Consider the following 117,870-nt stretch of genomic DNA (forward strand, 5'->3'; position numbering starts at 1 on the left):
TTAAATTATCACTATTATACCACTTCTTGATATAGTTATATGGGCATATGAACTAGGCTTTGAACTTCAAAGATCAACTTCAAGTAACAAGGTTATCACAAAAGGAAATAAAATCAATGTGATCATCAAATTATCTTCAATTCTTCAAATTTGTCTCTTCCATTGTAAATCTTCTTCAAACCATTTCTTGAATCAAGATAGTATTCAAGTCAACCATAACCCGTTCTTGATTGTTCAAGTGACTATTTCATAGGAGGTTAAACTTTACTAATCATCCTTTCTATTTCATTGTTACTCGTGATGACTCTATCTTCTCATCCGTACTAGGAAATCTGAAAACTTACAAACGATGAAACATCTTTGGAAAAAAAACCCTTGGATTATTGATCTTGATCAACTTTCCTTAACTTGAGTCTTTTACTTGATTTGAAGCTTGCCATTTGCAATGAAATTCAAAGATTTTTACTCCCCCATTTTCGTTGCAATTGTCTTTAATAAATGTGTCTTCAAATCAAGTGTGGGTGAAGCAATCTTGATCATCCTTATCAAGATTGTAAAAATCTGAAAATAAACATATTCATATGTTGGTTGACACTAAATGTGATTAAATCCTTAAGTTTGGTCAACACTTGTTCTTGTAAAGCTTTTGACGAAGTCGTGAAATTGGATAAGGTTTGAATTTCATAGGCTTGTTGATGATTGGAGAAAAATTACCAAAATACCCCTGAGTATATATCTTCCGTAGAGAACAGCTTAGTCAAACGGTCAACGGCACCAAAAATCTTAAAAGTTTCTTCAAAACCTTTAAATGTTTCACAAACTCTGTTTCCTAGCACACAGTGTGCTTGGGAGCACTTCACTAGCACAAACTGTGCTAGAAAGCACTTTCCTAGCACAGAAGTGTGCTATAAAGCACTTTCCTAGCAAGGCAGTGTGCTTGGGAGCCCTTTCCTAGCACAGAAGTGTGCCCGGATTTTTTATTGAGCATGCTCGGAAACACATGTGATTTTTCATTTTTCACCGAGCATGCTCGGGAGCAAAAGTGTGCTCGGAAGTGTGCCCAAAAGCAAAAACTTGTGGTTTTTCATTTTTTTAGTGTGCTTGGAGCTTAAAAGATAGTTTTCTTGAGAAGACCAAGGATATGCAAGGGGTTACTCGACACTGGAACTTGATGTGCCCGAGATAAAATGTGCCCGAGATAAAGTGTGTCCGAACCAAAAATTGTGCTTGGGCAAAACATAATCTGTGCTCGAAGCAACACTTGACTATTATCATTACTCGAGAACAATCTTATATGTTCATTGTATGCTCGGTACATCAAAAATTCATTTCTACATCATCAATCACTGATTTGCCCTTGCAGAACCTGCTTGAATATTCACTTTGGATTTGCTACAACAAACAATGATAATATTGCCTTTAGTACCTGTTCATTCTTGACTTGTACCTTCTTCATATCAGTTTGTACCAACAACAACGTTTTCCAACATACCATATCCTGTTTGTGTAGCACACTTATCAAAATCAATATCGAGCAAAAAAAACCCTAATTCTTTCAGATCGAAAAAGTAGTTCCGAAATCTGAAAATAATCGATGAACAGTATCCAGGTCATCTCGAAATAAACAAAAGAAATCTATCTTCAATCTTATCCACAACCTTTTCAGATCTGGAAATCATCAAATAAACATAGCTGCCCCAAAACGAGCCAAATAACACTGTTACATCAGATCTGGACCATTTTGACCAAATAAACATGAAATTGATGTTGGATCTCCGAACGAATCATCAACCCATAAATCAATTCATATACTTTTCTCCGAATCATCAAATAATTTCAAAACTCCCAAAAATAATTTCAACGAACTTCATCGTTTAACGTCCATGGTGGATTCAAGAGCGAAATGAATCAGTTCAGCGGTTAGTCTGAACGATTTGGTAACCCTGCTCTGATACCAATTGAGAGAACCGAGCCCCGGTGCGGAAGCGTGAAAATAGTCGGTATTAACTGAGGTGGAGCTCGGATCCGGGGTTAGGATCGAATCTCACTCATATTCACTCTTCAAAGATGTTTGGACGGATGAGGCGTATTGGGAGAGAGCCTGATTTGATTAGCAATCAATAATAGGATGAACAATTGTAATCAAAGCACAAACAAGATAGAAATTGTAGTATGATAATATTAGTCGAATGATTATCATAAAGATGAATCACTCATACATACATTCATACATACATTCGATTAAGGAATATCAGCCGCCACCAGGAGAGCATATCCTGAAGGCGGAGACTCTCTCAAAGGGATAAAACCCTAGATCTCACTAATACACAATACACTCACTCATACTAGACAAATGAATAAAAAAATCTATTTATACTAGTCTAGCATAACTTGGTCTTCAATACATCCGCCCTTGGTTGAGACCAAACAATATATTTTTCACCCACAAATTAATTTGATGTGTCGGTCTAAAACATAGGTTCCAACACCCTACGAAAGAATCGGATCAATTTGATGTAAATTAGCAATAGTCTAGGTTAAACTTTTTAAATTAAAACGTATATTTGCTATCATTAAGTTTATATGCCAACAATTTTGTTACATATTTTCTCATTTTAATTGGATATATATATCAATAAAAATAAATGTGAAAAAAAAATATTAACTAACTGTGACAATCGTCAATTTCAGGTTAACTCCGTTAACTCAACTCCGTCAATTCAAACTTTAGATCACTGAACCTATAACGCACACTTCATTACATTTAAACTAGGGTTTAAATGACGCTTGACACTTACTACATGTGTAGTCTTTCGGGAATTGCACCGAAACGCAAACGAGTTGACGCAAACAATTGGTGAATAAACGAAAAACGTCAAAACAATAATTATGGGTTAATTATGTGTTAGACTTATGTGTTATGTGATAACATTGTTATAAACGTTAATTCAAGGAGCAAGAATTAGTTAATTAAGCTAGTAAAGTAGCATTTGAAAGTTAAGGGACCAAAGTGTATTATATTATTATTATTAATATAAACCTAAAACCCTAACTCTCCTCTTCCTTTCTCTCCCAAACCAACGGCAGCCCCTCTCCCACTTCTCCCTTGCGATCGGCCCTCATACACACACATACAATCAAGATTGTTCAAGTTTGATTGAAGATTAAGGTGCTAGGAAGGTATAAACAACTATCCTATGCATCCTCTATGCTTAATTTCGATTTTACTGGGTTAATTATAAACCCTAGGTCCGATTTTTATATGTAATTATGTTCATGTGTCTTGTTTTGATTGAAAGATGTATTGATGGTTGAATTGATAGCTAGTATTGGTGTTATTACATGTTAATCGTTTGTTTCTTGATTTTGAGTTCAAGTAAAACCCTAATCATGGATGTAATGTGTAATTGATATGCATGGATAGTGATTATGGTGTTTAGAGTGTTATATGAACGGATTATGGTCTATAGATGGTTAATATGTTGAGTTTTGTTGCAAACAGTTTCTGGACAGATTGTGTTGTTGATGTTCAATTGACTGTATCTGGGTGTAAATGTAAAAATTGGTTGAGATTATTGATACTACAGTAAACTAGGTTGAGTCTAGTTTCTAAAGAATATAAATTTGCAATTTTTGGACGTGTAAAAGTTAACCTTTATGATTTTACAAAAACGTTGTGCAAAGCTGAGTTGTTAGACCTGCTGTTAGGTTGTTTTGTAAATGTTATATCTCATGAACTACGAGACCAATTGGGTTGGTTCCACTTCTGGAAGTTGACTTGTTGAGTTAGGAACCTAACCCAAGTGGTCTTGCATTTGTTGGATTTTTCATTTAACGGGAATTTCAAATAACATTCAGTTGCGCATGAATTTGACTGTTATGATCTTGCTGTAGTGTTTTGATCATTATGAGAAATCTATGTGGAATAAAAATAAAATAAAATATGTTCTGGAAACCTAACACATGCATGCTTTAGTAATGATTTTTGGTAAATTAATTGAGGTGCTATGATCGGTGGAATAGTACAATCTTTCAAGTAGAATTTCTGTCTCGGTGAAACTAGCTGCTGAATTTTGTGAAAATGCATGAAACATGATAATTGCTAGTTAATTGTTATGTTTTGACCAATTTGCCCCTGCGGGGAGTACTTGCTAAATAGTTGTCGTGTTTTGACCAAATTGCCCTTGCGGGGAATAATTGCTAGTTAATTGTTATGTGTGACCAAATTGCCCTTACGGGGAGTAATTGCTAGTGATGTACATTATTAATACATGACACGTAAATAATTGCTCACACACGTATCGTATCACAAATGTACTCGTTAAGTCACACACGATTCACAAACAAACACGAAACGTATCTTGTGATTAGGAATTATGTGCCGGGTCTAGAGACTCGATATTAGTTCCGATACTTAGAAAATCTCCTTGTTGTTTTAGAATGCTAGAGAGAGTTTTCTGTGACGCGCATCACTTGGTGATTTATTTTGGGAATTATTCGCAAACAGTGAGTTTCACTTACCCCTTTAAACTGTTTTAAACGCTTTTCACTTGGGGGAGATAACATACTCCGAACACGCATTTAAGATTTTGTTAGTAAATTATATATCACTTGTAAAGGCTAAGTGGCAAACGAAACAATTGAAGTCCTACACATCGAACCAGTTAATATTTGGATAATAGCGAGTCACTGTTGAGTAGTACTACTGGGTTTGACAAACCCCACCCAACGCTAAACTCGACTGGAGGTCGAGCGGGTGTAATTTTGGCTAACACGTACCATGGTCTGGATGACCTGGTGACAAGGCACTTGATAAACAGTCAGCTTCGGTGTCGAACACTTAGTAATACTTGTTGTATAGGCTAGCTACCTATCGATATATAATTGATTTAACACTATCTGGTAACGCAAAACGCTGAACGCAACACGCTGAACGCAAAACGCTAAACGCTTTATTTTATATATCTTGTGAACTCACCAACCTTGTGTTGACACTTTTAGTATGTTATTCTCAGGTAGCCGAGGCGGGCGCGCGGTATAGTATCATGCATGGTTTTGAACATTCTGATATGTAAACATGTTTTTAACTATTATTACTTGGGTTTTAAGTCGTCATGCGTGACACAACTTTTGTCTTTTGGTTTTTACGCTTCCGCACTTATTTTCATTTAAACTTTTTTATGGTTTGATTATAACTAATTATTCCGATCCTGTTAGTTCACACCCTCTGACGATAAAACACCGTTAGTGGATTTTGAGGGTGTGACACTAACTAATATCAACTTTTGTTAAATAGCACTTTAGTGGGGTGGTAAGGTGGTTAAGGTGTAAAATAAGATATCATGGGTTCAAACTAGGGGTGACAAACGTGACCCATTGAGTTGAATAGGTTGTATCACAATGTATATAATGAGCCTCAATTGGTCAAACTAAAAAAAGAAAATAATTAAAACGGGTTGAAATTTCTCAAGTTTTTTTTTATGGAATGAGAAAAGCGGAGGAAACTTCTTAGTACTTTTACTTTTTTTACTTTTTGATTTTTTACTTTCAAAGTGGGTTTTTGAAAGCTCAACCCATTTTGATCCATTTCAAAAACTTTTCACTAAAAAATTCAAAAAAAATAAGTAAATATAAATCATAAAGTAAAAAAAATAAAAGTACTACAATGTTTCATCCGTTTTTCTCGTTGCTAAAAAAAATAAAAAAAAATAAAATCTTGAGAAATTTCAACCCGTTTTGACCCGTTTCAATCAGTTTCTTTTTTAGTTTGACCCATTGTGGCCCATTATATACATTGTGATACAACTCATTTAACCCAATGGACCACATTTGTCACCCCTAATTCAAACCTTATAGTGTGCAAACAATTAGTCATTAAAAAATATATATATCAACTTTTTATTATTTAGTAAGTTTTTATTGATCTATTTTTTCATACTTTATAAACAAGTGTTTATAACTATACGTAATACGTACAAGAAATGTTTATAATTATGTAATGATACATTAAATTCTTTCCCACTTTTACTCTTAATTACAATTAACATATCTAAGCGTATACCCGTTTCACTAGTTTTTTTATTATTAATAGTAAGATTTGATATTTATTATTAAAGTTATTCTAATCGTTTTAATCTGAATAACAATACAACTAGTAACATTGATTTATTTGAAAAGTTTTTCAATAATTTTCAAATCACATATTTGATTAAAATAAAATAAAATGTGACTTTTAAACCAAGCTTTACGATGCTACTCCCCCTTCAACTTAAAAAGATGTATTAAAGATTATATAATATGTGTTGATTATTTTTCTGACCTTCAGTAATCGCTCCTAGGTAGCTACACATGGTTAGTTTATCTCTCTCTTATACTATATATGAATATGAAGAATTAGGGTCTCACACCCACCTAGAAGACAACAGAAGTTTATGCTACTCCGCAGAACATCCATACTCGTCAAGTACAAAGCATATGCCGTTGGCAGAAGTCCTACCTCACGCCAAACATTCCCTTTGATATTTCGGAAGGGTTGATTCCAAGGATCTTTCTAGGAATTGCGCAAATAGGGAATATCTCAGTGAAAGGGATATCCAGCCAATAGGGTACTGACATCGAGTTATTAGTTATACTACATAGTACAAATGTCTTCATCAGTCAGCTACTTTATTCACCAACTCCCCTTAGGCATGTGCAAGCCCACTAATTGGTGGACTGTCTGACATGACAGGCGACTCATATATTGTAACATCCCCAAGATTTCAGTCCAAAATTTTCAACTTAGTAAGAATGAGGGACCTAAAATTTTTCTAAAATAAGTAATGGAAAATACATAATATAAAATTGGAATTAAGCATCCCACATTGAAAGAGGAAAAAAAGTGGAGTCATTTCACATAGGTATAAATAGGAAAGAAAAAAACTCCTCCCACATTAATAAATGATAAAACATGTGAGTTCTTTATAAGGTAAATAGTTTCCGTAAAAATTTTCGTATATGCTAATATGCATCCAGTGGTCCTTGCGAAGGGTGTGAAGCACCCGACGGGCAAGGGCACATGCTCGGGCGATAGGTGCAATGTAACGCTTTGATGACACACTTTGTACTTCGCATGCTCGCATCGCCATGAGCCGCCTTAGTATTTTTGTAAAATGGAAGCAAGACCAAGACATGACAAGTTGAGACAAGACCGAAAGTGAAAATTCGAATCCAGGAACCTATAGCGCTACACTATGAGCTCAGAACAAGGTCATCGCGATACGCGATCGAACCCAATTTCAGCTATAAAACGGGGGTTCACGGCACATTCCCTCTTCACACCAAACACCTTCATTTACACACACATAACCTCGTTTTGCGTGCCAAGTATCGTAGTGTGTGTCAAGTGCCGAGGTCCCGACAATGTAAGCTCAGTACGCGACATATAAGAAGTGTTGCTCGTACAAGCTTAGGCATATAAACTCCAAATACCCGTGTAAGGTAGGGGTCCCGTTTAAGTTATTATTCTATTATTATATTATATGACTTAGATAATAGTCAGGGGTATAACACAAAACCTTGGTCATATTTATGTTACATATGCTTTATACATGCAAATGTTATAGTTAAAATAATGTTTCTTTACAATTAAGAAACGCATAATTTTACATACACGAGGGTATAGTCAAAATATAGTATCTTCACGATTAAGAAACGAAACATTTTGTTAAAAATATTGTTTATTCATGATTAAGAAACATAATATTTTACATACAAAAGTTGTAGTCAATGAACGTTTCTACTTGAAAAAGAAACCTATTATAGATGTTTCTTCATGAAGAAGAAACTCAACACATGACTGAGAAATAAACAGAAAGACTACATGTTTAAATATTTTATTCAAACAAATGATCTATCAATGTTGAAAGCTATGAAAACCAGACTAAAAGTCTGTAGTCAGACCGACAAACGATTCAGATATTTATATAAACCTATTTTATTGTAAGTTAATCATCATTCATTCGTAAAGGTTTTAAAATGAAATTACCACATCATTCAGAACAGACAATCACAACGTTAAACCTTTTACAGACAGACAAATTTACTCTTTTAGTGAACATGTTGTTTATTGCAAAGAGTCAGGTAAACATTTGTATGAGATTACATATATCTAAAAATCGTTATAATACAAAGTCTTAAATACAAGAAACTCAGACCAATTACACATGTGTCTGGATCCAAACATAACCGACTAAGCAGGCATGCACACAAAGTCAGTCATATCAGGTTCTCCAAACAGAGGTTACATGGCTCGGGGAAACTTTTAGTTCTCCAGACAGGGGCAACGTGATTCGTGGAAATCTTGTGTTGTGTGTAGGGTAGTCGTACAAATCCCGGGAATGACCGATATTCCTGCTGAGATTGTGAACAAAACACTATATTTGTATTTAACGATTGGTATAAAATATTTTAAGAGTCAGTCAATGTTTCTTCAGCTTATCGCTGACGTATTTCCCCCCACATTTCAGGGAAACAGATTTAGCATAGGTAGCAAGGAATTATTGTGTGTAGGGCAGTCGTACAAATCCCGAGAATCCTGCTGAGATTGTGAACAAAACACTATATTTGTATTTAACGACTGGTATAAAATATTTTATGAGTCAGTCAATGTTTCTTCAGCTTATCGCTGACGTATTTCTCCCCACATTTCAGGGAAACAGATTTAGCATAAGTAGCAAGGAATTAGAGTCACTCATGGAAATTAGAGGCTCGTAACATAGAGATGGCTCAGATTTTAATATTATAATTAGATTAAACATAAGTTGTAAAGCACTCGGGTAATTAAAGATCCGAGAAGTTTTCAAATAAATAAATATTTTATTTTAAACAAAATATTACGCTAAAAAACCCGCAACTCTGATATGTTTTACAAAACATGTACCAACTGATAGTCACCCTTCTAGGCCCTAAATCGTGGTGTGGTATATATTCTCTCATTCCATCCGGCTATAAATACCTCTCCACCTCCAAAGGTAAAAAGATCTTCAATTCTACGAGAGAATACCCTCTAGTACTCCACAATAACTTATATTACATTTACATTTAGTCTCCCATACTGATTTCACGCCGGAGAGTACTTACAAGAAATCCCCCCCCCCCTCCCCAAAAAAAATCTCTTTTTCGTAACGAGCTTACGGTGTTTTGTTTTGCAGATGATTCTACCCGTTTTAGCAAGGTTATATTTAAATCCTCGTAGGAAAGACTAACTTTAATCTAAACTCTAAGTAAGTAAACCAATGGTTGAACTAGTGTTTCTTCATAAAAACATAATTAGGTCTCCTATATTCATTACAAGGAAATAATACCAAAAAAAAAGGTTCTCTAGCCTTTTAGGAACTTTTAAGTGTGTTGATGTTTAAGCTTTTCTAAAAGAATTCAATTATCTTTCCTTTAAGATAATTTTTATGATTATTACAATCTTTAATAAGGTCAATCTAAAACTAACGATTTATGTATAAGAGAGAAAGATATATAAGTTTGTGGCAAACGACACTTACAAGCAAAGATTTTAAGACGAGAAAAGTATGAGGAGGCATGTTTATGCTCGTCCAAAAGGTGGCGTGAAGATGGATAGAGAGGACGTCGTCTAGCATCCTCACCCCGTTACAATTGCTATGCTAGCACCAACTTATTTTAAAATTAAGTTTTTACACCTTTCTTAATTTTTAATTTTTTTTAATGTAGTTACATGTAACTACTGATTATTCTTACCGAAAAAGTATGTATCCAACTAGGTGTTATTTGTCATTTCCCCAGTTAACTCTACATCAAAATGTAAACTATTTAAACATGATAGAGATTATACCTTTCTTTTATATGTATTATTTTTTAATGACAAACGAATTCTTTAAATGAGTTACTTGTTAAATTTATTATATCATGAACACTCGTCCGAAAACATGATAGTGCAGTGAGATAAAATCCGTTCAGTTTAATGATCTAACTAATGAACACCACATGCCCGCCTATCTCTCATCCTTACATGATGCCGACGAAACTAAATGATGGAAAGTATGCTTATGCTCGTCCAAAATGTGGCGTGAAGATGGATAGAGAGGACGTCGTCTAGCATCCTCATCCCGTTACATGTAACTACTGATTATTCTTGCTAAAAAGTATATATCCAACTAGGTGCTATTTGTCATTTCCCCAATTAACTCTACATCAAAATGTAAACTATCAAAACATGATAGATATTAGATAGTATAGCTTTCTTTTATACGTATCATTTTTTCAATGGTAAATGAATTCTTTAAATGTGTTACTTGTTAAATTTATTATATCGGAATACACTCGCCTTTCGATTCGGGGAAAACCCTCACCTAATTTCTTTTCCTTTCTTTTCTTTTGTTGAATGAAACTCAGGAACACGCCAGAGATGTCTAACACGCTCACATAAGAGTTTCTTAAGGTAACATTTATTTTTTCCTATTAATATTATGTGTTCATGTTAAGTAAATGAATTCAAATTATTTTTTTTCATGTTTGTTTATTAAAATGAACTTTCAGCCGAACGCATTACGAACGATTTGACTTTGGTTTAGAACTCATATCACGTTCTCATAATGTTATGATTTTCTTCTTGTAGACTCGATGCTTGGTGAAGGAGCACCTCCGTTCCTTCGCACACTTTGTTACTAGAGAAATTTCGAGGATCGTTAATGGCACACAAGTAGATTTCGGTGATGCCGGTTCTGGTGCCTACGTCAGGCTTGTGTTATTTCATCTAACTTTAAACGTACACTTGGTTCGACAATTATTCGTTCGTTTGTTTAAAAAACGAACATGTTTTTTGCGTTCGTTTATGCTCATTCATATAAAATCCCAATGAACAGTTCACAACATAATTAGACAAAGATAAATGAACAAGCATAAATGATATCTCAAATAAACAAAAACAAACATAAATGAACAAGTACAAAAAACCATCAAGGAGATGGCTCATATAAAGTTTCATCTAGAATCGAATATAAACAACTTCCAGCTGAACGTTTTACTAACAGTTTACTATTTGTTTTCATGCCAGAATATTCTGAGGTTCGACAATTATTCGTTCGTTTGTTTAAAAAACGAACATGTTTTTTGCGTTCGTTTATGCTCATTCATATAAAATCCCAATGAACAGTTCACAACATAATTAGACAAAGATAAATGAAAAGGCATAAATGATATCTCAAATAAACAAAAACAAACATAAATGAACAAGTACAAAAAACCATCAAGGAGATGGCTCATATAAAGTTTCATCTAGAAACGAATATAAACAACTTCCAGCTGAACGTTTTACTAACAGTTTACTATTTGTTTACATGCCAGAATATTCTGAGGTTCGAGGCGGACCACCTAGCGAACTTATTGATGGCGTGATCAAGACTTTTTACCCTCATATATGTAGTTTAGGCGATATGACGTATGGATATCCCATATATGCAACCGTCTGCTCATGCAATGGATCTTCTGCTCCAAAGAAAGAGGTATGTTTTAAATTTTTGAAAACTTTAGAAATTCATATGTATAAACGTTTCTCTAATAATATTGCAGGAAAATGTTGTTATTGGGAGACTCCCATGTATGGTGAGGAGTCTTAATTGTGTGATTTACAACGCCAATAAAAAAATAATCGGAAAAAAATTCAGATATCCGGAGATAACTTGGAATCGGAATTTCGTATAGTTTTGATTCGGATTCGGATTTTTTTGAACACCCTTACTAGCTAGTATATATATTTTCAAAATATGAATCTGGCCGTCATTTGTGTGAGTTTTAGTTGACTGTATTAGACCTTCAAAACTTTTAGTTTGTTAATTTCAACCGTGAGTCAAGTTATGCTTTTAAATCTAACAGTGTTTTGGTTTTCACATGCTATTATTCATGGCTTTGGTATTCTTTATGATTTTTTGTGTTGGTTTTAGGGGTGTTCAAAACCATCTGTATACGAAAATACGAACAAGAAACCCGAATATGAACTATTCGAATTTTCGGGTTTGGATAATATCATTTGTACTAATTGTAGTTATCAATAGCGCCCATAGCGAGCGCTATAGCGAATAGCGTGGCGGCCATAAGTCGCTACAAGGTACTTAGCGGCCACATATTGACCAAATAGCGACTTTCGACGGCGTATTCCGGCGCTGACGCTCGATTTCTGCCGGAAACCAGGAAGAAGAAGTAGCGGTTGCGCGGTTGCGCTGACGCTCGATTTCCGCCGGCGCTGACGCTCGATTTTGGTTTGCCCCGCTTGAGTTTTGGTTTTATAAGTACTCTAACCATGCACAATTGGAGCTGGAAGATGAAAATAAGGCATGATGAGAGTAGAGTTCATTGTAGGAAAGTGAGTGTAGTTTGTGTTTGAGAGTGAGTTTGTATTTTGGTTTGTGCTCGGTGTTTAAATAGAGAAGGCTAGCTACCCTCTCTCTCTCTCTCTCTCTCTCTCACATGAAAAATAGTTGTTGCAGAAAAAGTAAAACTGAAAAAAGTAAAGCTGAAAGTGACTTTAAACAGAAAATTTTAACTTTACTTGTAATTTACCATTATAACCTTCTCTTTCTGTTCATGTACTCAAAATTTGTACCTCTCACGGCATAAAATGCATATACAACCTAAGGCTGAAAGTGACTTTAAACATAAAAATTTAGCTTTACTTGTAATTTACTATTATAACCTTCTCTTTCTCTTCATGTACTCATAATATGTACCTCTCACGACATAAAATGTATATACAACCAGGTAGTATATGGTGATTATGCATATACATATATACAAAATTAAACAAATAATTATTACTATAATGTATGAATGAATCAATATTTGTCTATTAATTGTTGAGGTATTGAATTTTAATAATTCCACATTGAACCTATTCATGGGTAGTAACTAGTGATCATGCATATAAAACAAATAATTACTAGTATAAGAGTGATTTAATTGATGTTTGTCAATACATTATTGGCTATTGGATTTTAATGATCTTAATTTTCTGTTGTCATTGGACTAGAAACTATTTCATCAAAATGGTTTAGAGGGGGAAGGGGCATTCATAGGTACTATCCATTCATCGACCAATCATACATCGTTATTTCATTTTTACCTTCAAGTACCCACAAACCTAGAAACACCTACCCACAAGTATCATAAAACTATTTTTGTTTTTTGTTAAAATTTTAAAATAAATAAAACAATTAAATGTACTTAAAATTTTAATTTCATTCAAAAAAAAATATTACATAACTGAAATTCAGAAAAATAAAATATGACGATCAAAACCAAAAAAAAAATAAAATACGAACATCTAAACCAGATGATCCTTCGCCAATTATATTTTTTGTCACCTTTTTCACGATCATGTCGAACGTTTTTTTAGAAATGAGCGATTAAGTTGCCATGTCTTCGGCTTGTTCGATGATAACTTTGAAAAAGTGTATGCTACTATTATTTGAAAATATATCGTTATCAGAATCGTTCGGCGGTATGCATATCCCGATATCATCGTTTGAGAAATTAGCCATTTGGGGTTTGAGTGAATAGAAATGGTGAAAGTTAAGTGAATAAAAATAGTGAAATGTTTGAGTGAATAAAAATGGTGAAGAGTTAGTGGTATTTATTTGTAATAAATTGATTATTAATGGGTGTTTTAACTTCTTCAAAAGTCTCCAACAGCCATATAAACACACGGTAAACATTTGCTACAATTGTAATTCAACAAATTACCCATACAGTTAAGGGTGAGTTTACTACATGATAAACTACTTATAAATCTTACTTACACTAGTGTCTGCCCCCCTCTTATGTACCCACGTGATGTGAGTCCACATGTATTGAAACATCCAAATCAAAGTTATGAGAAACCGTGAAGTTTTACCACCGAAAGGTGATCCAAGAATTTGGTTTTTAAGTTAACCAAGAGCATTAACATCAGTTTGTTTTTGAGGTTTTTGTGAAGTTAACCAAAAGCACAAATACCACAAACATCTTATTAGAGGGGAAGGGGCACTAGTGTGGGTAATGTTTATGGGTTATTTACCACATGAAAAACCCATCCCTAACTATGTGGGTAGTTTGCCAAATTACAATTTGTGGCAAAGGTTTACCACATGGAAAACCCATTGGAGGTTTTTGAAAAATTAAACACCCATTAATATTTCAATGAAATTTTAATTTTAATTACATTTAATTGTTTTTAAATTTAAACAAAAAAAGTTTTAGGGTATTTGTGGGTATGTGTTTCCAGTTATTTTATTAAGGGTATAAATGAAATAATTGTGTATGATTGGTCGGTGCATGGGTACTCCCAGTGAGTGCCCCTCCTCTCTTAGATCGAAACAATGAGCTCACAAGGTGATCCAAGAACTTGGTTTAGAGATTTAAACACATAGAACATATACAAACACACTAAATCATATGGTGGTTTATTTTATTTCTTATATTTGTTTTACTAAGAAGGCGACCGCTCCCAGCCTGATCACCCCATTAGTCCCGATTATTCGAGACTAATAAATTATGGAGATTTTAAATTATATAGGGGTTCTCAACGAATCAAGTTTCAATACTCGAATTATTCGAGATTGTAAATTATGGAGCTAGATTCGAATGCGTTACTGAATTCCACACCCCACACTTCTGGATTTGCGTGGAAATAAGAGGGTGCCTACGTCACATGTTCCACACCATATGATTCAATATACAACACACTTGAAGAGTTGGAAGTTATAGGTACTGAACATACAGGTTCATGTAAATGTTACAACACACATTAAATAATTATCTAATCATTTTCTGAACTTCCAAACTCTGATATGCCCATCAACATGTGTGGTGACAACCTTCTGCATCCCCACAGCTAAACAGCTAATCGACGGTCTGGAAAGCCGGGGTATTAAATCAAAACGCGCATCTTCTGAAACTCTTAATCCTTTCTTTCTGGTAACAGTTGAATGGCAAGTTTCTGAACGATTTAACTTTCTGCTACTTTCATATATTATGCAATTTGACAAAAAATCTCCGGTTTGTGGGTCCACGAAGCGTAGCACACCATCTATTCCTCCCACAGCTAATACCGAAATGTCATCACGCATATGTTGAACTGAAGATATGAGATTTGGACTCACTCGCGCTTCCCATAATTGTTTCATCATCCTGAAAGTGACGAGATATAATTATCTCATTCTTGTTTTCTTAAAACTTTTAATGTTTTTATTTGAACTCTGATATATATGCATACATATATGACATACCTTAGATCCCAAGAAGAAGCCCGCCCTGATCTTGACCCAGAAAATACGATATGTGAACGTGAGCTGTAACACAAGGTGGTCAACCCTGTTACAAAAAGATGCTTTATGAGCTACATGGATATTGTATAGATGAAGCCACGTATTTTTTAAATAAGATTTACAATGTTGTGAATGATAAGTGGTGTAAAGTGAACAAGCTCGGGTAACGAGGCAGAACACGTACTTTGGATGGATTGGGTTGACCAGAAACCCGCTTCTTCTAAAACTTCTAACTTCTTTTAATATATTATATTATATACATTACACTATTTCAACGATAAATTAATGTTTTGAATGCACAAAAATACTATAAGCGATTTCTCCGATGCTTCTTAAAATAACAAGCAAAACAAACTAAATCACATACTAATCAATTCATAGCGTTATACTTAAAAGCAACATCGCCCTGCTGCTTGCAGTGCGCACATATAATGTATATATGTGTGAACCCTCGGGTGGGTGAAATTGCACTAATTTTGACGTTATTTTACTAATCCCGTGAAAAAAACGTTAAAAGTGATGGAAGGTTAATCAAGCATCATGTGGTGGCGTTGATAGCCGAAAGACAAGGGTACATGCACCAATCGGCGGTGTCCCGATGGTTGAGTGTTATGTGCCTTATGTCCAAGGCTTGATGCAAAACTACTATCGAGCTAGGGGTCTCACCGGAAGCAGCCTCTCTATTCCTAAAGGGTAGAGGTAAGGTTGTCTACATCTTACCCTCCTCAGACCCTACCATAGCTTTGCTATTGGTGGGATACACTAAGTACGATGATGATGATACTTAAAAGCAGCAGCAGCAGCAGCAGCAGCATATATGATGCAGAATTCTATTTCTTTGGTACACGATAGGCTACTAGGCTCCAACAACACAGGCATGATCTCGCTCCAAGGGCTCTAAACTTAATGAAGTAAAGTAGGACCTCTTGCGCCGTATTGGAACCACGTTAAATAGCTCTAAACTTATCAGCCGGGCCATGTATCTGTTGTGGTTTTGGGAAGTGAAGAAAAAGCCATCACTTTCCAAAATTTCAAGTCACCAAAATTAAAATTTAAACTCTTGAGCCATTGGTGCGAGATCATGCCTATGTTGTTGGAGCCTACTGTGTGATAACGAAACAGAAATCTGCATCACAGATGATGCTGTTGCTGCTGCTTTCAACTAAACACTTTTGAGTTGATCAGTATGTGATTTAGTATGTTTTGCTTGTTGGTTTAAGGTTTTGTTCATGTAGTGGAATACCAACATAAGTATATGCACTTGGAATTTCAATTTTGCTTGTTTCCTTTAAAGTCGATATTGTTTAATTTATCAGCTTGACTCATTAAAGATAACATATAACCCAAATCGACCCGTTCACAAGTAAACGGGTTAGATTTGCCATCTCTTCAGTTACCACATATTATGGCTTTAACATGGCGAGAAATCAAAGCAAGAAAGCAAAATACACTACAGTATGTTTCAAAATTCATGCAGCAAATTTTCATCAACCGCATTAAGGCATTTGTTATGGAAGAAATGAAACAGACCTGCAAAATCATTAGTCTTCAGTAGTGCTACTTGCTGATCAGACGAAAGATCTGATAAAGCTATATGACCAAAAGATGAACCACCAATAAGCAACTGGTCATCACTTAAAGATAAGCATGTTACGGGCCCATTGTGCATCCTACAATACATCATTACAATAAAAACTTAATATTAATAAACATCTAGCAACTTGAGGTTAAAAGGAGAACATAAAGATGGTTATGGAGGTACTTACTTTATGATTCTAGACCACTTCCTGCCATACATATCAAACACACGAGCTCTCCCGTCTTCGCATCCAATAACAGCTTCTGGATCTACATAGCTACAATGAAAGATGATATGCTCTTTTAAATGTTCTTTTAACACCATGCATTTATAAAGAAAATAATGATAAAATGAAACTGACAAACAACTATTCAGTATTCATGAACAATAGTTTACCACATGCAAGAACTTTTGGGAAATTGACCACTTTGTGAGGAAAATATACTTCTTCTTTCGTTGCGCCTCCATAGGCATATTTGATTTCCTACTAATCCAACAACCTACAAAGATGCAGCCAAATATTAACTAAGAATAAAATAAAAAGGCATGTAGCAAACCAAACCTTGTGAAAAGTTGATGGTTTAAAGGATGAAAATGACTTTGAAATGTACTCGAAAAAGCAACAGAAGGTACCTTACTCTCGTCAAAATTGAAGTCAATCAAGGAGCCTGTTTGTGGAAGATAATACTCAGCTAGACATTTATATCGTTCTACAGACCAAAGACGCATCACCTAGCAAAAATGAAGTTCATGATGTTTAATAAAAGGAATGAATAACTAATACTAATCCAATAGCTTTTTCAAGTCATGTTATTAAAATATCTGCATAGACTCTACCTTTCCACTTCCACCGGTGAGGACCAATCCCGTCTTCATTTTGCACTTGTCAATCCTAATACGAAGCAACTTATAAAATTAAAACTATCATACAATAATGAATCAGCTGAAGAAATTCATGAAGAAATAAAGCTTACCCTTCAGAATGTCCTTTCCATTGATATATGTCAACAAGTCCCGAATGTAATGTTGACCGGTGTTGACTAATAGCCAAGTCCTGAATTTTACCTTTCCAGGTTCCTTCTGAAGACGTAGATACATCAAAAATCCCTCTTTGTTTGCGGTACAAAATCTGGAGTAACTTTGATTTATCAATGACGCCGCTCCTTCACAAAAACATATAATACACGAAGAAATTAAGCCAAATATAATCCGTTTAACAGAAAAGGCTTCAAAAATATAAACTGCTACACCAATGAGAGGCTTAAAAAATATTCTCCACCAACCCTTTCAAAATCATCTTATAGATTTTTGAAAAATTGATTGTTCAATAGAAGTTTTGAGACAATCATGGTATTACTAAATTACTAAACAGACCATTGATATGGATTCTGACATTACACACTGAGTCAACAATGTCCTAGAGTGAAAAGCAATACTTCAACCATGACCCAACAAAGTTTTCAACTAGAATATGATTATATGAAACTGTTAACACACTAGTTTATGGAAATTATTTAACCATATTAGGGAGTGTTGAGAAATTTGCTGGTGTAAACGAGCCGAGCCCGAGCTCGACTAGACTCGAGCTCTTTTTCTAAAACTCGAGCTCCATTCATGAATTGTTTTTTCAAGCTTGGGCTCGTATTTATTTTATTAATCAATTTGTATACGTTTTTTATTATTTTTATATACTTTGAGAAAAGTAGAAAACCCTTATACGAGCAAGAGCTCGGCTATAGCTCGACTATGCAATATAAACACAGGCGTCCAAAAGAGATCAAAGGTAAAAATACTGACTCTGAGCCTGGCTCGTTTTGACTTACGAGAGCTCGAGCTCAGCTCGTGAGTTGTTTTTTCAAGCTCTTTTTCTAAAACTCAACCTCGGCTTTTTTTCAAGCTCAAGCACTCGGCTTGTTTATTATTTATTATTAACTAATTCATATACGTTTTTAATTATTTTTATATACTTAGAAAACCCTTAAAACTGAGCAAAAGCTCGGCTACAGCTCGACTGTGCAGCATAAAACTAATACATAGAAGTCCAAAAGAGGTCAAACCTAAAAATACACAAGGCTCTAGCTCGAGCTTGACAACTAACAAGCTTTATTTAAGGCTCGAAAAAGCTCGGCTAGTTTCGAGCTTTTTATCGATCCAAACTCAAGTAGAAACGGAATCATATGTGGTGTTAAAATAAGCTAACCCTAGAATCTCAATCTCAAATAAGCAATCGCAGACCCTAAAAATACACAAGGCTCGACCTCGTTTCGAGCGATTTTTCAAAAAGCTCGAGCTCGCTGTGAATTGTTTTTTCAAGCTCGGCAGTCAGCTCAGCTCGTCTATTACTTGCTAATGTTTTAAACTATTTATATATATATTTTGATAAAAACCCTTAAACAAGCTAAGCTCGGCTCAAGCTCGTGTGGAACCTAAAACAAACCAAAGCTCAGCTTCTGTGCAGTGTAAAACTAATACATAGAAGTCAAACGTGGCAAAACTAAAAAATATACAAAGCTCGTTAAGCCTCTGTAAACCTAAATGAGCTTCCCATACAAGGCTCAGCTCAAGCTCGTGTGTTACCTTATACGAGCCAAAGCTCGGCTAGAGCTCGACTGTGCAATGTAAAATTAATACATATAGAAGTCCAAATGAGCTCGATAACTAAACGAGTTTTATTTGAGGCTCTCGAAATTTATCGATCCGAATAATATGTGGTGGTTAAATAAAAATAATTAATACTAGAATCTCAATCGGAATCTGAAATAAGAAATCGCAAACCCTAGAAAATATAACAATAAATTAATAATAATATAGATGATGATGATGATGATGATACCATGACTTGCAGACGGCGGTGCAGCGAATGAGATGGATGAGATCAAGGAAGGAGAACACGGTGCACATGATGTCATCATTCAAGCCTTCAATACTCCTACGCGTGTTCGCCGGTGAAGAAGAAGATGATGATGTCCTCCGGTCCATTACTCTTCAAACAGACCCGACGATGAGTAGTGGTAGTCGTTTGGATGGTCTCGTTTCTCCAATCTGGTCAAACTATACTGTACGGTCACAAAAACGGGTTATTTTGACGTAACAATTAGTACTTGGTGGGACGAAAACCCATATAGTTTGAGATTTAAACCGACAATCTTGCACAAGTGTTTTGAATTGTGCCGTTAAAAAATTTTATAATTTTATTTTCTAAAAAGAAATATGTCATTTATACGAAATTCTTATTCTGTCGTTTTAGGCTTAATAAAATCTTTTTGTTGATCATTCAAAAATACTATGAATTATCAAAATTTTCAGCTAAATTATGAAACTTTTAACACCTGATTTATGGAAAATATTTTAACTAGATGAAGACATATTGAGAAATGGGTATTGCTTATAAATGTCACACTCACATTGAAGTTGGTATAGTATCTTCTCATTTCCTTATATTATGAGGCTATTTGTTGTGGATCCATTTTCAAGCGTTATACTCCATGACAACAACCAAAACAGGCGCCAATCCACAACGCCACCAAGTTATTGCTAGGCGTTATTCCCTTTTAACCCTCCAACGCCGTTCTCGTTGCAACGTTATCAGTTTATGGTCGATGAGATCCACTTTAAACTCACCAATCATATTCAATCACAACTTGTAACTAGCTAGTTAATCTACAAGGCCCAAGTTTAAAGGTGTGCCAGTTAAACCCCATCGTCTACGTGACAAATGTGATGTTTTAACTGGCACATGTTGGTTAGCTCATAACGCATAATTTGGTTTAGACCTTTATTTTGCAATAAAAATAAATAACATTGTAATCAATAGTGTATGTTCTTTTTTATCGTGTGTTTTAAGTACGGGTTCATATCCATATGCATCAATTTTTGCTTGTCCATGTGTGAAAATTAATTAATTGAGATGATCTACTTAACTTTCTTTATTTACAAAGAAACCAGACAAAAGTTGAAAGCTTGGTTGAAAAAGATTAAACACAAATGTTTTGAAGTTAGTTTTTATAAATGTTATGAAAAAAAAATATATAAGACGAAAATAAGTTTGATGGCCATAGTAAAAAAAAGCAATATGTTCAACAAGTCGGTTTTTAATAGATATATAATATTATCAAATTTATTTTTTTATTTTTATTAGTGATTACTTGTTTAGAGTTTGGAACCCTGAACAGACTGCCGGTGATAAGCCGGAGGAAGGTGAGGATGACGTCAAGTCATCATGCCCCTTATGCCCTGGGCGACACACGTGCTACAATGGCCGGGACAAAGGATCACGATCAATGCATTTATATTTCGATTATGGCATACTGTATATGTTTTCATGACTTTAAATATTCATAATTTAAATTACTATTCACCCGTGTTTTTCTTTTTTCTTTAATCACTTCCGAAATATATTTTGTCCCTTCGAATATAACATTGCGACATACTTAATTTATCTATGTCAAAAAGCATCCGACCTCAACATAATCCCTTGGAAAAATCACCAAGCCTGCGTGTAATCAGACACAAATTATAAACATATCAATAAAAGTTTAATGTAGAAACATTTTAAAATAGTAAAACTTGCTTTTAAAGGTTATATCATCAGGGGCATATTGGACATTTTGTCTCTCCAAAAAGCAAAAAACATTTTTAAGAAGCAATCCCAAACACCCCTCAGGGGCATATTGGACATTTTGTCTCTCCAAAAAGCAAAAAAACATTTTTAAGAAGCAATCCCAAACACCCCTAGTTGTATAGCCCTATACGGCTCATATAAGGACTATACAGTACTATGGAATAAAACCTGACACTCCTGATTGAAAATGACTTGACTCTGCACCTATACGATTGGTATAGACTCTATACAAGTACTATGGAATAAAACATTTTTAAGAAGCCATCCCAAAAAGCAATCCCAAACACCCCTAGTTGTATAGCCCTATACGGCTCATATAAGGACTATACAGTACTATGGAATAAAACCTGACACTCCTGATTGAAAATGACTTGACTCTGCACCTATACGATTGGTATAGACTCTATACAAGTTGTATACGCTCTCCTGGTGTTTGAATAACCTTCCTAGTGTGTATAACCCAAGCCAAAATAAAATTATTACAAAGTTCATGGGCCATAAAACAAAGTTCATGGGCTATAATAATTCCATAATAATACAAAGTTATTATCTCTTGGTCCATCCCAAACTCAAACTGAAGCCCTATTATTTTCAGTGTCTGCTCAACGACACAACACAACACAACACAACACAACACACCCTAAAACCTTCTTCTGTCAAGCAGAAACAAAAAAACAGTCTTTGAATAATAATATTATCATCATGGGTGTAATTGAAGAAGACGCTCCAGTGAAGTCTGCTGTTGATAGTTTCAACTACTTCCTGAGTTTCTCAAGGTCTCTTTTTTACATTTACTTAAATGCTTCATTTTTACTCATTTTAATTAAAGCTTTTGATTTTCATAAATGTTATATGATTTTCTCGATGTTGTTAGCTGTTACAAAATATATGGGTGTGTGTTCACGGGTTGGTGGGTCTAACCCGACACGATCATTGTGTTAGACATGTTAACCCGACCCGTATTTTCGCGGGTTGACCCGAACACGACCCGTTTGACCCATTTTTTTTTTTATTTCTTTATTTTTTTCATATTTATTTGAACATTTGATTCTCATACATGTTATGATTTTCTGGATGTTGTTACTTGTTACAAACAGGGATGTTAAATGGGTCGTGTTCGCGGTTCTAGCCCGAAACAGACCCAGAACATGATAATCGTGTTAAGACTCGTGAACACGAACTTGACTCATATTTTCGCGGGTTTACCCGAACACGACCTGTTTGACCGACCCGAAAGGTTTTTTTTTTTAATAATATTTTTTTTGTTTACATATTCATTTGGGCATTTGATTCTCATACATGTTATGATTTCTTGGATGTTGTTACAAATAGGGGGTGTAAAACGGGTCGTGTTTGCGGGTTGGTGGTCAAACCCGAACATGATAATCGTGTAAGACTCGTGAACATGAACTTGACTTGTATTTTCGTGGGTTGACCCGAACATGACCCGTTTGAGCTGAAGTCCTTGTATTTTTTTATTGTTTTTGTGTGTTTATAGTTTTATACTGTTCATTTACATTTTACACCAAAAAAAATACTAACTTAAATAAAACAACTACATTTTTGTTGTGAGATCTAAAATACATTTCAAGTAAAAACAGGTTAAACGGGTCAACCCGTGGACCTGGCTCATTTAGCTAAACGGGTCAACCTGTGAACCTGACTCATTTAGCTAAACGGGTCATGGGTTCGACTTGAACTGACCCTGACCTGTTTATACCAAACTCAAACCTGTGAATATTGTGTTAGGTTACTTGTCGTGTCAGCAATTCACCCCTCTAGTTACAAATATTACATAGGGATGAACATATTTTTGAATTATGAGTTTTGCAAACTGTTATGTGCTAACTTTTGGAGTTGCAGGTGAGAGGTTTGCAGAAGCAACATTTGGACTCGTTTAATTATTTTGTTGGGACCGAAATAAAGAAGATTGTTCGCGCAAATAACCTCGTAACAGCTAAACTTGATCCTAAGGTCTACCTCAAGTAAGACAGTCAAATTCTTGTAATTTATGAGCATTTAATTTCCAATGCTACAAATTCTCGTAGATTATGAACATTTAAACTCTTTTATTTGTAACGTGTTACAGATATACAGACGTTTGGATCGGGAGGCCTTCTGAGGTTGTTGACGGGGTCACCGACTCATTGACCTCTCAAAATTGTCGTCTAGCTGATAAGACGTAAGCTAGTTGTTTAGTTCACGCACATGTCATAAAATAGACGTAATAATTGATTTTACATCTGTAGGTATTCTGCTCCGATATATGTGAACATTGAGTATTGCAATGGTAACGATTCTCGTATGTTGATGAAGGTATGTTTTAAATCTGTTGATAATATTAGAAACCTTAGTTTCTAGATACGATATATAAATTTCTTTCATATGATGTTGCAGAGAGACGTGATTATCGGAAGGATGCCGATTATGTTAAGGAGTCTTTCGTGTGTTCTTCATGGAAAAGATGAAGATGAACTAGCAAGACTTGGTCTGTATGCTAAACTGTAGTCTATTTATATGCACTCGAGTCGATGTCATCAACTTATTGTAACAATAATATTTTGTTCATGTTTTTGTTAGGTGAATGCCCGCTTGACCCAGGCGGATATTTTGTTGTGAAAGGAAATGAAAAGGTGAAAGCTTTTTATTTTATTTTATCATAAACGTGAATACTTTTAGCATTCAACAATCTCATGTCTTTATGGATGTTACTAATAATATATAGTTATTTTTTGGTGATTTTTTCAGGTGATTTTAATTCAAGAACAGCTTTCAAAGAACAGGATAATTATAGACTCAGATAAGAAAGGCTGGTGAGTTCTGTTTTTTTCTTTTTTTTTAAATTAATTTTTTTCAAGACATGTATGCCTTTTTGTTTATTTTCTTATTTCCTTTTAACATATTCCTTTTTTTATACAGCATTCAGGCATCCGTGATGAGCAGCACAGCTATGACGAAAAGTAAAACAATTATAAGAATGGAGAAAGAGAAAATTTATTTGGTTTTGAACGCATTTACTTCCAGGGTACGCGCTCTTCCAAATTTTGCGTATATATTTTTTTAAAAGATAAATAGTTATCACCTTCTACGTGACTAATTAACGTTGTTTATTGTTAAACTCTAGGTTCCTATTATGTCAGTCATGAAAGCTATGGGTATGGAATCCGATCAGGAAGTTGTACAAATGCTTGGTAGGGATCCTCAGTATGCTACTCTGCTTCTACCGTCTATTGAAGTAAGCTATCCTCAGTATGCTAATTTTCTCGTACTAAAACCGGACTGTTTTCTAAATTAGTTGACAATCAATTTGCTAGTTGGTTTGTCAAACAAAGTTTTGGAAACTAGTAAAGCAAACTAAATACAATCATATACATGACATTTTATGCATTTTCACTTTGTCAAATTTCAGGATTCTGCAAGTCTTGGCATCTATACGCAACAGGACGCTTTGGATTTTCTTGAAAAGAAGGTAAGACTTGACTGTCAACATTTAGTAGAAAGTTTGATTACTTTCCAACTTATTCTGTATTATTATCATTATGTTTATCACGATTATTCATGTTTTGGATGCAGCGTAAGAAGTCAATGTATAGGTATGGTAAGGTATGTGTCATTATATTCTCTCCTTTTTGAAGACATATAGTTATTTATGTATTTTTAAAGTTAGAATTATAGTGTAACATTTACTCTTTTTTTTTGTTTAGGATGAGGGAGCTTGGGGTGTTCTTCGGGATTTATTTATTCCCAATATTCCGGTGAGTTGAATCACTCTTTGATGAATTGTAAGATATTTAATTTATCGTCACAACTTTATAATATCTCTTTCTAGGTCCGCGAAAATAATCTTTATCCCAAATGCGTATATGTTGTGGTGATGATGAGATGCATGATGGATGCGATTTTAAATCAAGACACAATGGACGACAAAGTAAGTTTGAGCCTAAACCACCTTTCATGTATAGATGCATATATGCGTGTTTTCTACTACTTGACTGAAGGTGATTTTACAGGATTATGTCGGCAATAAAAGATTAGAGCTTTCAGGGCAACTGTTAGCTCTTTTATTTGAGGCAAGTGATTCTTTATTATTATTATCAACATCAATGTTAACTATGTGTGATATCTGGTTATACGTGACGTCATGTTTCAGGACTTATTCAAGTCAATGAATGACACGCTAAAGTTGACTGTGGATAAAGTTCTAAATAAGAACGCTCGTTCAAGCCGGTTTGATATAACACAGGTATGTCAACTTTGATTAAACAGGAACGGTGTCAATCTTTTAACCCTTTATTTTATTCGTGTTCAGTTAATGGCGAAAGATGGTATTACTAATGGCTTGGAACGCAGCCTCTCTACGGGAAACTGGGATGCCAGTCGGTTTAAAATGCACCGAAAAGGCATTACTCAGGTGCTTTGTTTTCTTTGCTTTAAGATTAGTTATGAATTTTTTATTTACCTGTCATATAAAACTAAAAATGCACTTGTAACAGATTGTTACACGACTATCGTACATTGGAGCCTTCGGTGCCATGACAAAAATTTCCCCACAGTTTGAAAAGTCGAGGAAAGTTAGCGGGCCTCGGGCTTTGCAACCTAGCCAGGTAGGCCCAATATTAATCTTGAACTCACTTTGTTTGATCAAATTGTAATTAGTTGTATTTACGTGTGTTGAAATTTTCGTTTATAGTGGGGTATGCTTTGCCCGTGCGACACTCCTGAAGGTGAAGCTTGTGGGCTGGTGAAAAATCTGGCGTTGATGACCCACGTTACGACTGATGAAGAGGAAGGCCCGATTATGTCATTGGTATTTCTTTGTTTTTTTTCTTATCTATTCGTTATTTTTAATATTTTGTAAATCATATCTATATTGTTAATTTGTTATTTATCTTTTTTTCTTTTTTTTTACAGTGTTACTGCTTGGGAGTTGAGGACTTGTCACTATCTGGTGAAGAACTTCATTCGCCAGATTCATTTCTCGTTATATTAAACGGTCTTATTCTGGGCAAGCATAGGAAGCCACAGGTTCTGTTCATAAATTTTGCTACTTTATATTATTATTCATTACTTAAGTTATGCCATATGTTTGATATTTAAATACTGCTTTTGAAAGACTTTGTAGCTTTTTGCAAATGGAATGAGAAAGCTACGGAGGTCGGGTAAAGTAGGTGATTTTGTAAGCATATACGTCCATGAGAAACAAGTAAGCTCTTTGAACTTGCAATCATTAGTTTACACACATTCAAAAGTATATGTCATTATTTAAGTTTGCTTTAGTAAACATATGCTATTGTCTTAGTTTTTAAATTCTTTGTTGGCAGCGTTGTGTTTATATTGCTTCAGACGGTGGTCGTGTTTGTCGGCCACTTGTAATTGCTGACAGTGGTGTATCAAGGATCAAGCATCATCACATGCAAGAGTTGAAATTAAGCTGCTTAAAACACAAATTTTGTTTCCTATCTATACAAATTTCGAACACTTATTTAATTCTCTTTTCTTTTAAAGGACGGAGTTCGCAATTTCGACAGCTTCTTACGAGAAGGACTGCTAGAGTATCTTGATGTCAATGAAGAGAATAATGCTCTGGTACGCCAAATTCTTATTAATTGGAAATTGAAAATTATTTATTGATTTCATAACTTGTTTTCTTACTTGGTGTTATGATTGATAGATTGCTTTATATGAAGGAGAGGCTACCCGTGATACAACTCATATTGAAATAGAACCTTTCACAATCTTAGGTGCTTGTGCCGGGCTGATTCCTTATCTTCACCATAATCAGTCCCCGAGAAATACTTATCAGGTTTTTACATCTTATTATTGTGAAATTTTGGACCTTTAAAACTCTGATTGCGTTAGGTTTGATGACTATGCGTTTTCTTTTTGTTTCTTTAGTGTGCTATGGGAAAGCAAGCAATGGGTAATATTGCATATAACCAAGTATGGCTTTTTATTTATTGTGGAAATTTATTTTTTAGTTGGTTTGGTTATATATTATAGATATTTACTTAAGTTTATTATTTTTTAAAATGAAGCTATGTCGGATGGATACATTGATCTACCTTCTGGTTTATCCTCAACGACCGTTATTGACAACGAGAACAATTGAGCTGGTCAGTATTATTCTTACTCACCAGACTAATTTAGAATTTTTGATTTTTTAGTTTGTAAAACTCAATATATTTTTTTTTCAGATTAAATATGATAAGCTTGGAGCAGGTCAAAATGCGACTGTTGCAGTTATGAGTTACAGCGGTTACGACATTGAGGATGCCATAGTCATGAATAAAGCTTCTCTGGATCGTGGTTTTGGTCGTTGTATTGTTATGAAAAAGTAATTATCAAATAACCTTTTTCAGTTATTCTGTTTTATTCGGTTATCGAAGTTGCTTATTATTTGCATGTACAGGATGTCTTCTATGTTTCAGAAGTATGAGCATGTATCTGACCGAATGGTTTCGCCTAACAAATCCAATAACGATCCCGAGAAGATGCAGGTGTTTGCATAGTTTTAATTAAACAATGTTTAATTATAGTCATTTTGTGAACAACTGATGGACTTGATTTTGTGTAGATTTTGGATCATGATGGACTTGCTTCTCCCGGTGAAATTATGAGACATCAAGATATTTATCTCCAGAAAGAGGTCCCGGTAGATCCGAAGACCAAGTCACATCCGTCACAAATGTGAGTTGACTGACTATAATATTAGTAACTTTATTATTTTGCTATTATGATAGTTATAAATAATATTGTTATTAATTGTTACATCCAGTCAATATAGACCAAATAGACAAACCTGCAAAGGTGTAGAAGGGGAGCCAGTTGTTGTGAACAGAGTGGCTTTATGCTCTGATAAGAAACAAAATTTAGTTGTCAAATTCATGGTTCGTCATACTCGTAGGCCCGAGGTAAAAGTTTATGATCTTAAAACACCTATGCATATCTTTTTTCAAATTTATAGTTTTATGTACGCTTATTATTTAATTCGTTCAGGTTGGTGACAAATTCAGTAGCAGACACGGTCAAAAAGGTGTTTGTGGGACCATTGTTCAACAAGAAGATTTTCCTTTCTCGGAGCGTGGCATATGCCCTGATTTGATTATGAATCCTTATGGATTTCCAAGGTAGGAACGTTGACACGTTGACTTTTTTTTTAAAAAAAAAAGTAAACTGTTTTGACTATTTGTTTATCGAATGTGCAGTCGAATGACGGTTGGGAAGATGATAGAGCTTATTGGAAGTAAGGCTGGTGTTTCATGTGGCAGATTTCATTATGGAAGTGCATTTGGAGAACCGAGTGGTCACGCAGACAAAGTTGAAGACATAAGGTATAGTATAATATGTTCTCTCATCTAGATAGTTTTATCGATTATCGTAAGTTAATATAATTGCACGCGTTAGATGACGTTTTATATCGTAAACAGTGCGACCCTTGTGAAGCATGGATTTAGCTATAACGGGAAAGATTTCCTATATTCAGGTTTTTATCTTCTTTTTGCACATTATTTTGCTACACTACAAAGGAGATTAATATATCATTATTGTATTTCAGGTATCACTGGTTCGCCACTACAAGCGTATATATTCATGGGGCCGATATACTACCAGAAACTAAAGCACATGGTAATTGATTAAATAATAATATATTATTTGTTTCTTTATAGTAGTTGCAAATGACTAATTGTGATCTATACAACAAGGTTCTTGATAAAATGCATGCCCGAGGCATGGGCCCACGGCAACTGATAACGAGACAGCCCACACAAGGGAGAAGTAGAAGCGGAGGTGAGAATAATAATTGTGACCCTTTTGATATAATATGTTTGACTTTACATCGTCTATTCGTTTTTGATAATAATTGTGATTAATACCTAGGTCTGCAAGTCGGTGTAATGGAACGGGATTGTTTAATTGCTTATGGAACGAGTAATTTAATTTATGAGCGGTTAATGATCTCTAGTGACCCGTTTGAAGTCAAGGTACATAACATATGTTCAATATTTGTTTTTAATGATGTCATAATATTTACGCTTTATTATTGTTTGTTACCTAACAGGTTTGTAGAAAGTGCGGGTTAATGGGATACATAAATTATCAAACGAAAACCAAGGTTTGTTCCACATGCAAGAACGGAGATAATATGTCGGCCATGAAACTACCATACGCTTGCAAGCTTTTATTTCAGGTAAATCCAAAAATTTAGTGGTTTCGGTTTTGCTTTAATAATTGGATGGTATTAAGTATTAACTATTAACTCTTTGTTTGCTCGTTGCAGGAACTCCAGTCGATGAATGTAGTTCCACGTTTGAAGTTGGCTGATTTATGATAAGGTCATCGCGAGTAAAACTAGTTTTAAGTATAGAATTCGTTTGTTCGGTTGAAGTTAAACAAACACGAACCCACATTTTTTTATTGGTGGTTGGTTTGTTTTGTTGGTAGCTTTGCACGATAATTAGTGTTCGGGATTTACTGAAATATCATAGTTATTTTCTACTGCTCTCTTGGTAGGACTTTATCAGTCAACTTTACACATCTAAAACCCATCGTAACGATTCCGAAAAAAAAAGAAAATTTGTTCTTCGATGGATAATTTACTTGGTTAACATACATGAAAAGTTACTTATTAAACAAACTGATAGACAAGGTTAGGGTTCGATCCCTATTTATATATGATACGTGAAAAGAACATTAAATTGGGATCGAGCCCTAACCTTACACGTAAAAGTTAAAAGAAACGTCTGACTCCTTCATGTTTGTTACACTTGGCTCGAGAATATAGTAACTGTATTTAATTATGAAGGTTGGCTAGACACCAACAAGCAATTAATTAACATCTAAGCGTGACTTTTACAACCATAGAACTTAAATATTTAAATCCCAAAGCAAACAAAACGAGCTCTCTTATCGAAAAATGGACATTCATGATCAATTCATTAACGCATGATAAAAAGAAATTAAAACAAGTAACCAAAAGTACAAGTGCACATGACTACATGAGTAACGTTTTCCCTCTTTCATAACAAGGCTAAGAAGCTGAAAGCGACCTGAAATATAATTAAATAAACCATCTACATTATATTGAGGTATTGAGATAATTTAAATTTATCATGATTTAATACTTATAAAAACAAACTTGAAACAAAACAATTTTTCAATCAATGAGTTAGATTCATTTTTACCATTCTCATTTTTGTTATACTTTATATTTTAGCTTTACTCTTATGATCAATTTATTAAAGCACGAAATGTATAAAAATAAAATAAAACAATGAACCAAAAGTACAAGTGCACATGACTACATGAGTAACATTTTCTCTCTTTAATACACCATCTACATTGTATTGTATTGTGATAATTTAAATTTATCATGATTTAATACTTATAAAAACAAACTTAAAACAAAACAATTTTCTTTCTAAAAGATGGGTAACCCCCCATATGAACTCGGTTATTTCATAATCTAAAAGATTGAGTGCACACCCAGATTCGAATACACCATGCTTATGTATTACAAAAACCCAAGTAGAAGTCGATTCTCCATAGTTTCTTAAAGTTTTGTTTTAGTCATTGATAACGGAACACGCATTTATCCGATGACCCAAATTCGTGCTTTTGAATTTGAGTTCGGAAACTACTATCTTAATTTGAAGACGAGTTGTTTGTGAAAAACCAGACTGGTTACTATTTTGTAGTCTTTCCCTTTAATATAAACTCAAAACATTCAAAGACGGAATATTCATAATATTCATAAGAATGTGAAGTAGAAACGTAAAAAAACATTCACTTAACAGCTAAATAGAAACATTCACACAACATTAAAAAAATGTTATCTAGGGACACCAAAAAAAATTACAACTAAAAGAAATTGTTTTCTAAGGACACCAAACACCCGCCTATATTTCCCTCAATCACTGACAATATCCCTCGTAACCAACCATACGCGCCTCCATCACCACTGGCGTAGCAATCTCTAGTCCCATACCCGTAACCCCCTTATGGTCCCAGTCACCACCACCAACGTAGCTATGACCAACACCAACACCAACACCATCTCGATCAGTCGCGGTCACTATCATCACACTCGCCAGAGTTGCTACCATCTTCATGATCACTGACCATCATTAGAGTCATTACCATTGTCAGCAACACGATAGATCAGCCTAACACTCTCCCACCATGTCTTCTTCCAACAATCCGAAGCCAGCCACTCCTACCACCCCACATGCTTCCACCGAACCACCAAGAGAAGTAAATTTCGAAGATCTCACGGATGAAAAATCATGGGCAACCAACTGGCTATTTACATATATGTAACAATAATAATAATAATAATAAGATCTGTAATGTGGGACGCCAGGAGTAGCTGGCTTCGAATTGTTGGAATAATACATGGCAGGAGTATAAGGCTGATCCATCGTCTTAGTGATGGCTGAGTGACGATGGTAACGACTAATTATGGTGATCATCATGAAGATAGTAGTAGTAACCGATGACAGTGATTGTGACTGATCGATATGGTGATGTGTCGGTTTGTTGATATTTATTGTTGCATAAGTGGATGGCTATTTTGGAAAGTTAATTGTGACTCTCACATGCATGGATCACCAACCCACAGAGAAATTAAAGAGGTTAGAGGTATATGTACGTACGTATACGTTTGTACGAGTATATATGCATCAATTAGTATTTGTAATACATATTTTAGTTGAGAAAGGTTAAAAAGAAATTAGCCCCCCTCACTAGCTTGATAAAACTTGGAAAACTCATTTTCTAACACACATTTTTTAGAAAAAAGTAAAACTTAAAATACACAAGGCTCTAGTTTAGGCTCGGAAACTAAAAGAGTTTTAGTTAACGCATGAGCTCAAAAATACTTGGCTCGGCTTGTTTCATATTTTTAATCGATTTGTGCCCCTGCCACCGAACAAAGACTATAAAAGACCAAACACAACCATGACAAAATAGACCTTGACCAGTTTGATGATAAGCGGTCGTGGGAGGGACATTCTTTTCGATTACCCTCTACTATCATCACACTCACCCGAGTTCAATAGGCTTGGGTGAGTCATTCACACACTTAACTCATGGGGAGTAAGACATTCCCGTTCGATATGGTAGAAAAAGAAAGTGACGGAGTTGAAAGAAACCTTAAAACAGAAACTTCAACTTTACTCATGATCGAATTTATCATTTTAACATATTTTAGTATTCTTTATTTCAAAAATAGTTGTTTAAAAAAATTTAAAAATAAATTCGTAAATTTAAAAACCAAATGAGAAACATATCTCTCCTGATTGCCATTGGTGAGAATTTAAAGACAAAATAGTGAAATAAATACTCTCAAACCTTCAACCGACATATTCATATTTTCGAATATATATATATGCTCAAACATTCAAAGACAAAATAGTGAAATACTATAGGATTGTCAAATAGAAACACAAACATTCACATAACCAGGTAAATAAAAGTGCCAAGGACAAACAACTACCTAATATACTCTACATGGGAAATAAGATTAAAAACAACTACCTACTTTATCATAAGTGCAACATTATATCTTAAAAGTTAAAACCATGTAACTTCAATAACGAACAAGTAACAAAAGACTAGAAATAACCACCACCACTACCATCAACACCTTCACCACCGTTAACATTAAAACCACCATTTCCACCATAAGCATCATCAACACCATCCACCATCGCCTTGTGATTACGGTGATCATGATGATTATGGTGACTATGGTGGTTTTGATGGTACTAGTGGTGAAGAGAGTGATGGCAATTATTTCTAGTCTTTCGTTAGTTGTTCATTGTTGAAGTTACATGGTTTTTAGCTTCATCACCACCATCCACAACTACCAACACCACGTTCAATTACGTCGCATAATCACCTAAGTTCTCGATTAACTTCAAGAAATCATCAATATCCCAAGACGAGCGGTGTAATGTAGCAGCTAGCTGAAAGATAACAATAAACAAGAATAAGTGTATGTAGCACAAATGTATGTATGTGAATTTAGTATTTTATAACAGAATTATTTGTTTTGATGAAGTTATGTATTAATAAAAATTTTAGTATACTAAACACATGTAACACAAAATAATGTACCTTTTAATGTAGTATAAGGGTTCGTTGTGGTTACCTTGGTAGGAAAATGAAGGTTAATATCATGGAAGGACCTAAGCCTCTTTATACTTTACTAGTAAGATGCCTACACGATGTAGCGTGAAACAACACTTAAAAGGTTGTTAGCGAGTCAAGCCTAGCTCGAGTCGAACATCATACTGAGCCGACTCAGGTCAACTCGAAATTAAAGATAAAATCTTAAACTCAAGTTCACCTTGGTTATTTTGATATTTATATGATTTGAGTACCTTTAATCATATTTTTTATAAAACATATCAAAAGATAATAATATTTATATAAGGGGAAATTTCCAAAATAATCCAAATGAGGAGTGAGAAAAAAAAAGATCCTAAATTAGTCCATATTCTCAAAACAACCCACTAAATATGTACTGAGACGACACATTGGTAAAATAAACGACGATATTTTTAAACCAATCAAAAGATGACATGTGTAAGGAATCTGACTAACCCGACGAGATTTTTAAAAATCTCAAGGTTTCCGTCCAAATTTTGTAGTTAAGTGACTTTTTAAAAAACAGTTTCTCCTGACGGTTTTTTATGTTTCTTGTCTGATCCGTTTATGTTTATTTTTTCTTGAAAAAAGAGCTTTCTAGATCTCATCTTTCAAGACGCATTTAGATTGAGTTTCGTCTTCCAAGTTCATATTCTCAAGTTTCTTATCTTGAATTTCGCCTTTGGTTTTGTCGATGGTAGCGGACGAGGGACAGTTAACGTCGAACGCTTTGGCACCGCCTGCGGATGTCCGAAGGCAAGGATGAGAGCTTGTCTTTGTGTTTGTCCTTATTATTAATATTACTATTGAGTGCCGTAGAAGTAGAAGGCGTGGTGTTGTCGTTTATTCGTTTCCGATCCAACGATGCAGCTCCACCTCTTCCCACCATATTATTATTAAATAATCACTCACCACCTGTATATACGCATATATAATTAGATATATGAATTTGGGGAAAGTAAGTTTATTTGTTTATACCTAATTAATTGGATGAATTGTTTATACCTATATTAGGGTTGGATTATTGTGTCCATGAGAGACCAGGTGGGTGGAAAAAGAGATCTCTATTCTCTTCTTTACTTTCTTCTCTTGGTTTCATAGATATTTTTGTTTTGTTTAAGAAACTTGAGAACATAAACTTGGAAGACGAAATTCAATCTAAATGCGTCTTGAAAGACGAGATTCAGAAAGCTCTTTTTTCAAGAAAAAATAGATATGAACGGACCAGACAAGAAACATAAAAGGACCGTCTGGAGAGACTGTTTTTTAAAAAGTCGCTTAACTGCAAAATTTGGACGGAAACCTTGAGATTTTTAAAAATCTCGTCGGGTAAGTCAGGTTCCTTCCACATGTCATCTTTTGATTGGTTTAAAAATCTCGTCGTTTATTTTACTAATGTGTCGCCTCAATACACATTTAGTGAGTTGTTTTGGAAATGTGGACAAATTTAGGAGCTTTTTTTGTTTCTCTCTCCTCTTTTGGGTCATTTTGAGAATTTTCCCTTTATATAAATACGAGGGGTCAAAGTTGTAAGTAATTCTTAGAATAATAAAATTTGAGTAACGTTGAGGTACTATACTTGTAATTAATTTTTAGTTGTAAAACTAACTTGTACATTCATGCTTATATCCATGCATTAATGACTTGTACATTTTAAGACGTTTATCTGTTTTAAAATTTTTTTATATTGACAGGTCTATAAAAATAAGCTCGTTAAATTGGTATGTTCAGATTTAGTTTTAATCAAGTTTTTATAAAAGATATAACAAGAAAACCAAAAAGAATAAAGTTAGAGTAAAACTTGGGTAAACATGAGGGATGAAAGTTGTAATTATTTCTTAAATTAACAAAATTGGATTATAGTTGAGGTACCAAACTTGTAATTATATTTGTTGAAATCAAATGAACGGGTGTAGATTGTGTTTAAAAGACAACTCTGTCCTTTGTTACACTTGTATCTTATGCATTGAAAATTATTAAACCCTTAAAACAAAACGTCTTAATTTATCATGTTATTATATATTGTAAAGACAAAGATAGTCATTTTTATTGTTATGTCACAAAAAATGTTATGAGAAATGGGTGATGGTCGTACGTTCACATGACTTGCAACAAAGAAAATGAAAGTGATTGGTGTGTACTAAGTACTAACTTTATTTCCCTGCAACTTTGACTGTCCTCGACTCCTTTTATTTATTCTTTTTAGTTTTTTATATTATATTTTTTATTTAATTCTATCTTACACTTCATTTTCATTATTAGGCTTTTTGTTATGGATAGGTATGACAATTGTGACTCATACAACTTATTTTGGGTTATAAATATAACATTTTGGGTTAATTTGGGTTTAAGAGACATGCTTGCTTATTAGGTTACACTAGAAAATAGAAAAAGTTAAAACGGGTCCAAATGGACTATTGAAAAGTTTGAAATGAGTCAAAATAGGCTGAGATAAAAAACCTTTAAAAGAATTCATAAAAAATAATGAAAAAATCAAAACTCAAAATACAAATAAAAAACAAAACAGTAAAAAAATTAAACTAAACTATCCGCGCGAATGCAAATGCTAGTTCTTATAATAGTTCCCAACATAATTCTAATGATTTGGTCAAAGTGACATCAAGCTCAACTTGTTCAAACCATTTTGTTCACCGATTTCGTTATGTTTTGCCAAACCCCTATAAACTTTTTGTTGACCGAAACCAGATACCATCCCAAAAGTTGGTAGTAAATAGACTCAATCACCTTCTTCCATAGCCCGTCTAACTCGATTTTAAACCTCTAGGCCCATATAGCTAAACAGGATTGATTATCTTTTAATCTTGAAAGACCCAACCCGCCTCTATTTGTCGGTAAAGCCACCCTCTCCCAAGCCACCCAATAAATTTGTTTTGTATTGCTTGACCCTCCCCATAGAAATCTTTTAATGAGGCCTTTGAGATTATTTAAAACACTAGAGGGAGCTTTGAATAACGAAAGGTAATAATTTGGAAGGCTCTCCAAATTCCATTTTATCGAAATAACGAATTTACTTTCCCAAATCGATAACCTTTTTTGAAACACCTTTGTTACAACGTTCCAATTATTAACATTGTTCATGTTTGCTCCATTTAGCAGTGAAATCTTTGGGTTTGCATTATATAATGCCCGTATGTATATACGGAGTATTATTTTGTTTTGGCTAAATAAATGCTATTCATATCTTCTATTGAACTCAAGTAAACTTTTGTAGGGTGGGTTATTTTGGACTTTTAGTTTTAAGATCGGGTTGTTTGAGATTGAATCATAAATTTTTAAAGAGGCAAAACTACACACAATCCTTTTAGGGAAAACTTAACATCGTTACAAATTACAATCTTATATAATTATTATCAGGTTAATTTGCATGTTAATTAAGGTGGCTTTTATCAGTTTTTGGTTCTGTTTGTCATTACTTGGATTAGGTCAGTCTCATTTTATAATTCTTTTTCATCCTCTAGCTTCTGATTGATGTATTGTGTGTTTCTTTCTCTTTCCAATTTCGATCTCTCTCACTCTTACACTAAACAGATTCAAGTTTTTTTTTTATCCAACTGATAACCATAATCATGATTCTTGAAAATAAATAGCTGTCAAAACCTAACATATATACAAATAATAACGAAAGCCCCCATCTAACAAGTTTTTATGAAAACAGATTTACTAAAACTGAAAGTTCATAAAATAGATAGATTGTAGAACATCAACATTCAACAATAAGAAAAAGAAAATTGAACTAGAAAAAAACACACAAACCAACTTAGACAATTACTAGAAATTAGGACAAATACTAATTAACCACCACAAGGACAAACAACACATCACTGCCAACCCGACCCACCGCCGTAACTGTTGCCGTAACCATGGCCATATCCTCAACCTCCGCTGCCGTAACCATAACCATATTCTCCGCCGTAGTGGTGATCATCAGTACTGCTACAATGGTCATTTGAATCACCACCATGGCTAGTACTATCATCACCACCGTCATTATTATCATTACTACCATGGCCACTCTCTTCACCACCGTCAGCACTATCATCATCACTCCCATTATCATCATCTTCTTCACTATCACTACCTTCGTCAGTACTACCGTCTTCGTCGCTGCCTTCGTTGTCACCTTTGTCATCACTACCATGATCGGCATCATTAGCATCTTCACCACCATCTTCTTCTTCATCACCATTAGGATCTTCACCACCTTCTTCTTCATCATTAGCAACATCCTCACCACCTTCATTATCATCATTAGCATAATCTTCTTGATCACCACCTGCACCAACAGTCGCCTTTATTTTTCGAGCATAAGTCTGATTGCAGCATCGTAATATGTGTCTTCCTTTTTGATACCAAGAGAGTCAGCTTCATCAATGACTTCATGTACTTTCTCCGGTAGGTTAGGTGAATAACGGCTTTCTTTCAAGTGCACGTACATATCGTTCTAATTCTCCAAAGGATATTTCATTGTAGTGCCCACGAAGTTGAGATAGTCAGCAGCAGCACTGGCTCCGAGAAGGTGAAATTTTTTTTGGCCCAAAGGCGAAATTTTTTTGGGCCTTAAGTGAAAGGAACATTTTATTGAGTTTAAACAATTTAATTTTAAATTGGCTTACTTGGTTATGATTTGAGTAATTTTAAAAACTTTTGTATAGATATACTTGAAAATGTCTCAAATAAGACTAGATATCACAACCTCTTGGTTAGATCTTCTTTGCCACTAGACCAAGCTATTGGTTATGTAATTGTGTTGTAACATTGATTATACATTTTTTTTCATAAAAAGATATATAACTTTTTAATAAAAAAAATTAGGGCTTAGCGGGGTGTCGGGCCTATGGCCGTCGACTGCCCTGCCTCCCCTCATGGCCGGCTATGGTCAGCAGCAATCTCACCTTCCTTATCAATCAAAGCCTTTTTCAATGCATCCGAAGGTTTAGGTTTACATTCAGACTTAGACTTATTATCGGGGGATGAGCGAGGGCTTTTAGAATTGGAATTAGACATTGTGTGTGTATGTGTTTGGGACTAGACTAGAGGTCGATGATCGTTGTGATGAATGGAGGATGTGTTTAAATAAGGCCTTAAGTAAGGCCACCATCTCTCTCTCTCTCTCTCATGTATATGTTATGATTATTTATAAGTTTTTCGGTTATATGTTATGATTATTTATAAGTTTTTCGGTTCTCTCTCATGTAAATGCTATGATTTTAAAATTTTCTAAATAACTCTATAAGTTTTTCTAAAATGTAGTTATGTAAGTTTTTCTAAAGAATTCTGTAAGTTTTTCTAGAAATTAGTTCTGTAAGTTTTTCTAAAGAATAAGTTTTTTCTAAAAACTAGTTATGTAAGTTTTTCTAAAGAATTCTATAAGTTTTTATAGAAAAATTCTACAAAAATTTCTATAATTTTTTTCTTTTGAAAAATTATATATATATGCATGTATTATGGATTCATATAATAGAGTACGTATTTTTGAAGGAAGTCAACTATAGTCAACGGTTGAGTATAACTAGTCATATATATATATATATATATATATATATAATTAGTGTTAAGTGTGTGTGTGTATGCGCTCAATGAGCCAGCTAGAGAGATTATCGGGAGCTAGCTAGGCAGGGTGATAGTTCGTCCTTAGAGGTCGGTCACTTGTACACTATCATCAATATATATAATTCCCGGCGTGGCCACCATGTATAGTCAGTAACGTACGTACTATTGCTATATCCCACCAAGCTATATATGGCTAGCATTTTGTGAATATGTTATGCCATGATCCTTTTAAATACTTCAATATTGGATTAGCTTCCCAACGTATTATTTGTTCAGGCCAGTGGTTCCATGCATTAACCGGCTAGCTGGATCACTTGATTAATATCACAATAGATAGATATCCCGGGGGAGGGGGGCAGGGTGGATGATGAGTTGTCGACGCCCGTTGTACATATGTAAGAAATGACCATTTTTGTGAAACTAAATAACGTCTAAAGAAAGAAAAAAGATTTTATGCATGAACTACTTTTAAATTTGCTGGCTATAGATCGAATAACACTTAACTCATTTAACTTTGACTTCCGAATAAGTTGTTTTATGTATATGTAATCACCGACTAGCTATTAAACACAATGGGCAAGGCGGGTACAAGGGATGTTTGGATCATGTGCTTCAAGCTTATAATTGACAACTTTGGTTCCTTTAAGCGCGTAGTTAACTCCTAACAAAATTTAGGGAAGCATGTTAGGAGTTGCGGAAGAAAATATATTGTGGATATAAATGTGAAGTCGTCTTAATAATGATGTCCCTGACATTAACAACATGCTTGTCTTGTTAATTATATTTATTGTGGAATATATAGTTAGAAAGAATGGTTATATGTCAGGATCGGATATCATGCATGAAAAGACTTATGGTGTTTCAGATTAGTGCGAAGTTATCATGGAACTTATAGTCAATTGTCGTAGCAGTTAATGTGGTACCAAACAAGCTAGTGACAATTGGGTTACCTTATGTTATAAATAGGCACATAATGCGTACGTGTTAATTTTATTTTAGAGTATAATTCTCATTATAACTGCAAGTTATTTTATACAAATGGGTCCATTTTAATCGACAAGAAAATGACATGATGTTTTTTGTCATGTTTATCATTATATAAATTCAAAAAAAGAAAAGAAAGAAACAATTTTTTGACGTTTTCTTTTTATATTTTATCATGTTGTCCAATATTTTTTATTATTGTAAAACCTATATTGCAAAACTAGGAGAAAGTTAACGTAAAAATGAAACTAACGTGTTAATTATGAAAATCAAGTAGAATAATTATATATACAAACTCTACTTGATTATCATAATTAACACGTTAATTTCTTTTATATTTAATACCATACAAACCTAACTGTATATTTGTCTACCGCATTGTTTTGATTCGTGTTACAAAAATCTTTTTAAGAAAAATTGACAAAAAGTGTCTATATATATATCTGTGTGTGTGTAACTCTTTAATTAGCTTTCATATCCTAAACTATGAGAATACGGTATATATCTTATGAAAACCAACATCTGGGTTACAACGTTAATGTCTTTTATATTTGTTGTGAGTAGTCTTGTAACTTTTTATTTTTTTTTTCACAGTGGCTATTCAGTCGTTGGTATCAGTCTAGGCCTAATGTGCTCGTCATGTTTAGCATGTAGCAGAGGTTTGGTAAATTGATCAAAACCTTCTTTAAAAAAACATTAGCATTAATCTATATTCTAAACGAAATAAAGCTATTATTAGCAAAATTGACTCAATAAGTCAGAATAACATTTGAGATTTAGTTGAATCACTTAAGGGTATACATGACTATACTAAATCCTAATACAAACGTTAAGACACTAGGATACACAATTGATTGTTAAAGGTTATATGTGAAAGGCAAAATATCATCAAAGAATCTTTTTACGTATATTACAAAAGATGTCTATGAGGATCATCACTGTTTATGTAGCTTTTATTAGTTAACAACTACGTTAGATGAACATTAAAACAATTTTCCTTAACAACTGACTTACATATTTATATGTTCATATGACAACCCGAGAGTTCTAAATTGAAGGTTAAAAAACACTTAGTCTGTAAGTCAATAAAATCAATGTATGGGTTAATACAAATATCAAAATATGATGAAATCTTAATACAATTATTTTCATCAACAACCAAGTGGATTAATGTACCTAAAACCAAATATAAAACAAAAAAATTATAAAAACTGCGATAGACCAATGTGGTGGCATCGCTGAATAAAACTCAAGCATTGGTAAAGCCCGACGTTGTCGAATCCATGTGTTGAGCCTGTGAGTCTAAGAAAAATCGGTCGGTTTCCGTCAATTTTTTTAACTGGAAGGCAGGACTCAAAATGGTTGAAAATATTTTAGGCAAGATTATTGTGAAGAATTAAGCGATTGGACAATTCTAGCATGTGTCGTACCCATCAGCTTTTTCAGAATTGAAGGTTATGCATGTATGTAGTACTTCAGGTGGTCCATCCTCACAACTTATTTTTAAAGAATCAAGTTAGTTGTAGAAACATGATAACAACCAAAAGCACAGATAATATGTTATACAATATATTTACTTTTTTATTTTTATTTTCTAGAACGACTCATAATATACTCTTAACTTGGATAGTTACCCATGTTATACACGGGTGAAAAACATATAAATATAGAGAACATAACAAACCAAAACAACAATATGTAACGTATGTTATGTTACCAAAATATAAAATATGGAGATTGTCTACATAAAAAGTTAATAGTTACACAAAGTTACTATACACCTAAAAACAAAAAACCAAACGAAGACATAAACATGCTCTAATCATATTAGGCCACCATCAAGTTCATAAATATTCCACCAAAAAAAGTCATTTTTCTTCAAAACCTGAAAAACAAAAAAAAAACTATAGCAGCCTGATTCAATATGCAATTAAAATGTTAATATATTTCATAATAAGTTTAATATCAACATTAATAAAGTTGTTTAATAAAACTGCAATATCTCTAGGATTAATTAATCTGTGAGTCAAAAATACATATTTGTGTAACTTATTGTTATCAATCTATAGAAAAAACAATTCATTCATTCATAATATAAAAGCTTTGCATATCTATTATATGTGTTAAGTTTAATAAAAGTAGCAAAAGGCAAGTAAATATATGTTGTAAAAAAACATATGAACTAAAAAATTAGAAAAAAAAATGAAAAACAAAATTTACAATAATGTATGTGTATATTACATGTATTCTGATGTATTAAAACTATACTAATAACACAATTTTATACAAAAACTAAACATTATAAATTGAGAGGCATGAATTATTTAACTAATGAGCTAACATGGTTTCTAATTTAAAGCAATTAATTAGAAAAAAAAACAAACAAACAGAATGTTTTTGAGTGTTACAAATATTACTTGTATAAAAGTAACCTATCTAAAAATATAACAAAAAAAAATATGAGACTAATTGTTATATACCGGTTTTTGTATTATTCAATTTCAAATAAGTAGTCATAAATAAAGACACGGCTAACATCCGACATCCGACCCAAAGGAATTGGAGACATAAACTTCTCTACAAAAGGTAAGAATAACATAATATTCTCAAGTTCATATATTTTAACATAAATGCAATTTAAAATATAATTGAGGAAATTAGTCGTAAATACCTTTATTATCATAATCGGTATAATATTTTACTCTACCAAATTGAAGTAGAATAATCACATGCCCTTCCTTAAAATAATCAATTACATATTTAGACAATTGCGAGGAATAACCATCCCATAGTGTGAGATAAACACAATTTATACTAAAAATATGCAGAGTAGATGTGAAATAAAATATTGTAAAAAATATATTAAAAAAAGTTGTTATCAATATTATTATCTAAAATCAGATATCTCCATGGTACATTTTTTTTTTCAAGCTTGAGTCGTTGCTCTTGAAGATGTGAACCAAATGAACAATGACATCTAGAATAAGCAAATGAAATTATTACTTGAATAAAATGATACAAAATTATTTAATGGGTAATATTACACAAAGTAAAGAATGACATATATTATACTTAAATTCAGTTATTTCATATAATAATTTTTTTATGACTTTTTTAGTAAGTTTTTGATATATTATGTACTATAATTTTAAGTTGAAAACCAAACGTTGGTATTTGATTTATTTAAAAAAAACATTTATACCTATATTGTTATATTAATATTGTGTGTATAAAAATGATATTTATAACAAAATGTTGACACAAATTTAAAAAAAATTAACAAAAAGACTAAGGTTCCGTTGTAAAATAAAATAAATATAAGTATATTATATTTTAAATAAAAAGAGAAATTATGAACAATCTTAAATGGTTATGTTAAAAGAGATATGAGAGGACAATATGATATTATGAATTATGAAAATATTAACAATTAAGTATAATTTTGATTTTATACTTGAAGAGAATTTGCATTGATATATGTTAAGTAAAAAAATATAACACAATTATCACTTTAGTGGAGTTGACAAACACTATTGGTTTAAAACATGAGGTATTGGGTTCGAATCACCTATCACAGAATAATTAACCACACATATCTTTGACTTAAGTTTAGTATGGATTTTTTTTTGAACAACAAACTTTTATTAATATGTGGGAACCAACAAGCAGCTGGACCCAAGACCAAAACAAGCAATCAAGAAACAACCCACTAAAAAGATGCAAAAGACAAGAACAACAAACAGAAACTCAAACTAACAGTTGGATCAAAGGCAATCAAAAGAGCACCAATTAGACCACTCTATAATACCCATCTTAGCTCGATGTTTGATCCACAAGAACGAGCTGACTTTAATATTATCCAGCAGCCTGTCTGGCCCAAACGTTTCGCTTCTAAATTTGCATTTCTGGCCTTCCATATCCACCAACATGTAGAGAGAATGATCGCGTAAACCGTGTTTCTCCATTTTCCGTTAGCTGCCCCTGCATACGGTAAGGACATAATCTGATTTAGTGAGTTACAATCAGTCAACCTTAGCCCAATCCACTGTTGGATACCGAACCACACTCTTCTAGCAATTTCACAATCAATGAAAATGTGTTGTATGTCTTCATTAGATCTTCCACACAACTTGCACAACGCATCCGGTAATTGTATACCCCTTCTAATTAGCGATAACATAATCGGGATTTTATTTGTAACAGCACGCCAAACAAATGCATTTACCTTTATTGGTACCCACTTCAACCAACGATGCACATAATTTTCTTCTCCGACCATATTAACTTCTATATCATTTCGAAGCTCTTTAACCGAGAACGAGTTGCAACCAGCTTCGGACCATGACCAGCCCCCGTCCTCGGACGATAGATTGACCAGATTCTGAATCCGACTCCATCAGAGTTGAAGGAGCTGGTTTTCCGTTGTGTTTAAGCCTCGTTTCCAAGCCCACTGCAGGTTGTTAACACCGTGAACAGGAACCAATCTATCTTCTATAGTACAAAATTTATTTGTCTCCAAATAAAATAAAGATGGAAGCATATTCTTAAGACTATCTTCCAAGCCCCAATGATCAAGCCAAAAGTATTGTGCATTTCCTCTTCCAAACCGTGGAATAAAATATCTCTCTATGTCAACCGATTGTTCGGCTAGTTCAGCAGTAACCTTCGAGATATTATTCCATACTCCCGGAATCGAAGCCTTTGTGGGGATTGATTTCCAGCTTCTGATGCCCCAATGGATTGCTGACACAACCCGGGCCCACAATCTATTCTTCTCTGTTCGGAACCGCCAGTGCCACTTTGTGAGAAGTGAAAGGTTCGGCACTCTTATACTGTGACATTCGTCAATTTCGGGTCACTTTTGTTATGTAAACCCGACCCGTTTGTAACCCGAACATTTCAAATATATAAAATATTGGATCTTGTCATTTAAAATATATAAAATATTGGTTTTTTTTATATTATGCATTGTTTGACCATTTAAACATACCCATTTTTATGCAAACCATAAAAGAATCTTTATACCCAACCCTTCACTCCTTCCCTATATACACACACCCATCTTCTTCATTTTACTCTTGCTACATCTCCAAAAACTCTCTCAAAACTCCATAGATTCAAGGTTGTTATTTCTTATGTATTCTTGAAGTTTTGACTTCTCAAGTCAAACTAACTATAGTCTTTCATTCTAACTTGTTCATCTAATATTACTAACTCTTGAATATGGTGGTACAATATATATATAATACACACCCCTTGTTTCCTTTATTTGTTACTTCACCGACTTTGGTTGGTTAAGTTTCGAATGTCATAAGGCAAGGCTTCATGGAGGACTTCGTGCTCTTGATATATATTTACACACACCTAACTTATTATACATATCACTTATGACTAACTTCTAACTGTTTGGTTTGTTCATCTTATTTACAAGTTCCATGGTGTGGGTTTGTATAAGACTAACCTCGGTTTAACCGAAACTAGTCCAAACCGGAAACCGAACTTTTGTTTACTAGTTTTGTTAAAATAGTTGTTTAAACATGTTTGTTGCTAGATTTGAGTTTCAAAAATAATTTTTACAAGTTCTTTGATATTAAGCATATGGAATCCATCTATGAACTCGTTGGGAGATGGAAACCGAACTAAACCGAAACTTTGCTTAAAAGACTTGTAGTTAACTTTTTTTGTTGTAAAATTTAAGTTTTCTTCATTTATAAACCAATATACAAGTTCTATGATATTTGGGCATGTAGAAACCATCTATGAACTATTTGTGAGATGTAGACCGAACCAAACCGAACTATACCGACTTTTACTCGCTTAAGACACACAAGTGTGTTTTTAGCTATCAAGACTTGTATATTTCTTTAAAAAATAGTTTACAAACTGATTTTAATTATTTTCTTAAGTACTTGGAATAGTTGGATCCAACTTGATCTTATAACATAGTTTGGACCGACAAAACCGAACACTCGCTTAACGTGCGTTGTTAGTTCTAAACAATAGATCTACATACTTGGTTAAGTGTTAGTATGTTTTAATGAGTTCTCTCATAACAATTAATATTTTGGAAAGTTGACTTTGGATTTGACCATTTGTCAAGACACTAACCGACAACCCGAACACTCGTTAAAAATCCGTTTTAGTATCTTTAGCCTAATGGAACTTGCATTTTAGCATTTTCCCCACCTTATTACTTAACATTGGTTAAGTAAATATTAAAGTTAGATACTTTAACCCGGTTTTGAGCAAACTTACATTTTTTAAAAGGGTTATTATTATAAATTCTTAAATAGTTACATTTTAAACCTTGAACTTTAATTGATTAGTTTTTGCAACAATTATTTTATTTAAAGATCTTCAAGACAACCTTTCTAAATCCAAGACTTTATTTTATTTAGGCTTCATACATTAAACTCGTCGTTTCGGCAAATCTCCAAATAATCAATCTTTCAAGTTTATTACTTGAACGTGAGTAACTTCATACCCCGTTTTCTATATTTTATTTTGGGGGTGACATTTCAACTTATCTAAACTAAATGTTTTATACTTGGGTCTTAAACCACAAACGTTGTTGTATACCTTACTTGAATAATTGCTCGATTTGGTGTTCTATGCTTATTTGACTATGTGTTTATCGCTTTTGGATGGTGGAACTATAAATCCTAGACCATTTGGCAACCCCTCATGGCAAGGTGTCGTTAACGTAATGCAATTAACGATAACTATAAAATCCTAAACTATTTGGCAACCCCTTATAGTTGGGTGTCGCTAACTTGTTAGCGATAACTATTTATCCAAGTTTATAGCTATTATTTATGGTTTTGTATACTAGTTTTGTGGCTTTTCATACTATATATCTATTGTTCAAACTTATGAATTGCTCACCAACCTTTGTGTTGATAAACTTTATTTTATGAAATGTTACAGGTTTGCATCTAGGTTGATTATGGAGTTCGGTGAAGAAAACGTCACAAATACTGTTAGGATATTAGCAAAAATGAACAATATTTGATTTGCTATATTTTGTTGTATTTGAGTTATGAATATTTGGTTATGTGACATTTTCGATGTTGTGAAATGAAATGAGTTTGTTAAATATTGTCGCTTTAAATAGTGTCATGCGCTTATGAGCAATCGTTGCACCCCGTCATGTTCCGCCGCCTTTGGTCGGGGTGTGACATATACTTCTTAAACCACATCCTCCAAGGTCTTTTGGTGCTAGGAACGCAACCCACGCAACCCACGCAATCTTTGGTTTATCTTGAGTATTTTTCCATAGGAACCATCTTCGAACCCGTTCCAATTGTTCTATCACAGCCATCGGAGCTTTAAAGATCGATAGAAAATAGGTCGGCAAACTTCCCAAAACGGCTTTACACAGAGTCAATCTACCGCCGAACGACAGCGAATTCGCCTTCCAATTTGTCAACCTAGCCTTTACTTTTTCAACTATTGGATTCCAACTCCTGATGAGATTCATATTCGAACCAACAGGGAGACCAAGATATGTAAAAGGGAATGCTCCCGATTGGCAGTTAAGGATGGCAGCCAAGTTTTCAACATCTATTTGATCGACCCCAACACCAAACACTTTGCTTTTCTGAAAATCTACTTTTAAGCCCGAGGATAAGTGGAAACATCTAAGGATCCGTGATAGGTTGTGAAAATTTGAGACCGACCAATCTGTCAAAAACATTACATCATCTGCAAAGAAAAGATGAGATAATACTGGCCCGTCTTTAGGCATTCGCAAGCCATGAATAATATCGTGCTCTCTTGCTTTTTTCATGGCGACATGGAGTGCTTCCATAACAATAATAAACAAGAATGGTGCCATCGGGTCGTCCTGTCTAATCCCTCTTTGCACGTTGAACTCTTTCGTGGGGGATCCATTAACGAGGATTGAAGTACGAGCCGAGGTGAGGCAGCCCGAGATCCATTTTCTCCAAATTTCAGGGAACCCCATTTGTTCCATCACCGAATCTATAAACTTCCAATTGAGTGTGTTGTATGCCTTTTCGAAGTCCACTTTAAAAAATAAACCTTGTTTTTTTTCTTTTCTCAACCACGAGTACACCTCATTTATTATCAGCACCCCGTCAAAAATATTTCTACCAGCAATGAAGGCCGGTTGTTCTTCACTTACGACCGAGCGAATTACTGTCTTCATCCTGTTGGCTAGCACTTTTGCCACCACTTTATATATACAACCAACAAGGTTGATAGGTCTAAAATCCGCTAAATTTAGCGGGTCTTTAACCTTAGGAACCAAACTCACGAAGGAAGAGTTACACCCCCTACTAAAGTTACCTCGATCATAGAATTCTTCTAGTAACTTAATGAAGTCAGCCTTTAAGTTACCCCAAAAGTGCTTCACAAACCTAAATGTGAAACCATCCGGCCCCGGAGCCTTATCGCTACCACAATCCCAGACCGCGTCCTTAATTTCTTTTTCAGTAAAAGATGCTATTAAAAATTCCGACTCCGCACTCGATAGCCTTTTGAACCCATTATTTACAAACCGTGGCCTCCCTTTAACAGGCTCTTTGAATTTCTTTCTGAAGAACTCAAAACACTTCTGACTTCAAACAATCCGGATTAGAAATCCAAGCCCCATTAATAGACAGCCCATTTACTCTACCATTCTTGTGATTATTTTTAATTATACCGTGGAAGAAAGATGAGTTTTCATCCCCCTCGACTTCCCATTTGATTCTGGCTTTTTGTTTCAAATCTTTTGTTTTTTCCAACTCGATCTCGTTCACGAAATTTTTAAGATCCAATCTTTCTTTCAGCTCATGTTGATTTAGCATTCTAGTTTCCGCCTTCGTTTCAAGACAGTCAATTCTGTTCTTCATCACTCATGATTCCAATTCTTTTTTAACACTAACCCATTCCTTTATCTTTTCTTTCACACATTTAAGGGTAATGGCTACACTTACATCCGGCAAAAGTTTAGTATAGATGAAAGACACATTACTATTAGAATGTTTTTCATGAGACGATAATACAATATATGCTAATATGCATACAACATATGGGATAAACAGTTAACATTTAGAACGTGTGTGTTGTGGTTCATGTTAACGTGAACTTGGTCAGTCTCAGTTATGTTCATTACGATCCCGGGCGTTGCGGCAGTGAGTCAACATGAATTCGTTCGGTCTCGGTTACGTTCGTTATGGTATTGGAACGAAAAAAAAGGTCGGTAAAACCCGGGTGTTGCGATGGTGAGTTAGTAAAATCTAAGTGTTTTCGGTCTCGGCATTGTGGTTGTTAGTCAACGCGAATTTAACCAGTTTCAATTACGTTTGTTACGGTACCGAAACTAAACAAACAAAAAAAACAAAAAACAAAAATATTGACGTGGCCCAACAACGAACACCGCTTGGCTCAATAGTTTGCCTAGCGGCACCAACCTTCTTGTTTTATACATATTAGATAGTTAGTGTTGGAGTGTATATATACATATATATATATATAATAGGATTAATGTAAAAAACAATAGTTTTGTGAGAAGTGTAAGAATAAATACATGCCATTGGATCTTTGAATCAATGGTTAAGATTTATAGTTTCTTAAAAACTGAATAATGTTTTATTTTTGTTAGTAGTTTTTATTGGTTCAAGATACATGCCATTGGATCTTTGAATCAATGGTTAAGATTTATAATTTCTTAAAAACTGAATAATGTTTTATTTTTGTTAGTAGTTTTTATTGGTTCAAGGGTAAAATAGTCCGGTTGGTGTTTTAAACATACAAACCGTCTTCATATCAGTTATATCACATCAAATAAGAATCTCAATGATTAAGGTTAATATACAGTGTGTTTTAAAATTCAAAAAAACTATCTCCTGGTTAACATAAGCATCGATCACAAGTTCTTCATAAAACTATTATATTATATTGTGTCAATTGTTTGTTGATTCAAAACAATTATACAGTAATAAAACTATTATATTTTGATAATCATTGATATTTAATGTATAGTTTACAAACTAAACTACGATCTGTAACCCAATTCCTTGAAACAATCAGTTATTAAATATTTTTAATATGAAAGAGTTAATTACTTTACTACCCTTGTATATAAATTTTATGGAATACCATTTGTCAAATTTCTATTGGTTCTTATTATTCTCACAAAACTATAATTTTTTATTTTGAACTCTTTTTTATATATATATATATATATATATATGCTTTATGAGCTAAGAAGAGATTATGAAAAGCTAGACAGAGCGATAGTCCGTCTTTGTAGGTTGGTCACTTGGTCACTTACACTATCTTCAATATATATAATTCCCAGCCACCAGTGGCTGAGCCACATTGTGGCCACCGGGTTCGGTTGAATCCGCCTTTTTTTCAATTTTATTTTATATATAATCTATAATGTCGAACCAATGAACGAGTTCGTTTTCGACGAGCGAACCCATTGTCATTTAAAAAAAAGTATTTGAACACATTAATTATGAAAATTATAATTAAAATTATTTTAGTAATAAATGCTTTTTTATAGCTTATAAATAACTTTGATAATTGCTAACAAACATTATAAATTGGCCAATAATAACCTATATATAGATTATAAAACGTTCCAACTTATTCATAGAAATGTCAAGTAAACCCAACTCAATAAACATTCTTAAACATAATACATAAGTGACAATTAAATAAAGAACAAAAACAACATCCATCGCCTCAACAACCGATAAGATGTTTCTATCTACTAAATGGCCATTGCCTCAAGCCTTCAGCCATCTCCTTACCTGCCGAACTTCAACCAGACGACAACAACGACCGGTCGACTAACTCTTTTTTTGATTTCTTCAAGCCTTCAATCAACCCATACCTCACATCGAATCTTTTTGCGATTTTGCGTAATCATATGGGAGACAACTATATATGATGTTTGTATTTGTTATATTAAAAGTGAGTTTTTTTTAAGTCGTGATTGAAGATTCTATGAATCGTTTTCAAAACATGAAAATGTGTAAGGAACAATTTATAATATGTAATATTTTTTTTTTGTTAAATATGACTTTATGTTTTAACGAATGTTGACGATGTACAATTATTATTATAGTGATATTGCAGTTTATTTATCTCATCCAATGACCGACATGAGCTATTTGGGCCCAAAATCTTTTACGTCGGAAAAAAATCAAGCACCAAAAAACCCCTAACCCGATGGAAAAATATCCTGACTCTGCCACTATTGGCCACCATGTATGACTATAGTACGTACGTACTATTTGCTATATCCCACAAGCTATATATGACTAGCATTTTGTGAATATGTTATGCCATGATCCTTTTAAATACTTCAATATTCTGCTTCCCAATGTATTATTTGTTCTAGTGATTCCATGCATTGACTAGCCAGATCACTTAATTAATTTCACAATAGATATATATTCCAAGAGAGGAGGCGGGCAAATGAACATTTCTATATCTTAATTTGCCTATTTTGTGAAACTAAATGATGTCCAATGAATGAAAAGATTTTATGCATGAACTACTTTTTAATTTGCTTGCTGGCTATAGGATAACACTTGACTCATTTAACTTTAACTTTCGAGTAAGTTGTTTTACGTATGTGATCACCGACTAGCTATTAAACACAATTGGCAAGGCGGGTGCGTACTAGGGATGTTTGGACCATGTGCTTCAAGCTTATAAGGCTATGTAGTGGAGGGGTTACAAAACGAGACGTTTTGCGTCATGTGGCGCCAGTTAGCAAAGAGTGGGTTTTTGTTTTTATGGAGTAACTGTAGCCCTATATATATCACACACACCTATATATAATAATATTAAACAGAAACACACAACAGGCGATAAATAGTTGCCCCCCCTCCTCACACACACAATTCACCCCATCTGTAGCCTGGAGGGACGGTGTTCTCGTCCCAAAACCATATTAATTTGTCGCCCCAATTTCTCGCCCAATGTATACACCCTAATGGACAAACAAGCTAGTGGCATTTGGGTTATCTTTTGTTATAAACTAGATTGACCACTAGACCATAAGTAAATTCATGTTAGGGTCACACACATATCTAATTTCTATGAAATTCGCAGACCATAAATTCCTTATTACGGCACCAACTTCCTCAATTATACTAACTAGTAATTAGTAATAGTAATATTCACATATTGGCTACGTGTTAATTTTATTTTAGAGTTTAATTCTCATTATAATTGCTAATTATTTTACAAGCAATTTTAAAGAAACTTGGAGTTAACCAGATGCGACATATAAAATGCTTGAAATAACGGTATGCATGGTTGATTAGCTTTTTTACCAATAAAAAAATACATGTTGATTAGTTGGCCATGCACACAATAAAAAGGACACGTGGACAACTCAACCTTGTGTGAGTTTGTCATAAAAGGTGAAAAGAAAAGGGTACAAATTACGGAACATGTACAAATCCGGCACAATGAGACTTCTATTAGGGACATCTAGAAATTGAGACGTATACGGGAACCCAATACGTCCAATAGTGGGAGGAGTGGTTAGAAAAATCGTTGTTATTCCTAGAAGACCCTTTTTTATTGGTAACAATAACTAAGAAAAATATATTGAAAAAATATTTGAGAACGTATTAAAACGTTTTAAACATAATTTTATACATAGTCTCGCATATTTAAATAGCGTTTTAAATGAAAGTTTACAAATATATTTTAGACTTTAAACATTTTCATAAAACCAATTGTTTACATATAAAATTAAAACTTTGAACATTTTTATAAAAATAGTTTATTACAATTTATCCTTTTGTCAAAAACTAATGAAAATTGAAGTCAACTACCTTTGGGTTTTCTCCCATTCTTTCAAAATTTAACCTAGTTTACTTGATAGAAAAACCTTTAAATAAGATTTTAACTAATCATAACATGTATATATTTAATAGAAAGTGGATCCGAGTCATTGTACACCTACTTTACACTCTTGTCACTTGTCCATTTAGACAAACTTCCTCTATACTCTTTGACCAACTTATACAAAACTAAAAATATAATGATCTTCTCTCAAAGTACTTTTCCACTCGTACATGTAGTTGGGATATTAAAATCTAAAGGTTTCATAAAAGTATCATGTCGATGCTACTATTGCAATATTGTTTATTAAACGTTGTTACATGTAAATAGTAATCACTACAAAAACTAGTGAGATCTTAAAAAATGATCACTTCCAACTTAAAAAAAAACATAAACGACTAGTAAAGAAGATTTTTTAGTGAGAAACCAACAAATAGATACCATCTTGACCGTCGAAAACATCACCCCGGCTCCTTCGGCACCGACAAGAAATCATACCGATCAGGATAGCCACCTGAATTCACAAAAAAAAACAAATTGGTCCCGACAGGTTGAAGAAGCGGGAAGAATAGTGATACATATGTCAGCACGCCATCCTGTCCCCTTAAGTACCAATTGAAAATCCATCCTATTTCCACCACCCTAACGCCAATCCCTTCACCCTTAAGACACACCCAACTAGAGGTGCACAAACCGGTTTGAACCCAAACAGGTTCGGTTTAGTCAACAAAAGTCAAAACTGGTTTAAACCCGGTTTCGGTTCGGGTTCAAACCGGTTTCTTGACTAGGCTATGATCGGTTTCAGTTCGTTTTTTTACCGGTTTTGATGGAAAAATTACAAGCCGGTTCCGAAACCTACGGTTTCAGTCGGTCCCAAACCGATTTCTACATAATCGGTTTCAAACTGTATTTTTTTGCCCACCTCTACACCAAACTACCTAAGAGCATTTGGTAGCGAGTATCATCTCGTATCGTTAAGACACATTATTTTATCTTTAAGCTTTTATACTAATAATAAAAGATATTTATGAATGAATATTATTTTAGCGGTGTCGGTGTACGGTTTTGGGTGACGAAAGTAGAAAGCGTGAGTAGAAAGCAGGAGTAGCAAAGCAATGTCACCTTCGTCTCTCGTAACCAATTCAATTCAATTCAATTCTTCCATTATAATAATAATAATTAATTTGTATCTATCTCTTACACCTGTCTGTATCTGCTTGTATCACTCAAATATATATCTTACAATTACACATCCTCAATCTTCATCTTCTCCACTCCATCCGTATCCGTTTATCTTCACCTCATAATTTCATCAAACAATTCTACCTTCATTTTCCTTATTATTATTATTATTATTATTATTATTATTAATTATTTGCGTCACGTGCTGCATTACAGTAAGTATTGTGCTCTGCTGATTTCTTTTGAATCCGTTACAATAATAATAATAATAATAATAATAATGTAATTAGGTTTGTGTATTGTTACACTTGCAGAATTTAGTTATAGTTTGAGGCTGGAATTGATAATTGAGTTCACAAGTGGTTGATTGGGAGCAAAGAGCAATGGAATCAGCAGAAATTGGGGTTAGTGTTAGTCCTACGACTGTAAACGAACCGAACCGAACCGATTAAGGTTACAAGGCCTTGTTCATGTTCGTTCGTTAAGCTTTTATTAGACAAGCCAACGGTTCACTTACACCTAACCGAATAACGTTTTCGTTCATTAAATATGAACTTGTTTGTGAACGGTTCATGAACACAAACGGATGTTTTATTTGGCTAACCGAGAACCTTTGCTGTTATTTTAACATTCATATTTATTATGTAAAGTTACATATAAATTAATCATATAATACTCATGTATATTTTTGTTATATATAAACACACACACACACATATGATAAGATTAGAAAAGTCATTAAAAATTAATAAAATTTTAATGAACAAACATAAACGGACTAGCGGACACATTACTGAACGCTCACGGACACAATTGAGTGAGCATGGCCTATGCCCGTGTTCGTTCATGTAGTTAATCTAACTAAATTCCACAGTCATGCTCGTTCATCTATGAAACGAATGAACATAAACGTACTCCCCCCCGGAACGTTCGGTTCGTTTACACTCTATAGTCCTAAGCATTAGTATTTTGTAAGAAGTTTTGGCCTCTTTTGTCCATTGCTGCAAAACAACATGTTAGAACAACAGAAACTGGTATTGATGAACATGGAATGCTGATTATTGAGTAAATGATCGTTAACTTGTTGCGGTTATTTACTGGAATATGGTATTGAGTTTGACTTCAGTTTACATTTGTTATGCTTTGATTATGCAGGGGAAGTCTTTGAAGAGCAGTGGGAATCAGGTTTGCCAGATATGCGGGGAGAATGTTGGCAACACAGAGAAAGGAGAACTGTTTATTGCTTGTGATGTATGTGCATTCCCGGTTTGCAGACCGTGCTATGAATACGAGCGCAAGGATGGCAATCAGTCTTGCCCTCAGTGCAAAACTAGATACAGGCGACAAAAAGGTTTTTGATTCACTTTGTTATTTATTAAATATATATATTGTAGAATTATGTCCATCGATTGTTATTTGTTATTATTCCTGCATTCTTGAATACAGGAAGTCCTGCTATTTTTGGAGACAAGGAGGAGGATGTTAATGGTGATGATGATATTACTGCGGATTTTCACGTAACAGAAACACAAAATGAGAAGGAGAAGATAGCACAACGTATGATGAGCTGGCATATGACCTACGGAAGAGGGGAGGATGTTAGTGCTCCAAGTTATGATAAAGATGGCTCTCATAACCACATACCTTTTCTAATAAGTGGACAAGAGGTTAAGCGCTTAATCAGTTAATCCACACATGCATCTTTCCATTTTAATAAGCGTTTGCTGTTTGCTGCGATTGTAATATTTAGTTCCGCTTGTTGTTAGGTTTCTGGTGAGTTTTCTACAGCATCTTCTCCGCCTCGTGGGGGAAGAACACAATCATGTATGTTTTGCGCTGACAAAATGATCCAATCTTTAAAAATACACGAGTCTTATTTTGATACTAAGTATTCTATTTGCAGCTAATATTAGGGCTGTGGACCCTGGAAGCACAGGATTGGGAAACCTTGCTTGGAAAGAGAGAGTTGACAGATGGAGGATGAAACAAGATAAGAACGCGGTTCCAATGACCACTAGTCATGCTGCTTCCGAAAGAGGTCAAGATATTGATGCCACCACTGATGTGCTAGTCGATGACTCATTGTTGTAAGTCTACTGATTCCTTGTGGTCTTGTTATGATGCATTAATGAACTTGATTGGTTAGTTTAGCTTGTTTTATACACTAAAGGAATGATGAAGCCCGTCAACCACTTTCAAGAAAGGTTTCTATTCCATCATCCAGAATAAATCCATACAGAATGGTTATAGTACTTCGACTGGTTGTTCTTTGCATTTTCTTGCACTATCGGATAACAAACCCTGTTACCAATGCATATCCGTTGTGGTTACTTTCTGTTATATGCGAGATATGGTTTGCAGTATCTTGGATTTTGGATCAGTTCCCCAAATGGCTACCTGTCAACCGTGAAACATATCTTGACAGACTAGCTCTTAGGTAATACATTTCCCCATCTTACTCTTAATTTAATAAGTTTATAATAGTGTGTAATTTTGTATTTTATGCAAAATCGTTGTAACAGGTATGACCGGGAAGGTGAACCGTCACAGTTAGCTGCTGTTGACATATTTGTTAGTACCGTGGATCCATTAAAGGAACCCCCTCTTGTGACAGCAAACACTGTTTTATCTATACTTGCAGTTGACTATCCAGTTGACAAGGTTTCATGCTATGTTTCTGATGATGGAGCTGCTATGTTGACTTTTGAAGCTTTGACTGAAACATCAGAGTTTGCAAGAATATGGGTTCCGTTTTGCAAGAAATATAACATAGAGCCCCGAGCTCCTGAATGGTACTTCTCCCAGAAAATTGACTACCTCAAAGATAAAATTCAGCCAACTTTTGTCAAAGACCGCCGAGCTATGAAGGTAAAAACTCTTCCATGCAGTTAGCTTTGATTCTTTTTACTCTTCCTTGAGTAAAAATTGTTACTTTGTCTTTTTTTGACAAGAGAGAATATGAAGAATTCAAAATTCGTGTAAATGGTCTTGTTGCCAAGGCTCAAAAAGTCCCTGAAGAAGGATGGATTATGCAAGATGGTACACCGTGGCCTGGAAATAATACTAGGGATCATCCAGGAATGATCCAGGTAATTTAACTTCACCAAGTTATGTCAAATTGGTACCTTGCCTATGCATTTGTCTAACTTTTGACTAAATTGCCCTTTTCTTTTTCAGGTTTTCTTAGGTCAGAGTGGTGGGCTTGACAGTGAGGGAAATGAGTTGCCTAGATTAGTTTATGTTTCTCGAGAAAAACGTCCAGGGTTTCAACATCACAAGAAAGCCGGTGCCATGAACGCGCTGGTGAGTATCCTTATATTCAAAACTGTTTTGTATAACATCTTCATGTGAATGACTAGTAACTTACAATACGACTCTTTACAGGTGCGTGTATCGGCGGTCCTTACCAACGGCCCTTTTATATTGAATCTTGATTGTGATCATTACATTAATAACAGCAAGGCGCTGAGGGAAGCAATGTGTTTTTTGATGGATCCGAATCTTGGAAAATACGTTTGTTACGTTCAGTTTCCACAGAGATTTGATGGAATTGACAGGAATGATCGTTATGCTAACAGAAACACTGTGTTCTTTGATGTGAGTTTTTCAAATGAGCTAAATTTATATACTTTCATCTCATTTATATAATTGTTTTATATTTTTTTAACAGATAAACTTGAGAGGTTTAGATGGGATTCAAGGTCCTGTTTATGTGGGAACTGGATGCGTGTTTAACAGAACCGCATTATACGGTTATGAACCACCTGTTAAACCTAAGAAAAAGAGAGAAAAAGGCTTCTTGTCTTCCTGCTTTGGTTCATCAAGAAACAAAGGTTCAAATTCAAACAAAAAGGGCTCGGATAAAAAGAAATCTAGCAGGCATGATGATCCCACCGTTCCGGTATTTAACCTAGAGGACATAGAAGAAGGCGTTGAAGGTACAAAATCTCACAAGCTATTAAACATTAATCTCAATGCTTATGTCACATCTCTAGCTTCATTCATGGTTTTCTTCGTTTATATCAGGACCCGGGATTGATGATGAGAAATCATTACTAATGTCAGAATTAACCCTTGAAAAAAGATTTGGTCAGTCAGCTGTTTTTGTTGCATCCACACTTATGGAAAATGGTGGTGTCCCGCAGTCCGCAGCACCCGAGACTCTTTTAAAAGAGGCTATACATGTTATCAGTTGCGGGTATGAAGACAAAACCGACTGGGGAAGTGAGGTTAGTTTAGTTTAGTTTCGGCTTCTGTTTTTCAAAACATTTTAGATAATCTTAGTTTTTAAACAATGTCTAATGAGTTGAATATTGACAGATAGGGTGGATTTACGGTTCTGTGACAGAAGATATTCTTACAGGATTCAAGATGCATGCACGTGGTTGGCGATCGATATACTGTATGCCACCTAGAGCAGCGTTTAAAGGTTCTGCACCTATAAATCTATCAGATCGTTTAAACCAAGTGCTGCGATGGGCTTTAGGGTCGGTTGAAATCCTGTTCAGCAGACATTGCCCGATGTGGTATGGTTATAGTGGAAGATTAAAATGGCTCGAACGATCTGCGTACATAAACACAACCATTTATCCAATAACCTCAATCCCACTCCTGGTGTACTGTACCTTGCCAGCTGTCTGTCTCCTTACTGGCAAGTTCATTATTCCCCAAATTAGTAACCTTGCAAGTTTATGGTTTATATCTTTATTTCTTTCCATTTTCGCAACGGGAATACTTGAAATGAGATGGAGCGGTGTCGGGATAGACGAGTGGTGGAGAAACGAGCAGTTCTGGGTGATCGGTGGCGTTTCGGCTCATCTTTTCGCGGTTTTTCAAGGTCTGCTAAAAGTGCTCGCGGGTATAGATACCAACTTTACAGTCACATCAAAGGCGTCAGATGAAGATGGTGATTCCGCTGAGCTTTACATGTTCAAATGGACGACGCTTTTGATTCCACCGACAACATTATTAGTTGTGAACATGGTGGGTGTGGTTGCTGGAATCTCGTATGCGATCAACAGTGGGTATCAGTCATGGGGGCCGCTGTTCGGTAAGCTTTTCTTTGCGTTTTGGGTGATTGTTCATTTGTACCCGTTTCTCAAGGGTCTTATGGGGAAACAAAACCGTATGCCTACTATTGTTGTCGTGTGGTCGATTCTTCTTGCTTCCATCTTCTCATTGTTGTGGGTTAGAATCGACCCGTTTACTACAAGAGTGACTGGCCCGGATGTTCTGTATTGTGGGATCAACTGTTAATTTGTAATTTGCTCATCAAAATCCACCCTACAATACATACATCCTCTGGATATATATTATGTATAAGCTGTTTTGTGTTTTCAAACTTTAATTACTTTTTATGCAGAAAATACTCTAATTATGGCTTCTGTGTTTACTTGATATGTATATTGTTTTTTTGGGAGCTTTTACTTTATTGCAATGGTTTTGATTTACCAATTTGTAGGTGACATTGAATAGAATTGTGACGTCACTTTATACAAATCATGAGAATTATCGTGGGAACTATTATTAATGTCATATATAAAAATAAAAATGAGATACCTTAGAATGGTATATTAGGTGGGTAAGAAACCGAAAACACTGATAAATTTAAACTGAAACAAAAACTGACGGTTTAGTTTAATGTTTTTGCAAAAATCGAATTAACGGTTAAGTTTTGGTTTTGCACATAATAAAAACCGAACCAAACCAAATTCCTAGATTTTTCTTTTTTATTTATGTAATTGATAAGAATTTAATAAATATGTAACTCACATATTTTATGTCAAACGTATAATAGTCTATTAGTTAACAATTAACAAAATTATTTACACCTAAATTCATTATTTTCGACAAACTGTTTTTTTCGGCCTAAAATTCTCAAGCTCAATTATCACCAAAACCAAAACTGCACGATTTCAAAATATCCAAAAAACCAAAGTTTTGGTTTTTGGTTTTTGGCTTTTAACCTAAAACCGTACCACACACACCCACTAGGTATATATATCACTATATCAGGCCTCTAAGGCAATAAGCTATATGCCACTCACTATATCAGGCCTCTAAGGCAATAAGCTATATGCCACTAAAAGTTACTAATAGGATACTGAGATTATAATTAAAACTCCTTAAGTTGGGAGTATAAATGTTGTGTACTACTTGTGTTCAACTTGTTAAATTATGTGAATACATGTTACTTGAACATAATTGATCATCTTACATCTTGAACTGCTACAATATCCCTATACTTTGATACTTGGTATTTGACCCTTACCCAAGACCTTGAAGACGGATTGTAACACTAGGGATGTAATGAACGACTAGAAAAATGAAACATGAACAAAGGTTGTAACAGAAACCGAAACAAACCGAAATCAAGAACTCAAATTGGTGGCACGGGTCCAGTGAAGTTTCAGCAGATAGAACCATAGAAGCATGAAAACATAATGCTCGCAAAATAGGGTTGGTCGCCGTTTACCAACCAGCACATGACAACAACGTCACTAACAGGACAACGGTTTTATATAAAGATTGAATGCTCTAGAAATGCATGTCTCGGACGGTCGGACCCATAAACTTATAGAACTAAACCCTTAATACAATATCAATATGTATAATAGACAATAATCTAAGAAACACGACCGTGAATAGAGAGAAGTAGTAAAATTCATAAAATTTTGTTAGATTGGTACATATGAGTTAGATAAAAACAAGTAATTAAGTATAAAAACTAAAAGATAACAAATAATTTGGTATATTTAATAGTTAAAATGCATAGTAACAACACAAATTTTGTTTACATACCACCCACCATAAAAATATGAAATTGCTTTCAAAACTAAGGTTGTCCAAAAATTGTGGCATTGAGCTTGCTCGAAGCTCATCAAAGCTCGCTCGAATTGGCTCGCTTTAAAACTGAGATGAGCCGGACCAACAGTGGCTAGCTCATTAGCTTGGCTCGCTCGTTTTCAAATCTGAATCAAGCCAACTCAGTTTAAAACCAATGCGTAACATAACATTGCTAGTTACTACTAGTTTTAAGTTTCAACTTTTATGTACTAAGGGCTGTTTGGTTCATTCAGATCTGAATGAGTAAGATCTGAATAAGCCTATGTCTCATTCAACAACAACAATAAGTCTGAATGATTCAGACATAATTTTAACTATTCAGATGTTATTCTGTTTGAAATCAAACAGTCTAAAATCTGAATAAATCAGAAGTTTACATCTAAATGGTTCCATTCAGATAAACAAACAGCCCTAAGCTGGCTAATTCATGAGTTCATTCTCACTTGTACACGTAACCCAATCCATGCATGTGTTTTGGTCAGTCAAACAAGTTTGACCCTTGTATTCCTTAAAAGTTAAAACAACACAACCACTTCACTTAAACCTCAAAAAACACTTCAAAAAAACAATATCCAAAGTCCAAACCATGAACTTGACAACAGGTTTAAACCTCTTCTTATTACTAGCCATGATCACCACGAACATCCTCTCACTCTACCACCTCTCCACCACCCCCACCCCACCCCACGCGCCACCCCACGCGCCACTTCCCGACCATCTCATCCACCAGCTCCAAACCATACGCGCCACCATCACCAACCTCACCCGCCACCACCCCACCTCCGAACTCCACCTCTCCACCAACCTCCACCCAATCGCCTCCGCCTGCCACCACCACCCTGACCTCCTCCACCAGTACATGAACTACACCCCATTCACCCTCTGTCCGCCGCCGTCCTCCGCCGCCGCAGAACCCTTAATCCTCCGTGGCTGCCACCCACTCCCACGCCGCCGATGCTTCACCACCACCACCAGCAAACCACCAGCTTCACTACCCACTAACCCTTTCTCTCCGGTGCCGGAATATTCCATTTTATGGAATAGTAATTATAAATGTAATAATAAAACTTTTAATTGTTTTAATTCAGACATGGGGTTTGATTTAAACAAAGAGAAATCAAAGTTTTTAAGTTACAAGACCGAACTTGATCTCCCGGTTTCGCAACTACTCGACATTGCGAAACAGTCGAAAACCGTTATTCGGTTAGCGTTAGACATCGGTGGGAAGACGGGCACATTCGCCGCAAGAATGAAGCAGCACAACGTGACGGTGATAACCACTACAATGAATTTAGGTACGGGTGTGCTCGGTTTGGTTCGGTTATTGGTCTCACAAGAATTAACCAATCGGTTTTCGGTTGGTCGGTTCGGTTTATTTTTCGGTTTGGTTAATTTCGGTTGATAACCAAAATTAAATTTGGAATAAAATTTTTACATAGAAATACATGAAATGGATGCATAAATACATGAGGATTGAATCAAGTATAAATTAAATTAACGTGTCAAATAGTGTAATTATATATACAACATAGAATAATTATAGTGTAGTGTGTAATTACACTACGATACAATTACATAATTACACCACTTGTTTATATAATTACATTACTTGATTCGGTTAATATAATCTGTTTGTTAATTTTCCCCTAAATACATGTATAAATACATAAAATGAAAATATAAAAACATAAGATGGATATATAGGATATCAAGGGGCACAAAAGCTAGAAATTTTGGTTTGGTTAAATTCGGTTAACCGATGGTACAAAAAATAAGTGATAACTGATTTTCGGTTAATTTGGTTTTAAGTTAATTTTGGTTCAGTTACATCGATATTTGGTTCGGTTAACGGTTCAGTTTTTGCTCACCACTATTTAGGTGCACCGTACAACGAAGTGGTGGCACTTAGGGGATTAGTGCCATTACATATGCCGTTGCAGCAACGGCTGCCTGTGTTCGACGGGGTGCTGGATCTGGTGCGGTGTGGGCACGCGGTAAACAGGTGGATACCGGTTCGGGCTTTGGAGTTTTTGTTGTATGATGTGGATAGAGTGTTGAGAGGGGGTGGGTTGTTTTGGGTGGATGGTTTTTTTAGTAAAGGGGTGGATCTTGATGAGGTTTATCGGCCGTTGATTTGGAAGTTAGGGTATAAGAAGGTGAAATGGGCGGTTGCGAAGAAGATGGATTCGAGTGGTGTTAATAATAGAGAGGTTTATTTGACTGCGCTTTTGCAAAAGCCGGTTTCAAGATGATGATAATGATGATGATAAAGATGGTTTCGCTTTCGTTCTTTGAGCGTAAGTTTCGATCTTTATTTTTTATGGTTAGTTGGGTTGAAATCATTGGCTAGTTCTTGGTGGATTAGTTTATGGGGCTTCAAGTAAAGATCATGATTATTATGAAATATATGTATAACATATGTATGTGTGTATGTGTAATATGCAAATACCTTAATGTACATAGTAAGCAGTCATGTTTTGAGTTAAGAGTGAAGTTGTGTATGTAGGCTGTAGTGGGACTTGATTTGTCTAATCTAACAATGTGTTTTAGTTTGTTGGTTTAAGGATGTATCTATATGGTTATTTGGAGGTTAGTCTATAATGACACATCACCCGGGTTGTAATGTTTTAATACGTGCCGTTTGAGTTGATGTTCGCCTAATCGTGTGATATGTTATACTGACACAAAAAAATGACAAAGTTTACCGTCTCACCTTTAAAAAAATCTCCCACGTAGACAAACTATATGGATGTTTTGTTTATTTGGCACGATGAAAAAGCAAGACATTCGGTACCATATAACCTATTGTGAAGCTCACAAATTTGTCTCATTCGGTTGTATAAACTTTTTTTTTTCTGTTTATAACTTTTAAAATACAATGTCTTATAAAACTTCGAATATATCGTTGCAACGTACTCAAAAGATGTAAATTCCGTTCAAAACAAATATAAGTGTAAATTCTAATTAACATGCATAGCTTTTCTAAATCTTGTTTGCAAGTGAAATAAGATCCTATCAACATAACTACTCTACATCATATAATGTAAGAAAAAACAACAAAAACAAAATACAATCTATTTACACGTCAAGATGCATTTAACGGCGTTTGTACCGACTTGTTTGATGAATTCGTCCACGACTCCATCTCATGAATAACCTTGCTCCCATCACTTTCCACCACCACGACCTCCTCCCCAAAATGCACATGGCGTGAACCAACATTGTTTAAACCGATTGCCTGATCGTGTGGCGAACCATCCATGGACCATGACCTTTGGTTCGAGGCAGCACTGCGCCTAGGGGTTACCGTAGAAGGAAACCCTTGCCTTGAATTTGCATGGTCATAGTTGTAGGACGATTCTTTAGCACAACAACCTTTAAAACATGTGTACAAATATGTCAACAACCAAAAGACCCACGGTGATCCGATTAATATCAGAGCCAGTCCAGGAAACCATGGTTGGGAAAAGTTGGGTGCGAAAACATAAACCGTTAAGAAAACACCGCCAGCGAAAACCAAAACGAAGAATAGGGAGGAGATTATAGGTACCCTTAAATCTCCATCCCTTGCATCCTCCATTCTTTCAATATCTTGCTTCCATTTCTATCTATCAACATATTGCCATTCCTTTTCTTCCTTTGTTTTTTGAGTTTTACTTTGTGTCTCTCCCCTTACATTTCTCATTTTTTAGGGATTATTTTTTATTTATATGTTTGTTAAATTTGTGAGTTTACCCACCATTAGTGTTGAGAAATTGTAGGGGTTTTATAAGGAAAATCTTCTCTGTTTTATTTTATTCTATTTTATTATTTTATCTGAAGCCATACATTTTAAAGGAAGAATCAGAAAGATTAGATTCAAACATGAATTGTGTTTAAATAATTAAATAAATGTTAAAAAAAGCTTGATAACATACTTTGTTTGGAACAATTATACATAAACTAGTGTTCTATCCTCAAACGTTGAGGCGGTAAGTCAACACGAATTCAGTCAGTTTTAGTTATGTGTGTTATGGTATCGGAAGTCAAACTCCGGCGTCGGTAAAACCCTAACGTTGTCAATCCCGGGTGTTGAGGCGGCGAGTCTACACAAATTCGGTCGATCTCATTTACATTTGTTATGGTACCAAAACTAAAACCAAAAATAAAATTAAATACAAAAACAAATTTGGCATTCGGTTGGTTTTTGTTACATTCGTTAAGGTACCGGAACTAAAACAAAACGCGGCGAGTCTACACGAATTCGGTCGGTTTCCGTCACATTCGTTACAGTAGGGGAACTAAAACAAAAAAGAAAAAAGGAAATTGTCATTTGATCGATTTACGTTATGTTCGTAATGATGACAAAACTAAAAAGAAAAAGAAAACACAAATTGTCGTTGACCATTAAGGTGCCTCCAAATGACCCAGTCTTGCACTTGCAGGCTGGAGCACCAAAGTTGTCTTTTGTTATATATAATAATAATATGTTTGTCTACCTAAAAATATGTATAATTCATTCAACTATTTATACGAGTACAATTAAAATAATTAAAAACAGCATAATTAAACCATATCTTATATTTATAAGATAATTAGAGTAAATTCTAAGTTCTAACTTAATATGTTCCATCTAATAATTTTCTCATTCCTTTTGTGTCTCATGTCTTATATATATGAATCATTTTTCTTTTGATTATCAAATAATTTTATTAGAATAATAAGGTTTCCTTAGGAATGTATGATACACATTTACATTACAAAGTTATATTTTAAACTATGACAAATCTAACTATGTGCGCGTTTTATTCATACAATAATACCCGCTCATGTGGGAACGAATAAGATTACAACATTACACTTCAATTAATCAAAAGCTCAAATATGACAAGCATAAAAGATTCATTCAGCTACAACTTCCGGTACTCTATGATAATAAAAGGTGTCATCATTTCCAGGATTTGCATTATATTGCCCATAAAACGCGTATACAAAGACTGCAACAATGCTAAGGACAACAAATCCCACCCATGCTTCATAGTGAAGCTGCATATGGAAATCACAATCAGTCCATATAACTATTTTTAGGCCTATAAACGAACCAAACGTTCAGTGAACCGTTCGGCAGGAAGTTCGTTTATTTAATAAACGAACGAACATCAACGATTTTTTGTTCATTTTGTTAAACGAACGAGCTTGAACACCATGTTTCGTTTGCTCATTTATGTTCATGAACGTTCGTTTATGTTCTTTCGTATATGTTCATTAATGTTCGTTTATTTGGTTTGTTCATTTGTGTATGTTCGCTTATGTTCGTTTAACCTATTTAACTATGTAATTTTATGGATCTTAAAGCAAACAAATATGTTAAATAAATAAAAAAACCCGATTAGTCGTTTTAAACGCAAATAGTCGATTTGAAGTTCATGTACTTTTAAACAACTAATCTAGACATGTTTTTGGTTTTTTGGATGAATCATGCACTTAATGTTTTATATTTGTTTGTTTGTGTTCATTTATGTTTCTTTGTGTTCTTTAATGTTTGCTCATATATGTTCATATATGTTTGTTCATTTATGCCCGTTTACGTTCAAGGACTGTTCGTTTAAATTTTTAACGAATGAACATAAACGAACACGAACATGTTCATTTTTTAAACGAACGGGCACGGACATGTTCATGTTTTATAACGAACGAACACAAGCATGTTCATTTTTTAAACGAACGAACATGAACACAGATTTTTGTTCGATTAATTGTTCGTGATCATGTTCGTTTAAAGTTAAATAACGAGCACGAATACGCCCTTGTTTGTGTTCGTTCAGTTCGTTTACAGGCCTAACTATTTTATTAATATCTTTTGGCAGAAAAGTTTAATAAAAGGCTACAAAGACCAAACCTGAGCGAAAAGGAATATGTTAAAGAAGATGCAAACCGCAGGAACTAATGGGACCCATGGGCAAGAAAAGCCAGGTGGATCTCTATACACCTGCCTAAATTGAAGACCCGCAGCCGCAAATATTGCAATAGCTACGGGCAAAATAAGAAACATATACGCAAGATTTGAAACACCATAACGGTATAGAATCCCAGCAACAAAACCGCAACAAGCAATCACAATAATGCACGTGATGCCTTCCATCCTCTTTGAGACTTGATTATTATCCCAACGAAGTGTCATCACACACGCTGCCACAACCGAGTAACCTGCCTGCATTAAGTTATAATATTATTGTAGAAAACATATAAAAAATGTGTGTAGTTTTTAATGTTTTCTATACCAGTGATCCAACTGAGAGAATATGTGACAGCACGGTCACGTTTAACAGTCCAGCCAAAACAAACGCAACTATTCCGACCCAGATTTGAGAGTGAATTGGAGTGTGACGCGTTGGATGAACTTTAGCAAATATTGTAGGTAATAAACCGTCTCTTCCAAGCCCAAGATACAACCGAGACTGCTCATAAATAAAACTTGTAACGCTATCTAAACGGTTAAGTCACAAAGTCACAACACAATGCAACAGTTTTCTAAGTTTCTTACTTGAACATAAAGGCCAACTAGTAGAGTTGTAGTGAGTCCAGCAACTGCACCAATGCTGATTAAAATTGATACAAAGTTTAACCCTTTGGATTTAAAAGCATCAGCCAAGGGAGCATCTTCACCAAGTAAATTATAAGGTACCATACCCGTGATAACTAAACAAACACCGGCGTATAATATAATACATACAAGAAGGCTCCCAATGATGCCTATTGGTAGGTCCCTCTGAGAATATAAAGTATAAGAAAATGTGAATAACTGATTCAAATAGGGCTGTAAACGAACCGAACGAACACGAACAAGACCCTATTCATGTTCGTCGTCATCATCATCATCATCATCGTACTCAGTATATCCCACCAATAGCAAAGCTATGGTAGGGTCTGAGGAGGGTAAGATGTAAACAGCCTTACCTCTACCCTTTAGGAATAGAGAGGCTACTTCCGGTGAGACCCCCGGCTCGATAGTAGTTTTGCATCAAGCCTTGGACATAAGGCACATAACACTCAACCATCGGGATATCGCAGATTGGTGCATGCACCCTTGTCTTTCGGCTATCAGCGCCACCACATGATGCCTGATTAACCATCCGCCACTTGTTCGTTTATTTAAAAATGAACATTTGTGTTCTTTAATGTTCATTCAACATAATTGAACAAAGATAAACGAACATAAATGAAAAAATATAAATGAACACAAATTAACAAATACAAAACTCTTAAGTAGATAAATTATCCAAAAAAATATTTAATTATTTTTTATTAACACATAAACGAACATAAATAAACGTTCATGAACATAAATGAACGAACGGAACATGTGTTCATGTTTGTCCGTTTAATTAAGCGAACACAAATTTTTTGTTCGTGTTCGTTCGTTTATTAAATAAACGAACATAAACGAACTTCCCGCCGAATGGTTCACGAACAGTTCACCGAACGTTCGGTTCGTTTACAGGCCTAGATTCAACCATAGTAAAAAAGGCAACATTTAGTTTTATAACTGCCTGTGGTCTTTTAGATTCTTCCGCTGAATTAGCAACCGCATCAAATCCAACATATGCAAAAAAGGCTACAGTGGCTCCGGTTAACATGGATTTAAAACCATATGGAGCGAAAGGTGACCAGTTTGAATCATCAACTTCAAAAGCACCAACAATGATCACCACAAGAACAATAGTTACCTTGGTAATGGTCATTATCGTGTTTACTAGTGTAGATTCTCCGACACCACAACATAATATTATAGTTAAAACTACTAAAAGAATTGGTGCCAATACGTTTATGGATATAAATCCAAAGATATCATCCTGCCATGTCCAACCCAGTTTGGAATGTTATCTTTGACGGAAGGTATGAGCTCAAATATATTAATAACGTAGCTTGCTAAGCTTCGGGCTATGCTGGCTGCACCAATATGATAATCGAGCATCATTTGTGTAAACACAAGAAAAGCAGTGAGCTCGTTAAAAGCTGTGTATGTGTACAAGTATGCTCCACCAACGACCGCAGGAAAACGAGAAGCCAGCTCAGCATAACATAAGGCATTCAGAACACATGATGCTCCTGCGAGTAGGAAGCTAATTGTAACTCCTGCAATTAAATTTGTGTTAACAATACTCAGAAGTGAAATTTGTAACTATTAACATAAATAAAACATCCAATCATTCATTGTGAATTACTGAGTGATTCACAATACTGAGCATCAAGATTTTAATCAGGAAAGCATAACTACCAAAACGCTAAATCAAACAAATAAACCCTGTACCGATCAGGGAAACAAGAAAGCAATATAACTCTGTCATTTGTAGGGATGAGCTTTTTTTTTACCGAATACCGATACCGAGTGTGGTAAAACTCGGTCAACTCAGTGAGTACTCGCTACTTAGCACGGCACTATTCTCCAACTCAGCCTATATTACTTGGACTCGGATCTAGGCAGTCAACTCGTAGCTACTTAGCGACTACTCGGATCTAGTCGGTGGTCAACTCGGAACTAGTCGGCGGTTACTCGGAGCTATTTGGCAATCACTTGGATTTAGACGATTTTGAACATGAGTCTGTTTGATTAATATTGATATTCACATATTTTGTTATAAATTTTAGTAACTTTATGATATTTCAAAAATAAATTTCTCTATAATTTACCATATCCGAGTACTGTTAGCTCCCTAGTTGACCAACCTGGAAGCGCCTAAGTCGTAACCGTACTCAATTAATTCATGTTTTCGGTAACGGCACCATTCGTTTCCAGTACATACAATGATACCTATACCAATCAGTACCAAACAAAACAGTATTCGGTATACAGTTCACTCTGTAACCCTAACCTCTAGCACTGTTTACACACTCAACTAACCAATTGATTTCAAATTCTAACACAAATTAATAAAACTGACTGACCAGGACCAGCATACGAGCAACGGTGCCGGTGACGACGAATATTCCGGCGCCAATAGACGCACCAATGCCTAGAAGTATCAAATCGATTGGTCCGAGACGACGGACCAGACATTCGCCATCAGATGATGATTTTGCTAATAATGGTTTACTTCTCAGAGCAGACGAAGCAAACTGTGACAAAAATGACATATTATTATTATTATAAGTGATTTTGTATTTGTGTCTCCGTGAAAAGTTCACCGGAGAAGAGATATGTGAGTGAATCTGTGAAGAGTTGTAAATCACGATTTTTGTTAACGTGTCGTATTTTGATTTTGATTTGATTTGGTTTTAGGCGATAATATTTTTTTATTTGGACCACGTGCTATGTATGGTTACACTATAATCACTATCGGAGTTTGGGGTGTCAGGTCGTTGACTAATTATTATGGGTTGAGTTATAATAAGAAGATTTGTTCTGTGTTAGGTCGTTGAGTAATTATTATGGGTTGAGTTATAATAAGAAGCTTACTTCTTGTAGTAAGAATAATAAATAGTCTATATTTATTTTAAACTTGAATGATTGATATTAGATTAGAAAAAAAATAAAGTGTAATACAAGGGTAAGGGCATAATAGGGATAACACATTTGTTGACTTTCTCTCTTCACATGCAAATCACATCGACATTTTTTTAAAAACAATTTCACCTTAATAACAAGTGTTTTTTTATCTTCTATATGAGTACCATATTGCTATAAAAAGGTAAAAAAAAATTGTGGGTTTTTTACAAATTGTGTTTTTGTCATTGTGTTTTTATTTTCATTGTGTTTTTTCCAGTGGCTATTTTTGGTTGACCATTTCCGGTAATTTTTTTCGGCGAATTTTCAATAATTTTTTCGGCAATTTTTCCGGTGAAATTTTATGGGGATTGTTTACCGGTGACTTTCCGACAAACTTTCCGGTGAAATTTCTGAAGTCTTTTCCGGCAAGGTAGTGGCGGTTGACGGTGGTGGTTGTAGGAGATGAGTGAAAGTTTAAGTGGGTTTTTAAGATTAAGTCTTAGGAAAATCAAAGTTTTTATTTGAACATTTCTTTTAGTATTATTATTATTATAATTATAATTATAACAAAAGATGGTAGGTCATCAACGATAAATTTAAAGGGTTGTTCTCCTTTTCCAGTAAAGGGATAGAACCGATAAGTTTCGTGACTTAAACTTCCCGTTTTTGTTTAAGCATCTTTGGGTCAAATATATGCTTGTTAGAGTATCTGAGTTCAATTAATTTCATGGTGCATCTTTACATTAAGTTTGTGTAATTATTGCACGGTGTGGTCCCCGAAGTGACTACGAAAGACTAGACCTCATGCCAAATTATACGGGCTGCATTAGTGACATGGTGACACAGTTAGCACATGGCCCACGTATTATTGATTTGCATGTTAACAAGAGGTTCGCACTTAGATATTTTGACCATCTTCGTTGTGGCGTTGATTACGGTTTAAAATAATGATTGTATGTTTGCATACACCTGTCGTGAAAAATCAAGGTTAAATAGTTGTGATTGTTGACAATTCACTAGCTTTATAGCTAACGTTGTTTTAAGCGCGTATCTATGGGATGATAAGTAGCGAGCTAGGTCAATGGGTAGACCTGGATATCAGTTGATCAATGCCCATAGAAGGACACTCTAATGATGTGAATGTACTAGTTTATACACGTGCTAGATTTGGGGTAGTATGTTGAAACAATGATCGTTGTATGTTGAGAACATGTAAGCCCTTGGACAACTAATAAATTTTTATTAAGTCCTATATATTTTTATTTCGGATCCCTAAGTTTATGATATCAATAAGTTGCGCCACGCCTTGGCAGAAATAGCCGAGGTGTGACACCTATTTAGGTAAGCTTTGCTTAACCGTTAAAGCTAATTAAGTCTTAGACATGATGTTGTCAAGAATAAGTTATGTCATGTGTGCATTAACCTTTTGATTAGGAATCCAATTCTAAACGTAGATGTTTAAGGAGTTAATTAAGACGTGTTTTACTACTCCTTGCTATCTCCATTTTAATTACAATTTTGAGGCTCAAATACACGCTAATGATTTACATGTGAATAAAATGATTATATGAGTAAATGGAATAATACTTGTGCGACATTATACATCTTATTGAAATTTAACACTTACTAATTATTAAGTTAATTCCATGGCAAAAATATACTAGTAGTGTGGTACTATTAACTATAAATTATTCTTGCGAGATCTTGGCCTTGACACTTGGGTTGTCTATAAATAATGTATATAAGTCAGCATACATGGTTTGCTTTTATGAACTCACCGACTTTATAGCTAACGTTTGTTTTGAACATGTATTTTTTTAGTGTGTGGTAAGTGAGCTAGGGTGCTAAGGAATTTTACAAGGTATATTGACCTTGAAGTCTTGTATTGTAGATTTATACCATTACTTAAACTTTTATAGTTGGAATATGCTACTCTCCCAACCAAACATTGTAGTATTGTACTATGCCTATGTTTAATGAATTCTTAAAGTTCCTTTTTGTAATTTAATGAAGTATTAAGTTTCCTTTTTGTAAGTCCCATTCATAATGGAATCTCATATCTATGTTTAATGAATTTTTAAATTTCCTTTTTGTAATTTAATGAAGTATCAAGGTTCCGTTTTGGTAAGTCCCGTTCATAATGGAATCCCATCTCTAATTATATAATGTAACCAAAATACAAATTTATACATAAACTTTGTTTGATCTTTTATTATAAGCGTACTCTCACACCGGCCCTCGGACTTATTTGATGAATATTATAATTCACACTAGTCAATCCAGTTAACTAAAATATCTAACATTTACTCAAGGCTATATGAGCATACTACTCAAGTTTGCTTTTGCTCCTTGCCAAATGAAGTTCAATCCCAGCCCAACGAACATATTCAAGTTGAATTTGGACTCTGTGTCTCTTTAACCCTTAACTAATTACATGAGACTTTGCATTAAAATCATAATAAATCTGAAGAGAAAACAAGAAAAGAGAACTAATTAAGCTAAAAGTTAATTACCAACTAAAACACTTGGAACATATAATTTCATATATCAACTTTACACACAGAAGGTCCAACCAAAGGAACCTGACCCAATGTTCCAATCTTCAACCCAACCATCATATCACAACCCACATATACTCCTTTGTGACTCGTCCTTATACCTCCAGCCTTCCACCTCAACTTCCCTGTCAAAACCATCCGTAAACTCACCACCCCGGCCTCATCCGCCACCAACCCGTTAACCACCGCTGGTGACAATGGCCACACCTGTTTAATAATAAAAAAAAACGTGAGATATAACGTATTATTAGTTACTACTCATCTATATGTATGAGCACTATGATATAATAACTATAAGGCCATGTTATCAAATACTATATTCTAACTATATATACTAGAGGACATCTCATTTTCCTACAAAAATTTCCAACAAAATTTCTACATGTAATCCAACAATTGTTTTTTCTACAATATTTTAACAAAATGGTAGCAATACGATTTTTCATTGGAAAATTGTTTCCAACTCTCCAACAAAAAATCATATATCAATTATGTTTATTAATTTCATTGGAAACAATTGAAACTTTTTATAGATATAGTTATTTGCGTTATCTATAGTATTGGAAAATTGTTGCCAACTCTCCGACCAAAAATCATATGTCAATATGTTTACTATTTTTGTTGGAAAATTGTTTAATATTTTTTATAAATATATTTATTTGTGTCATCTATAGATACTTTTGTATAGTATTATACTTTTGTTGAAAATTGTAACATATTATAAAAAATCGTAAAATAAAAATATATAATAGGTTTTGTTGAAAATTGTTGGAACTTTTCAACACCATATAAAAAATATATACAATTTTGTTAGAAATAATTTTTCCAACAAATGTTTTTCTTAAGCAGTTTTGTAGAAAAATCGTTATGTAAATATGTTTTCCAACAAAAATTTCAACGAAAACCGCCATGACAAAATAACTTATAATATTTGAATCAAATACAAATGAATTTAACATGCTAACTGTGAGAATCAAGTAGAGTAATTACATAATTACTCTATGATGTAATTAGATAATTAACTTACTTGTATATATAATTACTCTACTTGATTGGAACGTAAATTTCATTTATACGTTAACTTTCCCCATAACTTATATATAAGGTAACGATGTAATTCTTAAACTCCAACAATATATAACACATTCTCTAGTAATACCGGGGTGACAGCCACCGTGCTATCCTTTTTATGATGCAAAGGTGGCAACACTAGCATCGGAGTGATAGGCTGGTTCTTGTACAAAAGAAACGTTTTAAGGTGGTCATAGTAAATAGAAACACGGTCATTAGGGTTTCTAGTGAGAAAAGTTAATTGCATGCTAGTGATCACAGGAGGAGATGTAGTGTTGACACCGAAGACGGTGGCACCAACGACCGTGAATCGCGGGTTGTGTGGACGGTAAACGAGCCATAAAACGAGTGCGGTTATGCCTATAAGAATAAGAACGACAACGATGGTGGTGGCGATGTTTTGATGGGTGTCTTGACCGGTATAGGGAGAAGGTTTTTTTGTGGTTGGAGTCGATTATTATTGTTTCATGAGTGTGTTTGTCATCGGTCACCATGTTGGAATGATGGTTGTCGGTTTGGTTTTGATTTGTGTTAATGTTGTGGATATGGACATATGGTTTGTGTGACAATATTAATTAAGAGGTGAAGAGGTGGAGAGGTTGGTCGTGGCATACATGTAAGAGGAAAGGGACAAGTGGAAATGAGTGACATCAAGTTTTAGTTGGTTGTGTACAATAATTAATAAATTGGTAAAATCTATCTATCAAGTCATTTTCAGAACTAGTATAAACAATTTGTTACGTTAAAAAGTTCTGCTTTTATTATGATATAATGACGGTTAAGTGACAGTCGAAGATATAGTTTCCAGGAAAACATCCAAGTCAAACTCTTAAGCCAGCGTGGTCTGTTAAGACAACATAGTCTGACCAGAGTGGGACGGAAGTCTCCAAATTTAAAGAATGTGATAGCCTAAATACAAGAAAGTCGTCGTTCTAAAAAAAGTATATATTGTTGGGCTTTATACCACTTAGGCGGCTAGTAGAGGTGCACAAAACACCTGGTTACAGACTTGACCCGGTGTACTTGACCCGGAGCCAGTTTCTACCCGTACCCGACTAGTGGGTACGACCAGGTATTAGATTTCACCCTGGAGCCATACTCGGAACCGGAATCGGAAATACCCGGTCAAACCCGACCCTACCCTGCCCGAAACCCGAAAAAAACCCCGGAACCGGTCAAATACTTGACTATACCGGAACTGGTTCCAGCCCAACTCGGTTTTAACTTTTGTTGACCATACCAGTTTCTGAAAACACTCGGTTTATGCACCTCTAGCCGCAAGGCCGAATCTGATGCGCTCATGCTTAGTTATAATGGGCCCAGATCTTTGAAGACTATATACATAATAGCCCAATCTCCTTAACAGTTAAAAGGATACAAAACCCTTACATGATGAGTATTAGACATTTATTTTTATTCCATGTATTTAGAAGAATAGAAAATCAATCAAGAAGTTCATATATTGAAAACATTAGTCTTGATTATAAAATTTTATGGGTGAAAAAGTTGAGGGTTGAATCAACTCATACGTGAAAACAAATTAGATCACTCAAGATAAAGCATGAAAGAAAGATATATTACAACTTACAAGTCTTGATTTACTATTTAAGTGAGAGTGCTAGAGTTCATTTTAAGTATTATTATGAAATATAGTTGAAACAACACACAATTTTTGTTTGGGAAATAAGTTTTGTTTAGAACAAGAAAATAAACTCTAGTAAAAAAAAACTAGTTTGACTCAAATGAAACCTTTTTATTTGTCAATTGGTGTCCTTTAATTGTTTCGTTTCTTTTCCTGTCATTACCAATCCATTTAACAAAAATAATTTTATATATTTAGCTTAGATTAGAGAAAACAGATAAGTGATTGAAGAATGGGCCATTGGAACTTAGAAATAACGAATAAATTATTTGGAAATAAAGAGTTGATGAATAACATTTCAAGTTGTGAAATTAATTTCAATTTTGAAAAATAATAATTAGTAAAATAGCTAAAAAGTCAAATATGAATTTTTAATTTTAACACCTTTTAAACAATAATATAAAATCTAAATAGAAACTTTTTGAAAAACTCTTAAACGGGTTATATGTAAACTCACTTTTGAACCGATCATGTTTTGCTTGACATATTTAACAAAACGGTTTACATTAGCCGACCCAAAATGTGTTTATTTTCATATCATGTTTCGGAATTTTTGGCCCTAGATTGTACTATATTTGATTATATAGAGCAAGAGGAAACTTATATGCCGAGTACATGTTAATCCAAATAAAAAATCGAATGCTTAGGGTAAATCATAAATGAGAAAAAAGCCCTATCTAGTACTAGTTATCTACTTTTCCTTAGTTATTGAAAACCACACTTAAGTTTCTTTTGTTTGTAACAACGTACGGTTTTGTAAAACGCTAACATGCAAATCCAATAGAAATCCCCATCAAACACAACCACCGCATAGATTTCTTCAAACATAGATTGAACATAAACATAGATATTCACTTCAACTAGAAATTGTCTATGCTTGTAAGCTCAACCCTCAAACATTTACTATTAATTTGAAAGTTGCATCTTAGACTCAGTTATATATTATATGACCAGAGAAGAGTTGGCGCCTTGAGATTAAATCCCATCCATTGAGAGTCACTTGAACAGCAGTTACAGGCAAGTCGCAAGATACACACACCTCTCTCTCTCTCTCTCTCTCTCTCTCTCTCTCATACGCTCCGGAAGTTAACGACGGTTTTGTGAGGGTTCCTCCTTTTACATCGGTGAGCTTTAGTTTCCCATAAATTCTCAATTATAACCTTCAATTCAATCCGGAGACCTTAATCCCTTCACGGTTAATTGTATCACCCATGAACATCGATTACAGATTATCCCTTCAATCACATGTTTATGTTTAAACTCAATACACTTGAATCCATGTTTTATACACTTTTGTTGCTTTTAAATTTGCTACTCATGGTAATGCAGTCACATTGGTTGAAAATAGTCAGGATTTGGATTGTTGCATAATAAGTGCATTGATGAGTGTCAAACTGTCAATCTATTATGCATCTATAACGATAAGAACTAATTTCTTAGTATTTCTTAGAATATTATACACTCGTAAAGAAATGAATAAAAAAAAAAGATGATTCATCAAATTTTTACATTTTTGAAGAATAACTTCCAACTCAGTTGTAAAAATTTAACCATGAATAACGGTTCAGTTTAACAATTGTAAGTTAAAGAAAGCGCTTAAAAGATGGGTAGAAATGATGTTTTCAGTTTCGGGTTGCCGGTTAAAATAAAAAATCGAACCAAATTCGAATTTGGTTTTTGGTTTGTTTTAAGTATAATGAGTTCGGTTCTGTTCGTTATTAACCGAAAAATATTTCAAACCGAATAAAACGAAACGAGTAACCGTATAAACTGAAATCAATTGATGAACACCCTTATGTTATTATTAAAGTTTGTTTTGAATATAATGAATTCGGTTCGGTTCGATATTAACCGAAGAGGATTTCGAACCGAATAAAAAGAACGGAGTAAACCGTTAAATTAAAATTAATTGATGAATACCTTTATGTTATTGTTGGTCCGTGGTCACATTTTAAGAGTGTAGCAATCAAGGATTGTAAGCAGATTTATGTTGTCAATATTTTCAGAAATACAAGGGCAAGTTAGACTTCTTTGTGAAGAATGGTCTAATTTGTTAGAATAAATATATTTTATATATATTTATATATGGCCCTTATAATTATTTATCTTATTATTGATCATTGACCTAAATAACCTTATGTTTATAACTGGTAAATCCTTGATGGACGGAATTACCCTTACTAACATTAATAGGGTTTCCCCTTGGGTGTATATATAGAGAGCTTATTAGAGAGGTTAATAACTAATGATGAATAATAACACCATAAGAATCATCCCCTACCTCTCTCTCTCAAATCGTGTTCATCAAGAACACCTAATCTCCATCCTAACCATACACCCTAAAGGGGAACTCGATCAGATTAAGAAGATGTCAATCTCAAACATCACTGGATTATCAGGTATTACATATTTCCTTGTTCCCATTATATCATCGATTATAGAAACTGATCAACATGTGGTATCAGAGCATGATGTTGATTAATCAGTTTTTTCGATGTCCATAAAAACTGGAATTAAAATAGGAAACGAGTTTTTGATTAAAACCCTTATGTTTACGTTTTTGATCATCATCATAAAACTGATTGGATCTGATGTTCGTATTACTTCTAACGAATTGTTAGGTCTGATTAAAACCTGTTCATTATAAAAACCTGATTATTTTCGAAATCTGTTTTACAAAACTTTCAGATTTCGATTCCAGTATTAAATCTGATAATATAATCGAAAACAGTTTCGTAAAATTCTTGAAACTGTTCTTGTTTTTTTCGAAGATGTTCTTGAAGAACATCATAATTTTCGAAAACTAACCTTAATTAGGATTAACTTGGGAAAATGAAATCTGTTAAAGAGATAATATTATCTCTAAGTTTAATTTCAAAATCTTTTAAATAAAATAAAAGATATAATTTTGAAATCTTATTAAAATTAGAGATAATCTAAAACTTTAAAGAGATAATATTATCTCTAAGTTTAATTTCAAAATCTTTTAAATAAGATAAAAGATATAATTTTGAAATCTTATTAAATTTTGAGATAATCTAAAACTTTATAACAGAATCTCTCAAATCCCTTAAAATTAGGAAAAGGTTATCAGGTTGATTATTCTTTTCGAATTCTGCTAATGTTGCGAATCAAGGCATCTATTCACAACAACTGGACTCTAATCGCAACAAATGAAATGTTGCGAAATCGCATGATGTTGCGAGAATTACATATTATCTTGCGAGTAACATGTTGCGAATGTCCACTAATTATGTTGCGATCAGAACCTAGCATCACAGAATGTTGCGAAGGGACATATGTTGCGAAAAGTCACTAATGTTGCAAACCTTAAGATGTTGCGAGTATTACTTAAGATGTTGCGACGAGCTAATTTTGCAAGATGTTGCGAGTATTACCTATTGATGTTGCGATCAGCCCATAAAATCACAGGATGTTGCGAGTACTCTTAATCGCAACAATTATGTTGCGAGTGCTTTAAATCGCAACAATGCTGATTACATCACAACAACTCCATTCGCAACATCTCTCATAACAACATCATTCGCAACATCTCTTATAAAACATCAATCGCAACATTACTTATGACTGCACTGTTCGCAACATCTAAAATCCCCTAACCAAATTCGCAACATCACTTCGAAGAAATCGCAACTTTACTTATATCTTACATGTTGCGAAATGATCAGAAACCCTTATATATAACCTAACTGATTAAGGGGCCCTGCTCCGTTAAATTACTTAACTTAAATAACACTTATAATTCACTTTTGCCCAACGGTGATGTGTAACCTAATATTGTTATTTAAGTCTAATTAAGTATGTCACTTAAAAGTGTATGTCCTAACATTATCAGACATTCGCATGACTTTAGTTTTGCTTAACTTAAACAACACTTCATGAGTTCACTTCTGTCCAATGGTGATGTGGTAGCTTAACAAAGTTGTTTTAGTCTAACTAAGCATAGTCATCTAAAAGATGAGTATCCTAAAATTGCTAGATACTCAAATGACATTAACTTTGCCTTAAATACCTTAAATGTCTCAATTCTGTCCAACGGTGATTTGTTACATTTATGTATTGCAAACTTACCTTGTGCATAACAACTTGATTGTTCCAATTCTGCCCAACGGTGATTTGTTACAATTATTTTCGCACAAGAATTTTATACTTAAATAATACATTTTCTGCCCAACGGTGATCTATTTTATTTAAGTATAATAAAATTAATTTTGGTGTTATACTTAAAATTATCACATCTTCATAATGATCCTTACATTAATGATCCTTCATTAATGATCCTAATTTCAGTCTGCCTTATTAGATTACCCATAACATAAATCACTCTAAAATTCTTCTATAAAGTTTGAATCTCAAACCTAAATCATCCACTCTTATTACAAAACCTAATAAGAGTTTTGCTTCTAAAAGGGTCTTATAAAATTTGCCCTTTTGAGTCTTGATTATCCTTAAAGACTTGAAATTCTTACTGCTCATTCTGATAAAAGTATTACAGAAAAACACTTGAGCATAATCAGTGGGATAAATAAATATGTCTCTTATGATAATCAAGAACTCCTTACATGATTCCTATCAGGTGAGCAATTACGGATTCTAAAATTCCTAAGACTAACGTTTTTTTTTTCTATGGAAATAATAGAATCAAAACAATTCCTAAGATGCATGCAAAACACTCTAATTCTAAATAAAAAGGTTAATTGGCATTTGTGAATACATCCTAATATTTAATTCCATGACCCATAAACTGAGAGCTTATACATGGAACTTAATGAAGTCTTTTCAGTGTATTACTTTTCCATCAGTACAATTAGATGCCTTAAGAATCAACTATAACACTCAGAAGTACTAAAGGAAACTGAGTGTGTTGCTAGCAATATATGTACAGGAAAAGGAATGCCTAAAATTGAAAATCAAATGTTATTCACCTTATTACCACTAAACCTTAAAAGAGGATAGTTCTAAAGTCTTGAAACAAAATACAAGTACTGCTTCCAGCTCTAAGTTCTCAAAGGGAAAATCTCACTGCAAAATCATGCCATTAGACTAGGCACGAGCAAAGAGACTATCCATACCTCAAGGGAACAGTTGGCTAAGAAAGGTAGTTACCAATTAATGATATTTAACTCCACTAATTGAAATATCCCTATTAACACATGTTAGTTGAGTTTAGTTTTATACGTTTCCTTATCAGAAATCGATAATAATTAAGATGAGAGTCAGTGACTCATTTAATGTTAAGGTTGTAAGAACCATAAAAGCTGTTTTGTATTAAGCTTTATGATACCTTAAACATTCTAGAGTTTACTCAGAATTTAGTATCAATACTAAAGCTACATTTTGACAGTTATAAGGTTTTAAATGACCAAAACAAAGTCACTACTAACTAAAACTATCATATTATCGGTCGTTATTATCTGAATAGAAACCTTATAAGATAAAACTAAGCGATGCTACAAATTTCACAACCTTTTGTTATCATAGAAATGAGAATTTAACAAAAGATAAATGAGACTTACGTACTTCATCCATTAAGACTAAAATTTTCATGAGAAATCATGACTCGGTTGACAAAGGATGAATTGCCATTAAATCTCATTCTTAGTGATTTGAAAGCATGTGTTAAATGCCCTAAATATAAACTGGATAAAGGGAGTAAGTGAGGTCCACCATAAGTTAAAATTCACTGCTATTAGTGGAGCTTAGAAGAATATCAACTTGTATCTAATCTGTTTCCTACTGGACAAGTTCTTTAAAGAAATCAATTCATATATACTTATCAGTATTCCTTCTAAATATGTCCTTAAAATTTCTTATGAAATATGGACAATAAGGAAATCAAGTCTAAACTGTATGAAAGTTTCCTATGACATGAATCGCCAAAACTTGTATGGAGTTTTAGAGGCCTAAAAGATCAGTGGGAGCACTGAGTGTCCTTATATGCAAGAGATGGGGGAGAAACAACTTAATCTACCTCATAAAACATCCCTTGTATAAGACACTGCTCCATTATATCTTGTCTCCTTAAAATTTAATGCTACTCCTAACAAATTTTGTTGGATACCTAAATATGGGAAAACTTAGATTTCTTACCAAGACTAATTAATATAATCCTCAATTAGAATTTATTGGTCTTCTGATGTTGACCCTAAGCATGCTGAATTCTTACATATTTCTAAGGTCAGTAGGAGCAGTAAAAGTCCTTATCATAACTTGGCTAAATACAAGACGCGGGGGGAGAGATTGTCGCTTACTTTAACTCCGATTACACCTCTTGTACACCATACTGCACCAACTCTTACATACTTAGAAACTAATATTGCTCCTAATATACCTGAAAATATGAAACTCCTTATAAACCCAATAATCAACTCAGGAGGTCATCTAGGTCTCAAAGGCCTACTAACTTTGATGATTATGTACCCTACCTGACTAAAGATTAAATGGATTTTGGAAGGTTTAATGATCCTACCTCTTCTAATTAAACCATTAGTATCAATCAATCTTCTAAAATAGTATAACGTTTGGGATTTGGTTGAATTACCTAAAAGGTAGTCATTACTAAACTAAATCTGAATGAATAACGTTAATACACTAAAGGTATGATTGATTGATAAAGGTATACTCAAGAGGGAATAAATTATCAAAGAACCTAGTTCCTTGTCTTACAAAAGGTTACTTTGAGGATCATCACTGTTCTAGTAGCTTATAATAATTTAGAGCTACATTACATGAACATTAAAACAACTTTCCCTAACACTGGCCTACATGTTCGTAAAATAACCTGTAAGTTCTAAACTGAAGGTTAAGAACACTTAGTTTGTAAGTCAATAAAATCCATGTATGGGTTGATGCAAGAATCAATAATGAAATCATAATGCAACTCTCTTCATCAAGAACTAAGTGGATTGATTTACCTACCTCAAGATGAGTGGGAGCAACTAATGTAAACTTGTCCTTATATAGATGACATTCTTTTGACAAGTATATGTTACATGAGTCAAAGTATTGTTAACGCATATCTTGACCTAATCAATCTCGGAGATACCTCTTATTTAATAGTTATCAAAATACACCGAGATAGACTCATTAGTTTTATATGTTTTACATGAAACGGGTCCTTACACTTGTAATATACAATATTGCTCTCCTTTAGAGGCTAATAGGATAAATGAGATTATTTCCTTATGCATCATTAATTAGATGCCTTAAGAAGGTTCAAATCTATACTCGTTTAGATATTGGTCACATTGCTAAACACTAGACTAATTATTTCTATTGTGAAGCATCTGATAAAATATCACAATATCTCTAAGAAACGAGACACAATAATTTAAAGAAGAAGAAGTGAGAACTAAAAAACGGTTGACTACTAATATTCTAACTTTGTCAACTTCTGGGTATATCCTTATGTCAGCAGACATTACTATCTCATGAAGGAGTCCTAACTAACTGATAACAACGACCTAAGTTATAATGACATAATATGTTGCTGATCATAACGCAACGTGTCACTAAATGTTGTTGGAAAACTTTATCAGTTGACTCATAATTTATTAACTTCATATAAATCCAATATTGAAGACTTATTGTGATAAAGTCAGCTACCCTTATTTCTTGAACAGTAACAGTTCAAGCGGAGCTGCATTAGAATTCGATACAAGTCTAAATTATTGTTCGCTTATGACTTAAGAACAAATAGAGGAAACTAAACTTTTGTATCGAATGCATTCATGATATGCTTATGGATCCACTAATTAAAGGTCTGTCACCCATAAGTCTCCTAAATGGCCAATAATAGAGACGGGTTTTACCAATGACCAAGAGCAACTGCGTATCGTACTATGAATGATTAATTATTAATTTTTCCTCATACGTTGAAAATTTGTTTTGTCTCTAAATACGTTCATGCATGCCTAAAGACGTATAGACACTAATTATACAAATCAACGGTAAGGGCTTATTTGTCAATTTGATCCTAAAGTTAGGTTTTAAATTTGAGTTGTAGTATGATTAATGGGGGTCCTGAGTCGAATATTGATTCAACGACTGTATTTCTCTGCTGCAATTTGGGTTTAGAACTAAAATGAGTATTAACCTCTGATCAGACTAATCTAATGCTCATAATAAATAATTACTAGGCCAAGTGGGAGAATGTTAGAATAAATATATTTTATATATATTTATATATGGCCCTTATAATTATTTATCTTATTATTGATCATTGACCTAAATAACCTTATGTTTATAACTGGTAAATCCTTGATGGACGGAATTACCCTTACTAACATTAATAGGGTTTCCCCTTGGGTGTATATATAGAGAGCTTATTAGAGAGGTTAATTACTAATGATGAATAATAACACCATAAGAATCATCCCCTACCTCTCTCTCTTAAATCGTGTTCATCAAGAACACCTAATCTCCATCCTAACCATACACCCTAAAGGGGAACTCGATCAGATTAAGAAGATGTCAATCTCAAACATCACTGGATTATCAGGTATTACATATTTCCTTGTTCCCATTATATCATCGATTATAGAAACTGATCAACATAATTTACTCGATACGTTGAGACAGCTAGAGGTATGTTTTAGTTTCTTCAAGTTTTGAGGGTAAAATGGTAATCTGATTTGTGTTAAGTTGGTATTGTATGGATTTATTAGGCTGCTAATATAGGAAATGAAGCATCTGGAGTTCCTGAGGGCGAGTTATCAATTACACAACATGAACGCTCAAATCATAGTGGTAAAATGTAAACAGTTAATCTTATCCTTTTGGTTGGTAGAATTGGAATACTTATTATTTTTAATAATAATAATAATAAATGTATTCACTTTGTGTAGTGATGAGGAGCCTCTGGCGACTACATCATCATCATCATCGTACTCAGTATATTCAACCAATAGCAAAGCTATGGTAGGGTCTGAGGAGGGTAAGATGTAGACAGCCTTACCTCTACCCTATAAGGATAGAGAGGCTGCTTTCGGTGAGACCCCCGGCTCGATAGTAGTCTTGCATCAAGCCTTGGACATAAGGCACATAGCACTCAATCATCGGGACACCGGCTGATCGGTGCATGTACCCTTGTCTTTCGGCTATCAACGCCACTACATGATGCCTGATTAACCGTCCGTCACTTTTAACGTTATTTTCACGAGATTAGTAAAATAACGTCAAAATTAGTGCAATTTCACTTTTGCCCACCCGAGGGTTCACACATATATACATCATATGTGCGCACCACAAGCAGGGCTAAATGATTATGGCTTACCAACTCAACTAAGATGATTTGATTCTTTAAAATGACCCATGCGGGTCATTTTAAAGAATCAAATCATCTTAGTTGAGTTGGTAAGCCATAATCATTTAGCCCTGCTTGTGGTGCGCACATATGATGTATATATGAAACATGATGTTATTGCAAACCATTTTTATGAAACATGATGTTATTGCATCTGGTTCTCCAAATCTCTAATACCTTCTAAACATACAGATTATACCTTAGGCTGAATTACCTGGTTCAACCTGTTTCTCCAAATATGGGTTATGATTTTTGTAAGGGTCAAACTGAATCAAACAATTTGGTTAAAAAGAAAGTCAACTGACCCAGTTTATCTAACGAATTACCCATTTTGACCCATTTACCCAAACACCCAAACATGGGTCATATATTAATTCTAATTGGTCAAACTGAGTCAACCAACAATTTGGCTGAAAAGGAAGTCAATTACCCAATCTGTCTAACGATTTGCCTGTTTATCCCGACGTGGGTTGTATTCTCCTCCTCTATTAGGCGTCATGGTTTATGTTTGTGCTTTATCACTAATATTTTAAATGATCAGATGGTTATATGTGAGTGCACGTTATCAAAGTTATAACTTTGTGTGCTTGATGTTTAATATGCAAGGGATTAAGGGAATATAATTTTTTTAAGTGGATAGATTTATATTATCATTTATATCCCTACTTAATATTTTCTTACTACATAAACAATAACAACTCACCTATATCTCAAATCCAAATAAATTGCAGGTAGGCTAACGCATATCAAATTAGCTGTTTCTTTTTCGCAATTTAGGTAGGTCATTTCAATAACTCAAACTCAAAATCCTGCTGCAGCCTGCATGCATGGAAATAGAAGAGGGTGTCCTAAAGTACTCCACTTACTGCTATTGTGAATCAAGAGAACTAAAGAGAGTTTGGGATGGGAGAAGTATTATGCTCAAAGAAACAATTATGACTCTTGCATAAGTGGGGATGCAATCAAGATATTCATGAATGGATTTATATATGCTACCATTATAATCTATAACTCATGAGAAATAGTAAATCAAGATATTCTGCTCATTCATTATCATACTGAATTAATGTAGTTGCTAATTCGTTATATTCCCGAGTTAGATGTTCCCGTCCACCGGACGGGTAAAATACTAGTTTGCTACTGTTCTACTGCGACCAGTTTTTATGAGTCAGTTACAAGCACTTACTACGTCTTCATCTTGCCACCTAAGGGTACGCGTGTCGCTCCTATGTCATTTCATCCTGCAATAACAGAAACACTCCATCGATTAACCCATTCTATTGCATGTTAATTCAGATTATTTCATTTGGTTTTGTGTATATGTATCTCTATCTACCGGTTACAGCGGTGCCCCTCTTTGTTTTCCGCCGGTTGTCGCTATTGTTGTCGATTGTTACCGGGTCTGCCTTACGAACCCTAGGCGGCGGTCGTGCGGTGGTGGCAGTGCTCCGGTGTGGAGAACTGATGGCTGTTAACTCTAGTTGTGTTTTTGTGGAAAATAAAATTTTAGTATTTTTGCTCCATGTCACACGCCTTCAAATCGAAGGCGGTGACAGACCAAAGTGTTTGATGCAAGTCGCCAGTGGCGGATCCAGAAGGTTTCGTCAGTGAGGGAAAAATTATGTCAGTCAAGATGAATTTGTCAAAAACGTCAGTCAAAATAAGTCCGGTTATTAGGGTTCGGGTATAAACAATTCATTTGTTTACTTAATTATATGCCAAATTATTCATACTTATTACCTAATGACATGATGGATTACATTTCCTATCAAACTTTAAACGTGTATAAATTTTTTTTTATCACAACAATATACCACAAAATCGAAAACATAAAAAAACGCTTACAAAGGTAAATAGAAAATACTTGTAAACCACAAATATGATATATAAAAAAAACACTTGTGAACGAACAACTGAACAAAAGAAATTAGAAAATAAAGAACACGATAAAGTATTCTGGTAACATATGTTATCTGCTTAATGTTGTTTACTTATGAATTACGATTATATCTAACAGGGAAGGTTAAATTACCATGTTGTTTAAATCTCAAATTAATAAAAGGTCTATTTTGTTTTTTTAGTTGAACAAAAATACGTTGTTTTAAACTTGTGTTTAATGTTTAAATAACCATGTGTTTTTATGACCACATGTTTTCATATGGAAATTTGTTTTCTAAATGCAATTTCATCTTCTCCATTCATTTCTTCAAAGCTTTCATGGCTTCCTTTCAAACAAGAACCACTCAACCTCTTTTATTTTCTTCTTTCTTTATAAGTTTCCTTCTTCTCATATAAGATGTCTCCTAGATATTTGAGAAGTGGTCTGCTCATAAAAATAAAAAATTTTCTACTGTTTGATACGAATCCCATTGTTAGAATGTAAATTTGTACATTCTCTATACTCCTAAATTACATAATTTTTTTCTAATTATTCACTATTATATTAAACAACAAAATAATTAAAGTACAATTAGCTTTTATTTAATAGATTAATTATTTGGTTTTAAACAAGATAAATGAAGTTGAGTGAAATTTGAAAAGCTTATGAGGCTTCTTTTGCCATTCATTCAATTACATATTCAATAGACCCTACTAACTTTGGATTATTAAATATATTTGTTTTTAAGTTTTAGCAATATTGCATGATTGATTATTTGTGGCTTAGGAAATTTGGTTGCTCAGCCTAGGAATATGTCGGCTCAAAGCTCCTTTTGAGTTGTGACTTTGTGAGTACTAAACTACTAATATCTCACTTAAGTTTTAATATATTCTATTAAGGACGGTTAAACATAAAACATTTAAATATATTTCAGTAGTATTTAATGATCTTTACGGGTCAATTGTTTCGTTTACGATTTTAGTGTGACTGGTTGTTGAGAAACTTTAAAAGGTTTACCATCTACGTTATCAGAGTTTGAAACCTATAATAATGATGTTCTCTTTTATTGGAATCAAACTGGGACCCCAAAAGGTTTCTACATAATTTTTGCCAAATGCGTGGTTCGCATCCAGCACGCCCCTCTTGCCTCCCACTAGGGGTGACAATTTTGACTCAAACCCTTTTAAATGGGTCAGTATGAATTGTTTTACAAATTAAATGGGTTGGTTTGGATAAAATATTTTAACTAGATGGGTCAAAATGAGTCATTTGAAATTCATCTTATTATTTTCGAGTCAAAATGAGTCGAAAAGTTCAAAGAAATGGGTCGATGAGAGTTAGTGTCCTAAAAAAATGTGGCAGGTTTCGGATCGGAACGGTTTTCGTACAAGACAGGTTTCGACACAAAACGGGGTTCAAATTGGAATGGGTTCAGTTCATGTTTCAAGCCAACACGGGACGGGTTGGGTTTTGGTTTCTTTTTGGTCGATTACAGACTCGTTTTGTCCACTTTTTCAGTTTCGTTTTTGTTCGATTTGAATTCTTTTAGTTTCCTTTTGATTGACTTTTTCGATTTCCATTGATTTGGTTTGGTTTTGGCTTTTGTTTCATTTTCGCCGATTTTCGGTTTCGGTTCGATTCTCGGTGGTTTTTTTTTAATGGAACGAGGACATTGGATGAAACATTTTAGTGTTTTACTTTTTTTATTTATGATTTATCTTTTGAATTATATTTTTTTTTTGAATATTTTGTCGGTTTTTATCTTAATAGAAAGCCCCTCAAATAAAATTCAAAAAAATAATAAAAAACATCATAACTTAAAATATAAATAAAAACAAAAAATCTAAAAAAATCAAAATGTTTCCGCCGCTAACCAAATCAAAACAACATTTTTTTTAATTGACTCGTTCTGACACAAACTCGTTTTGACCAATAACTCGTTTCAACCCATGACTCGTTCGACCCAACCCATTTGCCACCTCTACCTCCCACGTAACCCAACTAGCATTTGTTTAGATTAAACTCAACATGAAAATAATTAATTGTAAAATAAGTTTTATAAAACATATCAAGGTATAAAATTTATACATAAAAGTAAATTAAAGTATTTAACCGATTCCTAAAAATAATATTCCTTTATATTCCAGATTAAACTCAACATGAAAATAATTAATTGTAAAATAAGTTTTATAAAACATATCAAGGTATAAAATTTATACATAAAAGTAAATTAAAGTATTTAACCGATTCCTAAAAATAATATTCCTTTATATTCCGTACTCTCTCCAGTGGGACCAAAATAATTGGAAGCCGTGAACACTGACACCCAAGTAAATATCCAAACACCACCTCCACCAAACATAATTCCACCAACACAAATATTATTAATAATAATAATTTGTGGTTTTTTGTATTTTAGCATGTGAATGCATTATTAAATATTAACCACACCATTGCATTTGCTTCTTCAACTCCTAGTATAACTAACTCATCACACATCTCCTTACTTCTTGTCTTCAACACCTGCTGCCACCATCATCACTTATTCACAGGTACACATATTATTACATTTTAATATGCTAAGTCTTAGCCAATTATACAATACTTATTATTTGTAACTGTAAATCTTGTGTAAGTACTTTTGTTAACTGTCGTACTTACAAACCTGTTTAGAGAATCAACGTATGTTCCTCACATTTACTTTTGATGCATTTGGTTTTCTGGCCCAGAGACTGTGAATTTTTTGAGTAGGGTGTCGTACACGGAACCTCTTCGGCTCCTGTGTCCCAAAGCTTCGTTTTTAATAGGACTGGCTTTGATATTCAAAAGTGGGTTTGCGGCGCAGCTTGTTGCCCGTTTGTCTGTCACTTTATTGTAATCGTTTTGAATTTAGTGGTAAAGTAAATGAAAATGCCTAAAAAAAACTTGTTTGTAATAGTTTTTCGACTAGTTTGAGTCTAATAAAGATTCCTATAGGTTAAGGATTAGACGGTTGTAAATAAAGGTTATTTGTAATCATGTTAATTGTAAGTTTGTAACAATTAATAATACAAACGAGATTTATATTCATAAGCTATGAAAATAACCTTTAGAATGTGACATTTGTCAATTTTCATATATGTAACAGCCGTAAATGGCGACCGCGGCTGCATTGAATTGCATGTCAAGAGGCTCAGTTTCCTACAATGCAGTGGCTGCAATGTCCGTTAGGCGAGAACCGAAAGCGACAGCGTTTAGAATGGGCAATACACAGATGACAGTTCATGAAGGGCTTCGGGTTGTGTACAACGCGAGATTGGTTAAAACACACAGATGTGAAAATGTGAAATCAAGAAAAGTGATAGTGTGTGGTTTAGGTATGAATTTGGTGTTTGTTGCTGCGGAAGTAGGCCCGTGGAGCAAAACCGGTGGATATCGGCTCGATGGCACTCCCATCCCAACAACAGGGAAGGGAGCTCAATTACACAGTTTGCATGTAGATCAATTCCAAATTTGTAAAGGCCAGAGCCACTTCTAATGGAAATGATTCTCCTTAGAACATCGACGCTGATGATTTTACATTTATACTTTATGAACTATCAACACGAATATGCTGGTTTTCACCGCATAATTACGTGGAAAGTCGTTGCGTGGGGAAGGCGGCAAAACCCGCATAAACCCAAAAAACGGCAAACCTTCACGCAGGTCAGTTGAAGGGGAAAAGTTCAGTCATCCCACTAAATGAAAGTGCCGGTCTATCCGCATGAATCATGATAAACTGAACACTAACCTATTAACAACCGCGCGTCGAACGGTTAATTTATTCAACACTAATATGCCGGTTTTCACCGCATAATTACGTGGAAAGTCGTTGCGTGGGGAAGGCGGCAAAACCCGCATAAACCCAAAAAACGGCAAACCTTCACGCAGGTCAGTTGAAGGGGAAAAGTTCAGTCATCCTACTAAATGAAAGTGCCGGTCTATCCGCATGAATCATGATAGAGGAAACTGAACACTAACCTATTAACAACCGCGCGTCGAACGGTTAACTTATTCAAAACAGAGAATTTCTAACAAAAGGATGAGGAAAACCTACACGCAGGTCAGATATAGGTAAAGTTTAGCCATCCTACTAAGTGCAAGTGACGGTCCTACCCGCAGAATTACGAAAGAGGAAGCAAAACTTCAACCATCTACCACGTTCAAAGGTTAACTTATCCTAAACACTTAGAAATTTCAAAAAAGATGAGGAAAACCTCCACGCAGGTCAGACGTAGGTAAAGTTTAGCCATCCTACTAAGTGCAAGTGACGGTCCTACCCGCACAATCACGAAAGAGGAAGCAAAACTTCAACCTATTATCTACCACGTTCAAAGGTTAACTTATTCTACACTTGGAAAATTGCTAATTTAAACTAAAGTATGCAAGTCATATAACGTTTATAAAGCCAGGAATCCAGAGAAAGTAGCGGTCTTACCCGCACAAAGATTTATATTTCACAATGATTCATTACAAGAATGGCCGGGTAACTACCCGCCTACAAGAAAATAAATCTATACAAGCTAAATCTATCCTAACAGTGGGAAGGGATCTTCAGGATCAGGCTTCAGGGCCACTTCCACTTGGACCCGCACCATCAGTAGAACGTGGCGGTTCAAGGAAAGCTTTAAGGATAGCTAGCCCATCATCAGCAGCAGCAACTTGGTTCACCTTCTCCACCACCGGATGCGGGAAGGCGGCATACTGATTCACTGCTTGGTCGTAAACAGCTTCAGTATCTACATTATACAAAAGGAAGTTGGAAGGCGGGATGCCTTTCTCAACGAACCCTAGACCAAGCAGGAAGCCGGCCTTTTCCCCATCCTCGTGAGAAGCGTTGAGGGCTGCGCTCATAGCATCGTCATAAGACGTATCAGCAAAGACTCGATGCACAACCTACAAGAAAATATACAAGTGTCAACATTTTCTATTTACAAAGAAAAGCGTAAAGAAATGAAAAGCATACCTGAGATAACGCTTCTCGAAGAAGCCATTCCTTGGCAACCAGAGCTTCTTGGAGGGCAGCTTGAGCTTCGTTACGGGCGCGTTCGGCTTCACTCTTGTTGAGGTTGGCAAGCAACACTTCTTTAGCCGCAGCCTCTTCGACGCCCTTTAGCTTCCGCTCAGTGTGGTCAAGCACCCCCCTCTGGTCCAAGATCTCTTGGAGCTTTTTGGCGTCTTCCATCGCCAAGGCATCATGAGCCTGCTGGAGAGCCTCTAATTTGGCTTTAAGCTCTTCATTCTCCACGCGTAGAGGCTCAGCAACAGCCTCAGCCTTGGTGGCCCTCTCGGTTGCGTTCCTTGCAGTTTCCTTAGCCAGCCGAAGCTGTTCATTAACAGCTTGGGCAGCCTTGGAACGGGCCTCGAGCCGGGCCTGAACTTCAACCTCGAGGGCCTTGAAGGCCTTCTCTTTTTCCGCAGCCACTGCGGTAAGCCTTTGGTTCTCCTCCCGGACAGCCCGCGCCTGAGCTACTTCTTTAATGCGAGCTGCTTTTAACTTGTTGTTTTCACGACAAAGCAGCTCGACGCGCGGCTGCATCCGGGCCAGGAGAACCCGAAGCTCATTGGTTAGCCTACCCTCCTGGTAGCTAGCCATGGCTTCCCCCAACGCACCACTGGGAGCAGCGTGACGAGCCCACTCCACGCACTCCACAGGGGTGCGAAGGGTTGTTCCTCGGCGGATGTTCCATCGTGGAACATACACTTCATTGGAATCCGACACTGCAAAAAACAAAAAGCAGTTAGGAAAAGATGATAAAAATATATAAAATAGGCCAAAAGAACCCTACGCACCTGTAGGGTCAATAACAGGCCGATAGCCGCCAAACCCATCACCTGAACCCAAGGGAAATCCATCCAAGAGGTCAGGTGTGACATCTGCCCCGATCCGACCCGACCCAGGTACCCGTTTCTCTGACCCGATCTCTCTTTTATTATTTAATATTTATACTTATATTTTACTTTTAATAATAATATATATTTTCCTTCCCGCCTCTTTCTCTCTCTTTCTTTCCGCCGTCCCGTCCCTCTTCCTTCTCTCTTTCCGCCTTCTTTTCCCTCTTGTCGCCGTCCCGCCCTTACGCCTTGTTTTCCCTCCTCTTTGCTTGTCCTTTGGTTCTTCCCGCCTAAGGATGTCTGCAGCTCCACGCGCCAGACTCCTTATATGGAAGCCTGCGTGAAGACATCTTGTTCCTGCGATGCGTGAAGAGAGCTCTTCTCGCAGCGCGCTAAGAATGCATGTTCTTCCCGCAATGCGCTAAGAATGTATGTTCCTCCCGCGATGCGCTTAGAATTCTTGTTCTTCACGCAGCACGCTAAGGATTTGTGATTCTTCCCGCAGTGCGCTAAGGATTTTTGTGCCAGCCTTCGCGCTCGCGCACTCAGCCTTCTCGCGCTAAACCTTTGAGTTTTCTTCTGTTTAATCTAGCCGTTTGCTTTTGTGTTGTCTTATCTTCTGTGCTGTTGACCTAACCTATCTAATGTCTGAATAGTTACTTTCGGCGCAGCATGCGTACCAACCCCCATTGGTTGGTAGAAAAAGTGACTGACATTATCTTTTGAGATCTGCTTTTGCCATGCTTGACCAGTACCTTTATCTGATCCGCCCATGCCTGTTACTGTTCCCTGTCAGCTTTATCTTGCCCCCTGCAGCTGCCATATCTTTTGATATCTTTTGCTTTTGGAATCTTTTGCTTTTTGAGATCTTTTCCCCTTTTCTAGGGATTATGTCTCCTAGGGTTTTTCTATAAATAATAATAATATTTCATAACACATCACACACAAAACACTTAATCTCTCCTGTTCTCTTGCTCCTTGCTCTCTCTGCCGTCTTCCTCTCTGCCTCCGTCTTCCTCCTTGTTCTTCCTGCTTTTCCGGTAATATATATTATATATAATAGTTTACTTATTAATTATGCTAACTTATAATCAAGACTTAAAACCAATCGTTAAAACAATAATCTTATTTATAGGTTAACTTGTGCTTGTTTAAAGTTGGTTCTTGCTTTATCTACCACCGCATCGTTTATCAAGTGAGTTATCTCGTATCTAATCCCTTTTTATTTTAAATGCTTTGGGATGTTCATGTGTTCATACAAAACTTGAGTCTTAAACTTGTTTATGAACTTTAGTCGCGCAGTATCCCATGTGTTGAGGACGTTTACTTGGCTGTTTATTTGTATGTGTGTATCATTAACCGCTTTGTTCGGCCTATTCCGCAGTTCCGTTGGTACCATTAGTTGAACACGGGAGACCTATCGTTTACGGTTTTCTTTGTTTACACTTGCACAGATGTTTTCTCGTTTTTATGCTCAATTGGGAGCATGGATTGAACTATGATCTATGAACTATCTTAGGCTTGATCACAATCTGATTACACCCTTGTTAAACTCTAGACATACACGTGTTGCGCGCAGATTTACTGTGATTATCTATGATTATCTATTAAACTTGATTTCTCACCAACACGCAAGTGTTTGACGTTTATTTTAACACATGTTCAGGTTTGCAGTAGCTGTTTTGGAGCTTGTGGACACGTAGGACGTTTTTACTTTTGGACCTAGAATTAAAATGTATCAAGACAAGTTAATGTTGTTTGAATGTTATAATTTATAATATATTGATTTATGTTTGATTTATGTTCTTTATTTTCCCCGCTGCGCGTGCGCGATAAAATGTGTATTAATAAATATTGACACCAATAGTGTCGCGAGTAATGAAGCAATATGTGGCGCCCCGATGTATAATCCGCCTTTGGTCGGGGTGTTACAGATTGGTATCAGAGCTCGTTGACTTTAGGATAGGTGGTTAGACGTAACGGCCTAGAATACCTAAGAGTCCCTTCTCGCGCATGAGAGAAATCTCATGTTTGCGCGCTTATTGTTAATTACTCGTTATTTATGAATATGCTCGCACTTGCGCAGTATATGATTTTATGTTCTATTTCGCGATATTTCGATTTTTGTGAATTTCGATTTTTATTGATTTTACTTACATATTCGTTTGTTGGGATTGAAAATCCGAAAAGTCATGGTGATACATGAATAGTTGATTTTCAATTTCCATTTACGATTATGTTCTGAGGTTGGAGACTTGAAAAGTCATGGTGATACATGAATTGTCAACCTCCAATACTCATTTTCTTGTATGTTTTATATTGAGGATTGAAAAGTCATGGTGATACATGAATCGTCAATCTCCAATACTCGTTTGCCCGTATATTTTAAATTGGGAATTCGGAAAGTCATGGTGATACATGAATTGTCGATTCTTGATTCGAATTTGTTACCTCTATTAAGTCTGCATTTAGGATCATTTATTTTACTTTAACTTTTGATAGTATCTAACTCCGTGAAACCAAGCTTTATAAAGTTAAACTTTGCGATAAAAACCAAGATATTAACTAAAATTAAAACTTTTATAGAATGCCTCCGCTATCTCGCCGATTTCAGAGAAGAGAAGCCTCGCGCATGCGTAGACAGCAACGTTCCCAGGAAATGGCCGCCGCAATAGCCCAAGCCTTGAGCCAAAACAATACCTCCAGTTATAACATTAAGTCCTTTAATGCGGGTAACCCTCCGAAGTTCACAGGTCTTGAAGGAGCCACCGTGATGCTCCAATGGCTTGAGAAGATTGAAAACGCTTTCCTCCATACCCAATGCCCCTCAGAAAGACGAACCCTATATGCTTCCAGTGTCTTGGAATCCAGAGCGCTTACATGGTGGAATGGAGTAGCTCATGCGCGTGGCGCAGAGGCTGCTTCTAGCATGACATGGGAGGAATTCAAGGAAATTCTTACGCGAGAATTCTGCCCTCCCAACGAAGTTAAGCGCCTGGAGGAAGAATTCTGGAACTTGAAGCAATACAGCGGTGAAGCGCGCGAGTACGCGACGCGCTTCCACGAGCTAAGCTTACTGGTCCCTCACCTTGTTACCCCTTCCCGCCGAGCCATAGAGAAATTCCTTGGGGGTCTCCCCATGGAAATTCAAGATTCTGTATGGGCCAGAAACCCAGTTACCCTCTCTGACGCCATTGAGTTGGCCGCTGTGCTCAGCGACAACCATGTCAGAGCAGGAACCCTGTTCCTGCGGGGAACTGAGAAGACCAAACCCACCAAGACTGTCCCTGAACCAACAGAAACCAAACCAGAACCCTCAAACCATAACCAGAAACGTAGGCGCAGACAAGCCTATGCGCTTACCAACCCGCCCATTACCCAACAACCCATTTATCAACCTCCAGTTTATGCGCCTAACCCACTGTCAACCTACCCAGCACCTCCTGTAGTCCACAACTATGCCTTAACCAATCCAGCACTTCCTGCCCCGCCAACTAAGAAACCTTACACAGGAAACCAACCCTTTTGCCCAACCTGTAGACTTCATCACCCACCTCAAGTCCCGTGTCGACAATGTAACCGATGTGGCCGCGTAGGTCACTCCGTTGAGTACTGTAGAACCCCTCCCTCCAATCCGATTGCGCCAACACCACCAGCCTACCCGCAGAACCCACAGCCAACTTACCAAAACCCACGACCCAGATCGTGCTTTAACTGCGGTGATCCAAGTCATTTCCGGAACGCGTGCCCAAGGCTACAAGTTCAGATTACTCAAGCGAATCCGGTGAACCAGATTTCAAACCAAGTGACGCGTGGACGAGCTTTTAACATAACCGCGCACCAAGCGCAAGCGAATAACGACGTAGTTAATGGTACATTTTTGCTTAACGGATTTTATGCATCTATGCTTTTTGATACTGGCGCCGATAGAAGTTTTATCTCTCGCGCCTTCGAGCAGAAGCTTGCGCGACCGCGCAACGATTTAAAAGAAAATTTTTCAGTTGAATTGGCTAATGGTGAAACTGTTTTAATAAACTCGGTGATTAAAGATTGTACGCTTAACCTTAACGAAAACGATTTTCTGATCGACCTCATCCCCATGCCTCTTGGAAGCTTTGATGTTATTATTGGTATGGACTGGCTCTCGAAGAATCGCGCCGAAGTTATTTGCGCCAAGAAATTGATTCGCATACCTCGAGAAAATGGTGATCTTCATATTTACGGCGAAAAACCCTCCAGTGGTCTTAAACTTATGTCTTGCGCCGAAGCCCAAAGACTCATGCGGAAGAAGTGTATTGCATTTCTAGCCCATGTGGTTAAACCCGATGAAGGAAAGAAGCTTCGCGATATCCCTGTTGTGCGTGATTTCCCTGAAGTTTTTCCTGATGATCTTCCTGGTATCCCTCCCGCTCGTGAAGTCGAGTTCCGTATTGATCTTGTCCCTGGTGCTTCCCCCGTGGCTAAATCTCCTTACCGTCTTGCACCCGCTGAGATGCAAGAATTGGCCAGCCAACTTCAAGAGTTGACTGCTAAAGGATTCATTCGCCCTAGCTCTTCGCCCTGGGGTGCTCCGGTGTTGTTCGTTAAAAAGAAAGATGGATCGTTCCGCATGTGTATTGATTACCGCGAGTTGAACAAACTCACCATTAAAAACCGGTATCCCTTACCGCGTATTGACGACCTCTTTGATCAACTCCAAGGTGCCTCTTGTTTCTCGAAGATTGATCTCCGCTCTGGCTATCATCAGTTGCGCATCCGCGATGAAGATGTTCCGAAGACTGCTTTTCGTACTCGTTATGGCCATTTTGAATTCTTGGTCATGTCCTTCGGTTTAACCAACGCACCCGCCGTTTTCATGGATCTTATGAATCGGGTGTGTAGGCCTTTCTTGGATAAATTCGTGATCGTGTTTATCGATGATGTTTTGGTGTATTCTAAGACCAAGGCCGAGCATGAGCAACATCTCCGATTGGTATTGCAAAAGCTTAGAGCCGAGCAACTCTATGCTAAGCTTTCCAAGTGTGAATTTTGGTCTGATGAAGTACAGTTTCTTGGTCATGTTGTAAACAAGATGGGTATTCATGTCGACCCATCCAAGATTGAAGCAATCAAGAACTGGATTACGCCATCCTCTCCTTCTGAGATCCGTTCCTTTCTGGGCTTAGCTGGTTATTACCGGCGTTTCATTTCGAACTTCTCAAAGATCGCTTTGCCTTTAACAGCTCTTACGCACAAAGGTAAACCATATATTTGGGGCTCGAAGCAAGAAGAAGCCTTTCTAACGCTCAAGCGTTTGTTGTGTGAAGCTCCTGTTCTTGCGCTACCTGAGGGTAATGATGATTTTGTCGTGTATTGCGATGCATCCAACCAAGGTCTCGGTTGTGTTCTTATGCAACGAGGCAAGGTTATCGCTTACGCATCAAGGCAACTCAAGGTTCATGAAAAGAATTATACAACTCACGACCTCGAGCTTGGTGCAGTTGTTTTTGCCTTGAAGATCTGGAGACACTACCTTTATGGTACTAAGTGTATCCTCTACACTGACCATAAAAGCCTTCAGCATATCTTTGATCAAAAGGAACTTAACATGAGGCAACGCCGATGGAACGAACTCATCAGCGATTACGATTGTGAGATCCGGTATCATCCTGGTAAGGCTAATGTGGTAGCCGATGCGCTCAGCCGAAAACCCTGCCAACTTAACTGTATCTTGCCGCGCACCCAGCTTCACTTCGCGCCGATTCAAAGCAACCTTGAATCGCGTATTCGTGACGCGCAGCGCGCATCCATCAGTAATGGTAACCTTCGCGCCGAGTTAGCGTGTGGCGCGGAAGCACTTTTTGTCCCTAATCTGAGTGGAATTCTCTGCTATCTTAATCGCATCTGGATTCCCTTTGATGAGAATCTTCGCGCTGATATCCTGAGTGAAGCGCACAAATCTCGATATTCTATTCATCCTGGCGCTGATAAGATGTACAAGGATTTGCGCATTACTTATTGGTGGCCTGGCATGAAAAAGGATATTGCTGTGTTCATAGCTAAGTGCCTGACTTGTTCTAAAGTTAAAGCTGAACACCAACGCCCATCTGGTTTGCTCGAACAACCAGAAATTCCTACGTGGAAATGGGAAGGTATAGCGATGGACTTTATTACCAAGTTACCTTTGACAGCAAGCAAACATGATAGCATTTGGGTAATAGTGGATCGATTGACTAAGTCTGCTCACTTTCTGCCCATTCGTGAAAACTACCGTGTTGAGCATCTCGCGCAGCTTTATGTCAAGGAAATCGTCTGCCGCCATGGTACTCCTTTGAGCATCATATCCGATCGCGATGGCCGTTTTATATCTCGCTTTTGGAAATCTCTCCAATCTGCGCTAGGAACTCGCTTGGACATGAGTACGGCATATCATCCTCAGACTGACGGTCAGTCTGAGCGAACTATTCAAACTCTTGAGGATATGCTCCGATCTTGTGTTCTTGATTTTGGAGGTAATTGGGATTCACACCTGCCTTTGATCGAGTTTTCTTATAACAACAGCTATCATTCCAGTATCGGTATGGCCCCATTTGAAGCACTTTACGGTCGTAAATGCCGCTCCCCGATTTGTTGGAGCGAAGTGGGTGAAACTCAAATCACAGGACCCGAACTTGTTCAAGAGACAACCGATAAAATCGCCAAGATCCGTGATCATCTGCTGACTGCCAGAAGCCGACAGAAGAGTTACGCAGATCGTAGGCGAAAGCCTCTCGAATTTCAAGTTGGTGATCTTGTTCTCCTCAAAGTGTCGCCTTGGAAAGGTGTTGTCCGCTTTGGGAAGAAGGGTAAGCTTGCTCCTCGTTATGTTGGTCCATTCAAGATTCTCGCGCGTGTGGGAAAAGTTGCCTACAGACTTGACCTGCCGCCCGCGCTCAGTAATGTGCATCCAACGTTCCATGTATCCAATCTCAAGAAGTGTTTAGCTGACGAGAACCTTCACATTCCACTTGATGAAGTTCAAGTTGATGAATCCATGCATTTCATTGAGAAGCCTGTTGAGATTATGGATCGCGAGGTTAAGCAAACCAAGCGCAGTCGTATCCCTATCGTGAAAGTTCGCTGGGAGTCCAAGCGCGGAGCCGAGTTTACATGGGAAAGGGAAGATCAAATGAAGATCAAGTACCCGCACCTGTTCTCTGCGCAACCTACTTCGAGATAAATTTCGGGACGAAATTTCTTAAAGTAGGGGAGACTGTGACATCTGCCCCGATCCGACCCGACCCAGGTACCCGTTTCTCTGACCCGATCTCTCTTTTATTATTTAATATTTATACTTATATTTTACTTTTAATAATAATATATATTTTCCTTCCCGCCTCTTTCTCTCTCTTTCTTTCCGCCGTCCCGTCCCTCTTCCTTCTCTCTTTCCGCCTTCTTTTCCCTCTTGTCGCCGTCCCGCCCTTACGCCTTGTTTTCCCTCCTCTTTGCTTGTCCTTTGGTTCTTCCCGCCTAAGGATGTCTGCAGCTCCACGCGCCAGACTCCTTATATGGAAGCCTGCGTGAAGACATCTTGTTCCTGCGATGCGTGAAGAGAGCTCTTCTCGCAGCGCGCTAAGAATGCATGTTCTTCCCGCAATGCGCTAAGAATGTATGTTCCTCCCGCGATGCGCTTAGAATTCTTGTTCTTCACGCAGCACGCTAAGGATTTGTGATTCTTCCCGCAGTGCGCTAAGGATTTTTGTGCCAGCCTTCGCGCTCGCGCACTCAGCCTTCTCGCGCTAAACCTTTGAGTTTTCTTCTGTTTAATCTAGCCGTTTGCTTTTGTGTTGTCTTATCTTCTGTGCTGTTGACCTAACCTATCTAATGTCTGAATAGTTACTTTCGGCGCAGCATGCGTACCAACCCCCATTGGTTGGTAGAAAAAGTGACTGACATTATCTTTTGAGATCTGCTTTTGCCATGCTTGACCAGTACCTTTATCTGATCCGCCCATGCCTGTTACTGTTCCCTGTCAGCTTTATCTTGCCCCCTGCAGCTGCCATATCTTTTGATATCTTTTGCTTTTGGAATCTTTTGCTTTTTGAGATCTTTTCCCCTTTTCTAGGGATTATGTCTCCTAGGGTTTTTCTATAAATAATAATAATATTTCATAACACATCACACACAAAACACTTAATCTCTCCTGTTCTCTTGCTCCTTGCTCTCTCTGCCGTCTTCCTCTCTGCCTCCGTCTTCCTCCTTGTTCTTCCTGCTTTTCCGGTAATATATATTATATATAATAGTTTACTTATTAATTATGCTAACTTATAATCAAGACTTAAAACCAATCGTTAAAACAATAATCTTATTTATAGGTTAACTTGTGCTTGTTTAAAGTTGGTTCTTGCTTTATCTACCACCGCATCGTTTATCAAGTGAGTTATCTCGTATCTAATCCCTTTTTATTTTAAATGCTTTGGGATGTTCATGTGTTCATACAAAACTTGAGTCTTAAACTTGTTTATGAACTTTAGTCGCGCAGTATCCCATGTGTTGAGGACGTTTACTTGGCTGTTTATTTGTATGTGTGTATCATTAACCGCTTTGTTCGGCCTATTCCGCAGTTCCGTTGGTACCATTAGTTGAACACGGGAGACCTATCGTTTACGGTTTTCTTTGTTTACACTTGCACAGATGTTTTCTCGTTTTTATGCTCAATTGGGAGCATGGATTGAACTATGATCTATGAACTATCTTAGGCTTGATCACAATCTGATTACACCCTTGTTAAACTCTAGACATACACGTGTTGCGCGCAGATTTACTGTGATTATCTATGATTATCTATTAAACTTGATTTCTCACCAACACGCAAGTGTTTGACGTTTATTTTAACACATGTTCAGGTTTGCAGTAGCTGTTTTGGAGCTTGTGGACACGTAGGACGTTTTTACTTTTGGACCTAGAATTAAAATGTATCAAGACAAGTTAATGTTGTTTGAATGTTATAATTTATAATATATTGATTTATGTTTGATTTATGTTCTTTATTTTCCCCGCTGCGCGTGCGCGATAAAATGTGTATTAATAAATATTGACACCAATAGTGTCGCGAGTAATGAAGCAATATGTGGCGCCCCGATGTATAATCCGCCTTTGGTCGGGGTGTTACATCAGGCAGATGGGAAGGAGGCAGAGGTTGGCGAGAAGCCCCATGCATACCTGAAGGATCGGCCGTCGTTGCCGATGACGGAGGCATGGTAGAAGCCGCCGCGGAATCCACAGCAAAAGTAACCGCCGGCTCAGTGAAAGATGCGGTAAAAATGGCACTCACAGCCGGCGGTGACGTCATCACAGCTGGAACAGTCGGCTCAACAGAGTGAGCAACTGAACCAGTGGAAGCAGGCGCAGGCGCAGCCGCCTGGGTCGTCGCCTCAGGTAGGCTGACCGGGCCTACCGTCATTGGCGGGGGGGTACTCCTCCCCGCTCCACCCTGGAATGCGTCAACATCCACGCCTGCACAAAGAAGATAAAGTGTTAATGACGAAAAGCTATGAAGTCAAAAGATAAAATAGTCTGTACTTACGGGTTTTCTTGAGCCTGAAAGTGCGGACAGGCGGGGACGAACCCGATGGAGCCGGCCTTTTTGCGCCGCTCACCGTCGTCATCCGGGGCTCTCCGGAGGTGACAGTCGCAGCCTCCGGAGCGGTGGTCTTATCACCACCGGGGTTCCCCGCCACCTCCTCGCTCTCGGCCTCTGAGTCAGACCGAGGCACTGGATCGGCAGTGGAGGCCACCTTCTCATTCCCCTTCCCGCCGGCAGCCTTCTTCTTCCGCACCAACGGAGGACCATCTGCGGATTCCTCATCAGAACATACGATTAGAGGAATTCCAGCAGAGGTTTCAACATTGAGGGGTCGAGGGTTGAATAGCGCCTTACCTGGCCGCCTGGCGCTAAGGATCTCGTGGCCTAGTGGGTAGACCTCCACGAACCGATCCGCCGTTTGTTCTAGGATGGGCAACTCGTTCTCGTCTAGAGCGCGAGTACCCATCCGAGCGGGACCGTCAGCCTCCCGCGGGTACATGAGCGACTGCAAGTCGTTCCCGTCTGAAATAAACAGGAAAGAAGTTAGAAGAAATTCTAAATCAACAAAAAGAAACAGACCATAACGTAAGGAACAGAGTTCGAACCGTATTCAAGGACGATTGGGATCTTTTGCGCATCCTTCCACACCCGGCTCATCCCCAGCATCACCATCCCAGACTCCGCAAACCGGTAAACCGGAGATTGGACTCGGGATATCTTCGAAAACCATTCCGCCTCCTGGTAGTTGGAGGCGTGAAGGCTGGGAAGTGCTTGCCCATTCTTGAATTTCATGGCAAGGGGGATGGCGCGAGCGGAAATGTAGAAGAACTCCCTCTTCCACGATCGAAGACTGCGCTCGGTTGCGCAAATCTTCAAACCCTTAATCCGGGTTATCAATGTGTACCACCCCTGGATGCATCTCCAGGAGTAGAAGGTCATCAGGCGGTCGACAAAGGGCTCAATGCCCATAATCCGGCACACCCACTCGAAGTGGCGAATCTTCGCAATCGCCATCGGGTGCACCTCGGTCAGGTGCACACCGTGTCTCTCTAGGACACGGTACACAAACTTTGTCAACGAGAACCTAAAATTCCTGTACACAAAAAATGCAGCATATACCGCGATCTTGCCTCTGGGGGCATCATACACCGTTTGATGGGGTTCAGGAAACTCAGGCTCGAGAGACTCGAGCATGAACTTCCTGACGACGTACTGATACAGATCGACGGGCAGAGCACACTGGCACTCGCCAGCAGTACTCTTGTCATCGGCTGTAGATTCGAGATCATGAGAAGACATCTTACAAGATGAAAGAAGAAAACGATTTCAAGAGAATGCTTGCCTGAAAAGGTGAGTATTCGCCGGAAATCGTTTAGAGGATGAAGAGAAAAGTGAAAAGTGTGGATTACAAAGAACCCTCTCCCCCTTTATATACTAATCGCAATTAATGCGATGAATTTAATGCGGAGGAGAGAGAAATCGAAGGTGCAATGAAACTATGACACGTGGCAAAAAGCAAGCTGGCAACAGCTGTTGAAAGGACGCGTACCATTAATTTCGCGGCCACGCGCCCGAAAAATCGCGCCCACGCGCCTGAAAAAGCGTCTGGAATGACCATGTACTGTCACGTCACCATAACTTCCTGCACGTCCTGACACAGTCAGAAGAAACCGTCGCACGACGTTTCAGAGGTTTGGACTGTTCTTATCCTTTCACCAACCTTTCGAATTTCAAAAATTCAAAAAGATTCAAAAGTAAGCGGGAAAATACCCCTTACCTTGGCAACCAAGTAACCATAAGACGGGTGCGGGTACAGTGTTAAGGCAAAACCCTTCACATACTTAGCACCTGCAGGGAATTGAAGCCAAGAATACCTTGGCAACCAAGTAACCATAAGACGGGTGCGGGTACAGTGTAAAGGCAAAACCCTTCACATACCTAGCACCCGTAGGGAATTGACGCCAGGAATACCTTGGAAGTAAAGTAACCGTAAGACGAGCGCGGGTACAGTGTTAAGGCAAAACCCTTCACATACCTAGCGCTCCGCAGGGAATTGAAACCAAGAAGGATCTTCTGGGCAATGCTTGCGGAAACGGAAATAACATCCCTGCATAGCGGGAACGTCGAGAACTACATTATTTGAAGCTCCAGGATGGAATTGGTGGTTTTAACATAATTGATCACTATGTTCAAAACTACCAAAACCTCATGGAGAATCCACACAAGTGGGACTCAACGCTCCTGACTTGCGAGGATGTTACAGACCTAGCCGCATCATACCCAAAGATCAAGCAGGAAAGTCGGGAATTTCTGCAAGTGACAAGGACTTCCGCGGGAAGAATCCCCATGGAAAACCTTAAAACTAAACCCTTTTCAAAACCCTTTGCTTAAGTCCAAAAGTTCACCTCACTTTATTAAACATTCATGAGAAGAACATTGGACTGGGGGGACTTGAAGAGGTAGGTCCCAGCAGAGCCCAGTTGGACCCGCAAGACTCACCTTGAAGAGGGACGTCTGCGCAGAAACCAACTGGATCCGCAGGACCAACCATGCTCAGAGACGTGACGTCCTTACGCGCAGTACGCAAGCTGTTCCCGCAGGAAATGCCTCCCAATGGTGAAGTAATCTGCCTGTTCCCGCAGCTGCGGATACAAGCCATCAGGGAAGGCCACCCGCGCAGCAAGGCTACACGCACAAGGCACTTAGCTCTTAATCATTCAGTGTCACCTGAAGGAATGAGCAAAGCCGGGAACAATCCCGCACAAAGGCGGGAGGGGGAATACTCCCGCCCAACTAAGCCAGTCCGTACGATACGGGAAGATCTTCTGTACTGTACCTGACGAGGTATGGGCAAAAGATCTGACCAAAGATACGACAGCTTATTGACAACAGTATGGCGAGCAGCATGCTCTTGTACTGTATGTCACTATTAGCCGCTGCCTACTCACCAACTCCTGTCATACCACGTGCGTAGCCGGCAGTTGGTGGAAAAGGAATAGTACACAGCAGGCCTGGTCACTGTCAGCCGCTGCCTACCCACCAACTACCAGCAGGGCACGTGCGTAGGCCACAGTTGGTGGAACAGGAATACTATTCAGCCGGCCACACCTCCTTGGAAACCTACCTTCGGCTATAAATACCCCAAATGGTATGATCATCTCATCTTATCATATTATCATCATATTATACCTGATATCTTCTCTAGCAATCTCTTAATATACATTTATATTTAAAGAGCAATCTAGTCTGATTCTTACGCTGGAGGGTGGTCACAAGGAGGAACCCCCCCCCCCTTCTCAGTGACAAGCTCACGGTGTCTGTTTTGCAGGTTATCAGAAGAACCATCTTTACCGGGTCTAACCCCTCGTGGGAAACATCTATCTAACCCCAGGTTATCCGTAATCTGCCCGGGGTCCGGTTAGTGTTTCTTCAATACAGATTCTACTAGTTTACAACTGTTGTGTCATAAATGTATGAAATGAATCTCTTTCTTTTATATATAGCTAAAAGTCATTCTTTTTCTTGTTAGGTGAATTTAGCCCACACCAATACTGGTACCATCATATATGATATGATATATATATATATATATATATATATATATATTATATCTCTCTCTTTCACACACACACTTGCTTTTCTTAACAAGCTGTAAATGCATCTTGATATTATTATACATTATAATAATAATATTGACAGCTTTGTAAATCACTTTAATGGAAAAGAAGAAGAAGAAAGCAAGTGCATCTTCATGGCTCACCGCGGTTAAAAGAGCTTTCCGATCTCCAACCAAACACTCCGACAAAAAGTCACACGACAACAACAACAACATTAATCAACATCATAACCACCTTGATGACCAACAAGAAGACGACAAGGTTTCCAATTATTTATTTATTATTATTATTCAGTTCAATTTCACTCCTTCACCTTTCATCTAATTTACTAATTTTTTTTCTTTTTAATTATTATTCCAGAAACGGGATAAAAGAAGGTGGCTGTTTCAAAAGCCCACCGCCACAGCCGCCGTGCCGGAGAATGCACCGGGACAATATGCTCCGGCGACGGTGACGGTGACAAAACCGGCGAGTAGTTATTATTCAAGGGAGGAGTATGCGGCTATTATTATTCAGACGGCTTTCAGAGGTTATCTGGTGAGTGTAAATGCAGGGATTTCGGATAATTTTGAAATGTTTTGAAATGTTTGTTTCAATATGAAAATCGGATAATTTTGGAATGTTTTGGGTTCGGGATTTCGGATAATTTGGATTCGGATTTTTATACGCACTATTTTATTAAGCACGTAGTTTCATGTAGTGATTTGACTGTTTGATTCTAATATCTGAAATTTTCGATAATTTTTGAAATGTTTGTCTTAATATGAAAATTCAGATATCTGAATTTTGGGATGGTTCGGGATTTCGGATAATTCGGGTTCGGATTTTTATGTGCATTATTTTGTTAAGCACGTAGTTTCATGTAGTGATTTGACTGTTTGATTCGGATGTCTGAAATATTCGATAATTTTTGAAATGTTTGTCTTAATATGAAAATTCGGATATCTGAATTTTGGGATGATTTGGGGTTTTGGATAATTCGAGTTCGGATTTTTTATGGGCACTATTTGTTAAGCACATGGTTTCCTCACTTTATGTAGTGATTTGACTTTGATTTATACCATTAAATATTTAAGGTTTGATTAAATAAATGTTAAAACTTAACATTGAGGATTTAACAAATATAACTTACATTATTCATTAATTCATTTTAATGGTTAGTATGTATGTAATTAGTTGGACTTTACTAGGGTAAAAGAGGAACTGCAATTTTGTTGATTTTTTGTTTTATTAAAAATAAAGTTTCGTGACATTTTTTAAAATTAAATAGCTTTTAATACTTCATTACTTTTTATTGTGTCATAACATTTATAAATTAGTACATTCATACAAGTAAGATCGTGCTATAATTTAATAAGATGATGTTTTTTTATATTTTTTTATATTTTTTATATTTATACTAGTAAGATCAACGATTATAATAAGAAAATGAATTTTTTTTTAATTGTGTAACGTATTTTACGATAAATATCGTGTTCTTTTACACTGTGCGGATATGTGCAATGGGTTTAAAGCATTGACACAGGGTGGATGTGTGTCCACGTTTGAAATATTCATGCAATGTGTGCACAGAAATCTCCGTAAATGAATAAACACAAATACTCGTCTTCAATAAAACCCACGTACGAATGTCGTTGGGTTCCTACACTTTTTATAATATGGTTTAGATACGGAAACCGAGCGCCATATGTACATGTATACACATTAGACATGAGTTGGTGTAATAAGGAGAAAAGGGAGGCAATGTTTTTGTAAATGCAAAAAGTCATAATAAAAAGCTTCATCAAATTGGTTTAGTTTAGGATGAAAGCACATGGGAAGTTGCATATGAATGTAGCAAGTGCACATGCACCCACAATCTCCTTTTGGGAAAATGTAACATGTACCATAGTTTTAATCTTAATTTTAAACATGGATTATTACCATGGTACATAAACAAATAAAATAAAAAAAAATTTATAACTTGTATCAAAATTTATTATTTTTTTTCTAGGCAAGAAGAGCTCTTAGGGCACTCAAAGCACTAGTAAAGTTGCAAGCCTTAGCGAGGGGTCACAATGTGAGAAAACAAGCGAAAATGACACTTCAATGCATGCAAGCTTTGGTTAGAGTCCAGGCGCGTGTTCTTGATCAACGCATGAGACAGTCTGATCAAAGTAGTCGAAAATCCACATTTAGCGACACTAATAGCGCCTGGGGTCAACGTTACCATCAAGATATATCCGACCGACGATCCATGGTATTTATTAATAACCTTAAACATTTATACCTATATCATATCACATATATCTATTTACATGTCTTAAATAAGCCTTGTATTGGTTTTGTAACTTTTAGTCACGAGACGGAAGTAGCATTGCTGACGACTGGGACGAACGACCACACACGATTGAGGAAGTTAAAGCCATGCTTCAAAGCAGAGCCGCTAGACGCGAGAAGACATTATCACAAGCTTTCTCTCAAGAGGTAAAATTTAAAAACTTTTTGTATATAAAAAAGTTTTTGGAGTCAGGGATCTCAGTGGGACCCACCGATAGCTTTACTATTAATGGGATTTTACTGGGTATATCTGTTTGTTTTGTTATGCAATAAACTATAATTGATTTTTCTCGTTTTGTGTCATGAAAAGACGAGGGGAAACCGTAGGAACCCATCGATGGGAAGTGATAGCGAGCTCAGTCTTGGAAATAGTCACCAATGGCTAGACAGATGGATGGGATCAAACCGACCGATGACTCGAGCCTCAACCGATCAAAGAGACCGTATCAAAACAGTCGAAGTCGACACCTCTCAACCTTACTCATACCTACCACCTAACCTTTCAAGAAAATCAAGCTACCAATATAACCATCGACCCGCGGGCCTAGTAACACCTTCACAATCCAAAACAAGACCCGTTCAAGTCCGGTCCGCCAGCCCACATTACAGTAATCCAAGTCAAAGCCCGAGTCTAAGGTCAAACTACAGTTTCAACTCTGTTACAAAACAACGTCCTAGGGGTTCGACTAGTGGTAGCTCAATGCCTAACTACATGGCTGCAACCGAGTCAGCTAAGGCTCGTGTCAGGTCTCAAAGTGCGCCAAGACAAAGACCTTCGACCCCTGACCGAGATAGACCCGGGTTAGCCAAGAAAAGGCTATCGTTCCCGGTTCCAGACCCGCATAGTGCATATAAGCAGGCGAGTTTGAGGAGTCCGAGTTTTAGTAGTACTGTGAACGGTGTGGAGCAACATTCTAATTATTCGTCGTGTTATACTGAGAGTTTTGCGGGTGGCGAGGTGTCGCCGTGTTCGACCACTGATCTTAGAAGGTGGATGCAGTGACCAATCTAATAATAATAATAATAATAAGATCTAACTTTGAGTTATTTTTGCTAATTTGATTAATTAGTTTTGGTTTAGAAGTTAAAAAAGATTTAAAGGTGTGAGTGTGAGTGTGAGTGTGAGTGTGAGTGTGAGTGTGAGTGTGAGTGTGAGTGTGAGTGTGAGTGTGAGTGTGAGTGTGAGTGTGAGTGTGAGTGTGAGTGTGAGTGTGAGTGTGAGTGTGAGTGTGATTAATATTTTGTGTGAAATTTTGTTGATGTAAATGCAGAAAGTCAAGTCACATGTATCCTGCTTATTTTGTGGAATGATATAAATATATGGGCTTGTTGGAAGGATAAACAAACTATTATATTATTATTTATTTATTTGTTTTATGTGTATATTTATTGGGGTTTACTCATAAGTACCATGAGTTGTAGAGTACATAACATGTGCAGGGCCAGGGTAATGGTCAAGTCAACAAATTGGTGGGTTAGTGTGATTGTAACCATGTGTTGGGGGCACTCGGGTTCGATTCATGTCCTTATTATTTAATTTTGGTTTTTTCGAACGAGTGTTTACGAGCGTTGATTTTAGGTGAGGGTTTTCTTCAGATAACATTAAAAAAAACATATTCAAATGTTTTTTATGAACAGTGTTTTGGAATTGCCTCAAATATGTGAGTGAACCATCACTAGATGAGATGTCAACCGTCTATACATATTTTTGGTGCTCTAGATATCACCCACCCAGGAACACCATTAAGAAAAAAAAAACTCTATTGAGTCTTGTTTCGAATCTAGGATTATAAAATCTCAAGCCTCAACCGTCATCCCATACTGTTGGACCAGAAGTTTGCACAACATATTCAAATGTTGATAATCAATAACATAATTTGTTGATTTTCAATGCATATAAGAAATGACTAAAATAGTGTTTTTAATTTGGATTTAAGTTGTTTTAAGGTTTAATTGTACTTCTTCCATTGTATAATAACTAATATAAAGTTAACATTTGTATTCATAATGATCAATATGATATAACATGATTGAGTCCGCTTGTAATGAAATGACATTTTGATGAGTCAATCATAAACTAAAATGATTCATAATTATCTATCTATTCTAATAAATAACTACTTATTTTTGCCACTTATCACTTTTTTAGCTCTCTTCCTCTTTTTTTCAACATTTCAATATTGATCCTTATATTTTAAGTCATTTCAATATATGAATTAAAGTTTATTTTCTTGAATGTAAATCCTATTCGATTCATTCATTAACATTAATGGTGAAAGAGAATAAAACAAGGAAATTAACTGAAGTTTCAGACCTATTAGAATAAAACTTTAAAATCATATGTAATTAAATCAAGGTAAACTATAACTTGTTTTTTAACTGGGATTTGAGCAGCAATGCATAATTTTTTATAAAAAATTGGTTTCAGATTTGGATTTAAATGTTTCTCATATGTATTTGAACTCAGAAAAATGTGTATTTTCTTAATTTTCTCCAACCATTTTATATAAATATTGCAAACATGAAGAATACATTATATATATTTCGGTTTTAGCATTAAATCATTAAGGTTGAATATTATAATTATAATCCATATGAATCACGATTTACTATATGAACTAATTATCATTTATTTATATGAATTTTTTGTACAGTATAAAAGATAAGCAACAAGAAGATCAATATTTAGTTTTTAATATTTAGTTTTCAATATTTTATTTCATAACTCAAGACAAAAATGCTCTAGAAACATATATTTTATGACTTGATTTATATTTTTTTATACATTCAAATATATTAAATTTAGGGACATTTACATATATCCCCTCCTTAATTTTCTTTATTACATATTTCTCCAATGCTAAACTTTTAATTATATATTTCCCTCTCTAAGTTACATATATTACATATCTCCTCATTTTATTAAAAATAACCAAGTAAATGACTATATTACCCTACTATAAAAGGGCTAATTAGCCTATTACAGTTTCCTTTATGCTTTGAATTCCTAAAATGAAAGAATCATTCCATAATCTATAAATAATTGAGTTACAAGGAATTTCATCGTCATTACTTTTATGATTATTTTTAGTGAAGATGAAGAGGGGGCCTATGGATGAGAATGAAGATTACCAATATTTTATTGTAGGTTTAAAAAGGGCATTTTTGTATCAAAGCATAATTTTGTAAAAAATGGAATATATGTAATTTAAGGTTATGAATTGGATATATATGTAATTAAGTTAGTTAAGAAGAGGATATATGTAATTCCCCATTAAATTTAATATGCCTTACAAGACAAATTACTTAATCAAAAGCATTCAAATTTTTAAAGAAAAAAAATCTGTTTCAATCCATTTCCACTATTTTCGCTTTCCAAAAATCATTTAGGATATGAAAACCTAGAATATCATTTTCATCATTTATTCATTCAAATCATTTCAATATTATATTACTTACTAATTTTATTTTTAGACAAATACAATGATTTTGAGGTTATGTTAGTGATAAATGTTGGTTAGTACATAATTAAAGTGTCTATTATAGTTTATATTAAAAATAACAAAGCTATACACAAATTTTTTTTTTAAAGAAAAAGAATTTACTGTTATTTGAACATGGCTTTAAGGTTAGTATGACTCTGTCCTTTTTCATTCATATGAAATGAAACTAGGGCTGTCACTTTTACCCGAAACTCGAAACGCAACCCGAAAAAACACGTACCCGAACTAACCCGACTCGAAGAACCCGAACCCAAGAAAAAACAAACCCGAACCCGAACCGAAGTAATTCGGGTTGGTTCTCGTGTTTGATTTAGAAGATTTGGGCCAACCCGAAAAACCCGAATAAACTTTTAGTTTTGAAATTAAATATATTTTTTGGGAAAAGTGGCTACGTCTTAGTCACTAAAGTTATCAGAGTCTGGTTCTAATCGACTGTTGCTATTTAAACTATTATGGATCGATTTCTTATTATTAATTTATGAATTCCGTTTATTACTTATAGCAACCGTAATCGAACAACCAAATCACGCCCGTTTAAATATGATTATGTTTCGAGTTAGTTTTACTCTTCTTTTGAACTATTTTATCAAGTCAGGTTAGTTTATTATTTGATTATATGTGTTATAAGCAAAGAATAATATGTTGTTTTTATTTTAGTATTTTAGTTTTTTTTTTTTTTTTTGGTTTTGTGTTATTTTTTCTTAGGATACTCGAAACCCAATTAACCCAACCCGAAAAAACCCGAACCCGAATTACCCGAACTCGAAGAACCCAGGAGAGATTTGGGTTGGGTTTCGGGTCAAGATTTAAAACTTGGAAACCCGAAAAACAAACCCGAAGAACACCCCTAAATGAAACAATTCATTTTGTTATAATTAAATTTTGGGTTTTATATATTTCTTGATTATACAATTTTTAATTTTAATATATAAAATTAATTAAAATTTGTCATATGCAAAATATTAATAACAACAAATAATATATCATGATCAATCAATTTCAGATTCTAAAGATTCTAATAATGATTATATAGTCAAAGTTCAGGTAATCTGTTTTTTGGGATAATAACGTTTTTTTTATAAACATGAGCAATTGATCTCAAATGACATCATATACATTAATTGATCAAAATGTCTGATATTTTATGTGTATGAATATTTTTTTGTTAGTTTCATAAATATATATTATAATTTATCTAGGGTCGTGGTATGTACTTGAATAACCTTATTTGTCACACAAACAACTGTACAAGATTATATCAAGAGTTATAAGCAGACATATAAGAGTTAAAAGCATACATGGACTAAATATTTTAATTTTTGATAAACAATGTATACCAACCAATACAATCACAAATGTAGTGTATAAAGAAGGTTTTACTCCATCTGTTCCATTAAAAGCGTCAATGTTTTTTTTTTGTCCCATTACAAATGTCCACTTTCAAAATTTATTAGTCAATTTTCAAATTTACCATTAAACACACACAATTAACATCAATAACCAATATTGATGGACCCAATTTCCAAGGCATTATTGTCATTTAGTAAACAAGAAAAGTAATCATTCAATCTACCTTAAACTTTGTGTTTATCAAACCATGACAATTCTAATGGGACGAAGGAACTACTTATTTGTAACATATTTGTGTTATCTTAGTTATGTAATTTATGTAATTTTCATATAAATTTTAATTGTGTTAACAATATATGATCATTTTGTTGATTGTAATTCACTTAATGGTTAAAGTTTAATATTTTTATCAATTACCCGTGTAATACACGGGCCTCAATCTAGTTTAATCATATAGGGATATAATAAAATTCTATATAGTCAATTTACAAAGGATTATCATCTTGGTGAATCAATTTAAACTACTTTTAGATTAATATAAAAAGTAGTAGCAAAAAACACAATCATGTATTACAATAAAAATAATTAATTAAGCCCAAATGATCATATTGTTTAGTACTTTAATTGTTTCTAATGTTTAGTATTTTAATTGTTTCTAATTATTCGTCATTGACAGCGTGGTTCAGTTTTCAGTCCGAGTTTGTTTTTCTTTTCTTTTTCTTTTCTTTAAATTCAGTTCTATCGTTTTTTATACCTTATAACTTTTACATAATTTATTATTGTTTTTTAAACATATCATATGATCAGGAATTTATTATCTTTAACTTAAGTATTTTTTCTGCACATTTTTAGAATGATTATAAAACGTAGATAACGGTTAATGTAACATTGAGTAATTATATATATTTGTTGTTTAACTACAAACATATTACATATGTTACATTACTTACACAATTTTATATATACTTGGCATTTTGGCATAGTTATTGAAAGAAATTATTTATTTATGTTAAATATGAAGCTTAAAAGGCTATGGTCAAGTAGGTTAGAAGGCATCCAAATGGTAGCAACTTAACATTAATATTTTCTTCAAATCACAATATAATAAGATTAAATGCATTAGGTTAGAACTTAGAACATATACAATATAACATTTTGATGTACTGAAGAGGTAGGTCCCCGCAAAGATCAGTTGGACCCGCAAGACACACCTTGAAGAGGTACGTCTGCGCAAAGACCAACTTGATCCGCAGGACCCACCATGCTCAGAGATAAAGACCTTACACGCAGTAAGCCAGCTGTTCCCGCAGGAAAGCCTCCCTTGGTACAGTACCCTGCCTGTTCCCGCAGCTGTGGGTACAAGCCAAGAAGGAAGGCTACCCGCACTAACAGTAAGGCTACACGCATAAGGCACTAACTCTTATACATCAGCAATGTCACCTGAAGGAATGAGCAGGGCGGGAATATTCCCGCCCAAAAGAGCTAGTCCGTAAGCCTTTTGAAGATCTTTTGTACTATACCTACCAAGGTATGGACAAATAGACAAGATCTGACAAAAGCAGCCCATGAACCAATCACATGGTGACAGCTCACCGACAATAGTACGAGGAGGAGCACGCTCCAGTACAAAATGTCACTATCAGCCGCTGCCTACCCACCAACTCCCATCGTGGCACAAACGTAGCCCGTGGTTGGTGGAAAAGGAATATTATATACAGCTGGACGTACTTGCTTGGAAACCTACCTTCGGCTATAAATACTCCAACACCTTGGAACGGTATCATCATCTTATCTTCTCTAGCTATTTCTCTCTATATACACTTATATTCAGAGCAATCTAGTCTGATTCTCACGCCGGAGGGTAGTCACAAGGAGGAACTCCCCCCCCCCCTTCTCAGTGACGAGCTTACGGTGTCTGTTTTGCAGGTCGAGAAGAATAACCATCTTTGCCGGACCTAACCCTCGTAGGAAACATCTACTTAACCCTAAGATTATCCGTAATCTGTCAGGGTCATTTAGTGTTTCTTCATGTACATAATGGTATTATTTATGCATGTGAACGTGCAGTCGAACTCATACTTTCACTTTTAACCTACCATTCATGTCTTTTTACAAAATGTACGAATCCACGTTCTCCATGCTATCATGTGAACCCTTAGACCACTTCAACTTAAAACAATTTCCTTCAATTTGAAGCCTAAATTAGTAAAATGGTCTAGAAACATTTTTACACAAAACCAAGTCGCAATTCAAAGACTTAATTACAGCACGATTGAGGTTGTGGAGTTAGTTAGTCGAGTCTAATGAGTCATAAATAGTGATGTTGTGACTCCAAATAGTTATGAATGTAATTTTTAAACGACTTAGTTTTGCTATCCAAAATGGGGTAGTGTGTGCAAAATGTTGCTCTTTTGTGGAGCTAGTTTGTCGAGCCTAATGAGTCATAAATAGTAATGTTGTGACAGCTTGGTGACGTGGAGGCTGCCACTTCCACGATGGACTTACAACCCAAGCCCAATAGCTAAACATGGAAACTAGAGGTATAAAAAACCAGTTTTTTTCCCTACCAAACCGGTTTCTAACCCAAACCGGTTCGGTTTAGAAACTTGTTTGGACCGACTTAAAACCGTTTTTTTTCAAATCGGTCCGGCTTAAACCGGTTTGGCAGTTTCAAAGGGGGAACTGGTGCTAGAACTAGCGGGCTGGGTCGATTTGGGAACAAAACCGGTTCGGTTTAGGCTGTAGTGAACCGGTCACAAACAAGATATTTTGTACAACCCAAGCCAACTTCGCTTTTAATTACTATTGGGCCCAAGGGGTTACAACCCAAGACCAACAGCCATTTTTAATCATATTTCGGGCCCAGCAGTCTAATGGAAAATATCACAGCCCAAGGGTTAATTTTAATGGTGATTAATCTTAAACAACCCACTAACCAGTAACCACATGGCATGACCCACTAAGGCCTTAAATGCACAACTAGTTAGCCGTACAAACTGCTCTTCGCTCGAACTCGCTCGCCGCTCGCTCAAAAACTGTTCGGAAAATGCTCGCTCGTTTTTTGCTCGATTGTAAACGAGCCGCTCTGCTCGGTTCGGTTTATAAACGAGCCAAGCAACGAGCAAAAGTCTGCTCGGTTCAGTGTGGCACGAATATTTTAATTTATTTAATATATAGTTATGTATGAAGAAATATACAAATATATAGACAACACACACAAAATATACGTATACAATTTTTTAAACCTTTAAATTTTTTTACTATGCCGTCAATTTTATAGTTTTATTAGTTCGATTCACGTTTTCAGAATACCAAAAATTTGTTTAAATGTTCATTATATCTCACTTAAAATGTTTTCTCCTAAATATACAAACTATTATACGTTTGTCTAAAAAGTAATAATTTGTTTACAAAATAAAGTATTTATACCCTTCAAACTTGTTTCTTATTGAAAATTTTAAAGTGAAAAAGAAATAAATAATGTTCTAAATCGCTCGATGTTCGATCAAAAAATGCACGGTTCGATTTTGGCTCGGTTCGAATTTCAGTTGTTCGGTTCGGTTCGGTTGTAAACGAGCCAAGCAATGAGCAAGCCTGCGCTCGGTTCGGCTCGGCTCATGGACAACCCTGAACTTAACAAACATGTTTAAACATGCTGATTTTCGTGGATATTCCCATAGATTTAACATTTTTTTTAAAAAAAGGGTTGAACATAAGGTAATCGTTTATTCTCACTTAAGGGTTGTTGTCAAGTATTTGAATGGCACCACTCAATTAAGCTTCTTAACCTAGACATATGTATACCATAACCATCATGTGAATGTCTACTCGTTTGAGCCAAATCATTTCCTAGTCGACCAACCTGATCCAAACCGATACCTAATTTCATGCCGACACTTCTTGACCTAATTCACTTTTATGTCCATTTGGTTGTGATAGTTTTGTGTCATGTCAAAAGCTACTAGCCCCAAGTAAAAGTACATGTCATTTTGCTTCTTGTCCTTGTCACAATGAAACACACATAAGACTAAACATTTTCATGTCTAATAATTATAGATACCTTATATATACAAAACTGTAACACCCTAATTTTAATACTTTATTTATATAACCACTTTTTAATATTTATTTATAGAATGATGTATAAAGGGGGTGTTTGGGACAAAGGTCATCTTTCTTGGGTCCATCTACTTGCTAAACAAACTGCAACAAGCCATGTTAGGGAGGACCTTCATTTTCGATACCTTCTAGTTACAGCTAGCCCTGCATACCCGATGAATGAAATACTCATGCGTATAAATGAATTTGCCCAACCATATGTTCGCAACATTAATACTCCATGTTTGGATCATGTGAGTTTTAAGGACCTCAGGATCAAGGCTAAGCATTCATGCTTTTGGCTTGCGGATTTTTTTTAATATATTTTTTAAAGAAATTAGAATTTGTAAAATGGAATTGGTTTTTGAAGAAATAGTACAATAATTGAATTTGAAATTGGAATTCGTAAGATTTAAGCTTTAAAAGAATTGAAATTTTAATTAAATTGAACTTGTAATAAATTTAAGTGAAAAAAACAATGATAAAGAAATTAGAAGCTATCATCAAAGTCTCTAGATGTCAGTCATAGTGTCACACCATCGCCACCGACACACAACACGTAGTAACACTTTCGCCACA

At 35.6% G+C, this 117,870-nt stretch overlaps 5 protein-coding genes and 3 pseudogenes across 9 annotated transcripts; 4 read left to right on the plus strand and 4 right to left on the minus strand.

The window, feature by feature from the left end:
• Positions 1-14,693: 14,693 nt before the first annotated feature.
• On the minus strand, positions 14,694-19,877 carry LOC143630723 (F-box/WD-40 repeat-containing protein At3g52030-like). The gene is made up of 9 exons (XM_077099652.1): positions 19,721-19,877; positions 17,862-18,050; positions 17,725-17,779; positions 17,521-17,619; positions 17,284-17,387; positions 17,075-17,164; positions 16,839-16,978; positions 15,270-15,354; positions 14,694-15,171 (listed from the first exon to the last, which is right to left on the minus strand). The coding sequence occupies exons 1-9, from the start codon at positions 19,864-19,866 to the stop codon at positions 14,805-14,807; spliced, it is 1,275 nt and encodes a 424-aa protein (XP_076955767.1). The 5' UTR covers positions 19,867-19,877; the 3' UTR covers positions 14,694-14,804.
• A 2,333-nt stretch (positions 19,878-22,210) lies between these two features.
• On the plus strand, positions 22,211-30,056 carry LOC143630675 (DNA-directed RNA polymerase III subunit 2-like; annotated as a pseudogene). The gene is made up of 37 exons (XR_013153218.1): positions 22,211-22,284; positions 23,372-23,493; positions 23,598-23,690; positions 23,758-23,824; positions 23,906-23,996; positions 24,089-24,141; positions 24,257-24,321; positions 24,428-24,533; positions 24,633-24,743; positions 24,918-24,977; positions 25,082-25,111; positions 25,213-25,263; positions 25,338-25,436; positions 25,519-25,578; positions 25,659-25,751; positions 25,818-25,919; positions 26,002-26,112; positions 26,199-26,315; positions 26,420-26,533; positions 26,631-26,711; positions 26,830-26,934; positions 27,014-27,094; positions 27,180-27,311; positions 27,404-27,448; positions 27,544-27,621; positions 27,703-27,842; positions 27,918-28,005; positions 28,083-28,195; positions 28,284-28,419; positions 28,505-28,635; positions 28,714-28,839; positions 28,936-28,991; positions 29,064-29,134; positions 29,212-29,296; positions 29,387-29,490; positions 29,568-29,696; positions 29,787-30,056. The product of XR_013153218.1 is annotated as a DNA-directed RNA polymerase III subunit 2-like (transcript).
• A 24,343-nt stretch (positions 30,057-54,399) lies between these two features.
• LOC143630724 (cellulose synthase A catalytic subunit 3 [UDP-forming]-like) lies at positions 54,400-59,651 on the plus strand. Of its 2 annotated transcripts, none has more exons than XM_077099653.1 (14): positions 54,400-54,435; positions 54,535-54,624; positions 55,376-55,571; positions 55,667-55,887; positions 55,987-56,044; positions 56,124-56,307; positions 56,391-56,657; positions 56,743-57,088; positions 57,172-57,309; positions 57,398-57,523; positions 57,605-57,817; positions 57,891-58,158; positions 58,247-58,449; positions 58,541-59,651. In XM_077099653.1, exons 2-14 carry the CDS (start codon positions 54,604-54,606, stop codon positions 59,474-59,476), a joined length of 3,177 nt encoding a protein of 1,058 aa, XP_076955768.1. In that variant the 5' UTR covers positions 54,400-54,435; positions 54,535-54,603; the 3' UTR covers positions 59,477-59,651. The 2 variants fall into 2 exon arrangements, with proteins under 2 accessions (XP_076955768.1, XP_076955769.1); XM_077099654.1 differs by having other exon boundaries at positions 54,404-54,422.
• A 1,952-nt stretch (positions 59,652-61,603) lies between these two features.
• LOC143630635 (putative methyltransferase At1g29790) lies at positions 61,604-63,599 on the plus strand. The gene is made up of 2 exons (XM_077099603.1): positions 61,604-62,361; positions 62,945-63,599. Exons 1-2 carry the CDS (start codon positions 61,653-61,655, stop codon positions 63,316-63,318), a joined length of 1,083 nt encoding a protein of 360 aa, XP_076955718.1. The 5' UTR covers positions 61,604-61,652; the 3' UTR covers positions 63,319-63,599.
• Positions 63,600-64,151: 552 nt separating this feature from the next.
• LOC143630677 (uncharacterized) lies at positions 64,152-64,646 on the minus strand. The gene has a single exon (XM_077099622.1). The coding sequence runs from the start codon at positions 64,644-64,646 to the stop codon at positions 64,152-64,154; it is 495 nt and encodes a 164-aa protein (XP_076955737.1).
• A 1,123-nt stretch (positions 64,647-65,769) lies between these two features.
• LOC143630725 (cationic amino acid transporter 9, chloroplastic-like) lies at positions 65,770-70,080 on the minus strand (annotated as a pseudogene). The gene is made up of 6 exons (XR_013153228.1): positions 69,988-70,080; positions 68,596-69,178; positions 67,590-67,814; positions 67,327-67,503; positions 66,945-67,256; positions 65,770-66,091 (listed from the first exon to the last, which is right to left on the minus strand). The product of XR_013153228.1 is annotated as a cationic amino acid transporter 9, chloroplastic-like (transcript).
• Positions 70,081-73,063: 2,983 nt separating this feature from the next.
• LOC143630636 (NDR1/HIN1-like protein 12) lies at positions 73,064-74,779 on the minus strand (annotated as a pseudogene). The gene is made up of 2 exons (XR_013153210.1): positions 74,250-74,779; positions 73,064-73,297 (listed from the first exon to the last, which is right to left on the minus strand). The product of XR_013153210.1 is annotated as an NDR1/HIN1-like protein 12 (transcript).
• Positions 74,780-106,028: 31,249 nt separating this feature from the next.
• Positions 106,029-109,352, plus strand: LOC143630638 (protein IQ-DOMAIN 17-like). Its single transcript, XM_077099604.1, has 5 exons — positions 106,029-106,282; positions 106,382-106,558; positions 108,015-108,260; positions 108,359-108,487; positions 108,651-109,352. Exons 1-5 carry the CDS (start codon positions 106,121-106,123, stop codon positions 109,341-109,343), a joined length of 1,407 nt encoding a protein of 468 aa, XP_076955719.1. The 5' UTR covers positions 106,029-106,120; the 3' UTR covers positions 109,344-109,352.
• The last annotated feature ends 8,518 nt before the right edge of the window (positions 109,353-117,870 follow it).

The sequence above is a fragment of the Bidens hawaiensis genome, unplaced genomic scaffold (genome assembly GCF_021521415.1).
Source record: "Bidens hawaiensis isolate Kalapana, Puna unplaced genomic scaffold, B.hawaiensis_p1.1 tig00005780_1, whole genome shotgun sequence".
NCBI lineage: Eukaryota > Viridiplantae > Streptophyta > Magnoliopsida > Asterales > Asteraceae > Bidens > Bidens hawaiensis.

Coding starts and splice junctions, on each gene's coding strand:
- LOC143630677 (XM_077099622.1), bottom strand. CDS start 64,646: ATGGAGGATGCAAGGGATGGAGATTTAAGGGTACCTATAATCTCCTCC.
- LOC143630635 (XM_077099603.1), top strand. CDS start 61,653: ATGAACTTGACAACAGGTTTAAACCTCTTCTTATTACTAGCCATGATC. Junction 62,362..62,944: donor AACCACTACAATGAATTTAG/GTACGGGTGTGC, acceptor ACCACTATTTAG/GTGCACCGTACAACGAAGTG.
- LOC143630724 (XM_077099653.1), top strand. CDS start 54,604: ATGGAATCAGCAGAAATTGGG. Junction 54,625..55,375: donor TGGAATCAGCAGAAATTGGG/GTTAGTGTTAGT, acceptor TTGATTATGCAG/GGGAAGTCTTTGAAGAGCAG. Junction 56,045..56,123: donor TGGGGGAAGAACACAATCAT/GTATGTTTTGCG, acceptor TTCTATTTGCAG/CTAATATTAGGGCTGTGGAC.
- LOC143630723 (XM_077099652.1), bottom strand. CDS start 19,866: ATGGACCGGAGGACATCATCATCTTCTTCTTCACCGGCGAACACGCGT. Junction 17,165..17,283: donor CCCAAAAGTTCTTGCATGTG/GTAAACTATTGT, acceptor CTTTCATTGTAG/CTATGTAGATCCAGAAGCTG. Junction 15,172..15,269: donor GCTTCTTCTTGGGATCTAAG/GTATGTCATATA, acceptor CGTCACTTTCAG/GATGATGAAACAATTATGGG.
- LOC143630638 (XM_077099604.1), top strand. CDS start 106,121: ATGGAAAAGAAGAAGAAGAAAGCAAGTGCATCTTCATGGCTCACCGCG. Junction 106,283..106,381: donor ACCAACAAGAAGACGACAAG/GTTTCCAATTAT, acceptor TTATTATTCCAG/AAACGGGATAAAAGAAGGTG. Junction 108,261..108,358: donor TATCCGACCGACGATCCATG/GTATTTATTAAT, acceptor TGTAACTTTTAG/TCACGAGACGGAAGTAGCAT.